The sequence below is a fragment of the Juglans regia genome, chromosome 9 (assembly GCF_001411555.2).
Source record: "Juglans regia cultivar Chandler chromosome 9, Walnut 2.0, whole genome shotgun sequence".
Classification (NCBI taxonomy): Eukaryota; Viridiplantae; Streptophyta; class Magnoliopsida; order Fagales; family Juglandaceae; genus Juglans; species Juglans regia.
The window spans coordinates 23,478,954-23,582,084 of NC_049909.1; the positions used below are offsets into that span (position 1 = coordinate 23,478,954).

The 103,131-nt window shown below is 34.9% G+C and overlaps 12 protein-coding genes and 2 pseudogenes across 19 annotated transcripts; 7 read left to right on the forward strand and 7 right to left on the reverse strand.

Annotated features, from left to right (window-relative positions):
- Positions 1-8,740: 8,740 nt before the first annotated feature.
- LOC108994003 lies at positions 8,741-10,200 on the forward strand (annotated as a pseudogene).
- An 11,888-nt stretch (positions 10,201-22,088) lies between these two features.
- On the forward strand, positions 22,089-23,503 carry LOC108994010 (ethylene-responsive transcription factor 3-like). Its single transcript, XM_018969082.2, has one exon. The coding sequence runs from the start codon at positions 22,433-22,435 to the stop codon at positions 23,144-23,146; it is 714 nt and encodes a 237-aa protein (XP_018824627.1). The 5' UTR covers positions 22,089-22,432; the 3' UTR covers positions 23,147-23,503.
- Positions 23,504-28,119: 4,616 nt separating this feature from the next.
- Positions 28,120-31,278, forward strand: LOC108994028 (upstream activation factor subunit UAF30). 2 transcript variants are annotated; one of them, XM_018969107.2, is made up of 4 exons: positions 28,120-28,265; positions 28,358-28,432; positions 30,167-30,380; positions 30,883-31,278. In XM_018969107.2, exons 3-4 carry the CDS (start codon positions 30,207-30,209, stop codon positions 31,009-31,011), a joined length of 303 nt encoding a protein of 100 aa, XP_018824652.1. In that variant the 5' UTR covers positions 28,120-28,265; positions 28,358-28,432; positions 30,167-30,206; the 3' UTR covers positions 31,012-31,278. The 2 variants fall into 2 exon arrangements, with proteins under 2 accessions (XP_018824652.1, XP_018824647.1); XM_018969102.2 differs by having other exon boundaries at positions 30,181-30,380.
- A 104-nt stretch (positions 31,279-31,382) lies between these two features.
- Positions 31,383-33,675, reverse strand: LOC108994018 (GDSL esterase/lipase At4g26790). Its single transcript, XM_018969093.2, has 3 exons — positions 33,102-33,675; positions 32,366-32,855; positions 31,383-31,760 (listed from the first exon to the last, which is right to left on the reverse strand). The coding sequence occupies exons 1-3, from the start codon at positions 33,471-33,473 to the stop codon at positions 31,564-31,566; spliced, it is 1,059 nt and encodes a 352-aa protein (XP_018824638.1). The 5' UTR covers positions 33,474-33,675; the 3' UTR covers positions 31,383-31,563.
- Positions 33,676-34,310: 635 nt separating this feature from the next.
- On the forward strand, positions 34,311-36,039 carry LOC108992333 (mitochondrial pyruvate carrier 4-like). 2 transcript variants are annotated; one of them, XM_018966873.1, is made up of 4 exons: positions 34,311-34,458; positions 35,075-35,173; positions 35,309-35,361; positions 35,992-36,039. In XM_018966873.1, exons 1-4 carry the CDS (start codon positions 34,404-34,406, stop codon positions 36,037-36,039), a joined length of 255 nt encoding a protein of 84 aa, XP_018822418.1. In that variant the 5' UTR covers positions 34,311-34,403. The 2 variants fall into 2 exon arrangements, with proteins under 2 accessions (XP_018822418.1, XP_018822413.1); XM_018966868.2 differs by lacking the exon at positions 35,992-36,039 and having other exon boundaries at positions 35,309-35,762.
- Positions 36,040-42,113: 6,074 nt separating this feature from the next.
- On the forward strand, positions 42,114-45,372 carry LOC108994051 (grpE protein homolog 2, mitochondrial). 2 transcript variants are annotated; one of them, XM_018969133.2, is made up of 6 exons: positions 42,121-42,558; positions 43,163-43,367; positions 43,470-43,663; positions 43,805-43,972; positions 44,301-44,429; positions 44,942-45,372. In XM_018969133.2, the coding sequence occupies exons 1-6, from the start codon at positions 42,415-42,417 to the stop codon at positions 45,032-45,034; spliced, it is 933 nt and encodes a 310-aa protein (XP_018824678.1). In that variant the 5' UTR covers positions 42,121-42,414; the 3' UTR covers positions 45,035-45,372. The 2 variants fall into 2 exon arrangements, with proteins under 2 accessions (XP_018824670.1, XP_018824678.1); XM_018969125.2 differs by having other exon boundaries at positions 42,114-42,558; positions 43,163-43,663.
- A 624-nt stretch (positions 45,373-45,996) lies between these two features.
- Positions 45,997-49,522, reverse strand: LOC108994061. 2 transcript variants are annotated; one of them, XM_018969154.2, is made up of 3 exons: positions 49,039-49,522; positions 48,326-48,448; positions 45,997-46,466 (listed from the first exon to the last, which is right to left on the reverse strand). In XM_018969154.2, the coding sequence occupies exons 1-3, from the start codon at positions 49,306-49,308 to the stop codon at positions 46,356-46,358; spliced, it is 504 nt and encodes a 167-aa protein (XP_018824699.1). In that variant the 5' UTR covers positions 49,309-49,522; the 3' UTR covers positions 45,997-46,355. The 2 variants fall into 2 exon arrangements, with proteins under 2 accessions (XP_018824699.1, XP_018824690.1); XM_018969145.2 differs by having other exon boundaries at positions 45,997-46,496.
- A 1,739-nt stretch (positions 49,523-51,261) lies between these two features.
- On the forward strand, positions 51,262-57,138 carry LOC108994074 (65-kDa microtubule-associated protein 1-like). Its single transcript, XM_018969165.2, has 10 exons — positions 51,262-51,427; positions 52,491-52,582; positions 52,683-52,886; positions 53,032-53,289; positions 53,362-53,577; positions 54,275-54,430; positions 54,501-54,812; positions 55,607-55,694; positions 56,184-56,332; positions 56,512-57,138. The coding sequence occupies exons 2-10, from the start codon at positions 52,514-52,516 to the stop codon at positions 56,812-56,814; spliced, it is 1,755 nt and encodes a 584-aa protein (XP_018824710.1). The 5' UTR covers positions 51,262-51,427; positions 52,491-52,513; the 3' UTR covers positions 56,815-57,138.
- A 4,140-nt stretch (positions 57,139-61,278) lies between these two features.
- Positions 61,279-65,464, reverse strand: LOC108992349 (indole-3-acetate O-methyltransferase 1-like). Its single transcript, XM_018966885.2, has 4 exons — positions 65,242-65,464; positions 64,331-64,747; positions 63,320-63,595; positions 61,279-62,102 (listed from the first exon to the last, which is right to left on the reverse strand). Exons 1-4 carry the CDS (start codon positions 65,350-65,352, stop codon positions 61,743-61,745), a joined length of 1,164 nt encoding a protein of 387 aa, XP_018822430.1. The 5' UTR covers positions 65,353-65,464; the 3' UTR covers positions 61,279-61,742.
- Positions 65,465-75,123: 9,659 nt separating this feature from the next.
- Positions 75,124-75,699, reverse strand: LOC108994082 (annotated as a pseudogene).
- A 2,857-nt stretch (positions 75,700-78,556) lies between these two features.
- Positions 78,557-85,075, reverse strand: LOC108994090 (serine/threonine-protein phosphatase PP-X isozyme 2). The gene is made up of 8 exons (XM_018969187.2): positions 84,707-85,075; positions 83,127-83,279; positions 81,768-81,830; positions 80,931-81,016; positions 80,096-80,171; positions 79,723-79,991; positions 79,562-79,640; positions 78,557-79,034 (listed from the first exon to the last, which is right to left on the reverse strand). Exons 1-8 carry the CDS (start codon positions 84,845-84,847, stop codon positions 78,984-78,986), a joined length of 918 nt encoding a protein of 305 aa, XP_018824732.1. The 5' UTR covers positions 84,848-85,075; the 3' UTR covers positions 78,557-78,983.
- A 1,490-nt stretch (positions 85,076-86,565) lies between these two features.
- Positions 86,566-91,165, forward strand: LOC108994099 (syntaxin-52-like). Of its 4 annotated transcripts, XM_035693954.1 has the most exons (8): positions 86,585-86,699; positions 86,792-86,863; positions 87,865-87,954; positions 88,117-88,339; positions 89,573-89,778; positions 89,961-90,061; positions 90,196-90,240; positions 90,822-91,165. In XM_035693954.1, the coding sequence occupies exons 4-8, from the start codon at positions 88,122-88,124 to the stop codon at positions 90,951-90,953; spliced, it is 702 nt and encodes a 233-aa protein (XP_035549847.1). In that variant the 5' UTR covers positions 86,585-86,699; positions 86,792-86,863; positions 87,865-87,954; positions 88,117-88,121; the 3' UTR covers positions 90,954-91,165. The 4 variants fall into 4 exon arrangements, with proteins under 4 accessions (XP_018824744.2, XP_035549847.1, XP_035549845.1 ...); XM_035693952.1 differs by lacking the exon at positions 87,865-87,954 and having other exon boundaries at positions 86,586-86,704; XM_035693953.1 differs by lacking the exon at positions 87,865-87,954 and having other exon boundaries at positions 86,586-86,699.
- Positions 91,166-91,666: 501 nt separating this feature from the next.
- On the reverse strand, positions 91,667-97,127 carry LOC108994121 (cell division protein FtsZ homolog 1, chloroplastic-like). The gene is made up of 6 exons (XM_018969219.2): positions 96,820-97,127; positions 96,185-96,284; positions 95,767-95,996; positions 93,639-93,806; positions 92,894-93,127; positions 91,667-92,174 (listed from the first exon to the last, which is right to left on the reverse strand). The coding sequence occupies exons 1-6, from the start codon at positions 97,066-97,068 to the stop codon at positions 91,905-91,907; spliced, it is 1,251 nt and encodes a 416-aa protein (XP_018824764.1). The 5' UTR covers positions 97,069-97,127; the 3' UTR covers positions 91,667-91,904.
- Positions 97,128-100,266: 3,139 nt separating this feature from the next.
- On the reverse strand, positions 100,267-102,574 carry LOC108994132 (V-type proton ATPase subunit e1-like). Its single transcript, XM_018969229.2, has 4 exons — positions 102,462-102,574; positions 102,239-102,374; positions 101,100-101,147; positions 100,267-100,672 (listed from the first exon to the last, which is right to left on the reverse strand). Exons 2-4 carry the CDS (start codon positions 102,334-102,336, stop codon positions 100,606-100,608), a joined length of 213 nt encoding a protein of 70 aa, XP_018824774.1. The 5' UTR covers positions 102,337-102,374; positions 102,462-102,574; the 3' UTR covers positions 100,267-100,605.
- Positions 102,575-103,131: the final 557 nt, after the last annotated feature.

Below are 103,131 nucleotides of genomic sequence, written 5' to 3' on the forward strand. Positions count from 1 at the left end.
AACAATGGCCTCGGGTCAGACGTGGTGTGTGGCAAATGGGAACGTCGGAGAGGAGAAGTTGAAGGCTGCGCTTGATTATGCATGGGGAGAGGGAGGGGCTGATTGTCAACCGATACAGCCAGACGCCACGTGTTACAATCCTAATACGCTAGTGGCCCACGCTTTGTACGCTTTTAATAGTTTCTATCAAAAGAATACTCGTAGGGCAGGGTGCTGGGACTTTGGCGGTGCGGCTTATGTGGTCACTGAACCACCTGGTATGTCCTTATTAAGACAACTGTAAATACCACTCAGCATGAGCAACTGCAGGTGCAGCCCGAGCACGTCCAGTAGGACCTAGAGCATCTACAAATAACAGAATGGCTGAGTGATCCCAAAATCTGTTTCTGTAAATTCAAATGAAATTCTTTTAAATGTAATTACATTTCATTTAAGTTCTAGTGTATAAATATGGCCCACGGGTCAATGTAAAAAGGGTGAAGAAGACATACAAAACCTTTATAGTATTCAGAATTCCACTGAGGAATTTTCTCAAGCAACTGTTGTCCTTTTCCTTCGTTGTTCTTTTTCTTTCTTCTTTAGTCCTCTATACTTCTCTAATCGTTACACTCAAAATTCGTAACTTGTTTGTTTTCTGTTGTCATGGTTAATTCCTATTCTTATCAAAATTGTAGAAGGGATATTGCTCGAAAACAAATGCTTGCTGAAACAATTACCGCTAGCTGCCGCTTCTCTTTTGGCTAATTAAAATGTAATGTGGCTGTTTTTGTTGCAGGTTTTGGGACTTACAACTTCCCTACAGGGTTCTGAGCGCATGACGAAGAGACTCTGGGAGTTTGGTGAATTATAGCCGTAGGAAAATTATATTTGCAAGTTTGGGATGTAAGAGTAGCATGTATTCTATTTAAAAAGAAATAGATAAAGATGAGATTAATATAAAAAAATATTTTATTAACGATGAAATTATTATTTTTTTAAATAAGTACATAAAATTTGTAAATCTTAAAACTATATCAAGCATTATTCTTGTAGCTTTAGATTGGTTGAGCTCATGATTTTTTTTTCATGCTAGTTTACGGGGAATTGATGACTCGTTTTTTTTCTTCAAATTAATTACTAGAATAAAATACGTTTAGTTGGTTTAGTCGTTATGGATCACCCGGCTCTTTGGTCCACATTCATGCACGTGTATGTGTTTATAGATAATGATAAACTCACAACATTTTATACAACAATGTTTAAAAGGAGGGGTATTTTTGTAAAATACTTTATAAAATTAATGTCATTTTACTAAAATACCCTTATTTTATAACATGTGTTGTGCAAAGTATTGTGTAAAGTATTGTGTGTTTATCACTACTCGTTGTTTTTCTTCATGCTTACAAGTTACCAAAAATTACGTCACTTTTATACTTTCTTGTTCGTCCATTATTCTCTTCTTGAGTCCCTATCTATTCGATTCTCATGTGTTTTTTAAGTCTTGTTTCTTTCAGAAATACTACCCCAGATACGTCGATCATGTCAAGTTTATTCCTACAGCTATCTTGCGGTAATAGTGATTAGACTCCAATAATTTCTATGTTTAAAGTAATGGTCAATGACCTATTAATTTAAGAGAAATTCTATAGATCAGTTACTGTTCACTCTCAAATTCTATATTTATAATTTTATTTTTATAGAGTATGAGAGTATTTTTTCATAGAGTATAAAGTGTGAAATAGTGAATAGTGACTGATAAAAAGAACACTCTCACACCTTCTAAACAAACAACAACAATGGCCTCCAGAACAAACTCCTTAATAACAGTCCATGAAGTGTGAACACAAAAGAAGGATATTTCCCAAACCAGCAATTTATCAGTTTTCAGAATCTTTTACCGAAGCAATCAATTTGATTAAAAAATAAACATGGTTCTCATTAGATATTAGAATTTGAGACATTCTTGTATTTTGTTTTTCCCTTTACCGAACATATAACTTTAAATTCGAGGAATTTATGTCCGGCCACCTGACTACCAGGCCTCGCAAGAGCTGCACCCCGTTTTAGATTCAGTTTAGTTCTTTAGGGCCCAAGAAGATCACGCATATAATAATGCCACATGGCCCACCACCACCCAGAACCAATAGTTCTTTTGGTGGACGGTAGGATTTATTTAGCAAGGTTCCATAATTATCTGCTTGCCTATAAAACGGAAGTGGGCAATTAATTTTACGAAAAATTATTATATTTGTAAGTCGATGTAAATACAAAATAGCACATAATTTCTATAGTGCTTGCATGTTATATTAAAATAATTAAAAATCAAATTCTTAAATCATAGACAGATTCCCACTTGAAGCACGCCTGCAATGACAAAAATATGCATGTCTTCCCATGCTGTTGGGGTATTTTTCACTCAACGATGTCCACAATATAGTCGGATAACTCGCTGGCTATTCGTTGGTGCCTGCTTGGTGGTGGTTGTGCTTGAACATTAATGACTTCCAAATATAAATAAATGACGTGAAATAAAAGAAAGACAGCCATTTATGTGATTCAATATTAGACATACATACACCCTCACATCTTATAAAAAAATATAGATATAACGTATGGGGAGTGAATAGTGACAAATGAGTATAATTCTTCTTTAAGATATTTCTATCACTTTTGTTCTACGATGATCCTATGTTAAATCTTTTGTAGTGGATTTTATTTTATTTTAATATTAAAAAAAACATATATACACATAAATTTATTAGTAGTAATTTTTTTAACATTAAAAAAAATCTACTACATACAGTAAATTACGTGTACTTCTTGTGCACTCTATTGTCGTGGTAAAATTTAGCAATTATTTTATATTAAAAAAATGACTCAGTCAATTACGTCTCCTTGTGCACAAAGAAATACGCAAAAGCTAGCCGTTGCATTTAAAATTTTTGAATTGAAAAAAATTCATCTCGACAAGTAAATATCATAGAACAAGGATTCTTTCTCTAAAATTAATGTGGCTCTCGAATTAAATAGGCATCATATTTTAGATAGATAGAAATTCATTATAAAGAAATTAAAGCTCCAATCTTGAAAAGCGATATTGAGGATTTTAAAAAAGTTGAGTCACTTATACAACTTTCATCTAGTTAAGAAGAAAATAAAAAAAAGGTTGTATTTTCCACTTGCATGCATTCTATTTTGGATCCAGTGCTATTAACCATTCAACCCCATTTTAGTAAGGAAAGGAGACCCAAACCTGCCAAGGGGTTACTACTAACAATCATATTTCTTTTTGTAACTAATGAATTGACTGCAAACCAAACATATGAAAAGAATGCAATCAAGCTAGCTTAAGAAACATTTATTCTCCATAGGTATCCCTTTAACACAATAGGTTATTATTCATCAACCTTTTAACTATTCCCTTATCGATTTCAACTTCCAAATGTATCCATTTAACACAATAGGTTATTATCCTTTATCCTTTATCCTTTAACAAAATATTATTGTACACACAGTAGGGTCATCTTGGTAAGGTTGAATGTCATCATGATTAGCTAATTCCATACAAATCAAACTCAAGAGCCACATAATTCAAGAGCCACCTCGGGCCTCGTGCCCTTTGACTTAGGTCAGGTTTGGAGAGTGAAATAAAAATTTTGTATTTTATTTTTGTACTTAAAATATTATGTTTTAGTATTATTATTGTATTGAAATTTTAAAAAGTTGAATTGGAATTTAAACTTGCCCTAATCTTTTGGACTAGTTTTTGCCAATTTTCTGCAAGAAGTACCTGAACGTGAAATGTAAAACCAGAAGTACTAGCTGGTTTGACTTAACTTTTTTCTTTTTTATTATTTGTCTTCCATGCATAAAGCTGCATCATTTAATGACTTGTTGAACACTCATTCCATTATGTGCAGCCTCATTTCATTATGTGCTGCTTCATTTAATTACAATGAATTTTAAACTATTAAAGGATGGAGCTTTCATTTGATGCATATCTCTTCTTCACTACTCTCTTGCAAAGTAGTGGACAAGCAGAAGGCAGCACCCGCTTCAATAGCATACATGGTAATGTGGTGGTCCAACCATCACAAGTTGAAGGTGAATGAAGGCCACCTATTAAAAAACCTCAACGAGGTGTGTCTTTCACCACTGGAGAGGATAATCTCATTGTTTCAGCTTGGTTAACCATTAGCCTTGATGCTATTCGGGGAACTAACTAAAAATCCACACAAATGTAGGAAAGAATTTATGAATACTATCATGAGTATAAAAAATCAAACAATCTTGAACATTTGATCGCGTCATTGACCAATCGATGGCAATTGACCCAAAAATGCATAAATAAGTTTTGTGCTACTATAGCCCAAGTAGAGTCTTTGCATCTGAGTGATACCACGAAGGTCGATAAGGTATTAATTTATTTTTCCTTTAGTTTTTTTATATGTTTGGACATATTTACATACTAACTTTATCATTTTGTTCATTTAATATTGAAAAGGTAAAAATAATGTACAAAGAAATCGAGAAGGCAACTTTAACTGTAGACACCAACCAAAATAACAACAACATCAGTCAACATTGTCAACGAGGAGGAAACCACATGGAAGACGTCCATCCAATGCTAGCTTAACTCTAGACGAAAATATAAAGATGATGTAGATGCTGAATTTAACCATACCTTAGCTTGCAGGACTACTGACAGAAATACATTCATGGGGGAGAGAAGAGGATTTTATAGCAAGTAAGAGCGAAATAGAGATGAACATCTTGCACTTGAGAAGAAGAAGTCTAAAGCTAAAATAATGAAATTAGATCTTGATGGGATGAAACCAAAGCAGCAACTTTATTTCCAACGTCTTCAAAATGAAATTTTCAATGGTTTAATGAGTAAGTCTGCATTCACATCACCATTTGAGGACTCATCCACACCTTTAAGGTATGTAAGTATTTGTCTAGCCCATTTCGACGTTGTAATTAACAATAGTATATGTTTAACGTATACTTTGTCTGATGTTTGTGGTGGTCAAGCCATATGTGATGGAAATACATGTAACTATGCAGAAACATTGTGATTGGGCATTGTTTTTAATTTATTGTGATGGATAGTAACATTAGTGATGAGCTGACTTACCCAAACTATTGTTTCACGGTCAATATCAAATCTGATCTGCAAGTATTCATTCTATCACTCTTACAACAATTACAGTCCAAAAAGAAATTAAGGATTATTAAATAATATCACATGAGCAGAGTGAGATGATCATAAAATAATGAAATAATTCCTGAAAATAGAACAAAAATTGAACTATTGAAGCAATGGGAATAAATGATCCCTACAGGTAAAATGTCAATCGACAAAAATCAACGCAGAGTTGTAAAAGGGTGTTCCATTCCCACAGAGAAATTTGCAACCAAAGGAGAGAAATCACAATGAGTAGTACTGGTCCTCTATTCCCACGTAAGAGAAGAAAAAGAAAACCAAACATGTTGCCGACTTGCCGCACCAGTTAGTTGAAAAACACGTCCGTCAAGACGGTCTGTGGGCGAATTAATGGGGACATGATGTTTTTTGGGAAAAAGGAAAAACATGATACATACATGGGCGGGGAAGTAAAGGTAAAGCAAAACACCCAGATATTCTATCAACTAAAAACAAAGGGAAATTTCCGGCACCAAGCCGTGGCAGCTTCTCTTTAATTAATTATTTTCTTCTTCTTCTTTCTTCTTTCTTCTTTCTTCTTGCTTTTTTGGTTAGTGATCCAACACGTACCAGCTCAATAAACAAATTAAACCTGATCTACCACTTTTCACCGCGTTTTTGGTGAGCAGAAATCTGCCGACCTATGCACGTACGTACTCATTGAGGGTATTCACTATTCATAATTAGTCAAGCCATCCCAAAGACGCGTATGTATGTTATACTTGGACGATATGATATTCCACCAGTACTTGGGTACGTACGTAGTCTGCAGCCAACTACCAAATAACGTCTTATGTTCCACTATGATCAAATTAGATTATTCAAGATATATAAGATCATCACACTGTTCGTACGTAGTACTTTTCAAACGTACTCCGTTGGACGGACATAAGTCAGAAAACAAGTCAATATGGAGTTGCATGGGGTTGGCCTAATCTTCACTGACAATTAAGAATCTGTTTCACCAACTTCTGAAGTATAATACTATTGGATCGAATAATTAAGAAATTAAAGATTTAATTTGGAATTAACTTCGTCTAGATTAATTTGTACGTACTTTATGCTTTGAGGGCGAGGATTGGTACGTACGTACGTAATTCGATCGTGCCCAATTTGAGGTCCCATATATTAACGCGCAATATTATTATAGCTACAAACTTGCACAATATGCAAAGCCACAGAGTGTTATAGTTTCTAATTTATTTATTCTTTTTATTATTTATTTTCAAACCACACCCGTTGATGAAGTCAGTGACGCTAATGGTCCGCCCTGCTGTTCTCCATCCCTAGCCGAAATCTCCTAATTTGTCATGCAGCTAGCTAGCTAGGGTGAAGTCGCGGGGCTCGTCGTTATGTTCATATGGATGAAACTTGTTTCATTAGAGATGCATGCAAAATTCCGTCAGACTGTCCACATGCATGCATGCACGATGCTTTTCTTTACGATAACTAACTAGGATTTTGTTAGATACAAGCGAATTCGTGCACCATATCGCGTATCGATAATTTTTTTTTTTTTAAAAATGAAAAAATATTTTTTGAGAGAAGAAGAAAATCTTATATATCATAAAAATTATTTTCATCTTTAATTCACATTATTTCGTTAAATATATGTATTACATATCAATATTAGTGCACAAATTGGTGCACAAACTTGCTTGCAATAAGATTTTTCCAACTAAATAACAAGTTTTTTTTATTTTGATGGCAGTTCTTTGACATTGACAGATACGGCTATATAAAAACACGTACCCAAAACATAAAATTGTGCAAAATATATAGTTTTTTTTTTTAATTCCATAACAAGCCTTTTTGTTTCAAATAATAGTTGCTGAAACAAAATATGAGATGAGTTGAAATTAAAATTAAAAGTTGAATAAAATTATATTTTTTAATATTATTTTTATTTTGAGATTTAAAAAATTAAGTTGAATTGTTTATTTTATTTTATATGAGAATTTGAAAAAATCTTCATTAGTTTTCATAACTCTTCTTAACTCATAAAAAATAATTTGTTTTTTCAAATCTCAAAATAAAGATAATATTTTAATAATACTTCAATTTTACAATATTTTTATTTAACTTTTTTCCTCTCTTTTCTTAAAATTTAAAAAATATTTAACTCAAATTATCTCACTATTATTTACAAATTATTTTATTATTATTCATAGAATAATCATCGCATCTCATTTCTTAAACAAACATGGTTGTTCTCCGAAATGCCTAAAAGTCTCCATTATTGCTGTACGAAAGGACTTCGATCATGATATCAATAAAAAAACTATCCTTAATTACTGAGCTTTTAGTTCTCAAAACTACTGAATTAATGGTAAAGCCTTCGGCTTTGAATTCCCTGCAAACCATTGCGCAGTATTGTTTGAATTATCAGAGCATATATATAAATATATATATCAACATCGATCAGTATCATGCAATATAATGTGCTTTGATATAATTTGCCGCCACGCACATTTTCAATGCTTTAGAGATTGCTATCATATTCGCATTCTCCCCCTAATTATCTTGACAAATATATATCTTGTGAGGACGCAGCCTCTTTTAGTCAAAATATCATAGCAGCTATCATAGCAGCTAGAGACGTACGTTGAACTGATCATCAAGAATATTTAATTACATTTATGTCATAGAAAAATTAGTTATCTGTTCAATAATGTGGACAGTTCCGTGATCTATTTTTTGAGACATTATAAAATAAAAAGATCGAGAAATCTGATCAGCAGCTCAACTTCTCATTGTATGGAAATTATTTGTTTGGTTAATTAATATGTACCTGAATATATATACGGATCAACTCCCATGCACGATTTTGTCACATGATCCTTAATTTGTTTTTATTTTTTTATTTTTAAAAAGGATCATTAATTAAATATTAAAACTTTCATGATTTAGCTTCTCAATTCGGAAAACAAGTTGCAATCAATTTACCTTATGATCGACCGCTAAATTTGACCATTAAAAAAGTGTTAATTAATTTAGAGATAAAGTTAGATGAGCTATATATTAATGTAGTTGGGGTTGTAATATTTCAATTATAAGCTGATAAGTTTGAGGGTACGTAAGTTGAACATAATAATAGCTAGCTAGCTAGTTACCTGGGCCATTCTTATTTTTCAATTTCATCATGATTCCAAATTAAATGCAAAGCAACACAAGAAATTAAACTCAACAACGCACTAAGGAATTCATGTCCGCGTCGATGAGGCATATTGTACGTTACTTCCACCACCTTCCCGTTCTCAGACGAACCCACCTGGGTGAGAAAAGAAAGAAAAAACCATGCATGGTAGTTAATCCTTCCTAATCTAACACCAAGAAAAACTGTAATGAAACGTTCGAGTAGGTGGGTGCAGGGAGATAGTCATGGCCTAACAAAATGGGTTACGTCCCGCCCGTTGGGCAAACAAAAACGGAGTTGGGGTCCTGGCCTACCACTTCTTCAATCCGTTTTCTCCATTAAACCAACTCTCTTTCGTGAACAGTCCACACTGATCCTAAAGTCTCTATAAAACCACAAAGTGTCCGACCTTAACCAAATCTCCCCTCCCCCACTCTCTATCCTGCGCTGTTTCCTTCAAAAAGAATCGGGGAGCATGGCAAAACTCAGAGTCTCCTACTTGCTCTTGCTTCTCTCAATTTCAGCCTTTTCAGGTCTTTCTTTTGCTCTCTAAACCTTGTATCAAACTGTGCATTTTAATTTATACCGTTAGTGTAGGTATATATATTTATGCTTACTTTAATATGCCCCTGTTTTCTATTGCAGATGGAGGTTCAATTGGAATAAACTATGGTCGAGTTGCTAACAACCTGCCACCTCCATCGAAAGTGGTGGAGCTTCTGAAATCTCAGGGATTCAACCGAGTTAAGCTTTATGACACCGACTCGGAAGTCCTCACTGCGCTAGCCAACTCGGGTATAAGTGTCACCGTTGCACTCCCCAACGGGCTCCTCTCCTCCACCGCTGCGGACCAATCGTTCGCTGACAATTGGGTCCAAACCAACATCTATCAGTTCTATCCTGCTACCAAAATCGAAGCCATTTGCGTCGGAAATGAGGTATTCGCTGACCCCAATAACATGACCAAGTTTCTCGTACCCGCCATGAAGAACATCCATGCCTCGCTTGCCAAGTACAGCCTTGATTCTGCTATCAAAATCTCGTCCCCTGTAGCTCTCACCGTACTCCAATCTTCGTACCCATCCTCATCCGGATCTTTCAAGTCCGAGCTAGTCGAACCCGTCATGAAGCCCATGTTGGACCTTCTGCGTCAAACCGGGTCGTACTTCATGGTCAACGTGTACCCATTTTTCGCATACACCGCAAACTCGAACGATATCTCCTTAGACTACACTTTGTTTAAGCAAAACCCGGGTGTGGTGGATTCCGGTAACGGGTTACGTTACAACAGCCTGTTCGATGCCCAAGTCGACGCCGTTTTCGCTGCCCTGTCCGCTCTCAAGTACGATGACGTGAAGATAGTAGTCACTGAGACTGGGTGCCCTCACTGGGTGATACGAACGAGATTGGTGCAAGCCATGACAATGCGGCCTCGTATAATGGTAATTTGGTACGCAGGGTCCTCACCGGCGGTGGAACCCCCCTACGACCACAGGATCAACTTGACGTTTTTCTCTTCGCCTTGTTCAACGAGAATGAAAAAACGGGTCCCACATCGGAGAGGAACCTTGGCCTATTTTACCCCAGTGAGCAGAAGGTATACGACATACCCCTGACACAAGCGGAGCTCGACGGTGGCCAGTCAACTCCCCTCAACGGGAGCAAGAGCCAGCAGATTCCACCAACCGGCGATGTAACCGAGACATCTGTGGGCTCGGGTTTAACAGTTTCCATAAACTCATATCAATTTTTAAGTTTATTTTATGTAATTTTTTTATGTATATAATAATTCGCAAAATTTACAAATCTTAGAAGTGTATTTGTAGCTTTGAATTGGTTGAGCTAGATTTTTTTTTCAATCTAGTTTATAGGGAATTGATGACTTGTTTTTTATCTTTAAATTAATTACTAGAATAAAATACGTTTAGTTGGTGTAGTAGTTCTGAATTACCTGGCTCTTTTGTCAGCCTTCATGTATCTGTTTATAGATGAGTATTGCTATTCATAAGTCCATACACCACACATCATAATTTTTTTTAATTTTTTTAATTTTTATAAGAAAAAATTTTGATTTTATTATTCTTAAAATAATTGAATTATTATATTCATAATTTATATACCATACATTTGATAAGAGAATAAAATTATAAAAATTATAAAAAGAATGGTGTGTGGTGTATGAGGCTTAGGAATAAAATTTTTCTTTATAGATATATATTTATTGGAAAATGATAGAGCCATCGCTGGTGGCTGGGAGCCACCGTTAGTTCTATCATGTATTTTTTTATGTATTTTTTTTATAATTAATTTTATATAGATGCTTTTAATAATTTTAAATATTAAATATAAATAAAAAAAATTATAATATTATTAAAAAATACTTCTTTAATTATGAAGTAAAAAAAAAAATTATTTTTTTATTTTACTTTGTGATTAAAGAAATATTTTTTTAATAATTTTTTTTACTTCATGATTAAAGAAGTGTTTTTTAATAATATTATATTTTTTTTTAAAATATTTAAAATTATTAAAAATATCTATATAAAAATAATTATAAAAAAAATACATAAAAAAATACATACTAGAGCCAGCGGTGGCTCTAGCATCACTCATATTTATTATGGAGGGTTATGTACGTTAACGTCGCTAAGGCATATATATATATATATATATATATATATATATATTTTATCTTTTGTTTTTCTTCATGCTAACAAGTTACCAAAAATTCCATCAATTTCATCCTTTCTTGTTCGTCCATTCTTATCTCCTTGGGTGCCTTTTCGATTCTCATGTGTTTTTGAAGTCTTGTTTCTTTCAAAAATACTACCCCTGGGATGTTAAAAAAAAAAAGGTGGGGGAAATTGGCCCGAACTGGTTAAACTGGTCTGATTTTAGACCGGTCCGATTTGGAACCGGTTTCTTTAATGGAAAAACGGGTCGGAACTGGTCCGGTCCGGTTCTAGTTTTAGGATTTTTAGACCCGAATTGAACCGGTTTTATATAATATATATATATTTTAAATTATTTTTTTAATATTATATAATATTTTTTATATATAATAATATATAAATAAATTTAAAATTAAATTGAAATTGTAAAATTTTAAACTGAAATTGATAAATCACGTTAATTGAAAAAAAAAATTATAAATATCAAAAGATTTGAATTTATATGCCGAAGTTGTATATAAGATCAATAAAATAATATTTATCAAAAAAGAAAAAAAAATCACTCAAATATTATTACCAAATTTTTATGACCTAATAAATTCTCAATATATTATTTTTTATAAGTACATAATACATTAATAAATTAGTAATACTAATATACGTTAGTATATAATGTATATTAATTAGAATTTACATTTTATGGCCTAATACTAATAGTTTAATACTATATTACTATTAGTAATATATTTTAAGTCTACATATAAATTAGTACGTATACTTTAAAATTAGAAAATTGGACCGAATCGGACTAGCGTAAAAATCAGATGTACCGGTTTAGAGAGTAACTGATACGTAATCAGTTTTAGAAAATACAAAATCAGTACATACTAATTCGATCCTAAATTTTGTCTAAAATCGAATCAGACCGGACCGATTTGTACCCCCATATACATCAATAATGTCAAGTTTATTCCTACAGCGATTAGACCCCAATAATTTCCATGTTTAAAGTAATGGTTAATGACCCATTAATCTAATATCAACGTGAAAGGCAGCCTTCTAAACAAACAATAACAATGGGGCCTCCAGAACAAACTCCAGAATAACAGTCCATGAAGTATGAACAAAAAAAAAAAAAAAAGGGATATTTCCCAAACCAGCAATTTATCAGTTTTCAGAATCTTTTACCGAAGCAATCAATAAGATGCAAAAATAAACATGGTTCTCATTAGATATTAGAATTTGTGACATTCTCGAATCTTTTTGCCCTTTATCGAACATCTAACTTTAAATTCGAGGAATTTATGTGGCCCACCTGCCTACAAGGCCTCGCAAGACCAGCACTCAGTTTAGTACTTTAGGGCCCAAGAAGATCTAAAATTCACCATCAGGATCACGCATATAATGCCACCCGGCCCACCACCCAGCAACGATATCATGATTGTACAAGAACCAATAAAGTAGAACAAATTTTCTCAATTTGATTTTTAAAATCAATCAAGTTTGGTCTAATTTTAAATTGAATTTAACATCTAAATATTCAATTATCAAATTAATAAACTTATCTCAATTCAAAACATTCTTACACGTGAGACTCATAACTTTTTTTCAACTTAAAACATCTTTATACGTGGGACTCATAATTTTTTTTAATTTTTTATAAAAAAGTATTAAACTCATATTAACATCTGAACATACTTTAAACTCAATTTAGACAAACCACACGTAACTTCTTCTACTACTTAATTCATTACTATTTATAAAAAACTCAACTCAACTCAACATCTCAATACTTCTTTTGGTGGACGGTAGGATTTAGCAAGGTTCCATAATTATCTGCTTGGCTATATATAAATGACGTGAAATAAAAGAAACGCAGACATTTATGTGATTCGATATTTAGACATGCATACTCATTACTCGGATTATGGATCTAAAATTTATTATAAATAAGTTTAATGCATGCAGCTCTCTCCTCATATTCTCTCTAATCTCTCCGTCAAAAAGTTCCCTCTATCGTACGATCGTCTTTTCTTTGTGGTTTTCTTTACGACACTTCTCCTATCAACCTTTTCTCCTAAGTAGTCTTGACACAAAGTTTTATATCTTTCATAAACACGTAAAATCATATTTTAAAATATGAATATTTTTATAAAATAATAATACTTTTATAAATTATCCTTAATTTAAAACAATATAGTTACGCAAAAGAAAGCTATAAGTAAAATTATTTTGCTTTCATTATTCGTAGCTAGGGCATTGGTCTTTAGAGCATCTTCATTAGATTGGTTAAATTTATCTTTAAAATTTAGTCAATATTATATTTTTTTATATTTGTCTATTCTATTTAAATTCAACCCACACATTAGATTAGTCATTCACTTTCTATAAAATAATAAATATTATTAATTTAATAATTTTTTATCTAATTTATTTTTATCACATTTTGTAACTCTATAAATTAAATGTTAATAATAATTATAATTAAATTAATATTAAAAAATCATATTTTTAAAAGTCATTCAATGTTAATAAAAAAAATATTTAATTAAACTTATTTAAAATTCTATTTAAATTTCGTAATTACAAACTAAATTATATTTTTACTTAGAATGAAAAATTAATATTTTAATATTTGTTTAAAGTGAAAAATTAATATTTTAATATTTGTTTAAAGTGAAAAATTAATATTTTAATATTTAATAAATGAATTATGATTTTTTATTTTTACTTAATTATTGTAATAGAAGTTTAAATTATTTTAGATTTATTTAATTTAATATAAAATATTTTTTATATTAATTATATAAATTTTAACCAATCAAGTCAATGAGAATACTGTTATATACAGCGTGTTAACGAGTGAAAGTTACCGAGGCATATCAATATCACGCCGCGTACACAGGTTATCATTTATCAATGTCGACCATAGCCGTACACGCACGGCAGTAGGAGCTGGATTGCAATTAATCAATGGCCAACAAAGTGGAGGCAAAAGGCGTGTGTAGATTGTTGACTCTGCATGTGTGCACTGCGTTTCCCGGAGCTATCGTGCGTTTCCCAACAAAGTGCCAGTGGCGTGCTGCGCATACTTTAGCGTCATATTTAAGATATCAAAATTCTTCGATTAAGTAATTATTTATGGAAAATTCTATGCTTATCCTTAGTGCTCCGCTGCTATTTTTTTTTTTTTTTTTACTATGTAATTAAGTTAATACTTTTTAATAATATTATAATTTTTTTAAAAAAAATATATTAAAAAAATCATATAAAAAAAAGCAAAAAAATAAAAAATGTAAATATAACATATGGGAGTAAGTAGAGGCAGATGAGTATAATTATTTTTTAAGATATTTCTACCACTTTTGATTTACGGTGATTACGGTGATCCTATGTTAAATCTTTTGTAGTGGATTTTATATTTTTTAATATTAAACAAAACACAAATACACATAAATTTATTAGTAGTAATTTTTTTAACATTTTAAAAAAATACTATTACATACAATAAATTACGTGTATTTTTTATACACTATACTGATGTGATAAAATTATACAATTATTTTATATTAAAAAAAATAACGCAATCAATCACGTCGCCTTGTATGTAAAAGAATACGTAAAAATAGTTACGTTTAAAATTTTTGAATTGAAAAAATATCATCTCCACAAGTAAATATCATAGATCAAGGATTCTTCTCTATAATTAATGTGGCTCTCGAATTAAATAGGCATCATATTTTAAATAGATAGAAATTTATTTACAAACTTACCTATAAACATGCTAAATATTTTAATTAAATATAAATCTATTTGCAAACTTATTTATTGAGATATTAAATATATTGTCTTATTTAATAGCTAGAAAATTTTGAGTTTGTGTTGGAAGGAGGAGATGACGCGTGGCGTTAATGGTCAACAAGAAAAGGAGAGGAGCCAGACGCGTGAATGCGGAGGTCACAACCACTGTGGCCATCCATCCCTCTCCTTGCCGTCCGTTCAATCCCCTGTACCGCACATTAACGCCACCTTCGTTGTCGCTTTGCACACCACCGAACCAATCTCTATTAAAGAGAATAAAAATAATATAACGACAACCAACCAAATATTTAAAACAAAACTAAAATAAAATAAAGAGAAGATAGGGGATAGGGGTAAGGGCTGGGCTGGAATGGTTTTTGGCAGTGGGTGTGTTGGATGGGGTCCTCAGCATCCACGTCATATTTCTAAAACTTCATAAGTCTCGCTTCCTATTCTTTCTTTATTTTATTAAAATAATTTATATCTAATTTTTTTATTATTTATTTCTCACTTTTTTTTACAATATTAACTACTCACTCTTTTATTATTTTCCTTATTTTTAAACTATTACTCTCTAACAAATATTTTAAACAAAAGTTTAAATTATTTTTTTAGATACGATAAATATTTTTAAGAAAATTTTATATTTTTTCAAAATTTTATTTTTACAATCATAATATTTTGTAACACATAAATTTTACAAAATATTAGGAAATTAAAATCGTATATAGCATTGTAGAAATGTGTGTTTGTTAATAAAAATTCGTTAAATGTTTAGTCAAAATGATTTTATTTAGTATTATTGAAAGATATAAAAATATAATCATCCTCACATTAACAAAAAAAAAAATGATTTTTGTGATATTTAACAATTTTGAAAAAAGATTAGGAAGAATAAACATATCTAAATGTATTATTAAATTTGGAATAAAAAATCAAAAGAATGATTTGGCCCAATTTGGTTTGTAGATTAAATGAAACTATCTCATCTAGTCTATATGGATGAGATAGTTTTGTCTATCCAAATAGTTCATTTCACATCTCACTAATTTTTAATATAAATAATAAAAAGAATCTCATACAGCGAAAATTGAAAAGAATTCATTTGTAATTAAAATAGAATAATCAATAAGTCATTATTAGAATAATGTATTTTTATAAAAGAAATTGATAATTTTGTGAGTATAGAATAGAACTGCATTTTGGAATTTTATTATAAAATTCGAAATTAATAAATTATTTAAAACAAATCCACAACATAATTCATATATTTATTACAATAATCAAAATTATTATAATTTATAATTAGAATAAAAAATTACGAATTTCTTATATATAGAAAAATAAATAGATACAAATAAATTTTAAAAAAAATTATAAATTTTTGCCAACAACTTTCCAATATATTTTGGGATTTAAATTTTTTTTTGGAATTATAAAATAATTTCGGCCAACAACTTCCCAATATATTTTGGGATTTAAATTTATTTATGATAGATTTTTAATTACTCATAAATATTATTTTTTATTAATATATTCATAATTATTACTCAATCATTAGTGGGACCCACCCCATTATCAAAGAGTGCTTCTACATTCACACATGGGATCAGCTCAGTGTGTTTCCCTTTTTTTTTTCTTTTTTTATGAAATTTTTTTATCATTTTTGAATATTTTTTTTAATTCACAACATAAATAAAAAAATACTTACTTTATCATTAAGTTAAAAAAAAAAAAGTCGGGATCCCAATTGGGAATACCTAGTTGTGGTTTGAGTATTTTTCTTTATCAAATAAAAATAAAAAATATCTCATCTCATCTCACTATCTAAACATACATTTTTTTACAATCTATCACATATTATCTTAACTCAAAAAATCTTACTACTATTTAAAACATTTGATCTCATATCATCTCATCTTAATTGTGTATGCAAACCGGACTAGATTTAGGATGAATGATTTTGAATAAAAAAATCTAAATGTTTGTTAATAAAATTAAAAAAAAAAATCAACAGTACACACCTTAAAACCAAAAGTTATTATAAGGAATCGGATGTAGCTCATTTTTCGTATCTTTTCATATTTTTTTCTATAATTTTGCTAAGGACCAATTATGAGGAATTGGATGCTAAGGGCACCAGCAACCCATTCTCTATAACCAATTATTAGCCAAATTTTAGGAAAAATATATGAAAAGTGAAAAAATGGGAGTTACATCTCATCCCTAAAATAAGATTTGATTTTAGGATCGCTACATCATTTTGTAGCACTCCTAAATCATATTTTATATTTTTTTTATTCTTCTAAACTTATATTTTAATAGAATATAAAGAGTGAATATAAATGGAAGTGAGATAAAAAAAAATAAAAAATAAAAGATAAATATTATTATAATAGAATAGATAAATAATAAGAGTGAGATGTACGGAATTTTAAAAAGATAAGTAAAATTTAGAGAAATATATTTTTAACTAAAACTTAGGAAAAAATTTGTTCACCTCGAAGGCCTTTGAACGGACTCCTACATTTCTTATATATATTCGGACACAACGTGGCTTCCGCACTTTTAGGACTTGTGTGTATAGATAAACGATATTACCGTATCTTATCTCGTAATTATAAATTTTTAAATTTATATATAAAATATAATAAATAATTTAATAATTTAAATTTTAAAATAATATTATTATTAAAAAATAATATTTTATTCAACTCATCTAAAATTATTTCATCTCATTTTACTATCTAAATAAACCCTTATAATGCAATTATGAGTCTCAATTCGAGTTGTCGACTCTAAACCAGGCAATAGCATTATATGGTGTAAAGGGACTCAAATTTTCAGATGCACCGAATGGTTACTTTTTTATGAATTATGGTTTTGTTGAAGGAAAAATTTAATTGTAACGATTATGCGTGTTAATATATGTATCTATTCAATATGATTGATTAGAAAGTATATTTTATTAAAAATAATGTTAATTTGAATTTAGAATATAAAGACAATAATATTAATACGTATATTGGTATATAAATTTACTTGTACATAGTAAAACTATTTGCTAAATATCAATAGAAGCCTTCCAATAAAAGTACGAATTACAACCAGAAAATAGATTTCCTTCCCTTTTTATTGGAAGGGTAGAGCTATTATTTATTTATTTATTATTCTTCAAAATATTTATACAAATAATAATATATACAGTATAATCTATTTCAAAACAATACCTAGTTAAGAATATAATATTTATTTACTTTATCATATGGGGGAGCATATTCAACGCTTTGGCCGCAATCTCTAGTTCCATGGCGTTGAGTCGACTGCCCGTAAATTTTTCAAAGCAATACACGTGTAAAGGAAAGCGTACCCCTCCGAGAACGATAAATAACGTTGAAGCACCGATAAAATGTCCATGGTCACCGATTTTTTTTTTAGTACTTAGTTATTAAGTAAATATTTTTTAATAGTATATTGCTATTATGTCATTCTATTTTGTTTTTTCATTTTATCCGTTCATGAATTTAAATTATTTTTACATTTTTTTCATTTACTTATTAATTAAAGAAATAATTATTAGTATATTGATATATTTTTATATTTTTTAAAATTATTAAAAAAATATTAATAAGAAAAATTAAAGAAATTAAAAAAGAGAATTTTGTCTAAGTAAGGGCACACTCAATAGCCACTGCTGAGCAGCACCCTAGTAACACTCTTTTTAATAACGTTGTGATTTTTTTCAATATTTAAATATATAAAAAAAATGTATGAAAAAAATATTTATATATCGTTTAGATAGTGAGTTGATATGAAATTAATAATTGAAAGTTGAATAAAATATTATTTTTAGAGTTGTGCTACGGATCAACCACTGTTTACGACTAATCTGTAGTACACGTTACGTGTCCACTCTCTCTCTCTTTTTTGTTGGTGCAAAACGCATAAAACCTTCTACCCCTCTGTCTCTCTCTTCCTCTCTCTCTAGTGCCTCTTCCCATAAGCGCTCGCTCTCTCTCTCGTCTCGGCTTTTTCTCTCTCCTCAACTCTCTCTCATCCCTCATCGACTATCTCTCTCTCATCCATCAATTTTCTCTTAAATCTGTCTCACTCTCAACTCATTTGATGAAACGGTGCGTTTGCTGCCCACGTCAGGTGTGCGTCGAAAGTAGTGAAACAGTGGCTGCTCTAAAAAATATTTTTTATTTTTAATATTTTTATTGTGATGAGATTTGAAAATGTTAAATTATTTATTATAAATTTTAAAAAAATTATAATAATAAAATGAGATAAATACTTATTGCATGATCTTAATCTTCTCAAAAAGAATTTGTCGGGCATACCATCGGGTGGTTGAAGCAAGACTCTAAGCTGTATATATTCACCACCTCACATAAAAGTTACACGCCTCCCACCGATTGCTCACAAGTTGCAATCATGTGCCTGCTTTCGCTGACATTCCCACTCCTGTGAAAGTGAACACTATATAACAGCATTAGATATAATTTAGATCGTCCTCTACATATAGACAACCTGAAATATATGATGTTTTTATCATTCTACTTATAAATCTAATTGTTCGTTAAAAAAAAACTTATAAATTTAATCATGGTTAGGAATGTAATAACTCAAATACTCATATTTTATACCAAATAATTAATTTCAATTTCAATTAAAATAGGGAGGACCCTATTCAATAATAGGTATTATATGAATTATCTTATTCTTAAGAGCACATCATCCACATCACTTAAATGATAATATTTAATTCCTAAAAAATTTATTTTTTAAATTAAATTATCACATAACAGTATATAGTGTAAATGAGAGACTTTATAATAAAAGTAGTCATATATATGTATGTCATCATGCGTCTTAAATTCTTGATAACCATTTTTGTGAAGTGATTTGCTATGGATTAAATTCTCGTCGTCTAATTTCAAGTTTTCAAGTAATTAATTGGAATTAGAATCTTATTTTATTTATCACTCTAACAGACTTTATTTATTTTTGTGAACGATATGATGATCTTAGACCTGAATGATTTTCATATCTTGATTCGTATGTCCTTGAGAATGATAGATAGGAAACAAATGGATTAAAAAAAATGTAACAATAACCAAAAGAGGTGGTGGGCACGAAAGTTGGTTCTTGTGTTATTGGTTATTTAATGAGGCAGGTGAAGCTTTTGGGGTATGACTTTGTAAGTAGTCTTATTTACACATGGCAGATTTCTTTGATTTTTTTTTTTTTTTAATGTCAGTCGTATTGACCCATCAACATGAAAATTTGTTTTTACAAGATTTATTAATTCATTTATAATAATGTTTTTTTTTTTGTGATTAATTATGATGTTTTGTTACGTCTTTGATGGGCAAAGGCAATATCATCCGGAGGGCCCTTCCCTGTTTTCTTTATTGTTTTTTTCTTTTTCTTTTTCTTTTCCTTGAGAAGCAGCAAATAATGCTTGGAAGGCAGAGCAAATAGGAAATTATCAAAACTGGAAATAGTATTGAGGAGTGTGTTCTACGAATGATGAAATTTTGGTACTACATAATTATTCAATTTAGTTGTGGAAATTAAAGTTCGGAGTATGGTAAGGTTAACAACTTCACCAAACGGCAGATTGTGTAGTGAAGAATACGTTATCTTCATTTACAATAAAATAAATAAAAGAAAGAAACTTATTAAATGTTTTTATTTATTTTTCTTAGGCACCAAATTAAATAAAAAAATAATATTTGTGTTTCTAAACTGCAAGTCTCACTCATTTCCTTTAAAAAATAGATAATTTTTTATAAAAAAAAAAGTTAATAAATTTAAGACTCACATAAAAAATTATATTTTTAATAATAGATCGTATTTTTTTAAATGATAATACGCGAAATTTGCATATCTTAAAACTCTATTAACTATTTCATTTGCCTCGGTAAACAAGTATTGAAGAAGAAAGAGCATCCTCGTTGAATTATGTAAATGTAAATCTAATGAAGAGTTTAGCTAATAGACCTAAAAATTAGTCTACATTAGATTATGCAACTACAAAAAGATATGACTTTCTTCGTTTGGTTTCAAAAATCCTCTTAACTCATCATTACAACTTTTTCAAATTCTAACATAAAATATAATAAACAATTCAATTTTTTCAAATCTCAAAATAATAATAATATTAAAAAATAATATTCTAACAATATTTTATCATCTCAACTCAACTCAACTCAACTCACTTTAACATCCAAACACAACCTTAGTTACAGTAATTTAAGATTGTTGATTATATTTAATGGTCACTATAGTTAGATCAAAATGATTAAAAAATATTTTCTCTCTCATTCAAGTACTTGCTATTTTTTTTGCTTTTATTCTTTACCATTTTTCCATTTCTTATTTCGTTTCTTTGCTTTTCTTCTGCATTATTTATTTTTATTTCAAAGTTTTTTTTTTTCACCTGTTAATGCTGGGTTCAATCTTTCAAATTTAGGATATTTTTTTTTTAAATTTGTGCTTTGTTTTAGTGCTCTTGAGGGCTGAGATTTATTACACTCCATAAATATTACTCTACACTTGTATTAATATATTTTCACAAAACTCTTAATTTAGAAATTTTTTTTTAAATATGATTAAATTTATAATATTTTAATTAATAGATAAATAATCTAACGTAAAAATAAATTTTGAGTAAAATAGTTAAATACAAAATCATGTCATACTAGACAAATTTTGTATTTGTATTTACGTAATCTAATGCTAACGCTGTTATAGTGGATAAGAAGACCGATGAGCAAATTCTCAAGTCTGCCGTAAGAGGGTAGCCGATTTATTATTCCATTAATCTCCTCAGCATTGCCAAAAGAGCTGTCATGGACTATGAGTATTGTTGACCAATATCAAAAGCAAAATAAATAAATAAATACATAAAAAATGAGTCTTTTCTCCCGTAGATGAAAAGAATATGATAAAAATTAATTAAGCAGGGGAAAATTACAGATAAGACTGACTCATGAATCCTCTGCATCATTACTATCACCAAATGGAAAAAAAAATACACAGAGAGCAGAGAGATGGATAGAGAGAGGGAAAGAGACATGACACATGAAAGCAATAAGCATTCACACAGAAAATTTACTAGTGGACATTAAAGAATGATGCAGAGGACCCATTTTAGTCATTTTCTCCATTTCATTATTTTGTAAAAAATAATACACAGAATAATGAATATCATAAAAATAAATAAAAATAAAACTAAAGAAATGAAATCGATAAAGCAGCAGAGAAATCAGAGGAGGGTCGGTTTGTGGGGGCAAGAGAAAGGTCGAGAAATCGAGAAAAGCAAAAGAAAGAAAAGCCATTACAGCCAGAGAAACCCAAAGAACCCACTCCCCCAAAAACAAATTAAAATTAAAATTAAAATTAAAATCGTTTTTATTTTCATTTTTATTTTGTTGTAGAAGAGAAGGTGCTCCTCTGCTTCCATACCTATACGGTTCTCCTCCCACCCCCATCTCTTTCCCTCGCAGCTATCTTCTGCGCTATTTCTTTAACCATGTTCATTTTCTTCTAAGCTCTCGTAAACCCTGTATCGAAAAACAGCTTCCGTTTGATTTGTTGTGTCGATCGCTTATTCTTTATCGGTTAATCATGAGGAGAGGGAGAGGAGCCGCGGCTAGGACGGTGGTCGCGGATGCGTCGGGAGCCCCGGTTACAGCAGTTTCGGCTTTGAGAAATCCAGGCAATGAGCCACGGTATCGGGGCGTGAGAAAGAGACCATGGGGTAGATTCGCGGCCGAGATCAGAGACCCTTGGAAGAAGACCCGTGTCTGGCTCGGTACCTTCGACTCGGCCGAGGACGCCGCCCGAGCCTACGATACCGCGGCTCGCAACCTCCGCGGCCCCAAAGCCAAGACCAACTTCCCTCTCTCCCCCTCTTCCTATTTCTCTCCGTTCAATCCAAACCAGAACCACCAAAACGGCGCGTTTGTGGATCATCACCGTTTGTACGCGATGAACGATGGTTTCCTGGAGCAGCAGATTATCGATCCCCCGAGGCCCGCCTCCAGCAGCATGAGCAGCACGGTCGAGTCCTTCAGTGGGCCCAGGCCACCGCCTCTACAGTCCAAGCAAGCTTTTGTGGCGGTACGGAGACGACTGCCGAAGCCGCCTCCGTTGGTCCCGGAGGATTGCCACAGCGACTGCGATTCATCCTCTTCGGTGATCGACGACGACTGCGATATCTCGTCGTCTTTGTGCCGGAAGCATCCCCTGCCTTTCGATCTCAACTTCCCACCACCACCACCGTTGGATGACGTTGACTTTTCGGGTGATGATCTCCGGTGCACTGCCTTGTGTCTCTAATTATTGCGATGATAATGATGATTATGATGGTTATTATCAATGATTTTTCCTCTATTTTTTCTTAATTTTATTTTTTTCACATTCCCTCTCTTATTTTTCTTTCTACTTTTTTTTCCCCTTTCTAAATGCGAAAAAAGAAGAATTTATGAGAGAAGATTGTTACAAAACGATCCTGAATTTCCAGGACGCATTGTGCTTGATGGGAATCGCCCTTTCCTTTAAGGATGTATGATGCCCTTATTTTTATGAGATGTGGGGGTTCTTTACCCACCTCGTACAGATCCATCTCTGTAGTCGTCAATCTACTGCCCAATTTACTTAGTTTGAAAATGAAAACTTCAAATCTGGTTGTATTTTTTTGTTCTTGTTTTTCATTTCACGAATCTGATTTGCTTCTGTAATGTGGAATGGTTAGATCAGGATAGTTAAGAACTGCATAGCTTGAGATTAAGCAGCAGATCTTATATCGTTCAGTTTGTCCGAGAAACGAATCTATAAATTGGAAGACATTTTTTATTAACTAGTAATTTGGGGTATCCAGTACCCAGCAGAGGGCTGAGTTTGGCATATTTTGTGTTCCTTCTCTAGATGCATGAAATTCTTTAGATTGAGGGCTATAACCTATAGGGGAGGATGTGATTTCAATTATCCACCAGGTTGTCCCTTTTGAACTTGGACACTTGCTTGGAAAACCCAGATGGAATTTTCCCGGCATCTTCCTTTTCGCACATCGGGCGATGTGAAATTTGTGCATTTTGTTCTTTTCTGAAATCGTTTTCCCTCCAATTCCAGTTTTATGTGGGATGTATCAGGATGTGCATATTGAAATCCAGATAAACTCCACGAGCTCTATTTAGCTAAGAGAAATATTTTAGCCACTAAGAGATTACATAAAATTAAATTTATAAACTGACGTGACTTAATGTAGTATATCAGATTATAAAATTATTTTTATTATAAAATAGATTTAATAGATGATATAAAATCAAATTAGTTTATGAGTTTACTTTTGTGTAATATTTTCAGTGTCAGTAACAATTCTCTTTAGCTAATCCAGCCTTGATATTGAAAATGAAAGTCCAATGAAATGAATAAATACACGTAAAAGTTCATTACTTTAACATCTTTTGTACACAAAAAAAAAAAAAGGTCTTTTAACAGGATTAAAAATAAATAAACAAACTTATTTTGCCTGTAACCTTTGCTTGAGTTGTTACGTGAAAAAAAAAAAAAAAAACAATTATTATTTTTTGGAGCCGAAATCATCCTTCGTGCGCAAGCCTAGGTAACTTGGTCTTGGTATTTTTTGGAACTGAATGTAGATATTGCCTAAGGCGCACTAACCCCAATGCTTGGATCATCTAACCCAGAGATATATATGAAATATATGGGCGAGCCCAAACACAAATTTTGGCCATGCCCAACCCATTTTCCGATGATGATGGTTGTGCATGAAAACTAGGGCAGGGGCGATCACAGCTAAGAGTTTCTCTCTCTTTGCTCGTGCCAGTAAAGCTAAAAAGATCGAGAGAGCCGATTTGAATTAAAAGATGAATTGAGATATTTTAACTCATTTCACTAATTATTACTATTTATATATTTCAACTCACAAATTTTATTATTATTCATAAATCATCTCTAAATACAAACGGAGCCTAAAATTGCAAAAACGACAACGTCATCGGTAACATTTGTTCGTCAGCCTCTCCACTCACTAGTTAGTCATGCAGATTCAGCTTGGAAGGTAGAAAGGACAGTCGATCAGTTTCTTTCCGCCCAAGCCCCAATTAAGGACACATGAACAAACAAGCATGCAACCAACATCAAATTATGCATGCAGATTCAAAGTGTTTTTATCTGTATAATTAATATAAATAAATAAAGAGCTGATCTTTCATCGATCAATATTCATTCAACCATGCATTCATGATCGAGTTTTCTTCTAATATTCCAAAGATGTACTTGTTGCTTGCTCCAAACAACACCAGAATATTTATCGACAGTGATGGTTCAATTTTACGCTCATTCAAGTGCATTCCCCGGCACCTAGCTCTCTCTTGATCTATTGGCTTCATTTTTATGATCTATCTCTATTAATCCTCCGACGTTAATGGTTGCTGAGACGTATTAGTCGTAGTACTGATTAAAAAGGTAACGATGATGTAGGATGGTGCAATAATTTTGAAATAAGTACAAATTATGAGACGTATCTAATTAGATACAAATGTTTTTTTATTGATTGATTCCTCTATCTCATTGGAGGCATGAAGGCTTTCATGAGAGACTGATCATTACTGCTAGGGCTGAATATATCTTTGCAGTACTCATTCATCTACGTACAAGTCGAGGAAGGGCCCCAAAAAAAAAAAAAAAAAAACCAGGCCGCGAACCCCTCCCAGATAGTTGTGAGTCATTCCTCAATATGGGCTCAAAGGCAAGGGCCCACTAAAGCCCAAATTTTATCTGGTTAGAAAGAACCGGAGAACATAAAAAAAAAATGTTGTTACGTAGGGGTGAGAACAAATTCGAAAATCTGACTTTGCTTCTAATTGGAGTCAGAGTAGGATTTTTTTCTCCTAAAAAGTTGGAGTCCGAGTCGGATTCCACCTCCGACTCCGACTTCGATATTGTACATCAGTTATAAAAGTGTAGTTTTCTATACATTCATGATATATGTTTTATATAACTATAACTTTGTTAAATTCAATAATAATACAAGTTAATTATTATAAAATAATATAATTATATTATAAAATAAATAGATTAACAATAATTTAGTATATGACATATATAAACATCATACTAATGTATAAAAACTATTTGTAATACTAATGTATAATAACTAGTGTATAATGACATTTAATACTAATGTATAAACATTAATCTATAAACTTATAATAACATGGAATCCTATTATACTAATGTATAATAACTAAAGTATAATAACATGTAATAGTAATATATAATAACTAGTGTATAATAACATATTAACATGTGTACTAATGTATTATAAAACTAGTATAATAACATATAATACTTAGTCTAGTACATCATTAAATTAGAAACTAATATAAAAATATGTAATTAATCATTATAGTACAAGTCTATAAACTATAATAGGAGTACGTTAGACATTAATAGTCTAGTATATAGAGTACAAGTATAACGAGTTAATAACATTATAGACTTATAGTACATATAATACCAATGTATAATAACACTAGTATAATAATTATATTTAAAATTTAGACAATATAGTACAAGTCGATTTAAATAATAATTGTTATCAATCAATACTAACAATTAAATTGAGTGACGGAAATTTTGTTATAAAAACCATAATTAGAATGATAAGTTGCTAACAAAGTGTTTTATTTATTTATTTATTTGTTTTATGGGAAATAGATTTCTTTTCATTAAATGAAATTGAAGTTACAACTATGACTGATAAATACAGGAAAAAATCTAAATTACAAACCAAACTACTCATCTATTTGAGGCTTCCCCACACACAAATTTATTTATGACGGACATTGTCTTAACTTCTATAAGCTCTCTAATGAAAAACCTTATGAGATGTAAGACTCTGTAAGAACAGAAATTTCAATCCAAATTTGTTTGAGAAAATAACACTTTGTAAAATAAGATAACCAACCCCCACCCTTCAAAGGAGAGGAAGAACCACCCCCATCCTCCAAAAGATGAGCAGGGAAACCATCTCCTGTTATGGACAACTAGTCCAATAGCCTATTTCTTTTTATTTTTACATAACACAAGCAACATAATAGAAAAATATAAGAAAAAAAAATAGAAATACAACAAAACAGAAACTTGAAATGCACTGAAAACAAAAAAAAAACACTGAGCAAGAGGTTGTAATGGTGCGTGAAGGACATGCGCCACACTGGGAATGTGTTGGATCGTCGATCTTAAAGCTACTGAGATTGTTGACCCCAAAAACGCCGCTCATGGCAACAACAGGGCCCTCTGTGTGGCGGCTCGTGGAGGTCATGCACGCACTTTGATCTGCATGTGTAGATCACGCACTGCTCCTTTTCGTGAAACCTTCGGTAGTCTGAAAGATCGGCGGCTTATGAATCTTGCGGTGGGGCACATGGTGGTTGCTGGCCACTGGAAAATATCAAACGTTGCTTTTCCATGCTTTGACAGGAAAAAATAAAAACAAAACCAAAACATTGACTGAAAAATTAAAAACTTGGTGAAAACTGCATTAGGGAGGAGAGAGGGAGGGAGGAGCCAAAGCTCCCACCCCCCTCTGAGGTGGTTTTCGGTTTAAGTTTCTAACTCTCTCTAGAAATATTTAGGGCCAGCTCAGTTTCAGTTATTCATAGTATCTCGATACATTTGATAACCCATAATTAGACACTATAGTATGATAAAATGTTAAAAATATAATATGATAACATATAATTAATATCTAATAATAATAATACTAACAATTATAAAAGACCATAAATAAAAAAACTTAGGGTTAAAAGCCTAAAATAAAGATTAAAATTAAAATTAAATTTAGTATTTTAAAAAATAGGGTTTAGTTTAGGATTTAGGGGAAAAGCCCAAAACAGAGGGAAAAAAATGGGGTTGTCTCGTTTGTTTACAAGAAACATCTCATCTTATCTCATCATTACAACTTTCTCAAATCTCCATACAAAATAAAATAAACAATTCAACTTTTTCAAATCCTAAAATAAAAATAATATTAAAAAATATATTATAACAATTTTTTATTCAATTTTTTAACTTTAATTTTAACTCATTTCATCTCATCTATGAAAACAAACGAGCTCTTAGAAGCTCAAAAGGACCCAAAAATGGAAGTAGGCCAGCCCAAAATGCGAAACCCAGCCCAGCTGCTCGAATTCAGCCAAAACGGCGCCGTTTTCAAATAAAACGGTGCCGTTCTGGATACGGTTTTGAGCGCCCCCCACCCCCCCAACCCACGCCCCCCCAAATTCCCGAACCATCAGCAACGCAGTAGAGTTTCCCTCCCACCCTAGCTGCACTCCCTCCCTCCCTCCCTCCCTCATCCGCACTCGATGGTTGGCGTGGCCTCTCTCTGCTCTCTTCTCTCGTAGCCTCTCTCTTTTCTGGAGACCACGTAAGTCGCGGCTCTCTTCTCCCGTCGCCTCTCTCTCTCTCTCTCTCTCTCTCTCTCGTTTTGATGTTGTGTTGTGTCTGAAATTTTTACAGGGTCTCGAGGCTAACGAAGCTGCAACTCCTTGAAATTGCCTCTCTCTGTCTCTCTCTCGAGATCACGGAATCAGAGTGAGTTTGTGTAATTTTGTGATGAAACACTAATGTAAAATCTGTGTAATTTTTTGATGATATGGTTGTGTAAAATCTGTGTAATTTTGTGATGATATGGTTGTGTAAAATATTTTTAATTTTGTGACGAGTCTGTGTAAAATCTGTGTAACTAAAATAGGGTGGATGTTGCAGTTGATGAGTTTGTGTAAAATCTGTGTAACTAAAATAGGTTCCAAGATAGTTTAGTCTTGAGAGTTGATGACTTTCGTGCTTCTCTATATTATCTAAGTGTGAAAATTCGAACTGTATGCTAATGGAATTGTATCGTGGGTCATAGGATGGTTGCAAGGATTGGATAAAAACAAAAACTGTATTCTAAGGATTGGATACACTATATTCTATAATCCCAAAGTTAAATGATTAACCTGAACATGTGGGGCTGTTTTAGTGATTAAGCCCAAGTTGAGTTAATATTGTGATTATACTGCGGCTGTTTTAATGAAGATGATTGAGGTTTGAGTTACTTACTTGGCAATAGCACTATTAGATTTATTAGTGTCAAAACTTGGGGCTGGTGGTGTTCGAGCCAAGTACCTATCGACTGGGGCTATTGCCAATAGATTTATTGGGTTTGAGTTACTTACTTGGCAATGGCACCATTAAAACAACTATTGAAACAATATTTATTGTCAATAGCACCATTCAAACGCTTGCTTAGTGTCATAACCCAATATTGTGATTATACTGGGGCTGTTTTAATGGCAATACCGTGTACCAATCGACTGAAACCCTAAAACAGTGCAGTCTGTCTTTCCTTCCTTCCGCCAAAATATATGATCTCGAACACCACCAACTGCAGAGCAGCTATTAATCTCACTTGCCGTTGAGGTTTATCTCTGTTTAGGTTTGTTTCTTGTTAACTATGTATTTCCAAGCTCTCTTCTATATTGGGTTACTTAAATTCTTGTATCTATTCCATATATGATGGCTTTGAATATTTTAGTCATAGCGTACTGAGTATTTACTTTTCTCTTGATCATTACAAATCCTTATAATAAAAACCCAGCAGCTCTTTTTCTTAAAGCTTTTAAATGCTAGATGGAGTGGAGTTCATGGATTTTCCGCATGCCAGTTGCTTGATTAGATCCCCTTAGACTCTGTTCAATTCCCAAGTAAGGGAAAGATATAGTAAATCTTAGTGGTAATCTTTATAGAGGAACTTATCTAGCAATTCGGTTCCCAGGAATATGAATGGGAAATGTAGAAACTGATGTTTGGATGTGTGTTAAAAAAGTTGATTCAGGCAATGCAAGGGTGCAATTGATGTTGAGGAGGAATCCATTTTGTAGTTATTTATACGGGATCTATATCATAAAAATGAATGGTGCTTGGAGGAGATATCTTGGAATTTCATATGCTTGGACCTGTACCTTATTATGTTATTGTTTTGCCCTTAAACCTAGCTCACAGTGCATGCCATTAACAATAAGGTAAAACGAAAACTTCAGAAGGCATTTAAGAAAACTCGTAAGAGATGCAAATTTGTGTTTAACCAAGTGATTTGTGTTATTTCTTGTGCAGTAATTGACTTCCCAAGCACATAAGCGGGTTAGTGTCAAATGGGAAAAAAAGTTTATGTTCTCTAGCCCAAAGCTTTAGCCCCATATTAGAATTATTCATTCATTATTTATCTTTAGATGTGTATAGAAAAAGACGAAACGATCTTCAAATATTTGAGTAACAATTTCTCAGTTTCTGATATGTAGGAAAACAGAGTGAAGGTTGGATAACAATGCTGCCGCAGCGCATGAAGAAGGCCATTACAGATAATCCAAAGAAGCTTGCCAACTTGATTGACCTTGTAAATCTTCCATCGACGCTCAGAGACTTTGTGGGTCAGTCTCAGATTTCTCGTCTAGGCTGTTTCTTGCATGTCTGGTCCTACATCAAGACCAACAATCTGCAGGTTCTCTCTCAGCATTTTTCAAAATCGAAGTTTTTTTTTAAATACTAATCTAAGAGAACTAAAAGATTTGTTGAAAAAATGAATGATGATTTTGGACAAGATCCAGATTTGTATGATCTCCTAGACATACTCCCTTGTCGCATTACTGGCAATTTATGCACATAAAACTCTGGTCCTATCATGTGTTTTGTTTTGGGGGGGGGGTTGTTAATTATCCACATGTATGGTTGTCTCAGTTATAATAGGCGATGCCTACCTCTGTTAACAGGGTTTTTTTTTTTGTTTACTGTCAGAATAACCCCAATCTCAAAGACTTACAACTGATCAAATCTAGGGTGACTATATAACCGAATGCAAATAGTGATTTATTTACCTTTTTATGATTATAATTCTAACTTGCTACCTGTATGTTTATTTAATGCACTTATAAAAAAAAATGTTTATTTAATGCATGTGGACTTCCTTGACACTGACGAACATGAGTGTCTCTTTATTTGTTAAGGATACAAACAACAAAAATGTGGTCAATTGTGATAACAAGCTGAAGAGTATTTTGTTGGGCAAGCCTCGGGTTGAGCTAGCTGAACTTCCCGCATTGATCAAATTGCATTTTCCTAAAGAGCCAAAGTAAGCTGTGCAATTGAGTTTAAGGTGCCAATGTTCGGTCTTCCCCCAAAGTATTCCCCTCCTCCAGATGCTCCTGAAAAAAAAAATTAGGTGCTTCTTGTTGTACAGAATTAATTGATGAGTTTATCTATGTTTGAGTTTGTGGCTGGTTTTAGCAGCATTGAAATGAATCTGAAGTAGCTAATGTTTTTATTTGTGAAATTCCTATATCCGAATTGGGGAAATTGTTGGGAAAATGCTCGAGAAATACAACATATTCTCCTCTCGTAAAGGTCTGTTCTCACCAAGGATGAGAGATACCTAATATTTGGTAGGTAGGTTGGAACATTTCCTTTCCATCGCATTTATTTCATAGAAATAGAAAGGTGCTGCAACTAGTTTAAAAGAGTGGGCAAAACCTCTTGCACTCTTGTCATCTCATTCACCTGCCTGTTACATTATATACGTAGATTCAATAAAAAGAAAGAATACATTCGGTTTGTCGTAGTGAAGTTTGGGGAGGATCTCAGTTGATGTGGACAATTCCAATTACAACAGGGAGAGCAATGCCGTCCAGTTACCAGAGAAACTCGGCTAGACTACTTTTCATCACATTATCAGCGACAATACCGTTCGTTTTCTCTGTGGGATGGAAGGAATCCCAAAATATGTATTTATTTGCATCTGAACATGTAAATGGGTTTATTTGATCACACAAATAACTCATCTCGAACAAGCCCGTTCCACAACATGCTTTTGCTGTATCCTCAAAACCTGCAATTATAAAATTATATCAGTTTGGATCTTTTGTACGAAATATATGTGATGTGATTGTGAACTTAAGCTGGGCTTAGAATCCACAGAGAGAGAGAGAGAGAGGTACTGTTCGAATTTAGTTTTGGTAGAATGTCACAATAAAAAAAGAAAAATCTAGCTTCATAGTTTGGTAGAAAGCTCAGAAACACGACTGAATGACTGAAAAACAGTGGATAGAAGAATATTATATGAAAGAGGTGTCAGGTGGTTCTGGCCCGTCATGGAGCAAGCAAAGGCTAAAGCAAACTCTCTGCCACCCCCATCTCTATTTCAAAAGACACACACACACATAACCCATGTGCAGTGACGTCTGTAACTGGGATTATATCACTAATTAAACCAAGTTTAGGTATTAGTTAAACCAAGTGAGATGTAGATTCCCAATTGGCTTGTAGCTGTAACAAGTAGCCATTTATCCATTCACACTACCTACTCTCCTCAATAACATGTGTCCTCTTGCTTCAAATTGGCTCATCAATGACCCTGGAATTATGTTGCTGGCTGGACTTTATGCAAAATGTCAAACCAATCGTAATATCAAAGTAACATAGCAAAAAGTTTACCAAACGACTCTGGATTCTGAATGATTTCCAAGAGGATATCATATGGGTTCGAAAACACCAGTCGGATTCCAGCCAGCTCCTTGTTCAGATTTGCAATCAATCCCTTCAACTTTTCATTGAAATCTTTGGCAACATTGTTGTATTCCTCTATGCACTCACTCCCGGACAAGATGTTTGTAGTTCTCTCCAATGGCAAACACCCCATCGGAGGAACCCCACCTATGCATATCTTCCGAGCTCCGAGATTGTAGAGCTCTCTGATGAAATTTCCTGCAATACCTGCTAGAAAATGCTGGTACTCCTCGATAGAAAACTCTGACCATCGTCTTGGCAAAACATAGTAGTTCTCTAGGAAATCGTTGGTTCCTATGCTCATCAGGTAGAGTGCTTCACATAGGACCTCATTCGCTTTCTCTTCGCCTAGATATCCTCTCAGGTCCTTCTGGTATTCCTTATAGTATTCCATTTCCTTCCACAAAGGTATTACAGACTGCAATTAATAAAGAAAATTAGCCTGTACCTCCTCATAGATTAAAAACCGTTGGCATATTTGAGCTCTGTAACTGAATTCAGTATATGGTATTTTAGTAGACTGCAAAAACTATTAAGAAACATAATCAAATTGACGAGAACTTGTTTAAGGTGACTGAATTTACTGAAAACTCTGAAAATAAAGACTGCAGCTTTCTGTCTGAGTTCGGTAGTATGATTTTACCAAGGTCAAAATCTGACTTACTAGCACATCAGAAGTAGCATTATCATAACCAGTTCCAGCCGAAGCGAAGCATACTCCACTAGCAAAATCTTTTATATCATATGTTGGATCCAAATATGCAGGGATTGTTGGCTTGATCCCAAAAGCTTCAGAAATGAAGTCTGTTGGAATTCGACCATTGGAAAACCTTCCGGTGGGTTGACCGCTGATGAAATCTCTACCATAAGGCTCGAAATTACTCTTTAGGATTGTGGAGATCTGGTTGTTGTTACCTGAATCCACAGAAGAGTCTCCAAACACTATAATGGCTGGAACTCTTGCATATATGTTTGATAATTGCAGTAGGAGATGAGCTAAGAGGAACCAATGAATGGTCTTATAATTATTAGCCATCTCTTTTTTGCCCACTTTAAGTTTGATCCCGACTCATTGGTTTATAGTAATACTAAGCCTAGAGGTGGTTAGTATTATAGTATAGTTGGTAGGAAAAGTTTGAGTGAGGAAAGACAGCAGAAGTTAGAAGTAAACTGAAGCTGGCGAAGGTTGTTGAGACTCTTAATCGCTTTTGGTAGGATTGTGCTTTGTGCATATGTGTGTGAGTCGAGGAGAGTTGGTCTGAACATATATGAGGTTTACAATTTTAAGTAACTGTTAGTTGGTATTAAAAATACTCTTTTTTTTTTTTTTATATATAATTTTTTTTTTTAAATTCTAGCTGATGTAACAGAGTTCTATATCAGTGATGTGCCAAAAAACTATCTTGCAGAAAGATTTGTTCTACTTGAAAGAGGTAGGAATTGCTTATGAAAATACATATAAATGTGAGTTAGAAAGCTAACAATCAAAGCTCAAAAGGGCACGTTCTAACGCCTGGAAAGGCAATGACGTTTTCTGTTTTGCAGCACTGCTTTTGTGGCGTTTCATCGAGTCGCAGTTCACAATTTTAATGTGACGCACCCGTTCATTTAACTAGTGGACTGGGGCTATTAATATAGAAAATATAGATTATTGTCTGGACCTAGCTCGGGAGATCGGGTAGGAATAACAAGGCTTACCCTGAATGTTGTCTTATGTAGGACCTTTTCCCAACCCAAACAAAGTTTCTTTTGGGGCTTTCTTTCTCATTAGGTAACAGACCCTTGGGCTTTTGGAATAACAAAAAAATAAAGAAGCAAAACACAGAAAGCAAAAGAAACTTAAATCAATATCATGACAGGTGCCCCCATAGTCAAGAGTTTAGGTGCCACATTCTTCTCGAATCACCCCCTTCTATTTTACTAAACCAAATTAGTGACCCTCAAGCGGCAGGGAGTCCTATCCTCCATGGCAGCTTCCAAGCAACAGGCTTTCTGGAACCACCCAGCTGGCCCCAAAACCAGTTTTGTTCCCTCCTCTCATCTTCTCTCTCCCTTTGTTTTTTTTTTTTTTTTTCATTTATAGTATGCTGTAATCCTACTTCAACTTGTATGATATAAAAACGAAAAAAATTCTACAATTTAGTATTTTTTTGGTCTGTGTAATTCGTGCAAGAATAATCGGTCTGATGGTGGAATATAGCATTTCATAAGAACGTGGGGAGAGATTTTAATTTTTGATGTGCTCGTGCTTTGTTTTGATGGCTTCTACGTAGGAATTTACTTGCAACATGTAATTTTATGCAGAACTTATACTCTAGTAAAATTCAATTTTCTTGAGGATAATTCATAGTAGTCCTCTTTTGGCTCGTTGCGGTATTTGTCTATCTGTATTCTTTAGGCAGATAAAACTGCATTGTCTGTAAAGCAAAGCATTAAACTAAAGTTTTGATTATCCCAGAGCGAGTTGCTTTGTCAAATGTCAAGAATGTTAGTTCTAGATTACTCATTAATCAAAACGTTGTCCAAACTGTTTTCTTGGAGTTGCCTACTTGATCTTCTTGACCAATGGTGAGCTGTTGACTTTGTATTGCTTATAATTTTTCTAACATACTCTCGACTGAATATAAAAAAATGTAGTTCACTTTTGGGCTCCAACTGCTAAATGGGTGATCAGCATAGCAAACATTGCTGACTTCTCAAAGCCTTCTGAAATCATATCTTATCCTCAGCAAACAGGTGTGCACCTTATAAAAATTGAATTACCATTCTTGCATTGATTTCTAGTTTCAGTTTTGGTAAAGGATCTAAGTCCGTTCTCTAATTTTTCGTGTATATTAAATTGATGTCATATTAACCTCAAATTTTATGCAGCGGTTACATTCACCGGACTTATTTGGTCACGCTACAGCTTGGTGATTACGCCGGCATGGTTGGTTTCCAGCTTTGAAGATATTAGACTCGAACATGGATTTAAGGTTCTTTTGTAACTGTTCAAAGTGTTCTGTTCTGTAGTCTTGTTCTGCAATACCGAACTCTGGTCCTGGTTGGTGTGTTTATTGCTTCAATGAGATGGGGTAAATATGCATGGATCAGTTATTTGAATGTATCTCCTCCCAAATAAACCACACCACCTATTCATCATATTGTAGGTAAAGATAACAAGTTATATGTCTATGTAGAGGTAGTCAAGGAGGGAGAGAACTGTGACTAGAAAAAGGGTCTATTGGCAAGTGTCAGCCTTTCTTTTGTGGTGATAAAATATGACTACTTCATCTTATCATCTTAGCTAGAGATAACTCTGTAATGGGAAAATGTTACGGTTACATGATCGTGTTTATTTACAGGTCCTGGAGGTAGCATTTTTGTGTCAAATATCCTCCTTAGAGAGAGTCGTGTTGCCAAATCATATTAAACTAAAATTAAGAGGGAGCAATGATGCTTGCATTTATGATCACTTAGTCAGCAGTGCTTTTGCCTTCCAAATTCTAAATTTTATGTGGACTATGGCTTGCAGCTGATTCTGACTTGCTCATAAAATTTTCCTGATACTGCAGAAGAATTGGAATCTTTTCAGTTTTAATGTCACGATGGTTGGGATATGATTGTATCAGATAGCACGCAAACTTAAATAAGTTGGAAGCTTGAATCAAACCTTAGTAATAATTTGAGGTATGAGTATGAGTCTGCCTGTTTTTAACAGCTCTGGCTTTCCTCTTGTTTGAAACATAAATGAGCTTCCTGCTGCAAGCAGCCTGTTAGACCTCCACGTCGAGTTGCCTCTAGAAATGCCGCACAAGCCCCAGTCATGATGGAGATATGCCCTTTGGCTAGCCTACAAGCATGCCTTAGCTCGTGTCGTGACACGCACGGGGTGCCCAGCATGCATGCATGTCTTGGCCAGCGCGATGGCACACACGGGGCGCCCAGCATGCGGGCCAGCGAGGTTAGTGACCCTAGCATGCGCACGCCCATGCGCGCAGACATGCCCTGCGCGCCAATGCGCCCGGCATTGTGCGCAGCACTGCACTGCGCGACATTGTGCATGCCCCTATGCATGCCTAGGTGCCTCAAGGTCATGCGCGCGCCCATGCGCTGCACAGCTTCCATGCGCGCGTCCATGCGCAACGCAACACTGTCAGCGCCTAGGCCTCCAGCCTGGGTCATGCCACTCAGCAGCACACCCCGGGCCTCCTGTCACACACCAGCGAGGTTAGTGTAATGCCCTCACAAGCATTCTATCCAGCGCACGGCTCCAGTCTGTGCCTTGCAGGCAAGGCCAGTGGCATGCCCACCAAGCGTGCCATCCAGCGCATGGCTTCAGCCCATGCCTTGCAGCCTCAACGCGTAAGCCACTAGCTTGGGCCATGCAGAGCTAGTGCCCAGACCATCAGCCTGGGCCATGCAGCGCACACACATGGCTCATCATAAGCAAGCCATGTCGCACCACCTAGCCATGGGCCAACTCGAAGACTACCATGCACCATCCTAGCCCACCATGAGCTCATGCATGCCACGGCCAAACTTAGTCCATGCCACCATCTTATTTATTTTATTTTTATTTATTTATTTTCAAAGGGACCTATTGGAGATTTCCAACTTGTATTGCTTATAAAGAGGACATCATTCACTTGCTTTAGGATCTTTTGTCAAATACCCTAGATGGATGATTATTGTTTGACAGATCACAAATCGGTGCCATAGGACTTGGACTTTTTGGGTGAAATTCGTGAATCCCAAAAAAAGGATCACATCTTACAATTCTTTGAATATGTGTGATTCATTTATCTTGTTCTTGCAACTTGGTGTAATTCGTGAATTCAAGTTGTGGTTATCATTGTTTTTATCATTTGATCAATATATGAAGTTTATTCAACACTTGTGCAATCCATGAATCATTTGTTGAATTATTATCATTTTGTTCATTCAAGTTCTTAAGTATTTTTGCTTTTGTTTTTGAGTGTTCATCTTTGTGTTCTTAGTGTTCTTCATTCAATTTGCTCTTCCAATCTATCCATAATCTCGACCAACCCTAGTGTTTGTCACTTTCCATAAATTCTTTGCCTCATCAAACCTTGCCCTAACCGTAACACATTATCCTTACTCATTCAAAGAGGACATCATTCACTTGCTTTAGGATCTTTTGGCAAATACCCTAGATGGATGATTATTGTTTGAGAGATCATAAATCAGTGCCATAGGACTTGGACTTTTTGGGTGAAATTCGTGAATCCCAAAGGAAGGATCACACCTTACAATTCTTTGAATATGTGTGATTCATTTATCTTGTTCTTGCAACTTGGTGTAATTCGTGAATTCAAGTTGTGGTTATCATTGTTTTTATCATTTGATCAATATATGAAGTTTATTCAACACTTGTGCAATCCATGAATCATTTGTTGAATTATTATCATTTTGTTTATTCAAGTTCTTAAGTATTTTTGCTTTTGTTTTTGAGTGTTCATCTTTGTGTTCTTAGTGTTCTTCATTCCATTTGCTCTTCCAATCCATCCATAATCTCGACCAACCCTAGTGTGTCACTTTCCATAAATTCTTTACCTCATCAAACCTTGCCCTAGCCGTAACACATTATTCTTGCTCATTCAAATTCAAATTTCCACAATCACTTGCCTTATTTGAATTGCCCTAGCTGCTCACTCTGTTTTCCATATTAGCGTTCCTATAATTTAGGAACCCTAATTACTCCATCTTATTCCCTATAGCCGATCATATACACTTCTCATTTGAGTTCCAAGATTTTAGGAAACTTTTCTAAAATCACTCAATTACCCAACTCGTCCAACCCTAGCCACCCATCGCCAAAAACCTAATTCCAAACCCTAGCCGTCCATCATCATCATCCAAACCCTAAACCTAATTCCCAAGTGGTGCCAATCCTAGTTCCTCACTAGTGTCGTGAGCCCCTTACACCATTGTAGCCCATACATTCCATCAACCTTTTTCCACCATTCCATACACCAATCCTAGCCTAAACACATAACCTCATTTTACCAAAGTGGTTATCTTGGCCACCATTATTCGAGAATAAAGCAAGAGAGGAACGGAGATTCGGTCATCATAAGGAGAGCCTTGGCGTGGAGATCATAGTGTTTAGGGACTTGACCAAGGTCCCTAACACAACCACTGAAGTTGCAGTTACTCCTGCAAGTTTATTAGAGGATGTTTGGAAATAATTCTCATCCCATCCCATTTCATTTCACCCCATCTCATTTCCTTCCCAAACATCACTCAGACGCAAACATTTTCAAACTAATCATCATTACTTTTTTAAATTAATCATTACAATTTTTTCAAACTTTCAAACAATAAACAATTCAACTTTTTCAAATTTTAAAACAAAAATAATATTAAAAAATAATATTATAACAATATTTAAATTATATTATATTTTTTATTTAACTTTTTCTCTCTACTTTTTCAAAACTAAAAAAATATTTAATTCAAACTATCTTACTACTATTCACAAACTATCATACTATTATTTATAAAATTTTCATCCCATCTCATCCTCAAGCATTCCTTAAGTCAATCTAAATGCAAATTGACTTGACAAAAAAACTCTTATTGGATTGATCAATGGATGTATTGATGCTTTTAGAGAATAAAATGATATGAGAATTTTGTGAATAGTAGTAAGATAATTTGAGTTAAGTATTTATTAGGTTTTGAAAAATAAGAAAGAAAAAGTTAATTAAAAATATTATAAAGTTAAAATATTGTTAGAATATAATTTTTAATATAATTTTTATTTTGAAATTTGAAAAAGTTGAATTATTTTTTATTTGAAAGTTTGGAAAAATTGTAATGATTAGTTTGAAAGTGTTCATATTTGAATGATGTTTGAGAAAGAAATAAGATAAGATGAGATGAGATAAGAAGATATTTGAAAAAATGGAAACTCTTCCAAACATCTCCTAACATTTCAATTTAATAAGTTATATCTATATTGGAGAAGTGCCGTTCTAAGGCCTCTAAACCAAACATTATCATGTCTTAACTTGATTTGTCATATTCAAATGTTAAAACTTATTTTCAATTCAAATTATACTATGTGAATGATGTGTACTGTAGAGATTTTAGAATAGAGTTATTTGTCTCATGTAGTCAATATTAACATTTTCTTCTTTTTCATGCATGACTACTGACATGTTCTCAAATGTGCTTTCAAGTGTAGAAGTTTCAAATTGTATCATGGATAAGTCCAAGATTGTATTTCATAGGGACAAATGATTTTCAAAGTATTTGTGAAAGCTAATTCTAAAAAGATGGTGATGTAAAAATGCTATGTAAAATTCTTTTTGGATTTTTATGGTTATGAAAACAATTTGGAAAGATAAAAAGTAATTTGTGCATAGTAAATGATTTGTTGCCAATGGAATGTATGGTAGAGCTTGGAGGATCTCGGGTCTACGACTTTGCTCTAAAATATGAATTAACTCGTGCACAATTTGATTTCTAAAACTGGAATGGTTCAAAAGGTGTTAAAATGTAATTTTAGATTTGATCAATCCTCAATAAAATTACTAATCAATAGCTAAAATTGACAAGTTCACAGAATCAATTTGACAAACACCTGGGTTGCAGTTTTAGAACTTCTTTGTTTCCACCATTAACAAGCTTTTCTAGGCATTACTCTCTTCTTACTACCCCAATCACGGTGTTAATAAAACAGAATGTGAGAAATATAAGCTCAAAGTAAATATGACAATGCCTAAAACAAAATATCCTCACTAAGCTTCCACCAAAATTACTATAACACGTAGTTGATGAAATTTTTGATTAATTAAAGTTTCTGATGTGCCTTGTGTCAACAACAGAGCAAGAACAAGAGTAAAAGATTTCATCAAACTTCCATTTTTAGAATTCAATTTCAGACAAAGTGAGGTATGCCATCGAACTATAGAAAATTCAGCAAACAATGGAGAACAATATAAAGTTTTACCACAACCCAAACCTTAAGAATTTAGCAGATCATCTTCCTCTAAACTAGCTAAATATTGGAAATGAAAAAAAAATTAAGGAAAAAAATTCCAAATTTGTCTGAACAAAAGCATGAAAGAAAAATGCCAGCCGAAAAAAAATCTGAAACTAACTCATTCCTTTTATACTTGGAATCTTCTTTCTTCTTCTCTCTCATTGCCACGAATTTCCTTTCTTCCATCGTGCCTAATTGCCACATCTTCTCCTCTGTTTGTGGTCTCTAAATTCTTAAAATAATTACACATGCGTTAGTCTATCGGGTTTGATAGAGATTTGGTTTCTTTTCAGGTTGCTTCTCCTCATGGGCTTCACATGCACATGGGCTTTATTTTATTGAGTTTGGACAAGCTATCCATCGGCTTTACTCATGGACGTGGCCTCTATTTTATTTCTTCACAGGTTTAGCAGCTAAGTAGGTTTGGGTTACAAGTTCCAATGGCCTTCACACCTGCAATGATCAATATTAAAAAATAAGCTTACTTAAGCCCAAAAACATAAACCCATCTATTAATTAGAGGTAAAATATGATTTCACATGCCACAATTCAATTAATTCATATTATCTTATTAATATTCTTATTTTAACAACTAAAATTCATTTAATCCAAGATATTAAGAATATTAATAAAATATAATTGACCATTTATCAACTACTTTTTCGAGACAGAAGTAGCTGGTGCAAAAGAATGATGAAAACAAATGTAGTTGACTTATTTCCATGTTAGATTCTTAAGGAAGTATTATGTTGTCTGTAGTTCTGGTCTCACTTGGCTGTATTTCCATGTTAGGCTAGCATGACAGAAAATCATTGGTAGATGATGATACTTGGTAAATTATTTCTGAAAACAATTGATTTTGCTGATACTTGGAATGAAAAAAATCCGTCTTCTTGAGTCAACTGCAGACATATTTAAGAATCAAGGAAAATGCTAAAGCCACTGGTGAATTCTCTAGTTTTTTATTTTGTTTATTTAATAGTTAAGAAAATATTTTTTTTATTGAATTTGTTATTTTTCTAAAAAATAATTAAAAGGATTTAAAAAATACTTAAAAAAAATGTAAAATACAATCATCGGTTGGAAGTGTCAGGACACCTCTAGCTGGCCTAAGCATTTTGATCTCGTTTATTTTTACAGATGAGATGAGTTGATATTAAAGTTAAGAAGTTGAATAATATATTGTTAAAATATATTTTTTAATATTATTTTTATTTTAAAATTTAAAAAAATTAAATTATTTATTTTATATTATATTAGAAGTTGTAAAATTTATAATTATTAGATGAGATGAAATGAGATGTTTTCTAAAAATAAACTAGACGTTAGTGTCAAAGACTGTATGTTTACTGTCATGCAATTGAAAGGGAAAAATACTGATACAAAATTAAATTTTTTCTTTTTGGACTGATGAACAAGAAAAAAAGAATAGAAATCTCGGATAATTTACGGGGTAAATTGATTTTTTTTTTTTTTTTGTCTTGACGAAGGGGTAAATTGATTTGAATCTCAATCATCGGCTTGTGAAGTGGCTACACCTTTTATCTCATACAACACGGGCGCGGAGTTCCCAGTCCGTACATGGTTCTGGTCGTGTTCTTCTAGAGGCTTCCAAAACTGGAAATTAAAGCCCAACTCGGAAAACATATGGACGGCAATAACCTTGCTAAATCCCAAAATGCTCCATTTTTGCCTTGCAAAAACTCAAGCTGGCTCTTCTCGTAGGCAAGGTGGTTCTTTCTATTCTATAGAGGGGTAATTTAGTCAAGGAATAAATACCCCTGTGAAACCCACGGCTTTTTCAGTATCTCGGTTTTCTTTCTACCCATGCACCACCGTCTATACTTCATATTTTCCTCCCTTCTCTCTCTCGCTCTCTCGCTTCGCCCTTCTCCTCAAAATCCCCATTCCATTTTTCTCTCCCAATAATATCTATTTTCCGGTTTCCATTCTGCTCTCCTCTACTGAATCATTGTCTGCAGCCATGGTCGTCTCTAGGGTTTTGTCACGTGTCCCTAGGCGAATCGTCCCACGGAGCTCCTTGCTCCTCCTCTCTGTCCCCCAAAATCAGCAGTCGGCAATCCTCTGTGGCCATCTCCATTCCCTTGTTCGTGAATCCCCGAACGCGGTATGCATCGGATACCCGCCTTTAATTTTGTTTGTTTGTTGGTGGTTGATTGCGGCCAGGGTTTTGCTAGGGTTTTAGGTTGCTGAAAATTAAACTGATGTAGAAGGAATTTTGGATTTTTTCTGGTTCACTAAACGTCGTTTTACTTTTTATCTTTTTTGTTATGGATCATAGTCTAAGCAATTGGAGTATAAAAGAACAATTTTTTACGTTTATGTAGACTTCAAGATTTTACAGGCTTATGCTGATTGGATATTTGTTTTTTCTTTTGTTATTTAATGTTTCAAAAGTTTTCATTTTTGGTTTCTATATTCTTGTTGTAGCAAAATTGATTGCTGTCGAAGATGAACATGATATTTTTTTAAGAATTGTGTAACGGTTTCATTTACTTATGGCTCCGCTTCATGTAACAATCATTCGAGGATAATCTGAATGATGCCTTTTGTTTTTGTTTTTTGTTTTTAACTTTTTGACAATTGATATAGAGATTCTTTGGTATTAAGAAAGTTGCATTTTCAATCCTAAAATGTTGGGGCCGTTTCATCATCATTCATAGACGTTTGGTTTCTTTTAACGAGTTACGCATCCGCTTTTTATGTTACAGTTAGTACCAAGTCAGGTGTCTTTCTTACATCATTCAGCACCACACCTCTCCATCTTCCAAAGATTTGGAGTTTCTTCATCGGCCTCTCCTGAGCCTACTGACAAGGAAAATGGGAGTAATGGAGAGAATAATGGCGCTTCTAGGAATGCAGAGCCCTCAAACACTAGCGGAGATGCTAAACTTTCGAATCAAGCTGAAGATTCAGGTTTGGAATGGAGCAAAGCTAAAGAATCGGATCCTTTTTTGGAATCCCAGTCTGTTAAAAGGAGGAGAAAAGGTACTAAACGAATTGCATTTTCTGATTCAGATTCAGAGAGTGGAGAGGAGCTTTCCATGGATGATTTGGTTAAACTAGTGGCTGAGAAGGAAGAGCTTTTGAAGTTAAAGCACAAAGAGATTGAGAAGATGCAAGATAAAGTTCTCCGTAGTTATGCAGAGATGGAGAATGTTATGGGCAGAACAAGACGGGAAGCAGAGAACTCGAAAAAGTTTGCCATACAGGTTTGCATCTTTTTCTTAAAAAGATCTCCTCTTTTCACTGCTAAATGGCGAGCTACTTACACTTAAATTCAGGTTTATTGTAAACATTTTTTTCCTTGTCTTTGATAGTCTTCACACTGACATACTTGGGACATGTGGCAGAGTTTTGCAAAGAGTTTACTGGATGTCGCAGACAACTTGGAAAGAGCTTCTTTGGAAGTCAAAAAGAGTTTTGCGAAACTTGATACTTCTACAGACTCGGCTGGAGCTCTGCCACTCTTAAAAACACTTCTAGAAGGTGTTGAAATGACCGAGAAACAACTTCTGGAGGTAATATTTCTCTAGACGTTGCCTGTCACCGCTCAGTCATACATGATACTGCTTCCTGATTAAATGTATAAAGTTAAACTGCCTTGCATATTACAGTAATTTAAAAAAAAAAAATTTCTTGTCCTTTTTTTTTGTCCTGATATAATGTGCTTTGCAGCTATAATCTGAGGTACAAGTACCTAAGTTGTAATTTTCTTTAATTTTTCATTTTGGGTTAATACATTTCTTTAGTCAACATTTTGCATGTGTTGTGCTTGGAATATTTTGCCTTTAAGTAAGTTAGAAGCTAAATCCATTGATTTAAGGCTCATGAATTCTTTTGTTTCAGGTATTCAAAAAATATGGAGTAGAAAGATTTGATCCCATGGATGAACCATTTGATCCACATAGGCATAACGCTGTCTTCCAACTACCAGATGGTTCCAAGCCTCCAGGCACTGTTGCTGCAGTTCTTAAGGTATCAATTTTAGTAAGCCAATTGTTTTCTTTGTATGATCTTTATATTATTACAGATTAGTTTCATAGTCGATGCGGACACATGTAGGAGCGAATTTAGACATTTTAAAATTGGATTTCTCACCTTCATTTTAATATATATGAAACTAGGACATATTCTATAAGAGTCATTCTACTTATTATCTATATACCACACACCACACTTGATTTTTTGTTCTTTTTTTGTTTTATTATTGCTCTAAAGGAATTATTCTACTCATCATTCATACATCATATATTTGGTAAGGGAAAAAAATAAGATAAATAAAAAGATCACGCTTGGTGTTTGGTGTAGGGGTTACGAATATAATTTTTCATTCTATTATGGTTTGTTTCTGCCCTTCTTTTAGGTGGGTCCTATTCCTTCAAACACTGTTTGTAGTTAATGGTGTTCAAGGGCTGTTGGTAGCCTAAGTAGTTTTGGAATACTAAACGTCTAATCATGAGTATTTTTTATTTTTTTTGGTATTGCAGTCAGGATACTTGCTTCATGATCGAGTTATTAGGCCGGCTGAAGTTGGAGTAACTCCGGCAGTGGAGAATGCGGCTGAGGATAGTGCAAGCTGAAAAGGGCCCTCAAGCTTGAAGAACAGACAACCTGGAGTTTTTACTAATAATCATGTTAAAATTTTGCGCTTGTTTGAGGGAAAGATTTAGCGTATATGTTTTTATTGTTTGACCGGCTTTAGGAACTATCTTGAGCACAGCACAAAGTGACAATTTTATATTTCTTCCCCACTCAATCGTTGGCTTGTTGCTGTCATAGAAGTCAAAGACAGACGCCGCAAAAGGGTCTTGTTACAATAGAATATTCTGCTTACGGCGAACTTGATGGAGTAAGCTTTCATGAGATGCCGTTTAGCCTTTCGCTGATTTCTATTTTATACTCTCAAGTGTTGCCTCAAGTGTTGCCGTCTCTTTACCTGTAGCCTTGTGACTCTGGTGGTGCTCTTCTTTGGCTATTTCAGCCACTGCCATAATATACCTAGACATGTGAACGAGACAGACCTGAAATTAAGCAAGAAATTTGACAAGATCTCTCTCTGATCCAATTCTTGTGATACTAAAGGATATCTGAAGGATGGGCATTATTAGTCCTGCTGTCTATAGGTTACATTTTTTAGAAATGATGTAAAAATTTTAAATAGACAAGTTTCATATAAATCTTTATAAAAAAAGTAGATTTAACCTAAAACAAAGTGTAAAAAAAATTATTATTTATTAACGGAATTCATTTTTTAATAAAAGACTTGTATGAAACTTGTTTGAAGCATTACTCTACATTTTTTCTTCTGGGTACAACCAGGTGTGTCGACATAACATGGTTGTTGTGAAAAGGGTTGGTGTATCATTTTCAGTTCTGAATATTGGTCGCTGAAATCGGCACGTCAAACTTTGCCAAGGCAGTGATTTTCCGGCCAAACAGTCATGTTTCATTTCCAAGTATTCCTAGCCGTAGCTTTCCTCGAGTACCTTTCCGGATGATTTCTTGAATCCACCAATCTGAACAATCAAGACTCCATGATAAAGCTTCTAACTTGCTGTCTCCGCGCTGGATATCATAGATTGCATCTGAAGTGTGAACTCCATACCAGAAAGGTAGGAAATATTAAAGCATAAACGTACCATCAGTGGTAAAACAGCGTGAACAGACACTATCAAGTCATCATGTGCCTGCTCATTATGCCCTACTGAACTTACTAGCCTCGATATTTATATAAAGCTATAAGACAAACCAAGGCTACGACTTAGTTACAGAATTAAGCAGTACCACATTCAGATAGTTGACCGTACAATGTCCCATGGCCGTAATAGCCACCAAATACTGGCGTCTTGTAATTGCATGAGCAATTTCTTCAGATCATTTTGTTTCCGCAAACACTGAACATCAACGTGTTGACCAAACCCCACTTGAATCTCTGTTCTGACCAACCGAGTCGACGTTGCTATTGTGGCCTTTCAAGCACAAACCCAAATCCAAATGGCTTATATTTGAATCCTGCAAGCCTAGTATATTATTGTCAGACTCCTGCATTATACAACACAAACTTAATCAATGATTTTTCAGTTCAATGTTGTAGGCACCACATAAATTCACTTCATATTCAAACATCTATCAGTTTGCTGCAATGTTGATCTTAACTTCAGCAATGATGCACAAAAAAATCTATGCACGGAAACCATAAGTAACGACCAAGAACATTGGACCAAACTTTATCCTGCAGTATGCGATGGCTACTAAAAATCCATTCAGTATGGTACACTTCTAGAAAAATGAATAATTTGTAATTTTGAAGATCGCAAAGGGACGATGCGGAGTAGGCCTGTGCAAAAAACCCGTTAGACCGAGCAACCCGTCTGACCCGATCTGATCCGTCCGCAAAATATGGTTTTGCTTCAGTGTCGGGTTCAACCCGATAAATGACGGGGCAGACTGACTCTTAACATTCAAGTGTTCAGACTAAAAATCCTAGCGCAGCCAACTTCACTTTTTGCTCTAAAGATGATTGTGCAGAAACGAAAGTGTAGCCACGACCCATGCCAGGAATCTCGAGAAGCTAAGCCTCTCTCTTCCGCTGGGCTTCAACTCCTCCAAATGGTGCTTCTGTCTTTCTTTTCCTCTTATGCTTTTCTTTTTTGGCTTTCTTTCCCTGTTGATCGCACTTTTTTGTTTGACTATTATAGATAGAGGACAAAAAAAAGTGAAAAGCCTGGGAAGAACATAGATCCATTTCTGAAAATGAAAGAAGCATTTATGGTGGGAAGTTTGAAATCGTGAAAAGTAAATACCAAAAATGGAAGATTCAGAAAGATAGTGTGAGGACTTTGCATGACTGAAGTAACTGAAACAATCAACCCAAATTTGCTAAGTGACTCAAATGCTTTCTCTGCACTGAACCTCTCTTTTTCTTAATACTTTTCTTAATAAATAAATGAGTTTGAGCTTTTCTGATTTTGCATGTCCTTGATTTCTCTCATCTTCTCACACTTTTTGGCCATGGTTTTGCAGTACTTTTCTTAATAAATAAATGGTTTTGCAGTACTGGCCTCAGATTTCTCAGCAAGCAAGAAAGAATGACAACAATCACTGGACCACAAAAGTTAATGGCTTGAAAGCAAGACAACCCAGAATTGCAAAAAGGGGATTTTGGGAGCTTACAAAGAAGAGCAACAGAGTGAATGAAGAAATTCAGGAGCTTTGACTTGTAAAATAAGACATTCAGCAATAGAGTTCTTCACCACCTCCCTCCTCCGCCAATTCCCACGTTCTAAATCTCCTCTCTTCCCCCAAAAACTCAAAAGTGACCAGTAACAGAGTGATTTAGATATCTTTTTAGTCCTTTTTTGTTTGTCTGAGTTAGAGTGTAGTGATGTTGTGTAAATGCTGAACGGATTCGGTTTTGACCCAACCCAACCCGACCCGACTATTACGGGTCGGGTTGTTTTGAAGATGGCATGCGGACGGGTTGGGTCGGGGCCAAAACCAGTACGGGTTGGACGGTGTGCAGCCCTACTGCGGAGATTAAAAAAACTAGCATGAGCAGTTGGGACTCTCAAATAAATTAATTGGCTTTATTTGAGAAATTACTTCCAACTTCTGAAGACGAGTAGCAAGTTGCAACAGGAGGAATCCTAGAATATGTGAAAATAATTAACTTTCACACTTCAGCTCAAGCAAAAAGGAATGGAATAAACAACTAACTCTAGCCCGGAACAAGGAACAAGACAAACACTGGAGAACAGAACGAATACTATGATTATATGAGGATTATCATCCGTTCCCACTTCCCGCCTATTTTTTTTTTCTCTATGGAATTGAGAAAACAGAGGAACCTAAGTCAGATTTAACAGCATCACCTGAGTTTCTTTTTTCGGAACTTCATCGATGTTCAGCTTCAGATAATGGTCGGTCTGAATTTTGTTACCTTCATCTTCCGCATGTTTAATGTACGCCTTTTTCTGTTCTTCTAGCACAGCAATCTGCGCAATCACCAGTGATTAACTCTTGCTCATGAAAAGGGGAAATTTTGGAAAGAAGAGCAACAACAAGAAGTCTACTTTCTCTTATCTAGTGTAAGAATCCTCAACCGAGTGATCCAGTTGCTAGAAATTATCAACAAAGAGGTGAAAAGAGCGCAAGGGCTTTAGTTGGTTTGCAAGAAACCATCAACTAAATTCCCAACAGTTTTCCTAATAATTCTCAAGTCCAACGTCAATTCGCTGAAGCTGTTAAAATTCCACGGAACGCACAAAATAAAGGACCATCATGGAAATGAAGCCGTAGTAAAAGAAGAATTTTTCAGCTTTTCCAGTGCAGTGCCGGCATCGTAAAGGAATTTTATTTAACCCCCCCCCCCCCCCCCCCAAAAAAAAAAATAGTTCAAGTAAAACAAAACTTGGTCTGCGCACAAATGAAAACAAAACCCTAGAAAGAAGAAACCACTACACGTACCAGCTCAAATGAAAACAAAACCCGCAACTTTTAAAGAAAAACCCCTCCAGGGTCCCGATAATTCTGTGAAAAAAACCCTATGATAACAAAATAGTACATATATAGAGTGTATGTTTACAGGAGTGTAGCGGAACTTCCGTCTCGGTGGCTCGTCGGCAGAGCCAGCGGAGGTGGTTTCAGAGACGGTGCTGGGAGAGATAGGGGTCCAGCGGCAGAGAAGGAGGCGAGAGCTGCCGTTGGATTGGGAGTGGGAGCTGTGGTAGTTGAATCTGGATTGAGAAACGTGGACCCACTTCTTCTTCCACTTCCTCACAGGGCCGCTGAACACGGTGGCAGATGGTCCGTAGCGGGAAGACGCCCGGCCAAGCCTCGACCCGACTCCCTCCATATTCGGAGCCCGGAGGACAATCTCGCGCTCCGGCCGGTGTTTGTGTTGTCCTCGTAATGTAACAGACGGGCAGTCCCCAGGTTAGCTCAGTTGACAGTGAGACAGGACTGCATCTGCTAAATGGATACCAAGAAAGGAATACGACGCCGTTGTAACTATTACCGTTTATTTATGATTTATGTTGGTCTCCAACCCTGCAATGCTCGGATTGCACCCGAATTGCAGCGCAACACGTACAGTACGGGAAAGGAGGGAAAGAAGAGTAGCCCTGGACCCACCTGGTCTCCGTTGTCCTGGACCCATCTGCTCGGCCCAAACCCCCGGCCCAATTTGTGCTCACTTCGTGCATATTCTTGTTCGTTTTTTTTTTTTTTTTTCACATTTGTTTTTAGATATAAGATGAGATTAAAGTTAAAAAATTAAATAAAATATTATTAAAGTATATTTTTTAATATTATTTTTATTTTAAAATTTAAAAAAATTAAATTATTTATTTTATTTTATATTAAAAATTGATAAAATTATAATAATTAAATAAAATGAGATGAGATTTTTTTTCAAAACAAACTAGACGTAAGACTATTAGATCTATTTGTTGTACTCTTCCTTTTAGCGACAGGGAGATTAGGTTGCAGCTCGATCCTATCGGTAGTAGAATATATCTGTCTTTTCAAGATTGTGTAAAAAATGCCAAATCTCTCTTATTGGTTGTCTCCATCGGTACCATCCTAGTTTAAATGTTTGGTGAAAAATGTCATTTCTAGCTATTCATTTGTCACACCTAAATGTTGGTAAATTTGTCTTTAGACTCATTTTTTGTCTGATTGAATGATTCTATAGTTTCATAAGCTAAAATATTAATGTGGTTTATTTTTTTTTGAATTATTTTTTTTAATGGGTCACGGAGTAACAGCCCTAGGTAGGATTTGATGGTCCAAAACAATTCCCATTACGTAATTACATTCATTCCCCTGTCTGCTGTCTAGGAGGGCACATGAAGCAAGCAACACGGCCTACATTTTCGGGCACAACCTGATCATCTCTGAATTTATCTAAGCCATCCAGGTGGATTCCAAACTGTACTTCAGTGTATTGGGTTTGTATTTTGGTATTTGAAAAAATAAAATATATTAGATACAAATGATTTACATACAAATAAATTTATAAATCAACGTGATTTAATGTTATACGTCAAATTGTAAAATTATTTTTATTATAAAGTAAATCTAATTGATTTCATGAAACAACGTCAATTTATAAATTTATTTTTGTATAATTTTTTTTAATATTTGTAGTAATTCTCTATGAAAAATCAAATATTAATATCTATTTAAACCAAAAAATAAAAATAAAATAAAGCTATCGAATCAAGCTTTATTCCAAAACCAATCTTGACTCTTTCGAAATAAACTTATAATGCTACTTTGTAAGCTTGCTTGTAATGCATATGGCACAAAATCTTCCAAATGATTAATCCCTTTAAGGGCACATGAATGCTCAATAAATTTTAATTTAGCAAAAATTAATGAAGGATGAAGGCCATCCTAACCAATCACATGATTACCTAATAATCCCCCTTTTTTTCCTTTCTCTTTAATTAATTAATGATCTAGTAAGCAACATCATCTACTTATGATCGGGAGTGATTTATTTATTTATTTTTTAAATGAAAAAAAGGATAGAAAAGTCTAAAAGTAATTAGGTGAGGTAGTTCTTCAATCCAAAGTCTAAAATTTTAAACGCTTTTTGAATGCTAATGCATTAAGATATAGACCCATCTGATTCGTGATGACACCCAAGTCCTGACCACGACTTTTTGCCCCCCCAAAACCCATTATGTCGTTTTGCTTTTTCCATCACCGAGCAAGCATAATATATGCCCTTTTTCTCGAGTTTAATTACCTAAATACCACTTCCTTTCTTTGCATTATTCGGGACGATCAGATATAGTATAAAGGGCCCCACCTGCTCCGTCAATGTCCTTGTTCTCGCTCTCTCTCCTCTTTCTTTGTCTCTCCTCTAGTTGCTTCCATCAGTCACTCTGTGTCCCTCACAAGCACTGAGACCAAAGCCACTGAGATCTGAAACCCCAAAACCCCTGCTTCAAAGACGATCTTGGGTAAGCAATTCTTTGTTTATTTTTTGGATTGTGTAAGCATTTTTCTCTGCTGAGCTCTCGGCTCTCTGTTCTGTTCTTTGGTCACAATTTAACTCTCTCCGTCTCACTGTCTGTGAAATCTCGTTTTCCAGTGCTGTTTGGTTTCTGGGTTGTAGTTGTCTTGATCCCGAATGGTTAAGATGTCTGGGTGTTCTGGAAAAGAGATTGTGATTGTAGGAGTTTGAGCTTGAGATCTTGGTCTTGAAGCTTGTTTATTGCTTCACGGGATCTTTAATTTTGGATTAGTGATTGATTCGGTTAATGAAGTGTGCCTTGAGTGGACGGCACGTTCTGTACTTCTGTTTTGTTGCTGAGAAAATGTGGAAGTGTGAAAGGAGTTATCATTTGTAGATTTCAGGGGACCGAACTATGCTCCATGTTGTTGATGGGAAAATGCGAGAAGGAAACAATTGGATTTTTCATTCTTTCGGTTTATGTTATATGAGATATCAATATATGAAAATCTCAAATCTCCAGTCGAAGGGAGGTTTTTGTTATCTCGAGTCCCGAACTGTAGATTCAGAATGTCAGCTTTGCTCCCCCCCACACAACAGACTCTCTCTCTCTCTCTCTCAGAGTAATGAGATGTTATGATTTCTAAAGTTCAGCAAGTTCATTTCATTTTTGTAATGTGTGCAATCACCTATTCGGATCCTCCATCGATCACTTTATGGTTTTGAGTAGTTCCTGGTATTTGATTTTTTTTTTATGCCCAACTGGATTGGATAGGGTGAGTTGGAGATCAAAATTTTGATGTGGGTCTGAATTCCTCTGGGCTCCATTATTCTAGAATTCTCTAAATACTCTTATTCATGAGCATTTCTACAGAGTCGTTTTCCATCTTTATGACTGCTGTAGGCGTGCATGTTATTTTTGTCCGTTAAGTCAGAATTTCTTGCTTGTCATTAAGGTATTAGGATTTGGTTCATGTTCATTGCACTTTGTGTGCTTTAGATAAGAAAACTTGACCGTGTGGAAAATAACATGGAATGAATTTATATTCCCACCATTCTCTGGAATGCAGGCTAGATTGTAGTGTTGACGTGAATGGCGGTGACTGATGCCCAAAATCCCCTTCTCGGAGAAACATGTGGTTCTTTACTGCAGAAACTGCAAGTAAAATTGTCTTTCTTATTTTGACTGCCAGCATTTGTTTACTGCTCATACATATGGTCTATGCAAATTGGCTGCAAAATTAATCCATTATTCGCTTTAGGAAATATGGAACGAGGTTGGGGAAAGTGATGAGGAACGAGACAAGATGCTTCTTCAGTTAGAGAAGGAGTGCTTGGACGTATACAAGAGGAAGGTTGAGCTGGCTGCAAAGTCAAGGGCACAGCTTCTTCAGGCCTTATCAGATGCCAAACTCGAACTTTCCAGTCTTCTATCAGCCCTTGAAGAGAAAAGTTTTGTTGGGATTGTGAGTAATTATTAAATTTATGCTTGCATTGCCAAGGTATTTTAGGAAGTATAATGCTAATTTTTTAGTTAATTTATATTATAACAAGAAATTTTACATTTTTATTTATTTAATAATATTATTTAATGTTTTGGTTTGATTACAGCCGGAGGAGGCTTCAGGGACAATTAAAGAGCAGCTTGCAGCTATAGCACCAGTACTTGAACAGCTTTGGAAACAAAAGGAGGAGAGAGTAAAAGAGTTCTCTGATGTTCAATCACAGATTCAAAAGATATGTGGAGAAATTGCTGGGAACTTGAACCCTAACGATCAGGTTGAGACTCCTGCAGTTGATGAGGCTGACCTATCCGTGAAGAAGTTAGATGAATATCATGCACAACTTCAAGAACTTCAAAAAGAGAAGGTAAACTTTTATATTGATGACCAGTGCATTACTTGCATCGAGTTACTGATTGTTACTTTTTTTATCTGGCAGAGTGAAAGGTTACAAAAGGTCCTTGAGTTTGTGAGCACTGTGCATGATCTTTGTGCTGTCCTGGGGATGGACTTCTTCAGTACTGCAACGGAGGTTCACCCAAGCTTAAACGACTCTACTAGTGTGCAATCCAAAAGCATTAGTAATGATACTCTATCTAGGCTGGCTAAGACAGTCTTAGCATTAAAAGAAGATAAGCAGCAGAGGCTGCACAAGGTAACCTGCCTAGATTTTTTGACTGTTGGTTCTATACTTCTATTGAGATTTTGACCATGTTTTACGTTCTTATTACTTGGTAATGCTGCATTTCTGCTACTTGATGTCACAATTTCGAGAAAAACTCTCCCATCTTTGCTTAGCTGAAATTATATATATATATATTGATTTTTATGTAGACAGTAAACATATGTCACATTCTTGTGCTTAGAGAAAATGAATTCCTTCTTTTCTATCACAATGTTGTGCCTTTTTAGGAGAAAAAGGATAGCAAAAAATCTGTTGCAATGGATTATGCTATCGCTGGATTTGATATGATGTAGTTTATGTCATTTAGCACATGTCATGTCATACTTTTTAAAATTTCAATATTTTTACGTAAGACATGTTGTAGAATTTGAACATCTTCCTTCAGTTAGAGAAATAAAAACTTCCTAGTTTCCTATGGTTATTTCATTATTGCTTGATATCTTATAGGGATGTAAAATGCATATAACTTCAGGTAGGTTGTAAATGTCATTGTGTTGTACGAGGAGCCACATTTAAAGTTCTCAGTTAAATTTCCTTCTATAATTCAGTCTCCCATTTTTCAGGAGCTTGGACTGTTTTTGAATGCTTTATCGCTTTTAATTTTGATGTCTTGACTTGCATATTACAGTAAATTGATGTAACTTTCGCTTGCATCTCTAATACACAGCTTCAAGAGTTAGCAACTCAGCTAATTGATCTATGGAATCTGATGGATACCTCCCTCGAAGAAAGGAGATTGTTTGATCATGTTACCTGTAACATATCTGCTTCAGTAGATGAAGTGACTGTTCCAGGGGCTCTTGCTTTAGATCTGATTGAGCAGGTATTTAAAGTCTTCTAAGTTCACAGAATTGAAAGATTGAATAAGTAATGGTGGCTTGTTTGTTGTTAAGGCTGAGGTGGAAGTTGAAAGGCTTGATCAACTGAAAGCAAGCAGGATGAAAGAAATTGCTTTTAAGAAGCAAGCAGAGCTTGAAGAAATATATGCCCATGCTCATATAGAAATAGATCCAGAGGCTGCTCGAGAAAACATTATGGCACTTATTGACTCTGGTGATGTTGAACCTACTGAATTACTGGCTGACATGGATGATCAGATAACCAAAGCAAAGGATGAAGCTTTCAGCCGCAAAGACATATTGGACAAGGTTGAGAAATGGATGTCAGCCTGTGAAGAGGAGAGTTGGCTTGAAGACTACAATCGGGTATGATAGTCTCTCTTCTTTCTATGATTTTCTATGGTTCGGACCACGGTGATCAAGAAAAAATGGGTTTTATAGACACAGTATCGATGTCTTCCTGTTCAAATCCAAAAAATGAGAATGAATTATATGTTAACTACAACTGTCCCATGGGATGCAACTTCAAGGATGGATTTATCATTATGAATTTGGGCATGTGTGCAATTAACATGAATTTGTGATTACGTTATTATGTGTATTGAGTTCCACATCAAATATCTACACACACGTTTGCCTTTCCTTTCCATAGTATTTAGAACACGAAGAGGAATTACGAAAAATGAAATGAAAAATTCATTATGTTATTGAATGGTTGAAAGGTGAAAGAACTCTGTTTCTGTTGAGTAACACAGTTGCTTAGTGAGAATTCACTACAATATCTTCCGTGCCCCCAATCTACAAAGTACATGAAGACTCATATTGCGTCTCTTTTAGTCAAATGTGCTTAAAGAGCTTAATTTATCTCTTCAATGAAGAACCTTTAATTATTCAGAATATCTCTGGTACGCAAGAGGTCCATGCCAATAATTGCCTGATTTTTTTTTTTTTTGATAAGTAAAAAATAACATAAAAATCCCTTTATAATGGATGCCTGATTTTATAACATTGGATAAGCATATATGTCCCTGTTTCATAGTGAGACAAATCCACTGACTAGAGACCAGCAACAGGTGATAAAGATTATTGAATAAATGTAATGCTTTATGTTTGTTTTTCTCACTGCTGACTTTGGACATTTCAAATCCCTGTTGAAACAGGATGAAAACAGGTACAATGCAAGCAGAGGTGCACACTTAAACCTCAAGCGTGCAGAAAAGGCCCGGATTCTGGTCAACAAAATTCCCGGTATGTGCAGAATCAGAGGACTACGATGGTAATAGTGGCTTGATTGAGCATGCAGTTATTATATTTTTGCAGAATTTGGTGTGCATTAGTAGATGGAATCTGTCTGTGCATCTGTGTATTTAGGGCTTTTACTGCGTCAACATTAGAGATTAGTGTACTTAGCAGTGGATGTCGCACCCCTGTAGATGAGTGGAGAGAGCAGACTTTTAACTGGGTCATGGACAAAAATTGACTATCTTCTTGCTGAGACTTTGGAGGCTTAATTAACTTTAATGTCAATCAGCAACAGGCCCGACGCAAATGAAATGATTGTTTGTGGATTGCTTTGAGGTGGTAGGTAGAGCTTTTATTTAGACTCCCATTATGCACGACTCCAAGAAGCAGTTCTGATGGTGGATTGCGTAAACTGTAATTTTCATTGTTATATGAGTTCTACTGAATGCGTAGTTGCGCTGAATTTTCATTTGATTGGATTTTGTGGCTTTTCAGCACTGGTTGACACATTGGTTGCCAAAATTCGGGCTTGGGAGGACGATCATGGTGTATCATTTACTTATGATGGTGTTCCTCTTCTTGCAATGCTAGATGAATATGCCATGCTCAGGCATGAACGAGAAGAAGAAAAACGGAGGTTGAGGGTAAGTTTTGATTGACGGGATGACAACTGGGTCACTGATAATTTTATGGGTTCATGCATGCGTCTAACATTGAACAGCACAATCCCAATTTGCGAGGCCTACTTCCATGTTTTTGGGGGGTTCACATATACTATTTGGAATGAACAGCTGATTAGGATCACAACCTCTGTGAATTGTAGGATCAGAAGAAGTTCCATGAGCAACAAAGCTCAGAACAAGAAGCCATTTTTGGTTCAAGGCCCAGCCCTGCTCGACCTGTCGGTACAAAGAAGGTAGTGGGCCCTCGTACGAACGGCGGTGCCAACGGAACTCCTACCAGACGATTATCTCTTAATGCCCATCAAAACGGGGCCAGGTCGATGACAAAAGACGGAAAGAGGGATAATAACAGGCCAGTTGCCCCCGTGAACTACGTAGCCATATCGAAAGATGATGCTGCCTCCCATGTTTCTGGTACCGAACCAGTTCCGGCCTCACCCTGATTAAAATGAGGGAGAGATCTGTAGGCTTTACACCCATGTGAGATTACTGTTGTTACTAGTAGTTTAAATGTGCTGTAGGATACGATCTATGAAACAGTGAGTAAAAATGCGGATAAAAGTGTTGTAGCTCTGTATGTGATATAGACTCGTGGAAGCTTTCTCAATCGTGTTGCATTGACCTGTTCAAGTTTGATCCATGGCGGCAATCCCTGATGGCTGTTATAGTACGGCCGCTGCGAAGAAATGAGGATGGCACTTACGATTGATTATTTAGACAGTTACAAACTATAATCACATGGTATTCATTGCGAAGTTATGATATGATATTTTTGTGATAGGATAAAAGTATGACGATATCTATTTTCTAATAGGACTTGAGATTTTTTTCACTCTAAAATATACCAAAAAATAGGCTCACCGATCGAGAAGGAACAATTTGTTTTCCAAGTTCGAACAAAGAACCGAGTGTTGTGTATTTGCTGCTTCCTCAACAATCGTGACATGATTCTTGGCACTTGCGTAGATGCTATCGGTTAAAAAAAGTGATCTAAAGACTAGTAAAAACTGTTTGATTGTCGAGAAAACTGGTAAAAAGCTTCATCTTAATTTGTCGTTTCATTGAAATGGAAAACTCTCAGGAATTATGTAAATTTAGTCAAATTTGTAATTGCAATTGTGAAACCTTTCTAGTCGCTCGTGGGTTTTTGGCGTCGACAGTAAAGGGGTGCGGTGTGGTTGGAGTAGGTAGGTCTCAGGATTAAATATTACCTGTCGCGAGAACGAAATGCTATTAGTTTTGGAAGCACGGAAGGAGTTCTTTACTTACCATGTATCGGTGTATTCAACCAGAGTTTGTCTCTATTTCTTTCACCTTATTGATGTTAACTGAGGAATTGATATTGGTTCTTTAAATCACTGAAATTGGGACCTGAAGATAATTTACATCTCGAGAGCTTCGCCTTAGATGTATTTGGAAAGGCTGACAAGCAAGATAGTGCAGGACGAGCAGATTTGTATGTCAAATCTCACATCATATAACCAGCTCTAACCTGGTGTAACAGCCCTAGTGATGAAATGAATTCATCTTTACAAGTATAACCAGCTCTGTTTGACTGTCTATCATCTCTATAACAATCGATGACTCACTACTAATGTGATCACGGTCTATTTAATCATGAATCTAGTTCCATGTTAAGAAGCCTAAGCACCTAAACATTCACTGCACTGGCTAAATCGTTGTCCTAGAGTTACATCATTCTCTGATTTGTCATAGACCATCAGGTTATGATTATGAATGTGCTGTATTCCGAACTAACATACAAGGGGACTTTTGTGTTGTGAATCATATCTGTGATCATTTATCCCTTGAGCCAAATGTTTTCACTTTTGACATTGAAGCTTTACACCAACATTCTAGGTCTGCCATTTATTTCTTTTGAATTGTTGAAGTTTTATAAAAAGTTTGTGCCACACTTTAAACTTGTATTGGATTCCAATCTTTAGCTTGTATCAAGCTTTTAAACTCGGTGACTATGCGCGCGAAAGTCATTAATCATCTCATCTCAACTCAAGCCTTATTTTCAACTCTTCTCATTTAATCATTACAATTTTTTTAAATTTTCATACAAAATATAATAAATAATTCAACTTTTTTAAATCTCAAAACAATAATAACATTAAAAATAATATTATAATAATATTTAATTTAACTTTTATCTCATCTCAACTCACTATCCAAACTTCACCTAAAGTTGCACTCTTTTAGTTTTAACCACCACAGGTAGCATGCCCATTATTCTGGAATCGAAAATAAACGAAAATAGGAATCATCCTTTGTTTTGAGACGTGCAGACTATCTGGAAATATGTAGAATTATGAATAGTAGTGAAATCGTTTGAATATTAATAATATCTTAGATGATCTGTAAATATTAATGAAATAACTTGTGAATAATAATAAAATAATATAAGAACATCTAAGGACAATTGTGTTTCAAAACAGGCCATATCTCTATTTTCGTCTTCATGCCGTACGTCCAACCATTAAACCAGAACAGTATTTGATATCATTCACTAATTAAACTTTAATTTCTGTTATTTTTAGTATTCGTTGGAATCCCATCCCCTGTTTGATATATTTTTTGATTAATAATAAAATGATCTTATCTTAGCCATTAAATTAAAAAAAAAAAAAATATCATGGCCCCTTTTCAAAACTGCGTGTTCTAACTTCTGCTAGTTCATTTATAAGCATCCTGTGGGCCTCTCAGGCCTCAGCACTGCGTTTCTCGGTGAAGTTGGAACCAAAAGCCCACCCCGGTATTGGGTATTCTCTTTCTTCTACTATATCTTTTTCGGAATCTGAAAGCCCCACGTTGGTGGAAATTCCAAGAACTGGTCTAAACCTTATGCTGGCAATTTTATTCACTTTTGATGTTAAAATAGAATGATACTATCTGCAATATCAGTGGCTGGCTGGCTGGCTGGCTGCTTATGCTCTTCTTCCTTGAACTTCCCCATGGCCAAACTGCAAGAAAGATTTGTGAATAGATGCAACCAAAGCAATAAATTTTAATAAAAAGCTGCAACTGCATATATGCCATGCAGCCGTCAAAAACTAAAAAGTTTGGGATGATCAAGTATTTCCCTCATCAGTTACAAACCATTGTGATTATCCCCTAACATTTGGGATCTTATTCAGAGATTACATGCTGCAAGATCTTGTTTTGTCCTCAATATTAAAAGGTTTTGTCTTTCTTGTTTTGCATCGATCGATCGAATAACCTCGGCGGCTAGGTAATATGTTGTGTTCATCACCCCGTTTGCAACACAAAATTTGTCGAAGCTGGTGGATAAAGCCAAGAGATGCTGTCCTTGTCTATAACTGTAACATAATTTACGATTGTTCGTGCCGATATGATTGGGCAGCCACCAAAATAACTGTTTAGAGACAATATTAACTAGCGGTTAAACGCCAAAGTTGTTGAAATTTCCAGATTGAAGAACTATGCTCCTTGATTTATGTCTTTAAGCGATAACTGCTAGTAGTACTATTGCATCATTATTATCGCACCATACTAACTTCAAGCTTTCATATTTTATAGCAGTAACTAAGCTTATATTTTCCTTTGAAATTATCCTCTTGGAAACCCCGCCAAAGTATCCTATATATATAATTCCTTAAACACATGACAATGCAGCAACATCTGAGAAAAGGAATATTGAAATTCAACCTCTCTCGGTCGAATATCCTTTTTTTTAATATGACGATCTTCCGAAATTGCTTATTATGGACGAAGAACAAGAAGAAGACGCAAACGCAAGCAAAAGAGCAGAAGCAGCATATCATGAAATTGGTGAAAGAACGCACTCTAGAGGACTGCCTTAGTGCTTCATCACCAGATTACGCCAACGAAGAAGATTGCAAAAATGGAGGCAAATTATACCATGTTCTTCCACAGTATTTTAACAGGGTTTATCCAGCTTTGGCTGGAGAAGATAGAGAATATTGCTCTAACTCGAGGGGAAGTTTGTGTAGGGAAAAGCTTTTGAAAGTTGAAGAGATTGGTAGAAGATCAAAAGTGGGTGTTTCTTCCTCAACATTGAGCAGAAACCGAAGTGGAAAGATAAAGAAAAGGGTGAGCTTTAAACTACCTGAAGAGGCCGATATCATCATATTCTATTCACCACATCATGAAGAGAGTAGGATCGATGAGTACTGATGGGAGAAAACGTTGTGGTACTAATCACACGAGTCTTTCCTTTGTATCGTTTTTGTTCCACCTGGAATTGTGGATTTTCGTATTGGTAAACGACAACAGAACCTTCTTATAATTAATCTATCGAGAAGGGGACGAATTTAGCTGGAGAAGATGCAGATTATAACTCTTACAGGAGGGAAAGTTTGCGTATGAAAAGGCTTTTAAATTTGAAGAGATTGATAGATGCAGAAGATGTTTTCTTCAATATCGAGTCAAATTGGCAAGGTAATTAAGAAAGAGTGAGCTTTAGACTACCCGAATCAAAGATGCCGCTGATGTTATCAGATTCTATACGCCAGAAGAGGGTATTTGGAAGAGTGATCGAAGGAAGTTTATTAAGCTTTTTCTCATGTCGTTACATGCTTTGTATTAATGTCGTTGTTGAGCCCTTGAGCCGCACCTTGGATTGTGGCTCAATTTCATATAGGTAAACCTCTACGTACGTTGGGAATTTTCTGTAATCTATGGGGACGGGGACATGCAGGGTGGCTCTTCGTTTGCATTCTCATTTTGGTTATAACATATAATATAGCAATGCAGCTTCTTGCTATAGAGGAAAATTAATAATAAATAAACTACAAATTAAGAAACATTGAAGTACATAATTTAAGATCAACCGACTAAATTAGGGACGTACAACAAACTACTTTTTGACAAGAAATCGAACATGGGAACCAAAAAAAAAAAAAACTACCAAGCTGGCCCCAACTCACGCTTCTATTTTTTATCCCAAAGAAAAGAAAAAAATAAAAAAACTAGCTAGGTGGAGGAAAAATAAAAGTCAAATTCAAATGACATTTCACAAACTTTTAGGTGACAGAAGGAAACCTTTCATTCATAAACCTAAACCTATCATATATAATGAGCGATAAAGAATATTGCAGAATAAAAATCCTAGATGTTCTCCGATTTATCATGATTTCCTAGTTAATATGGTTTGGAAAAGCGAACACATGATTCATAGAAGGCATCAAGCATAAAGGGGTAACCACAGAAACAGACAAAAGAAAGAGGAAAAAGTAATTAAAAAGGTGATCACAAGCCTTAATTACTGATCGTACTCTCTTAATTTTGTGTGTTTGATTAATCTTTCTTATGCATTAACCTTCTCAATCTGATCCTCTTCTACGTACGTACGGATCTTTTGAAGCCCTTTGATCTCTTTGCTCTAAGCATGAATTAAAGAAAGGGATGCAACTATGTGAAAGAATTGCAGTTGCTCTAGCAGATCTTTAGCATGACTTGTGGCTCTGCGCTCTACCCTTAAGAACAGCTCCTCACTAAGCCGGTCCCCAATGTGGGCATCAACTAGGACCCCGGACACACTCCTACAGCAATTGGCTAGGGCTCGACCAACTTCGGCTGCATCGTCCGGCTGGCTAACCACAAGAGGGCTGCCTCCTTTGAATACCTCTAGCTTGTTAATGGCAAATGACCCGTCGGCTTCAACTACTTCCTTGAAATCTTGTAGGCTTGGTGCATACACCGGAATGTTGAAGTTGTCACGTTTGTCACTGTTGACAAGCTCCTATAATTTTAATTTGTACTAGGCCATGTTAGGAGCATTCACGCATTAAAACCAAAATCATGTTTAACCCAAATTCACAAATCATGGGACAGACAGTACTTGTAAACAATTTCATCAACAAGCTGCTGGACACCAACGTAGGATATATACTACTGGACATTAATTTATTTTCCCATTTGCAACACCACCTAATGGTCAATTATTTTGTGATTTTACTGTATATATACTCGCAGACTCAAAAAACCATCAACACCTTATGAAATCACAGTAGTACTAGTACTATATATATATATATATATATATATCATCATCATCCTGATTAAAGAAGTTGATCATCATCAAGCGGACAGGATAAAAGGTACAAGCACTCACTTTGTCTTGATCTGTAACAAAATCTCATCAGCAATGATAGATCGGATGGATCCCCGGCCCATATATATCTAATTGCTATAAGATATGATGATTATGTTTTGCTACGATCGATTAACACCCCCGCCCCCCAAATTGTCGACATATAATACGGCTCAGTACCCACCTCCCAACACCAATTATTCGGCCGACATGCAGACAGTGATTAAAAAAACATAGGCCAGTGGCTAGATATATATATATCCTGATCAGTTAATTGGAAGAGTATCGGACGGCTAGAATCGATCGATTAATTGATGATCATGACCAGTATATATAGATTCATAACAAGGCCTTGTAAACCAACAATGCCTCATCATTTGATCTCCTTGATCTGTATGTATGGTGATTTTCTGTGCCTTTTTTGGTTTGTTATTAATTAGTTTGTTCTGGTCAGCATATATATATATATATATCAAAAAATCTACATAACTTCTTACTATTTACACAACCTCCACACACCACACTTTTTTTAATTTTTATTATTTTTTTCTTTTATCAAATATTTAATATATGAATAATGAATAGAAAAATTGAATTAATTTAAAAAGAATAAACTCAAAAAAATATTAAAAAATTTAAAAATTTTAAAAAAATATAGTGTGTGAAAGTTGAGAAATTGTATAGCATTACTCAGTTATATATATATGAAATTAATTAATTAATTAATGTACTAGCTAGCTAGCTGCATGTTATATTATATATATGGTCATAACTCATAGTATATATATATATATATATATATATATATGTATATATATATATATATATATATGATCACGATGTTCAGAAGGCATGATAATAATTACCTCTTGGACAAGATCATCCCAAGCATCCTGAAAGTGAGTCCCAAAGAGGAGGCCGGCCCCACCTTGGTCTGTGGGGTCTACTGAGGTTCTCCCTAAACAGACAAGAAACATAGACCCACCTCTCTTCACCTCCTGTGATCTTGATCTAAGGAACCGTGCCAAATCTGTTTGGAACTGTTTCCTGTATGCCTTTGCTGTGCTTTCATCCGCTCCTTGGATGAACACCCTCCCTTTGTTATACGCCATCGATTTCTTGTCCAAAACGCTCTCAGGCACCTGCGTCGAGTACCCATATATATGCAGTATCAATATTTCTAATCCTAAAACTCCTAGTAGCTAGATTATTGTTTAATAAAGTTATAATTAAGCAGCATTTTTATTTATTAATGTTTTGTCTTTTTTTTAGAAGAATTAGAAACTAACGCATCCTTTATTTAGCACAATTATTTTTAATTCGTCTCATTTTATTTTATCTAATTATTATAATTTTTTTAAATTTTTATTTACAATAAAATAAAATGAACAATTCAATTTTTTAAATTTTAAAATAAATATGATATTAAAAAAATATTTTTTAATAATATTTTACTTTAATATTAATTCATTTTATCTCATGATCTACGAAAACAAATTAATAAAAGTGAAAACATATATATATATATAGAACTGATCATCATTTCCTTCCGGTAAAAAACAGCAGTTCCTAATTCAAATATTCGAACACTCTGAGGACCGGACCATTAATATTTATTGACGTGCTGCAATAACTTTATTCTAAAAGCTGCCGGCAATATTAGATCCGACGAACGGCTACATTCTTGTAAAATATTATTTACAAATTAAGAGCTGCATATAATTAAGTACTACGTACGTACGTACGTACCCTAAGAATTAAAGATGTGGAAACAAACTTTAATTTTTCAGTCGCATATATTAATAATTGATTCAGCAGCTCACATGAGCTCATGCAGTATTATAGTAAATATTAATAATAATATATAATTGATTTACCTGAGATAGCCAATGCAAGGAAAACGCCGAGTGGAAGACATCAATGGACCTCGCCGGAAAAAGCCTCCGGTAGAACGAACCGGGAACCCCAGCCGCAAAGTAAGACCTGTGGTTGTTGGCTGCTAGGCACTCCTCCATGCTACCGCCATAATTGGCTAGGGGAGGGAGGAGCTGAAAGAGAGTGTTGAAGTCGTTGCTGGGGAGGTCGGAGAAGAACGCAGAGAACTCCGGCGGCTCGTATCCCAAGCCCTCGTAGCGTTTGATAATGTGCTTTATAATCACGTCGACGATGTAGATGGTGTTGCTACCACATGAGCATCCGAGGTCTACAACCACGAAGGGAACCTCCGGAGAGTTTAGTTGGACTCCGTCTAGGGTTTCTTCAAGTAGATGAAGCATGGATCGAGCATGTAGAGCCTGCATTGACAACCAAAGAATGGAACCCTTAATTATCCATATATTAGAACGTGAATATGGATTAAAATGACGATTTATTTATTTATTTATGAAAGACAACCTAAATACTTAAATATACAATTATAATGGTCATGTTTTGTCAAGTTGCTCCGAGAAATTCAAAGCAACACAACGGATATTGTCGTTGAATGATTCACTAGAAAAAAGAAAAAGAAAAATTGATAGACAACAAAACTACAATTATGGAACATGTGCGTGTATATACATACATATGGATCCAGTCCATACCAGTTGTTTTTTTTTTTTTTTTTTTTCGCTTTTCTAATTTCTTTTGTTTTCTGAGGGCTAAACCATAATCAGATTGGGAAATATATATCCAGCTTATCGCGCGAAGTGGAGGAAAAGGGCCAACCAAGAGTCAAGACCTTCTAAATTAAGTACGAGATTCAAGTGTGAAAATTAAAAAGTAGAAGGATGCAGGAAAATTAAGAAACCTGGGCTTTGGAATTGTTGGCATAGCTGGACTCTCCTTTGCCTCCTTTCATGCTCAGCATCCTTTCAAGCTTCATGTTAGAAACCACAACGTTGTCTCCTTTTGGAGCCATCTATGTTTGTATGAAGTACTGCAGTGTTACAGAAAAGAGGCCGATCGACAAAAAAAAGAAAAGAAAAGAAAAGAACAAGACAAAGTAGTGATGGATATGCGAAATTTTATGGAAGTGGGATAGAAAGAGAGGTGGGAGGGAGCGGAATATATAGAGCTCGCTTGCTTAGCTAGCGAGAGGACTCACGAGGGAGGCTGTGTTAAATTAGACAAATACTCAATATATACAAATAAAAGTAATAAACTAACGTAATTTGTTAAATTATAAAATTATTTTTATTATAAAATAGATACGAAGAATCACATAAAATCACGTCCAAATTTTATGAAATTTTAATATATATACACTACAAGAAAAATAGATTTTTGTGATTAATTTATTGTAACTAAAAGACTATTCGTAACTAATTTTAGTTATAAATAATCATTTCGTTAGTATTAACTGATCACAAATAAATAATTTTTTTACCGTGATAATTCTTAGTTAAATTAGTAGTCTGGTTAACAAACACGTGGGCCCCTTTTAACACTTCTATTTAATTTTTTGGTCGGTCTCTTTTAACCCTAGCTATCGCTAATATATATCTCTGTTAAAAACATGTACAAATATCATTTCTAGTAAGATAAAGTACTCTAAACCCTCGATAAATGTAACCATATATGGAGTTTTTTTAGTGATCCAGAGATCAAATCAAAAAATGATTTGGAGAGAGAGAGAGAATTAAAAAATAAGATCAGGTGCCAAATAGGAAATTTAAGTAATAAATTAAACAAAAAAAAAACCACCACCAACCAGCAGTAGTATAGTTTGCAATTAGGGAAACAGGCAGAGCCCATTATGTAGTTATGCATGATAACCTTGATCATACTGTTAATTTACAGCATAATTAGACATTATAAGTGTGTCTGGAATCTGGATTAATCTATCTTTATATATATATATATATATAAATAATATGGCCGGCCTTGAAATAGTGGTACTACTCAGCTTGCGGCCATGCACTAGCTATAAATAAAATAATTTAGAGAGAATTATTGACTATTAATAACCCTAGCTAGCTAGCTCCTCAATATCTCATTAATTAATTAATTCATATATACAGCCCCCAACACTAACAATTAATTAATTAAATTCTTAATTACACAGTACGCATGATCAACAAAAAGATAAAAATTATATATATATATATACACACACTTATTAATTAATTAAGCTAGCTAGCTAGCTACATTATATATATATATATATATATCATACCCTTATTAATTAAACTAGCTATTAATTTCGGCCTCCCAAATTAAATCTCGGCCTAGCCGCCTGTTAATTAGTGATTTGGAGGCCATGCTGCATGCAGCTGATCTATCATATTTATTAATTAAACGTCTAGCCCACCACGTAAACCTTAATCATTTTCAAAACCTTTTCAAAAGTGAAAGTTTATTGTCAGCATATATAATGAAGGAGGCTTTTCAGTAGGTAATGGGGATCGATCGATCGAGCAGATCATCATTTAAAGCTAGCCGAATATCGATGCTAATTAATAATTATTCTCCGATTTATTAAACCATCACCCAGAAATCAAGGTTTACCTAACCCCTTTTTTTCACTACTAATTAATTACTAGCTAGCTAGAATCCTAGTCTTTGTCGGTTTAATGCTGGTGCAATGCAAGTAACCATTTTAAGCCACCTCCACGTACGTGCATTTCTTTATCGGAGTGTACGTACGTACGTGGATGCCACTTAATTTCCATATGTATTTGTAATAGCTAGCCACGGGATCGATGAATAATCTAATTAATTAACTTCTTTAATTAATTTTTCACCCGAATGAACTTTTAAAATTAAAAAAAATAATATTTATAATTTTAAAATATCCAAACCTCACGCATTTAATTTTTTCAAGAAAAATACTGAATAAATGTGAAATTCATATAAAAAAATATTTTTTTACTGTAGACTCAATTTTTTTTAAAAGACCCACAAAACTAATCTTTGATAAGACTTATTACTTTTTTAACTTCTTGTAAAAAGTTAAATGTTTATATTTCAACCTATTTTATAGATTCAAACATATCTCAATATATAAGATTCAGAAAACATTACTATTTATAGATTAATTTATATCATTTGAAATAAATCACCTCAACACAACCTAAATCTATATATATATAAACTCTCAACAAATAAATTAAGTACTCGATCCACAATGCCGTGATTGTCGCCGATTCACGTGAAACTAGACCGAGATATTTCTTCTGCATGCTTCCACCTTTATCTGATCTAACATGATCCTAACCCACCACCCTACAACATATATATATATATATATATAGGTTTTCTTTATATATATAGATAAATTATAATCACCTTTTCATATTTACTTAAATTAATAATCCATACAAATATATATTAATTATAAAAGTAATGATGGATGGGTACTTTCCCTTGCTTCAAACCTATCCTTGCCGTTGAATATATAGGCTATTGTCTCTGCATTTTATATTAATGGAATAGATTGATATATATATATATATTTATATATATATACTAGCATGGCCATTTTGTGGTGGCTTTTTGACAAAGTTTGTGTTTGCTAAAGAGAAAAGGGTGGAGTGGTCGAGAAAGATATTAGTTAATTATATTCCTTTGTTAGAATCACGATTCGTGACATTTTGGCCGGATTTTCGAGTATAAATTCACCATGCATGCATGTCCCCCGTTAATTAATGGATGTTGATTGTGGTCAAGGGCTACGTACGTAGGATTTTGATTGTGGGAGCTAGCGAGGTGGTTGCTTTAATTTACTCGGCCTGCTCTTCAAAGAATCAATATATTAACCCGGCAGGCCAGCCAGTAGTACTACCACTTCATGTCCTATATAGATCGATATGCTTGCCGTGCGATCGAGGTTCTTTTTAGAGGATACAATTAAATTGATGATATAGCGATCATATATTGTTCCATAAATATAAATAAATATTGTTCCATTTCAATTGCATGGGTACTGCCGCACTTCATTACAGATAAACCCATTTGTGTTCGGCAGGCCATCATTATTAATGTGCAAATTTGATTAGTACTGATACGTACGTACGTACTTTTTCGTCTAGAGTACTACTGTCTATAAGCAGCAATATGCAGACGTAGTTGATCAATTAGATGAGAGATCAGATCGATGTTGTTATAGTGTAATTATTGTATGCTATTGCTTGGTGTATATATGTTTACCAGACCAGATCTCTATAGCCGATCTTAAATATAAGTTACTTGAATTATATGCATGTTCAGTTGACAACCTCATCCATGCACGTACGGCGCCTATGCAACCCTTTAGTGGAACAGCCTACAAACAATCAATTGAGCATATTAATGATTCGGTACTACATTTACCAGGCAAAACCAAACATGGTCTGTGTTTGTCACTACAAAGATGAGTCCATGCATGATTATGCCGTAGATTTACATAAAGAAACATTTATAAGATTATAGCCTCGCTCTAGTTTCTTTTAACATATCATCTAGCTAGATTGTATTACTTATGGATATTTGGTACGTAATACTCTCATCATCATGTCTGACGGCCTCTGACATATTTTATATATATATCCTTACGGAGATTAGATCGATCGTGACCTCATCCTTTCAGGAAAAACTAGTTGAACTACGAGTGATCACCCGATAAACAATATTAATTATATAACATGCATGTTGTGAAATAATGAGAATATTTTTTTTATAGGTACATATAATGAGAATATATATTACATTATCCATCTGTAAGTATCTAATAATTTTTTTTTATATATTTATGATGTATATTTCGACAAATTTTTCCTCGGAAAGCCGGACATCATGGCCCACGTTGATTGGTCATGAATTGGGATGGGATTTTCGCTTCCCTAAACGTGGTTTTTCCTACAAATTATGAGTATTAAAAACAAAATGGATGAAATTGAGGATAGTTTCCATTGATTCCATAGGCCATCTAATTTCAATGGGTGAGACGACATATAATAATAAAACCGAAGGAATTAATAATGCGAATGGATCCATCTGAAGCAACCATTGATCGGTAAAACTTAATTCGAATGAGGTATATATATAAAGCCTACAGCTATGTATAATCAATAAACTTATTCAACGGTTTTGGGAATCGTAGATATGCATGAATTTCAGGATATGGAACTACAATATGGTAAAGAGGATTGGATCCCGGACGATCTGACATCTATCATTTTTCTTTTCTATTTTCTTTTGTGACTAAGAAGCAAAGAAGTAATGATCAGGAAACTACGTACTTAAGACATAGTTCATTCATTCATGCTCGCTCGCTCCCATCTCAAGATTCAGCCATTGTACATTATACATCAAAGACCGCGTTGTGCTAGATTATGCAACCTCATTGCGCCTAACTTATAAGCATAGACTCGTTGAGCTCACGGGATCATGAGATATAATGTGGGGTTTGCACACGGTCCCATTTCAATAGAGTTCTAGTGGAAGGAATCAATTCAACACTAAAGTTTAATTTGTTGACACAAAGGAAATGGTTTCTTTGAAAATGGGCATAATTAAGATATTACATTTTGAATTGCTATTGTACAGGGATGAATATTTTGGAACTACCTAAATCTTCATTTTTTATTTGAACAATATTGCTAGAAACAACTGGTATGCGTAAACGTGGGGTAACTGGCTAGCCTACGTGTAAGAGAAAAAAAAAGAATGCAAAAGTGCAAACGGAAAAAGCAAAAAAAGAAAAAAGGAAAGATTAAGAAAGCAGGAAGCAAAGAGAAAGCTGAGATTTTCTTCTTATTCTTCATGCCAATAGCAAACCAGAGCACAACCAAAATTCATGGTACGTTGAAGCATTCTCCACCAAGAAATAAAAAACCCATCTCTTAGATTTCATCATTAACATATTTCTCTCAAACCCATTTCAGATTTTTGCCAAACCCATTTCCTAGATTTTTCCCAAAACTCATTTCCAACGCATTTCTGTTGTTTCTTATTGGTCTTTCCAGATAAACCTCCGTTTGTAGCAGAATTTGAGTCGTGGATAGGAACGAACCATCTTAGTTATTGCCGCTTCACAGTCGTGGCAACTACATCAGATGGATGTGAAGAACACATTTCTTCATGATGATCTCCAAGAAGAGATCTACATGAAACTTCCCTCTGGTATGGCTACTTCTTCTCCTCATGATGTCTGTAAGCTAAGGCGTTCTCTGTACGTGCTCAAGCAGGCTCCCCGAGCTTGGTTTGAAAAGCTTCATAGTACACTTCTTACCTTCAGTTTTACACAAAGTTAGTATGATTATTCTCTCTTTTTCCACAAGTCTGATGCTGGTATAGTCATTCTCTTGGTTTATGTGGATGATATTATCATTACTCGCACTAACTGTGGTTTGATTACTAACCTTCAGAAGTTGTTACATGCAACTTTCTATATGAAAGATCTTGGCCAACTCACATACTTTTTGGGACTAGAAATTCGTCATCGGGTCAATGGTATTTTCTTGAACCAGCATAAGTATATTCAAGATCTTATCACCTTGGCTGGTTTAGAAGATACTTCTTTTGTTGATACACCTATGAAGGTAAATGTCAAATACAAGAAAGAAGAAGGGGATCTTCTGGATGATCCTACTATCTATCAGCGCTTGGTTGAGAGTCTTATCTACTTGACCACTACTCGACCAGATATATCCTAAGTCATTTATCAGGTCAGCCAATTTATGTCTTCTTCTTGGCACATTCATCTTGTTGCAATTTGCTGCATTATCTACTATCATCGAGAGTCGCCTACTTATGGGTTATTTTTTCCTATAGGCTCATTTCTTCAACTTGTTGCCTACAGTGATGCTGATTGGGTTGGGTATCCGATATGCGTCGATTTACTACGAGTTGGTGTATGTTTTTAAGTGATGCCTTAATTTCTTGGAAATGTAATAAATAAGATTGTATTTCTAAATCATCTACTGAGGCTGAGTATTGTGCCATGTCTACTGCTTGTTCTGAAATTGTATGGTTACGTGGTCTTCTGGAGGAGCTTGGGTTTCCTTAGACTAATTCTACCCCTCTTCATGTTGATAACATTAGTGCTATTAAGATTGCAAACAATCTCGTCTTCCATGAATGCATTAAGCACATTAAGGTTGATTGTCATTCTATCTGAGATAACTTGGAGAGTCGGGTGATATCTCTTCCTTACATTTTTTCTTATCTCCAAGTGGCCGATGTCTTCACCAAAGTAATTACTCGACAACAGCATCAATTCTTTGTTGGAAAATTGTTGCTGGTTGATTTACTAACATAAATTTGAGGGGAGATGTTAATGTATATAATTTTGGAATGTTTGGTTATTATATGTATATTTATCTCTCTGTTAATATTAGTTGTACACAATATATTTACTATGTATAGATGCTGAATATTAAAAATACTTTAGACTTTCCCTTGTATAACATAATATCGACTTTCCTTGTAAAGCATTGACTGATTGCCTTGATAATGAGAAATGGCTAAATCAAGTTGGTCAGTTTTTCCAAAAGTTATCTTGGTATTTCTGGTTTTCTTAGTATTTTGACAAAGTGGTGACTAGCATAGAATGTTTAAACCAAAAATAGGTATAAAAAAACATTAGGACCCATCTAATTAGATGGCTTACTACCCTATCGTGCTTTATCCGTATACTAATAAACTATGTATATCAACGGTTTATACAATTTACTCTCATTCTCTTTCCTTTGATCCTTTTTTTCCTTTCCACATGGACACAACAATGTGAAATATTAAGGACTCAACAAACCATTAAAATTTAAGATTTTAGAAGTATCTCCGACATATATAATGATTACAGATACATCTTAAATATTAATTATTTTCAGCAATTATGGTGTGTACAAAATTTTCATGCATGTATAAACACACCTAAAACCATGTAAATGAAAATCTCCTATGTACTTTTCCTTTAAAACGAAACTATAGAAGTAAAGAAGTAATTGCAAGGAGAGTAATAAATGGTGAGACATACTTAGGAGTGTAAACTCAAACCGGAAAACTGGATCGGACTGGACCGGATGGTCCGGAACCGGTTTTCAAAATGTAAAAACAGGCTGGTTCCGATCCGGTTCTGGTTTCGGGATTTTTTGGACCGGACCGGTTGATTAAAAAAAATAAAAAATAATATTTTTATATATAAGTTTTATACAAAATATTTTATATATATGAAATATTAATATATATAAGTTTTATATATAATGTATAATTATAAATTTTTATGTGAAATTTTATATATAACATATATATTCATATATGAAATAATTTCTTATAATAATTTATAAATTATTACATAGAATGTTAATACTAAATCACTAAAAGTTTATAACTAATACTAATATATAACTTATAACTATACCAATAGTCTAATATTAATACTATTATATAGTCTAATATATTAATAAAAGTATAAAACAATTTCTTTTAAGTCAATTTTTTTTTATAAACAAATTTTTAATGACAAATTGTGAAATTTACATTTTAAAAAAACTGAAAAACCGGACAGAACCAGACCGGAAACCGATAAAACCGGAAGTACCAATTTAGGAGGGTAACCGGTACGTAATCGATTTTGAAAAATATAAAATCGGTACATACCGGTTCGGTCCTAAATTTTATCCAAAACAGGATCGGATCGGACCGGTTACACCCCTAGACATACTTGCACAACAAAACTGGTTGTAATCCAATTTTTGCATTGATTCATTGACTTCGACTTTTACTTTCTCTGTTAAACTTGGCCAGAGGGAGAATCTCACATGGACCTTGGATCAAACCAACCATTATTGTGCTTTCAAGATTTGATTCATAGACCTATAACAGCACATGAAACCTCCAAAAAAAATAATAACCAAAATCTCATAAGTTCAATAAACTCATCACTAATTGATCAATTGTATTATTTTACATTGACATATGAAAATTTAGAGTACAAAAAAGAAAAATATGCAAACAAGTAAATAGGTCACCTCATTGCTCTCAGGGCTACATGGGCGTCCAACGTTCTCAGGCAAGTCGTGAGGAAAGTAGCACCTTGTTGCAATGACCCACTTTGAACCAATTTTGCTATCCTCTCACATAGACTATAATTAGAACAAAAAATCGAGACTTCTCAATATTATAATTTAGTAGATAAATGCATTTAAAAGATGCAACCAATGATATGCAACTCTAAAATAGAGCAAATCTACAACAACTGAAACAAGTTGTAAAAGAGAAATGGCTTGTTTGATGTATCAGATACAAACCAAATCTAGTGATCTCATGGGTGAAGGTGCACAAGTATTACAGTTGGAAACATCATAGAATGCCCAATAATTTGCTTGCCTGGACCTTATATGGTATTAGTTCATCATGATTGGAACGAAAAAGAGCACAACCCTGCACTTTATACATTACTCCATTGACCCTACAAGACTGGTAAAATGATTTCTCATCTAGAACTTACACAATGTTACCAATCCATTCTACACCACACAAACCATCTGAAGGAGACCCAGAATGTTCAATAGCCCCCATAAGAGTTTGGAAACCTCCAGAAGGATTTGCCTATGATACAAGTTGGTCATCTTGTTTAGCATCATATCCTAAAGTATGGTCAATATTTTCTCTTACATGAGCTTTTTGTGGTTCTTTGACAATAAGGTTGTTGTTTGGACGATTCTTTAATGGAACCTAGGGGTGCTACCCACCCCCTACGGGGTGGGCGCACCCCTTCCCCACACCCCGCCCCCAGAATGAGGGGCGGATTCCCAATCCGCTCCGCCTTTTTTCACTTAAAAAAAACACTATATTTATTTTATTTAAAAATTATTTATAAGTGTAAAAGTAATTAAAAATACATTTTTAGATCCAAATTATAAATTTAAATTTTGTAAATATAATTATAATTTAAAAACTATGTAATTTTTAAATTTGCTAGTGCATATTTTGTATAAATTGTAGTGTATTAGTTTTTAAACTATGTAGTTTTTAAATTTGTCAATGCATATTTTGTGAACAAGTCTAACAAATTGTCATATATATTTATATATACACAATTTGTAAAATATAAATATATATTTATGGTTATATATATGTATAATATATATATATATATATATATATATATATATATATAAATGGGGGCAGGGGAAATGCGGGGCGAGGTTGGGCCCTCCCCGTCAAGAGCCCTAGATGCGGGGCGGGGGGCCTCGCCTTCGCATGGGTGGAGCGGGGTTGCCCGCCCCGCCATGCGGGGGTGGAGCAGAAGCGGGGCGGGGCAGTGGGGGCGGGGCCCCACTGCCCACCCCTAATGGAACCTCAACATAGTTTGACATGTATCTCCAATCAACATGTGAGTTGTGTGAGGGTGGGGAGTGATAAGAATTATTACCGACCTTTTCAGATACTTTAGCATGAGGATCTATTTCTTCTTCAAATGATCTGTCTTCACCTGTTGAATAGGATTTACACTTGATGAGCCAATAGAAAGAGGTTTCAAAGGGACATTTGTGGACACTCCATCAAAAGGTTTTTCACCCACATTTTTTATGCTTGATGCACTGTTATTTCCTTGGTTTTCTCTTGCATCTGGAATCTTTATATCAAATGCTGAATCAACATGATTGGTGTCTGTAGTACCAACATGTGCAGGACTCGGTAGACCAGAGCTTCCATTTACAGTCGTCTTCAACTGATTGACCTTTGGGTCTAAAGTTCACACTTTCTATTCTGAAGATGACGCCTTCATAACTATGTCAGAAGACAAGTTTGATTGATTCATACTACTTATGACACGACCATATTTAGGTGGCAAAGGTTTCCCTTGGGTCAATGCCAAGCACCCCATGCAGTGCCACTCATCTCTAGGTATTCCATTTTGATTAGGCTACAGACACTTAAAGTGATTTCCTTTCTCACAAGCATCACGGAGAAGTACATGATTATGCACCTCATTGATGTTGAGCTGGCACATTTGGCAATTTAAAGCCTTGTTCATGTAATCCCTTGACAGAGGAGTCCATTTAGGATGTTTAGGATGCTACGGTTGCAATAACTCCTAAATAAGCTTAACAATTTCATTGTGACTATTACCAAGTGAAGGCGCTTGGACAAAGCTCGTGCCCTGTACATGCTGATGTATACTAGGCAAATCTCTAGGTGCAGTTTGTGTTATAAATGGCCTAGAGCTTTGATCTCTAACCATTTGAGTGGCAACTTGTGACGTACTCACATCAATGGTTCCCTTAACCTTGGCAGAAGTAAGATTTGGCAGCTTGTATTCTTCCTCACTTTTAGCCATTGAGGCAGATTGGGTTTGTATGGACCATGTAGGACCATTCAGCATCGGGTGATCTACAAAAGAATTCATTGCTAACAAAATATAGGAAGGATAAGTACCTAAAACATTAAGAGCTTACACAAGTGGAAAGAGCCATCAGGGTAGTTCTGACCAATTATTGGCTAAAAAGAGAAAATAGCCAGTATCATAACAATTGTGACACCACCCCACGCCACCCCCCATCCCAAAGTAAAAAGAACAATTTGATCAATGGCTTTCAGCTGATTCTATACACATTTTAGTCAAGCAGTTATGTAATTGCAAAGAACATGCCTTGGTGAGGGAAACATTAAAAAACTCAATTTCTATTCTCTATGTATGCTTTCTGGTTGACACTTTTTTCAATTTTTATCTATAAAAAATGAAGACTAAAAAATCTTTAGATTATTTTGCAAATCAATATATTCATCATTTTTCATAAGAAGGGAACATTGCCTTGAAATTGTGATGCATAAGAAGACTTGTTTGATCCATCCAATTTGAGTTGTACTCTTTCAACTTTAGCCAATGATAAGGAATAAGGATCTTTTCCTAAATGATTGCTAGGCAATCCTCTTGAACTCATAGCAGCAGTGGTCATTTGATATTGCAAGGATGTACAAGTTACTGTTGCTGAAGCATGAGCTGAGGGTGAAGAAGCTGGGATGCCTCTAGAAGAAACAGAAGTATGGCCTTATTTATCTAATGGAAAAGTACGCAGAGTATGCAATGCCCCACGGCTTTTAGCTAATGTACTTGAGATTGGTTGTACGGGGTGAGAAGTATATGCAGCATACTTTTAGACTGACTGACCACCATACCAGCTTAGAATACTAAACATAGTCGCGCAGAAAATTGCAATATTCATCTGAACAAGGATAGCTCTCTTTTCAAAATTTTCGACTCTAATGTGTGAAACATACATGTAGATTCAGAATTCTAAAACATAGAAAACAAACCTAAGATTCAAAATAGCAGTTCCCTAACTTCCACCACATTTCTCCAACAGCCAAACAAATATAGCACAATTTAAGACATATTTCAAGAAAAATTGAACACCAAATCAGATTAAAACCAACGGCTAGGTAAGAAAATTGTATCCAAAATATGAAAGCGGATCCCTCACCTTCCTCTTGGCATTGTCAAATTGGGAGACCTAAACCCTAGCCTCTAATCCTTCACTTTCCCACTAAGCCCCAAATCCTCGATGACCGTCCCTATGGCTTCCCTGTCCACCATGTTCTTAGGAGCCAAGGTCACGCAGGCCTCCTCCAACTTGGCCCTTGCCTTGGCCATCAATTCCATCTCCCCCTCCACAAGGGTCTTCCCACCTCGTATCCTTGTCATCGTCGAGAGAACCAGCACGATCTCCGCCACTTTCTTTAGCTAGCGGGCTGGCCCAAGCCCAAACTTAGTCCTCTTACGACATCAAACTTGCCGTCTCCAGACTCTGCACGGCCGTTTGCATTCATCCCCTTATCGAAAATCAAGACAGCCGACAGTTCAATAGATGCCGTCAGATCCATTGTTCAAAGAGGAGAAGTCGACGACGACGTCGTTACAAGAATGGACTGTTGAGAGAGAGAGAGAGAGAGAGAGAGAGAGAGAGAGAGAGGGGTCACACATGTGAGGAGAGAGATGGCAAATTTACGGGGTGTTTTGAAATTGATTCTTTTAAAAAAGAAAAACTAAAACTTTTTTGGCGGGTAATATATGGAGTGAGGGAACGAGCTTTTCATGTTTGTGTTTGAGTTCGCGCAAGTGTGAGGGAGGGGTTGGGGGTGGCTTAGTCGTGGCAGACAAATCTCGAGAGATTAGAAAAGTAGAAAGACAAAGAACATGCCTTTTTTTTTTTTTGTGTTTATTTGGGTCGGAGCTCCGTTTTTTGGTTAGGTCCAAAAAACCCATAAGAGTGGGCCGAGTGGCAGCGCCGTAGCTTCGTCTATGGCTTGTGTTTTTTTTTCAATTTCTCTCCGGTTACGATTTCTATGATGGAGTCAAGTTATAAATTATAATTGCAGATTTTGCAACCATTTAATTTTACAATAATAATTGAAAATAATAATATAAAAAGAAAAAAAAAACCATAAAAATTTATCTAATCGAATAGTACCTTATCTAGTTAGTTTCAATTACAACCATTTAAGTTGTAGGCCTGCTTATTGTTAGGGTGATTTATCGCTCCTACACCAATTAGGATGGGCTACTTCTGTGCAAAGGATCAGATTGTAAGTCCACCCATTATATGCTTGTTAAATTGTCCATGTAAAAAAATTGAAGATACCACGGCCCATCTTGTTCGCAAAAATATGCTAGAATTTGTTAATCAATCTCTGCCTTCACAAGGTACTGACAGATTTTATAGCTAAAAGTGATAATTTCATTCACAGTCACCTACACCTGATGAATTGAATTACAACGCATTCTTGTCACCTTGGAAGAAAAAAAAATACAGCACATACTTGTAAACCGAGTACTCAGTAATGGTTTGAGATCCTGATTATCAGTGTAAATGATGCACGAGATCACGCACAGGATTCTTTCTATATACGGAGAAGTAATGGAATTTGGGAAACAGCATGCCGTGAACAACTTTTCTTATCCAATAGGACAAACAAAACCCAATACGATTGTCTTTTTTCCGGGAGAAATTTACCTATACATTTGTCCCTAATTCAATACTTCCTATTCATAATTTCATAGATGAAAGCTAAGTTTCATCCTATTCAAGACTCCTGTATCTGCAATCAAATGAACAAGAATAGGCGGGATTCTATGTTCGATAATTTTACATAACACTACAGCCACACGTAAACAACGAAGATAGTAGAATCAGACAAACATGAAATGCAAACTCAATTATCCAACCAATCACAAACAGAAAAGTACACCTCTTGCTTGGCATTTGGGGAAAACTGATCACTAAGCCAATTATCCAAACTGACCACAATAATAAAAGTACACCTCTTGATATCAAATGAACACGGATAGGAATTCTATGTTCAATGATTTGCTGCATAACACTACAGTTACGCATAAATAACAAAGACAGTAAAATCAGACAAACAAAAAATGCAAACCCAATTATCCAACTGATCACAAACAGAAAAGTACACCTCTTGCTCGGCATTTGGGGGAACCAATCATTAAGCAATGCGCGGATTTCTTCCGTATTACATGGGATCACTTCCATGCAACTGTATACCTTCTTGTTTATCAATGCAAGCATATTGGATGGTGAAAAGTAAAACTTTACCAAATCCGTTTCATAAAAAATAATCTGGTGCAGGTTTCTTCGCAGGTGTCCCTCTTGATTCCTACATATCATTTCAATATTTCAGTGTAGCACATAATTCAAGAAGTGAATTAATTCAAGTGGTAATTGATAATGCTGAAGTGCAGCACAAAACATAATGCCTCTTCCAATGTTGTTTTATACACAGCCAGAGACTGTGCCTTTAAGTCGATGGAGAACCATCTATTTGTATGAATTGAAAACAGTTCGCATGGGATACACACAGATGACAGATCATAAAAACATATTGTCTGAGTCATGTCCTACAGGTACAATACCCCTTGGCCATGGCTCGGGTGGTAAGGATTAGATAAGTCTTAGGTTCTCACCTTAAGGAACCTAACTGAACTAACTAACTAACTAAATAAAGATAAAATAATGCACGATTGCTTTTAGATATAATAACACTAATAAAAAAACTACAGAGGTTATAACTCACTCAAGGGTATCAATGTAGGAAAAATAAAGTGTATGCAGCCATTAGTCTACACAAGAACATCCGCCTATTTTTCTCTGGAAATATATTGCACATGAAGCTTACATACAGACCTGTGGAGCAGCATCAAACACACGAAACTGCTTGTTGAGATTCTCATCTAACTCAAGAATTGCAGCTACATTACCACATCTGCAAAAGCATCCAAGAATGAAACCAAACCATTTGAATACCAGAACAAAGCAACGGAGAAAGACTTGAATTCCTAATTTACCTGTAGCAGTAATTTGGAGCTGACCAAACTGTAACTATCTGGCTATTGAACATCCATTTATAGCCTTCCATTACCAACTGATGGGCACGACATATGTAGTCAATGTTGTTTGAATGGTTAAAAGAAGTCACAACACTGCCGCCAAATAGGTAACCAGCACCACGGGGACTTACACCCCAACCATCCATGATATCTTCGGGATCAGACCACAGGAGGTCACACATAGCACCATCATGAGGTACTTCTTGCTTCCGATCAATTGTTCGTATCTGGTAAAGTAACATTTTTAGTATATAAAGCTTCAGAGAATATATACATATATATATCAATATATATATATACAGATATGTATAAGTAGGAGGGGTTCTCTGACCTGATCTAATGTTGATATGGCAGGAGAGAGTCCTCCATGGACACTGAAAATTTTGTTTTCAATGAGCGCTGATAGACTGTAACAAACATAATTGAAATTTAGAAGCCAAGGGAAAGACATAACTAAAGTACCCAAATCTAGGCTGTGTTGGAAGCAACAGAAGTAGAGAATACTATAATTGGCCCTGGCCACTAAAGTGCTATCTGAAGGTCAATACAGAACCTTACAAAATTAAAGACGGACACCTTTATATGACTTTTTTTCCCTTTGGAAAGGGGTAATGGAAAATAAACAACGAGACTTTTATCTGAACTTCGGTGCTTATTTTGAAGTTGGGTAACAAGGACGGTGTACTGGAAAGCATAGACACTGTGACAAGGAGATATGCAGGGAGACATCTGAGATAGCCTTTTGAGGTATCTGACACATCAACCTCAATAACTAATGAAATAGCATATTTTGGTATCTGTGTTACAAAAGCAGTAGCATGGTGAGACTTGAGTATACTTTTGATTAGGGTTTTAAGTACAAGTTGTAGAACCACAAAAAGCTCTCTCAGCATATGATCCCAAAACAAGTAAGAAATTAAGCTGATGATCCCAATCATCCAAGTTGATGACATTTATAACTCTGAATGTCTGACCATCCAAAAACAAGAGAAAAATGCTTAATTAACTAACGCAAAAGTCACTTAAGTGGCCACCATGCTGTAACATCCCTGGCATATCACTCCATAATTCTTACACCTTCCTTATCTATTAAAAAAAAAAAACCTTATGCCTTCATTAAATTCCAACAGACAGATGTCCCGAGTTTCTAAAGGATATTAGCAAACCTTAAGTAATCAAATATATCAGTGCAATATCTCCAAACATTCACAGATCCATATTTACGAAGGCACTCGTCGTAGAATCCATATACCTGAAAAGTAAAAATAAATGATAAATGCTCTGAACACATTTTGGCCTGGTTTGGATAGTGAGTTGAGATTAGATGAGTTAGCCTCGTTTGTTTTTGCAGATGAGATGAGATTAAAATTAAAAGTTGAATAAAATATTATTAGAATATATTTTTTTAATATTATTTTTGTTTTGGGATTTGAAAAAGTTAAATTGTTTATTTTATTTTGTGTGGAAATTTGGAAGAAAAGTTGTAATGATTAGATGAAATGAGTTGAGAGGAGTTGTAAAAGCAAATGAGACCTTAGATGATTTGTAAATAGTAGTGAGATATTTGAGTTGAAATGAGATGAGTTAGAAATGGTTTGAGTTAAAATGTTTTATGGGGTTTTGGGAAAGGAGAGATAAAACATTGAATAAAAATATTATAAAATTAAAATATTGCTATAATATAATTTTTTAATATTATTCTTGTTTTAGGATTTGAAAATGTTGAATTGTTTTTTGTGTTTTGTTTAGAAGTTTGGAAAAATTATAATAATTAGGTAATGTTTTTTTTTATAAGTAGTAATTAGGTAATGATTAGATGAAAAAGTTGAAGATTTGAAATTGAAAAAGTATTTGTGTTTGTGGTGTTTGGATATTGAGATAAGATGGGGTGAGATGGAAGCATCGCTCTATCCAAACCAAGCCTAAGTGTTGAAACAGACAGCCAGCCAATAGATATCTAAGAGCCTAGAAAGTTGAAATAGGTATTCCATTAGAGACTTAACCTGCGTGATCTGACGGCTCTCATGGTTCCCTCTAATCAGAGTTATCCGATCTGGATACCTCACCTGATCACAAACAATTAGTACATTGAGAAACTTTTTTTTGATAAGTACGCTGAGAAACTAATAAATCACTGATCCATAAATGAGTAATGATACACGTACAACTCATTTTACAACACTTTATACAACCGGGTTTTAAATTGAGGGTATTTCTGTAAAACAATGTTACTTTTATAAGTTATTCTACAAAAATGCCCCTCATTTAAAATAGGATTGTGTAGAGGGTTGTATGTGTATCATTTTCCTATATAAAAAGACTGAAACATTGTAATTGCATAATAGATTAATATTTGCAATATGGCATTGGCATTTGGTAAGGTAACTCCACGCTGAACCAATTGAATTAAAGTGAGAAGCCAAACAGTCCCTTTGACTGCATAATCAGTTCAAAGTTCCCACAGAGATCATGAAATGGTGAATATTTACATGGCATGAGGAGACTCCCTGAAAGACGCTTTTGATTAGTTTCAGTCCTTGCTTCATCACAACTAGGGCCTACTAGGAATAGCAGCTAGGCATTTTCGTATAGGGAGAGCAGGGTACTATTTTTTTCAAATCGACTGAGTCTAAGAAGTGTTCTAACTTAGATATGAATATTTTTTTTTTTTTGATAAGTAAAATAAGTATATATTCATCCAAACAAGTGTCAATTACAAACAAAAGTTCTAATGCTAACTTAGATATGAATATGACTTAATTTTTAAGATATTAGTGGTTTATCCTTAATAGAACTGAACTTGAGAACTTCTGTAGCCAAAAGGGAGGGAGAGGAGTTGATACCAATCCAACTTCCCATAAGTTTTTTTTTCTTATAAGTAATAATCTTTATTGAACTTCCCATAAGTTAAACACAAAGTTTTGCAGCAGAAAAACATGGCAACAATCATGTAGTCCACAAATAAAAAACAATCATGTAGTCCACAAATAAAAATAAGCTTCAGAGTACCTCGTCAATTCAATTTTGCAATGTGATGTTCCGAAACAAAAAATCTTCGCATAGATGATAGTCTAATTCAAAATTTTGTTAAGGACTTCTTTAAAAAATACCATGCTTTAGAAGCCACAGAAGTGGCATTTGAATGAGAACCTCCTAAGAAAATGGCTGGAAACAATGTGAAAAGAAAATAAAACGAATCTGAGAAATATAAAGAGCAAGTGCAATAAACTGCAAAGGCCAATAACATTCAGTACAAGCTCACACACGCCATATTATAATATCAATACCTTCAAGGTTACTTGGGTTTTGTGTTTTGTGCTTTTTTAAAAAGATTTCTTACTTATCCCAAAAAAGATTAATACCTTCAAGGCTAATAGAAGCAGAAATGTCTCCACAGAGTAAAATCCTCTGTCAACAAAATCTCCAAGAAACAAGTAGTTGGTCTTTGGGCAATCACCTCCTACTTTGAAAAGTTCTTTCATATCGTAGAACTGCCCGTGGATGTCACCACATATCTACACAAAAAAGATAGCCAACTGAAATTAGCCACCCTGAAACACAATTAGGATTTTTTTAAATCATATTTAAGCGTATATGATAAAATCTGGATTCCCTATTTCAACTTCAGCTTAAAATTAATTGCAGGTAAAATAGCTTTGCATTAATAATCAAACTAAAAAATATTGCTTTGCTTAAAGGAACATCAACAAGTGCTTAACTCCTAGACACTTTGACCTCGTGCTAATTCCCCGCCTCTCATTTTCGCATGACCTAGAGGTAGCCAATAGTGCATTAGTCTACCAAATCAATGCGCAACAGAAAGTTAGCCTCATAGTGGAATCTAAGTAGGGTCCCCCAGAAGTTGCTTTAACTCATAAAGACCAGCAAGGGTCAAGGAGCACGACCCTTTTTATATAGAACACTGTCTTCAATGCTATCGCCTATTGCACCTATGTTAGTTCCATAAGAGAACAAAAAGATCTGCTTCTTTTCAGTGTCGCAATCATCAAATTAAAGCTTCCTTCAATATGTCACTTCTAAGAGATCTATAAGATCTTAGAAAGAACAGAATCGATGCAATTCCGGGCCATTGCAACTAGGCGGGGGAGGGCAAAGTTTGCGGATCATGTCAATAAAATCTTAAATAGCCAGATAGGTTTGACCTGAAGCGCCAAAACTGATATCATTGAAAGGCTATTCATGAGCATTTCCTGCCCCCCACCGCCAAAAAAAATCCTTACAAACTCTTTGTTGGCCACGGATCATGCTTTTCATGACCCTGTATAAGATACTAGCATACTCCGTAAGTCAAAAGCTTACACTTACTGCGGCAATTAATCCTAAGATCTGTAACTTTGTGAAACTGTGATCCAACTGAATAGATTCCCTACCCCATGAAGAACAATGAGTAGAGTAACTCTTCATCTTAAGCTGAGTAGACTAACTACGCAAGCATGGTTCGTTCGACACATTAACCTCATTAATTGAACATTTAAACTTTGAAAGGCCACAAAGTATAGCCAAGCATCTTTTGCAGTAGGGCTTGACTTCTGAAAGTTACATCATTCATGCAAACTATTAGTCCCACAGTTCAGGTTTTTAAAACCCTAAACCCTTATGTATCTCTAACCCAGTTGACTTCTCCAATACATAATTATCTTAAGAATGAAACCCAATAGTTTTTAGCAACTCCAAATCAATAACTATAGCAAGCTGCTTCTTTCAATTTTGCGTCACATATTCACAAATATGAAACAAAGATAGACAGCCCACTTGCCAAGACCCAGTCCAACATTGAAATCACAAAGACACAAACCAAATCAGTAAACCCTGCCTTGAAAGTAGGATGTGTGTGGGTGGGTGCACGCACGCACGAACGAACGCACGCGAGAGAGAGAGAGAGAGAGAGAGAGAGATGAGAGATGAGAGATGAGAGACTTACTGTGACAGGGGCGTCGACCCTTTGAACGTTACTCTCTTCGACGAGGATTTCCATGGCTTTGAGGCAGAGAGCCTTGACCTCGGACTCCTTAAGAGGCTCGCATTTCTTCAGCTGCTCTATTTGCCTGTCTAGGTCTGACATCTCTTCCTCTCTCCCAGGCTAAACCCTGTTCTTCCTCAGACCAGGAGAGCACGCTGATTTGGCCTTCAGGGCCCCTCTCTCCCTCACACACACGCACGCACCCTCTCTCTCTGAATCTGCAATTTTTCCTAGTAATTTGTCTACCGTGGGCTGTGGCTCACTCTACCTCCCGTGGCTTCGATTGTGTTCTAGAGGTTTTTGCAGCGAGGACACTTTATTTTGGTCTAATTGCATTCTTCCATTTGTATTTTTACAAACCCCCCCGCCCCCACCCCCCCAAATCCGAGCTTGGGAAAGCCTACATAGACGATAGTTCGAGGCGATTTGTTAAACATGTCATTTATGTAATTTGAAATATCTTAAATTTTTCTTAATAATATTAAAATAATTTGATTTAGAATGTTTTATTAAGTTTTGAAAAATGAGAAGAAAAAAAATATATTATAAAGTTAAAAATTATTTGAATATATTATTTTAATATTATTATTTTTAAATTACAGTTGTATTGATTTTTATGTTTTATTTTAAAGTTTGTAGAAGTTATATTGATTTTTGTGTTTGGATAATAACTAGATGAAAAATTTAAAATAAAAAAATATTTTATGTTTGAGAATGAAATTATAAAAATTTCATATCTTACTTTATGTCCCAAACGTACTATCAAAAAATGTTGCACATTTCTCATTTAACGCATTACATAGGCTTATAGGCATATTCTCAATTACAGACAAAGGATTATTTACTTTAGAGATCAAAGCTACGTGGGTGAAATTTAAATCATGAGGCTCATAAATAATATAGCTTTGCAAACTTCATTGTCCATTGTGCTTTAATGATCTTGAAAAAATCCAACACCAAACCCATTTAAACCAAGAGATTTTAGATGAGACATATGCTCCAAAGCTATCTCCACTTTAACTCGTCTAAACCGTAACCTTTCTTTCAACTGCTTGCAAACAATTCTTCATATCGGCTGTAGATGGATTACTAGAAGAGTTTACAGCTTCAAATTGTTTGATAAAAGCCCTTCCTTTCTCTCTCTCTCTCCCATTAGAATCTGTAATGGTTTTGATCGAATTTATCATTCTTTTTCTAAATTTTATAAAAGGTATGAATGAGACTTATGCATTTAAGACTTTTCTTAATATTACTCTAAAAGTAATAGACAAAAAAATGGATAGTCTTAATTGATGCGTATCGCTTGGAGCTCAAGCACAAGCAATGTTCATCAAAATCTCTAACCTCTCTTATATATTTCATTTCAAATAGTTGTTGAAAATGAGTGGTAGATTAAAATTTATTTATTTTATAAAGATTAAAAACTCATTTGTAACATGTTACATTTCCACGTGGACAATTTTGTAAGTTAAATAATAAGCAATATTAGTCTTAATTTAGATCTTATCAATTTCAATTATACTTTTAAATTTTTTTATAACAATAATTTTAATGAAGATTTTTATAAATATTATTATATATATTTTATCTCATCTTATATAATTATTATAATTTTTCTAAACTCTTATATAAAATATAATAAATAATTTAATTTTTTAAAATTTTAAAATAAAAATAATATTTTATTTAATTTTTAATTTTTATTTTATCGCATCTCATTATATATCACTAAACTAAATAAGATATAGATGTGTAGTTTTTAAAATATTTTGATGCGCAAAATGTTAAAATAAAAAAAAGATATTGGACAAAATTAAACAGAACAGAAAAGAGGGGTTTTGGGGGATAGAAAATTAGAAATCGACATCGCGTGAAAAGAACTATTTCAAGTTTCCAACTTCCTTTTTAAAAAATTGCTTGCCGTAAACGACGACGGAGCCGGACAAACGTTGCGGTTCCGTATATCGCCTCCCATTCAGATTCTTCATCGTTTTGATCACTATTAAAATCAGTTCTCTCTGACTCACAATTCGTTTACTCACACAGGAATTTCTATATCCGCTGATTAACTTTCCATTCGATTCGATTCGATCCCTTCTCTCATTCCGTCACGATCATGTAATTCTCACATGTTTTACTCTTTCACGAGCTGAGTTCTCCTAAACTTGCCGGTTTGTTGTATTATAGGTGTTATTTATTTTTTTGTTTAAACTATTTTAGGGCTTCGATCAAGCCTCGCTCTTTCAATTTTTTGGTTGAGTATTATGCACTTTCTTGTATTTAATTATGGATTGCTCATGAGTCATGATTTAATTTTCTATTTTGTAGTTTCAGATTATCAAAGTAAAACTTAGCTCCTGGGTTTTCTGCTTTTTGAGGGGAATCTGTAATATTATCTCTGTTATCAGACATTGAGATGGGAAACCATCCAAACAGGATGGCGGTATTAAATAATTCACGAATTTTAAGCATCGTTTCCCTTTCCTTAACTTGAATTTCTACTTTTTTTTTTTCTTTCTTTTTTGGTTTACTTACATAAAACGCATGTTATAATTGCATGAATATGAATGTATAAATTTGTACACATAGTGGCTTAGAGTGATGGTGCGGATTCGTTTAGCTCGCCCATGTAATTCGTCTGTTGGCTAATGGGAATTGGATTAAGGCTTGGTTCAGTTGAGACCTCATTTGGCAAACAAGAGGGCTGTCCTTGTATTATGAAACAATATTTTTCTCTTCGTCAAAATTTCTTGCATTTTAACATTATCTAAGCTAGTGGGTGTCTGCTTCCCGGACTATCAAGTGAGTAGCTTAGCTGCTGTTAGTTAGATATTTGATGTTGGCTTGTTTCCGTGTTGCTTAATTTTTTTCATAATAAGCTTACCATCAGTGGTAATGGTGCTATATATTGGAAGGAATATCCTTTTTCTTGAAAAGTTCCTTCCTTCAAGTCTGCTTGCAGAAGGTGGACTTTTGGCGATAAAGACTGCCTTTTAGTTGGTGATGAGTTAAAATCTGTTAAACACTCATTGGATGTATGTGTGGTTGCATGTACTCAGCACTAGCTATAAATTGCTATATAGCTAATGGTGGGTTCTAATCTTTTTGTGTTCTTACAGGTATTGGGCTGACCAGCTTATGGAAGATCCATTAAAAAGTTTATTAATCTAATCCTATGTTTGCTATGCTATTATCCTTCTACGTCTCATGTCCGTGCTTAAACTTTTATTCATTTTCGTCATTTTATTTATAGGTTTTAATGTCTAGAAGGCATTATTGTGTGTATCAGTGCTGAAATTCTTTTACCATGTATTTGTGCAAGTAAATTTTCTTTAAATTGTTTACTGATCAATTCATCTTTTATATTTCAGAGCCGATGGCTTCTTCTGCAGACTCATGGATGAAGGAATATAATGAAGCGTTAAAACTTGCTGATGATATCAATGGCATGATTTCTGACAGGAGTTCATTTCCGGCATCCGGTCCAGATGCTCAGCGCCACGCATCTGCTATGCGGAGGAAGATCACAATATTAGGGACAAGACTTGATAGCTTACAGTCCCTTTTGTTGAAGCTCCCTGGAAAACATCCAGTGTAAGTTTTCTTCTTTAAAACTGCAATAATATTTGAAGAAAAGGGCTGGTTTTCTCTTCGAAATAGATTTCGGACTAGAAATGTTGTCTTAGCATTCTTTCCTTTTTCTTATGCTCATACTATTTGCCCAAAAAAAAAAAACTGGATATTTATTCCAGTTTTCTCCTATAATAATGTGCTATTCTTTTGCATATGTTGCGATGAGGAAGGTGCGTATGTTAATAATTGGGGTGTGTTAGGGATTCATATGAGCCTCTTGCGACGAGAAGTTTGTTACTTTGATGGAAACCTCCTTCTGATCTTGTTCTTATCTCATGTTCTTTTCTCTTGAAAACCTCAAGCTCAGTTTCTCATGTTGATATTCTTCCAAATCCCAGTTATTTTTCTCATCAAGATTCAGGGCGCTACTTTGGAGTTTGGATCATGTATTGGGGCAAAAAAGGTTGTGTATTAGCAGTGAATCTGAATCCAGGTTCATACTTATGAGATAATTTTTCATTTTTATAAGCACATTTTTTGAAGTTTAGAGAATTTAATATAAAAGTCCAAAAAAGGGGGACTGGTCCTAGTACTCGGGCAAGACTTGGACTGGATATAAAAGAAGTCAAGTTTGAGTGAAGAAGGCTAACTGGTTGATATTTTGTGCTGTATCATGGAGGTATCACCTCTTAAATTCTGGGAACTGAATTTTGCTCTGGTGTTGAAAGTCCATGAACTAAACTGTTGGTTGTCATGCTCTACCATGACAGTCAATTGCAGGTTGGATTCATGGATTGTAAACTAGAAAGAAGGGGATGATGAGGAATTGGAAGAGATTGCTTTAAATTTCAGAGTTTCTCTTATATTACTTTTCGTAATGTACTTCTTCTATTGGTCACCTTTAATGTAAAGTATTTCCAATCCATGATGTGTTATTACAACAACTTTTGAGGTTGCTGATTTTACCATATAGAAGCAAGATGGTAATATCTCGTTGGCTACACTGTTCTTTACCGTTGGTGTGAAAAGTATACCTATCTTTGATCAAGGTAGAAATAATTGTACATCATCTTTTTTTTTTCTTTTTTTTCTTTTTTTTATAAGTAAGCGATAGTATTAATAAGAATAGGCATAACCCAAGTACACAAGATGGTATACATGAGGTAACGCCTATCTAGGAAGAAGAAAAGGAAAGAATTGTATATCATTCTAGTTGCTGTTACCTGAAGTTTAGTGATCGTATGGATGATGCAGGTCGGAGAAGGAGATGAATCGTCGCAAGGACATGCTTGCAAATCTGAGATCAAAAGTTAACCAGATGGCTTTGGCATTAAACATGTCAAACTTTGCAAACAGGGACAGCCTGCTTGGCCCAGAAATAAAGCCAGCTGATGTCACAACCAGAGCAGCTGGTTTGGAAAACTCTGGTGTTGTTGGGCTTCAACGACAAATTATGAAAGGCAAGTTGCTAATTATTTTTTAGACAAATACTTATCTTTGTTGTATAATAGTATTGCCTATGTTTCTGCAATATTTGTGTACTTGGGCAACACCTGTTTACTTGTTTCAATAAAATTATATTTTACTTGTAAAAAAAATGTGTCTGCAATATTGATCTTTGTGTGGTATGCTTTTAAAGCAGAGCAAGATGAGGGTCTTGGGAAGTTGGAGGATACTGTCGTAAGTACAAAACATATTGCATTGGCAGTCAATGAAGAACTTGAGCTACACACTAGGCTGATTGTATGTGCTTTCTCCTGCCTTACTGACTTCCTAAGTTGCTAGCCTTTAATTTTTTCACATTTGAGTGCCATTTAAAACTTAGTGATAAATATGTTGCTGTGAGTTTTACAATTTCTTGCTCTTCCATTTTGCAGGATGATTTGGATGAACGTGTGGACATTACGGACAGCAGGTTACGGGTAATACACTCACTACTTCTAACCAGCACCAAATCCATTGACCTTGTAGCTTAGTGGCACCGGCACCCATACTTGGGTGCCATAACCGGGGTTCAACCCCCATATCGTCCAGTTGCCCAAGGGGGGAAAAAGTAGCACCAAAAATCTTGTTGAGCAAGTCATGAGATTGTGAAATATACATAAAATAAAATAAGCCCCATAACTGCTATCTTCATTATTGTAGATGGCACCATACGATAATAGATTTACCACAATCCAGTTCTCTCTCTCCATATATATATATATAGAAAAATTGTATTTATCATTCTCTACACCACACATCAACATGTGATTTATTATTTTTGCCCTTCTATTTAAACATACATTGATGTGTAACTATGTGTGTCTAAATAGAAGGACAAAAATGTAAAATCACATATTAGTATGTGGTGTAGGGATGATAAATAGCATCTCTCATATATATATATAGACACACACACACACACACACACACATATATATATATATATATATATATTTTACCGTTCGATGCGGTGGGATTTTAACTGTTTCGTTTGGGATCTCTTATATTGTCAAAACAGCGGGTGCAGAAGCATTTGGCGATTTTGAATAAGCGCACTAAGGGTGGTTGCTCTTGCATGGGTTTGCTCTTATCAGTTATTGGGATCGTGGTTCTAGTTGCTGTCATATGGTTGTTGATAAAATATTTGTAATTGCAACAATGGCAAACCCCACCATCTGTGTGTGCCTGTATCTTTGTGTGAATGGAGCTTTCTTGTTTCCCATCATGTTATAACAATACATGTGGGTTTCTTGTCTTCTTTGGGTGCTTTGTTTGTGTCACGAAATTTCTGAGGTGTCGAGATACTTTGTAAATTGCGCTTGTTAATCGGCATATTTAAATATCTATATTTTCTTCCTCTTGCTTTGCCGGAGTAATTTTTCTCGTCAATTCAAGTTTTAACTTCTCCATTGCTTTGCTTTCGACATTCAATAATGTGTTGATAAATCAAATGCATCCAACAATATGGTTTCAACAAGTTAGTATTTCAAGAACGAGTAGATCTTATGGGATCTTGCTTATGGATCTTGCTTATGTTCTCCGACCACTTTTAAGTCATAGGATAATGAGATGACTCCAATTTCATTCCCAATGCATAGATGCACAACAGGAACCGGGGGGCATGTAAAACTGCACAGTTCCGACTGTAGTTCGTCGGAAAAATGCGATCTTAAAATATTTTCCGAGTTTTCACAGGTATAACGGTTAAATATTAAATTATCATGCTTCTTTTTGTTGTAGCTATTTTACGTTGACTTATTGGGTGCCTGACAGCCTGTGACCATTATACAGACCAAATGGTTTAATTGTTGGTATGTTTTTTGTAGGATTCTAGATTGGACTTTTTTGTTCAAACAGTTAACAGAAACCAAAAGATTTCAACCGACATTGATTCACTTCCATTGAGGAGTGGTTCTATTACATTACAGTCAATAGTTTTGAACATTTCAATTGAGGACTAACAGAAAATATGAACAAGCACACTCCAAGAACATTACCTACATAAATACGAGTGAACTCCAAAGAAAATGGCATTCTCACACACTCAACTTCTTAATCATTACAGAGCGAAATGGCAAAAGGAGTTCCAAAAAAAAAGAAATCAAAAGAAGAGCTTTCTCGGAGATTGTCTGGATGGAATGGTTGATGGCGAGGTTGAGGACTTGAGGGGGAATGGCATTCCCTTACTTTCTTGGGCCCCCGCAACTTTGTCCGCCAGCTTTGCTGCCCTGGGGTCTGTTAATAGTATCTTCTGAAATGACTGCGAGAAGCCTGTAGCAATTATAGTAACATGAATCTCTCCATTGTAGCGGTCATCCACCACAGCTCCAAATATTATATTAGCAGAAGGATCTGCCAAACTCGTCACAACCTGAAAAACGTCATTACATGTGCATATATTAATACATTAACATGGAAACCAAAGTGGCAAGTTCCAGGATTGAATGCAGCAATTATAATACCCCTCCCCCAACCCCCAAAAAAAACAGAAAAAAAAAAAAGAAAGAAGAAATAAAAAGAGAAGTAGAAAGATTAAGGTGGAACATGCGCTCCACTCCACCTCCAAATATTTACAATCCTAGACCCTTCTGGAGAAACTGCAGTCTGCTGCCACATCCTAATGAATCGAAGCTAACCACCGACAGTAACTTGCAACCTCAGGACAATATAGAATGAATCAAACAAAAGACAATTGAAGCAGCATTCAGTTTGCCTACTCTGAACTTGTCAAATATGCAAACGTTATCGGTTGTTAGAGAACAAAAACTCTCTCAATTACCTCAACAGGTAGCAACAAGAGAATAACCCAGCTTTTGTAATATTATAGTACACAAAATATCAAACATACTGATAGGAATTGCTTTTACGGGACAAAATGGACATTCATTTCTATCCCCCCCACCCAAAAAAAAAAAAAACCAAAAAATGCAAAAGGCCCAAATCAACTTGCAGATTCTGGGGATTTCAAGCATGGTTCTAAATCAGAACATTCACTTGAAATAAATTCAACATTATTCAACCAATTTAAAATGCAAAATGAATGCTAAAGTATGCCTTCTTTCATGAGAATACAGCAAAAGAAACCAATACCTGAGACACCCTATTCACTTCCTGCAGGGTTATGTCCTTCCCTCCGGTAATATTGTACACTACCCCTGTAGCTGACTGAATTGAGGATCCAATCAGGGGAGCTAAAGTAGCTTGTTCAGCGGCTTCTTCTGCACGATTTTTGCTGGAGGAAACCCCCACTCCAAGCATTGCAGTTCCCGAGTCTTTCATGACTGCTTTTACATCTGCAAAATCAACATTTACCAGTCCAGGTATCTGCAAACGAACATTTCAATCTTCAAATTATCTAGCATAAGCAAAATGACCATGTCCAGGAAGGGGTGAAGAAACAGCTATAGTCATTCTATGATTATATGGACTATTGTTTGATAATTATAATTTTTATAGGTAATCAAGAAGTTTTATTCATAAGAGTAGGCAAAGCCCAAGTACTCAGGGAGTATACATGAGAAGTATCTAACTAGAGTTTAGAACCGAAAGTACAAAATCATGGACATTTAGCCCATTACAAACAATAGCCCCCGCCCATAAGAACAATGATTTACAAAAGAAAACTTTAAGCACCTCCATTGTTCTCTCGCGATCTTCGAAGCTTCTATCATTTCTCTTGTATAATAATTATAAATGGTCCTGTGTAAATCTCTATTACTATATGACTAATGGCATAATCATGTTATGTCTCACGAGTAGTCACGGACTAACTTAAACTTCTTAATTTAACCGGGTTAGATATTAAAATGTGAAAATACAGTTCAAAAGCACCCACCATGATTATGTCCGAAATTCCTTGCACTCCTTGACGTAGAACATCATCAGCAAGGAGGAAAGCATCCTGGAGGGGCGTCTGCTCATCAGCAATATCCAGGAGACGGTCGTTGGGAATGACTATTAGAGTGTCAACATTCTTTTGCAACTTCTCAATAGCCTCCAATGCCTGAAGAGAAGTAGATAGGATATATTGGAACTTCAAAAGGCTATAGGAATTGGATTGTAGTATAGATACTTTTTTTGATAAATAATAAGAGATTTTATTCCCAAGAATAGGCATAAGCCCAAGTACACAGGACGTATACAAAGGAGATACCTACTACTTTCTAAAAACAAAAGGAAAACTATAACAAATTCTGGAAATTATCATCCATTACAAAAGTGTTAGCCCACAAACTCAAAGTACTAAAGAAAAAATCTTTAAGGTCTCCCAATGAACATTCTTCGTCTTCGAAGCATTTCCCATTCCTTTCAAGCCATAGACACCACATGAGACAAGAAGGAATCATCTTCCAAATATCAACAGCATTCTTGCTACCCTTCAATCCCTCCACCCTACCAATAAATCCACCACTTCCTTGGGCATTACCCAAAGTAGACCAATCCAATTCAAAACCTCATTCCACAAGAACTTGGCCACTTCACAATGAAGAAAGAGACTATTAACAGATTCCCCATCCTTTTTGCACATGACACACCAATCAGCAATGTACATACCTCTCCTTCTAAGATTTTCAGTTGTCGACACTTTGCCCAGGGATACCACGCAACAGTAAAAAGCAACCTTGGAAAGAGCTTTCAATTTCCATATGTTTCTCCAGGGGAATTCACAGCTCTTGTGACTGGTCAAAATGCTGTAAAAAAAGGAAACTGAGAACTTAGAATTTCCTGCAGGAACCCACAGCATGATGTCCTCCCTACCTAGCATCAACTTTGAGCTGTAAAGTCTTTCCAGAAAATCCTTAACATCATCCACTTCCCAGTCATTAACATCCCTAAAAAAGTTAACATTCCACTGAATATTAGTGTCACTGCAAAAGAAAGAATATCCCACAGCTACATTTTGATCCCTTGCAATTCTAAAAAGAGAGGGAAAATCCAACTTAAGTGTAGAATCCCCACACCACAAGGCATGCCAGAAAAGTATCCTCTTCCCATCCCCCACCTTTAATCTAATATGATTAGAAAATTCCCCCCATCCTTTTCTAATGAACTTCCACAAACTCACCCCATATGCACCTCTAGTATCTTTTGAGCACCAACCTCCCCACAAACTACCATATTTTACATCAATAACATTTTTCCATAAGGCATTTCTTTCCAAGTGGTATCTCCAAAGCCATTTGCCAAGTAATGCTCTATTAAACAATCTCAAGTTTTTTATCCCCAACCCACCACAATCATAGATACTGCAGCAATATTATAAACTATCAGGTTAATTCTGTGTGCCTAGTCTCTATACTACCATTACGGTACATATTGTTTTTTATAAGAACCATTACAGTACATCTTACAGCTAAGCAAAGCACCTCATCTATAATAATCAATATCCATAAGCAGCACACTAGGGTTATTTCTAAAGAACATTCCCACAATCCCAAACCTAATCAAAGCGGATGGAAGAAGCCATCAATTACTGAAGCACTTTCAATATTTGTTTTGCATATATTGTTGGATTAATAAATACTTGTTTTACTTATAAAAAAAATATATTTGTTTTGCATATAGAAGGCTAGCTTTCAGCAATGCTTCAGGATTACAATTTGCAAGTGACAAAATTACAGCTTAAAGAGTAGGATTCTTTTTTTGTTCTCTCTCAATTAAATAGTGGAGTTCTGATCATCCAAAGCAAAAGATAAAAGCACAGAGTCACAAATATATTTCTAGCTTCAGAACAGGTTCTGGGAGAATAAATGCAAGGGAAATTCTCCTAGAGCAAAAGGCCTGTACATATGTTTAAACAGAAAGAAAAAATAGGGCATCTGTTTGTATGTAATTCAATAAATGTGGATGATGCATCAATTAAAGCACTTCAAAACATTTAACTTGGAAATTTTGGATTTCGTATACAATTGAACAACAAATAAGATTTTCATGACTTCCAATATAAACCAAAGTGAACCTGCCTGCAAGGATCTCTTACGTCCTTCAAAACCGAAAGGGTAGGTAACCACACCAACAGTCAAATAACCTGCCTCTTTGGATATTTGGGCAACAACTGGAGCAGCACCAGACCCAGTTCCTCCACCCATACCAGCAGTTATAAACACAAGATCTGACCCCTTAAGAGCACTTGCAATGGCTTCTTTTGATTCCTCCGCAGCTTGTTCCCCCAGAAGTGGATTCCCTCCAGTACCTGCATCTCGAACAAATAATCCAATCAATAGACACGACACTACAACCATAACGTAGATAAGAGTGGAATGGCAATTATATACAAAGAGCAAACAAGAGTGTGACCACCAGACCGCTGGCCTTGGTTGTGATTATTGCCTAAAAGCTTCAATAGAGTGAACTAAGCAGATCAAAATGAGAATGCCAGACCTAGTCCACGTGTCAAAAGCTCTCCTATTTGAAGTGGGTTCTCGGCGGCAGACTTTAATAGTGCTTGTGAATCCGTGTTTATAGCATAGAAATCAACACCCTGAAATATCAAAATAGTAAAACATCAAGATCAACAATCTCTCTCTTCTATTTATTACCCCATAAAAAAAATTAAGTAATTCTATGCATCAGCCTACACTCTCTACACACCATGCATTCAATTTTTTTTTTTTTTTTTTAACTCAATACACTAAGTGTGTTGAGTGTGTGATAAATAGTAGGATAGTAGGCTGATGCTAATATTTTTTCAAAAAAATTACAACGCAACACGAGACAAACACAATACAACAAGAAACCACCATCTAGACAATTAGAAGAGAACATTCATACCGACTGTAGGCATCTTTAACAGAGACATTAGGTGAACGGCTTATAAATGAAATAAAACCAAACCGAGATGACCACACACAAATAATGACAAGAAGAAAATGATATTACTGAAGTGAAACCGCAGTGAGTATAGAAGGATAAATAAACTCTCAAACACATACACCACCAAAATGTGGGACACAGATAGAGCGACAAGGAATTTCGGAATTTGAGTCTAGACCCAAAAAACGTAAACGAAAACCCACGTTTAAACCGCTGCCAATCATGCGATTAACGGCATTGTTGCCACCCCCGCCGACCCCGACCACCTTAATCCTAGCCGATTCCACAGGGGCAAAGGAGCAGTTGACAACCCCAAAATGGTGTCGTTTCCGGAAAGTAGTACTTCTTTGAGGAATGCATTCTCCCAAGGTTAGTCTCTTGCGGCTAAATGGGGAGGGGATGTAAGAGGTTGAGATCAGCTTGTTTGGGTTTCCGAGCTGAAGCGTTGCCATTTCCACAGGAAGTGAGAGAGACAGAATGAAATGGGTTTTAGGGTTTAAGAATTAAAAATGAAAATAGAAAGTAAAGGGCTTTTTTTTTTTTTTTTTAATTTTAAATTTAATTTAATTTATTTTTTTAAAGAAAAAGATATTTTGGGAGAGACATCACAAAGATTGAATGGCCCCTGTGGATTGGACCCCGGATACAATGTCGTTTTACTAGCTCCATGTAGCTGCTTGCTTCAGTAGTTTTCGCTACATAACCGGTCCGTTTTGAATTTAAATAAAATTTAGGATCGAATCGGTATGTATTAATTTTATATTTTTTAAAATTGATTATACATCTGTTACACTCCTAAATTGGTACCTTCGATTTTGCCGATTTTGGTCTCGTTCGGTCCGATTTTTCGATTTTAATAATATTAGTATTATGGCATAAAATGTAATTAATATATTAATATATATTAGTATATTAATTAATTAAAGTGAAATGTAATTAATATATTAATGTATATTAATATTACTAATATATTATGTATTTATCAAAATGAATATGTTGAGAATTTATTAGGCGATAAAATGTTATTAATATATATATATTTTATGTTTAAAAAATATGATCAAATAATTTTTCATGTTTAAAATTAAAATTTTATGTTACAAATTATAATAACATTATCTTATACATAATTATAATTTATATTATTATTATATATATAAATTATATATAATATACAAAATGTTATATATAATATTAAAAAATTAATTTAAAATATATAATATAGTGAACCGGTCCGGTCCTAAAAAGCATAGAATCAGAACTGGACCGGTACCGGCCGGTTTTGGAACTAAGGGAACGGGTCTCGAACCAGTTCCACCAATTCGGCCCGGTCAGGGTCGATTTTCTAGTTTTCCGATTAATTTTTACACCCTTAATTTTCACGATTCTTTAGCTTCTTTAACTATAAGGAACATTAAAAATAAAAACAAACAAAATGGGTGTTGTCAAGGGTTGCAAGAGGAGCCGGAGCCATGAAGTTAGAGGGAAGAACATAAGTGTTGGAAGTGCAGAAGAAGAGTTAGTTAAGTTGGTTATTAATTTGGTACAGCACGGTCATTTTGAAGAGAAGAGTAGGCATGTAGTTGCGTGTAGTTGATTGACAGTTTCGTTTAGAATAAGTTGAGCGACGTCGTTTTAATGTTGTACGTTGTAATATCTCTTAAATGTAAAGCTAATACGCTGATGTTTTGTCTTTTACACTTTGAGCACTTAATATGATGTTGTTAACGAGAAATATATAGTTGGAGAGAAAATGAGGGAAGAGGATCATCGAAGTTTAATCAGTTTCTTCTTTTATCATTCTTTGTTATTCTCTTCTTTCTCTCTTCTTCTTCTACATTCTAGAGAGTGACTATCTCAAACTAAGTTCCAGTGAAGTGGGTCCATTACAGGTAGGGGTGGGCAGTGGGGCCCACTTCACTGTGAAGTAAGACGGATTACGCCGTCCGCCGCTACAAGGTGCGGGGGGACCCTGCCCGCATCTGGGGCTTTAAGTGAAAGTGGGTGCGGGATGGGGTAGAACCTTGCCCCGCTCTGCCGTTTGTAATATATATTAATTATATATATTATCATATTATATAAAAAGAAATACCCAAGCACAAAACGACTGCGTTTTGATTATGGGTTAATACTCAGTTGAAGAGATCCTCAATCCATGTTTCTCTTCTTCCTCGCGATTCCTCTTATCCCTCTCTCTCCAATTCGTCGTTTGCCTCATCAATCACCATCGTAATCTCGAGTCGCCGTCGTTGTGCAGATTTCCATTGCCGTCTCAACCTTAGTGCTGGGCGAATGTAAGTATGGCTCAATGGCTCACTCCTGAATCTCTACGTGAATTGCCCCATATTTTATTTTATTTTATTTATGGATAGAGATTGGAGGATGAAATTGTGAGTTGTAGAGAATTTGATTGTGCATGTGGTTTTGTAAATTGCTTGATTGTGCTTAATGTATTGTGAATCACTAAATTGTTGTGGAGATTGGAGGGGCGGGGGGCAGACAGTTGGAAGTCCACCCTTGCACCCCTGTCAACGGATGGAGTACCCCGCCCCCGCATGGACGGGGGTGGAGCCCAGGGGAAAAATCACAGGTACTTACTTGATTTTCTTTTTCTTTGTTTTTAATTTTGTTTTGTGACCAAGCCTGTGCCCTTTCACTATCAGTCCTTAGATGAAGTTTTAGGTGGGCAATGGGCATGAGATAAAAGTTCGAGGTATGCACTACCTTCCTTTTGCTCTCCACGTAAATGAACCAAATTATTTTATCACTACGATACATGCATCTCTGATTTTCTTTACAATTTTTTTTTTTGGGGCTTAGCCTATAAATTAATAAACCAACTGCATAATGAAGAATTAGATACAAATAATGACAAATTCCATTTGAAAATCTTTTACAGATCAAGTAAGATGTGAGTTAGACTGATTGAATCTGGCTGCTACGCCTCCAGGAGGATGAGGATTAGGAGCTTGGTGGTGGTTTGATTCGGGCAAGAAACCTAGGATAATTCCACCATAATCAAAGAAAAGAGTTCCCTCAAGGCGTAATTAACAAAATGGAAAGGTTGGTTCTTTCACAAGGACCATCACACTTGGATAACACTCGGTAGAACGGTGAAGTTCAAAGCATTGCTCTGGAACTGAAGGAGGTTAAAGACAACATCACAAGATGATAACACAAAGCTTGAAACTAAAAAGAGTATGCGCCTGTCTCCATCATTCTATATATTTTCCAATTTTTATTGAATGATGCTAGTTAGCCCCATCATTTTTCCCCCTCTTACCATTATGTATTTCTTTTTTAAAATGGTTAAAAATGTTTCCACTAATGCATTTGTGTATTTAAAAATAAAAAAATCTTTAACATTTAAAAAATAAAAATAAAAATCACACAAAAAACCAATTTAAACTAGTTGTAACTTTGAGGGGGCAAAATGATGGGACTGAGTAGCAGCACCATTTTTATTGTCTTACTGTCTGTACCTCCCCTCTTTCCTACATCACCATCATTGCCTTCAACCCGCCCCCTTCTGACTGTGTTTCTGCTCTACAAGTTCCCCAATTACCTTCACGTGTTTTCTTTTTGAGGATTGCTTGCTACTATGCAGTCTATCTATTATATGAGAACTAACCTTAGAAAGGACTAACAAGTGGAGGCAATCTCAATTCTCAACCCCTCTTGCCCTAAATTTAGCAAGGATAACATGAGGTTCTCTTTATAGCCCTAGTACAATCAAGGGGACATAATCGCCTGTCACCCATATCATCAAAACTACAAATTTATACTTTCTTGTGATAGAATGATTTCCAGAGTGAAACAGCGGCAAAATAACAATGCAAAACCAATTCAAGGTTCACGCTCAAACAAGAATTACATGCACAAGAAGATACTGAAGGATCCTTGAAACCAATATCAGACTCTGGTACCCAGTTCATAACCCATATTGTGGGTTTACTGAGAATTGCACCGATAGTATTCCACAGGGAACTTCATTCCCCTTCACTCAGAATGGGGACAATGAGTGGTTTCATCTGTGCAAGGTATACAATTGCCCACCTAGCAGAGCAAAAGAAGAATACAACATTATAATGAAGAAACAACTACATGTCGACAATCTCAAATTATAATTGCACCCAACAAGAAAAGAAAAAAGTATCAGGTTACTAGGGTTTTAGAATCAGTAGTGTTTAAAATTTGCCAGAATTCACTGCATGAAGATTAAAAACGATTTAACCGGATGAACTAAGAGGATGATGCCTCATTGCTTTGACCACATATCCCATTTTAAACTACTGAATTATGGATTAGATGAAATGCTACCTAAACACAATAAATTATTTGTCTTGGCCTCGAGTTGTGCACAAATGAAATGGCTTTTACCTATACACCAAATTAAATGGATTTTTTATGTTTTAAACTTTTGATCCCGAGTATTTGAAGATGATTTTTTTAAACAAAAATTGCAGATTAAGCATGAACTTACATCATCCAACAGCAGACTGTTGCTGTAATAACCAGAGTTAGGTGGAACCTGAAATGAGAAAAGAATTAGGCCAGTTTGCTTACCACAAGAAGCATATGAGATGATAGAAAGCAGATACACACGTGTTTTGAAAGGAATGAAAATATAGTCTTCATTAGAAGTTTGAACGTTTCAAATAATTTAAATTCCCCATAATCACATCTACTAAAACCACCATCAGATTATGAGAATGGTATTTCAATATTGCATTAATATCGCAATGATATCTGACTATTGTAGCAATTTGAGATACCCTGATTTCATATAAGCATTATGATATACACACCCAAACATAAAAAAAGTAAAGAACAGATACAAACATGACCTGAAAAATATCTACTAATCAAAAGGATGATAATGGTTTCATTTTAGTAGAGAGTGTAACGATAATGATTTGAGATTAAAGAATGCCCTGGTGGAGTGGGTTGGCTAAAAAGGATATTATCCTACCACAAGTTGAAGGTATACAGTTTGAATGGAAAAAAAAAAACACCAAGGAGTCAGAATAACGGATTACATATCGAAACTTTATCTTTTTTTTATTGGTAATATCGAAACTTTACCAAAACCGAATCAGAAAATGAAACTAGACCACAAGCAGCCATTGCAAGCCTATTTCCCAATATCCTAAATACCAAGACCCACAAATTTTAGATCTAGGGACATATCAGCGATTTACGATTTCTTGATGGAAAGGAAGAGCAAACCTGTTAGCCCCCAGTTTGCTTGTCCTTAAATTTGAACTCCGTGCATTTGTGTTTTATAAATTATCTGATAAACAAATCTACCACTCTAAAATGGGTAGTGGGCATTTCTTGAACACCAGGATCAAACCCAAATGACATTATTTCTCACTTTCCAATCAAAATAAATAACCCATCCAACTTCATGGGACTACCAAACATAGCCCCAACTCCCAAGTGATTTAAGCCGAAATCATATAACAAAACTAAGCCAAATGCACCAAAATTCGACCTAACTCCTCCAATATAAGTCCAAATTAAACCTTGAATTAGCAGCAGCTTAATACAATTCACACACAGAAGCCAATCAACAAATGGAAAAATAAAATAAAAGGAATCAAATTGTGTGATACGTACAGATTAGTAGAAGGTCCTCTGTTGCAGCAAAGTCTGGTGCACAAGGACGCAATGATCCCAGTCAGTAGGAAGATTAGGGTGGTCACCAAGAATCCCATGTCGTTTTCTCTTTGATCTGGGAGAGGAAAACCAATTGCTGCAAGGAAAAATGGGATAGTAATCCGATACCGGGTTCGATTAAACCAAAAAGGAACTAGGGAACGAGCTGAATATGAGATCTCACCGAGATGAAAACTCTACGGACTCTGTTTGGTTACCGAGAAAATATGGAAAACGAAATGAAGGAAAAGAAGAAAAGGAGGATTTTTTTTTAGGCTGATTCTCAACTCAAGCTTGATATGTCGATTGGGCCGATTGCAGCCCAAGGCTCTGCCTAAAACTCGAAGTTTGAGATGTGTATTGGGCCTATTTGGGCTAATGCAAAACCCACGAAAGTCATAGCTATTTGAGCCTTTTTTTTAATATATTTATATATATATATTTTTATTATAGTTATTTAAATTTTGAGATTATTATTTGTTTTATTTTTTTCAATTAATTTATTATAATTTTTTCAGTATGTTATATTTTAGCTTTTTAGTTTTTTTTTTTCTCTATTCAAAAATGGTTTTTTTGAATTTGTTAGGCTTTAAAAAAAGCTCATTTTTTCCTTATCTTTAAATGAGATGATTGACCTTGAATTTCTAATAACTATGCTACTACAGAGGTACTGGACTTTCACTTCCTTTATAAATCAAGCATTTATCTCTAAACAGTTTGGTCGGTGAGGACGGCAACTGTGCAATACTAATGTAGCTGCAGCTAAAGCTTGATCCACATTTTTACTTATCACCAAATAAAATTAAAAAAAAATAAAAATGACCGCAAATATTCAAGAATGTGCTCTTAAAGGT

Bases quoted from the DNA above. Each gene is read 5' to 3' on its own strand.
- LOC108994010 (XM_018969082.2), top strand. From the start codon at position 22,433: ATGAGGAGAGGGAGAGGAGCCGCGGCTAGGACGGTGGTCGCGGATGCG.
- LOC108994028 (XM_018969107.2), top strand. From the start codon at position 30,207: ATGCTGCCGCAGCGCATGAAGAAGGCCATTACAGATAATCCAAAGAAG. The intron at 30,381-30,882 runs GTTCTCTCTCAG...TTATTTGTTAAG, and splicing joins TCAAGACCAACAATCTGCAG to GATACAAACAACAAAAATGT.
- LOC108994018 (XM_018969093.2), bottom strand. From the start codon at position 33,473: ATGGCTAATAATTATAAGACCATTCATTGGTTCCTCTTAGCTCATCTC. The intron at 32,856-33,101 runs GTAAGTCAGATT...TATTAATTGCAG, and splicing joins ATGCTACTTCTGATGTGCTA to TCTGTAATACCTTTGTGGAA. The intron at 31,761-32,365 runs GTAAACTTTTTG...TTATAATTGCAG, and splicing joins TCAGAATCCAGAGTCGTTTG to GTTTTGAGGATACAGCAAAA.
- LOC108992333 (XM_018966868.2), top strand. From the start codon at position 34,404: ATGGCAGCTTCCAAGCAACAGGCTTTCTGGAACCACCCAGCTGGCCCC. The intron at 34,459-35,074 runs GTTTTGTTCCCT...AAAAAAATGTAG, and splicing joins CCCAGCTGGCCCCAAAACCA to TTCACTTTTGGGCTCCAACT. The intron at 35,174-35,308 runs GTGTGCACCTTA...AATTTTATGCAG, and splicing joins ATCTTATCCTCAGCAAACAG to CGGTTACATTCACCGGACTT.
- LOC108994051 (XM_018969125.2), top strand. From the start codon at position 42,415: ATGGTCGTCTCTAGGGTTTTGTCACGTGTCCCTAGGCGAATCGTCCCA. The intron at 43,664-43,804 runs GTTTGCATCTTT...GACATGTGGCAG, and splicing joins CGAAAAAGTTTGCCATACAG to AGTTTTGCAAAGAGTTTACT. The intron at 44,430-44,941 runs GTATCAATTTTA...TTGGTATTGCAG, and splicing joins CTGTTGCTGCAGTTCTTAAG to TCAGGATACTTGCTTCATGA.
- LOC108994061 (XM_018969145.2), bottom strand. From the start codon at position 49,308: ATGGAGGGAGTCGGGTCGAGGCTTGGCCGGGCGTCTTCCCGCTACGGA. The intron at 48,449-49,038 runs GTAAACATACAC...GTGATTGCGCAG, and splicing joins GGAAGTTCCGCTACACTCCT to ATTGCTGTGCTAGAAGAACA. The intron at 46,497-48,325 runs GTGATGCTGTTA...TGTATAATGCAG, and splicing joins TTCCGAAAAAAGAAACTCAG to GAGTCTGACAATAATATACT.
- LOC108994074 (XM_018969165.2), top strand. From the start codon at position 52,514: ATGGCGGTGACTGATGCCCAAAATCCCCTTCTCGGAGAAACATGTGGT. The intron at 52,887-53,031 runs GTGAGTAATTAT...GTTTGATTACAG, and splicing joins AGAAAAGTTTTGTTGGGATT to CCGGAGGAGGCTTCAGGGAC. The intron at 56,333-56,511 runs GTAAGTTTTGAT...TGTGAATTGTAG, and splicing joins AAGAAAAACGGAGGTTGAGG to GATCAGAAGAAGTTCCATGA.
- LOC108992349 (XM_018966885.2), bottom strand. From the start codon at position 65,352: ATGGCTCCAAAAGGAGACAACGTTGTGGTTTCTAACATGAAGCTTGAA. The intron at 64,748-65,241 runs GTTTCTTAATTT...TTGTCAATGCAG, and splicing joins CCAACAATTCCAAAGCCCAG to GCTCTACATGCTCGATCCAT. The intron at 62,103-63,319 runs GTAATTATTATC...TTAAAATTATAG, and splicing joins GGGATGATCTTGTCCAAGAG to GAGCTTGTCAACAGTGACAA.
- LOC108994090 (XM_018969187.2), bottom strand. From the start codon at position 84,847: ATGTCAGACCTAGACAGGCAAATAGAGCAGCTGAAGAAATGCGAGCCT. The intron at 81,831-83,126 runs GTATTAATCTTT...GTTTGTGATCAG, and splicing joins TGCTTCTATTAGCCTTGAAG to GTGAGGTATCCAGATCGGAT. The intron at 79,992-80,095 runs GTCAGAGAACCC...TTACTTTACCAG, and splicing joins CCATATCAACATTAGATCAG to ATACGAACAATTGATCGGAA.
- LOC108994099 (XM_018969199.2), top strand. From the start codon at position 88,122: ATGGCTTCTTCTGCAGACTCATGGATGAAGGAATATAATGAAGCGTTA. The intron at 88,340-89,572 runs GTAAGTTTTCTT...TGGATGATGCAG, and splicing joins CTCCCTGGAAAACATCCAGT to GTCGGAGAAGGAGATGAATC. The intron at 89,779-89,960 runs GCAAGTTGCTAA...CTTTTAAAGCAG, and splicing joins TCAACGACAAATTATGAAAG to AGCAAGATGAGGGTCTTGGG.
- LOC108994121 (XM_018969219.2), bottom strand. From the start codon at position 97,068: ATGGCAACGCTTCAGCTCGGAAACCCAAACAAGCTGATCTCAACCTCT. The intron at 93,128-93,638 runs GTGGGTGCTTTT...GTTCGTTTGCAG, and splicing joins GAATTTCGGACATAATCATG to ATACCTGGACTGGTAAATGT. The intron at 92,175-92,893 runs GTATTGGTTTCT...GACGTTTTTCAG, and splicing joins AAGTGAATAGGGTGTCTCAG to GTTGTGACGAGTTTGGCAGA.
- LOC108994132 (XM_018969229.2), bottom strand. From the start codon at position 102,336: ATGGGATTCTTGGTGACCACCCTAATCTTCCTACTGACTGGGATCATT. The intron at 101,148-102,238 runs GTACGTATCACA...TTCTCATTTCAG, and splicing joins AGAGGACCTTCTACTAATCT to GTTCCACCTAACTCTGGTTA. The intron at 100,673-101,099 runs GTAAGTTCATGC...TTGCTCTGCTAG, and splicing joins ACAGTCTGCTGTTGGATGAT to GTGGGCAATTGTATACCTTG.